Source organism: Trifolium pratense, linkage group LG1 (assembly GCF_020283565.1).
Source record: "Trifolium pratense cultivar HEN17-A07 linkage group LG1, ARS_RC_1.1, whole genome shotgun sequence".
Classification (NCBI taxonomy): Eukaryota; Viridiplantae; Streptophyta; class Magnoliopsida; order Fabales; family Fabaceae; genus Trifolium; species Trifolium pratense.
Genome location: NC_060059.1, coordinates 16,856,339 through 17,000,162, shown reverse-complemented (window position 1 = coordinate 17,000,162; position 143,824 = coordinate 16,856,339). Strand labels below are relative to the sequence as shown.

Below are 143,824 nucleotides of genomic sequence, written 5' to 3'. Positions count from 1 at the left end.
CCTCATGTCTAATAGCACCAACAACAATGTCCTTTACTCTATGATGTTTTGTGTAGATTTTTAGGTTAGCTGGTGTGAGTAACTTTCTATTCTCCATGGACAACCTACCATGTTCATTCAAGTTTTCAAAAGTTACTCCCAACTCAACCAAATCCCACAACTCATGATCAATAGCAGTAATATTGCTATACAGTCTCTCTTTCCACCACTCAAATAATGAAGCATCACCATTGAATATAGGGGCTTTTCTATTGCCACTATGTTCATGTGATTCATTACTTAAGTAGTCATAACCAAAAGCATTTCTAGGACCACCACCAGCACCACTGGCATTACCGGCTTCACCGGTTGTTCTAGTACTACTATCATCTCCTCCAGACATAGTGTTCTCACAAGATCTTTACTGTCTCACTGTTAAGTGAAAGTAACAGACCAGGTGCTCTGATGCCAATTGAAGGTGTGAAAACACAAGAAGGGGGGGTTGAATTGTGTTTTAGCTAAGTTAAAACTTTTTCAAGTTCTTAACTCAACTACGTTAGCAGCGGAAAAGTAACACAATAAATAACAAGATAAAGGGAGAGAGAGATCACACAAACAATTTATACTGGTTCCTCTCACAAAACGAGAGTAGTCCAGTCCCCTTGCACTTCCAAGGGATTTCACTATAATCACACAAGATTACACCTGCTCAAGCACACAAGCAAGAGACTTCTCAACAATGCTCAAGCACACAAGCTTAAGACTTCACACTTAAGCACACAAGCTTAAGTCTCACACTTAAGCACACAAGCTTAAGTTACACACGTAACAATAAAGTATATAAAAATATACAAGTGCTCTTAGATGAACCTAAAGAGAGCAAAATACAAATAGTACAGAGTATTTGGCTGAAGTGCAAAAACACTTGACAGAGGTTCAGAGCTTGTATATCAGAGTTCAGAGTTTGTTCAGCACACGTTCAATTCTTGATTATTGTTATATTTGTTGTAGCTGAATCTTCTAGTATATATACCACTAGAAAAGAGTCGTTGCAAAAAGAACCGTTGGAGTTGATAACCTTTTGTCTTCAAGCAGTCTGTCTTGATGCAGTTGGTTGTATCCAAAACTAAGAAAGAGTTTCAGGTACTTTGACTACTGCAGAGTGGACTTTCCTTATTCAGCTAACAAAACTGAAGACCCACGTTCTCAAGTTAGGACAGACAAAACAGAGGTAGCTGAACTGATCAGACTTGAAGGGTCCTTTTCTTCATTGGTAGAAGAGTTGACTAGCAAAGGGAATCTTCACAGCTTTCAAAGAGATCTTCAGAGTTTGATGAAGCTTGTAGACAGACAAGAAGTTCTGAAGTCTTCATCCTCTGAACGTTGTAACCTCTGAAGTCCAACATCTTCTGAGCGCTTGTGAACTTCTGAGTTCACATCCTCTGAACTCCACTCAGGACTTAAATGATGCTTATATCTGCGCACTTAAAATAAATTTTTAGTCCTTCCAATTTGTTAATTAATACTTTGTTATCATCAAAACCTTTATAGATTTAGGGGCAAACATTTTTAAATCAATTTTGTTCCAACATTTGTAGGGAAAAAAATTTAAAATAGTTTGTCTGTAAAAAAAAAAAGAGTTTATGTGATGTATTGTATGAATTGATATATATTATTAAAATGACACAAGGAATTTTTTTTTAGACGTATACACAATTCAATACAATAGTTGTTTAAAATTTAAATGGTCATTTATTGAAACAATATTTAATATTATTGGTTCAATTCCCCATTTTCTCTGATCTCTTAAAATGAAAAAAAGGAAAAACCTTTGTCACTTGTTGGAATCGAACACATAACCCACCAGCCTACAATGACTTAGGACCGAAACCCAAACCACTGGGCCGACGCACATTTCTTGTTACATTTTCTCCATAACAAGTACTTGTCCTAAAATCTAAATGCTGGGCTTGAAAAAAAATAAAATTAAGGCCCCAAAAATGTTGGGCCCTGGGCTGGGGGCCTGGTTGCCCTAGCCCAAAACCGGGCCTGACCTTCGCACAACTGACCTTTCCCACCTCATGACAGTAGGAATTACCCGATTGTTCTGTGTTTCAACAGAACGCCAGCCCCAACAATTCACATGTTTGTCACCCCACGAATCCTGTTTGCAACAATCCAATCTTCTAACAGGTTCACCGCTCGATCTATGATTTATGGTGCACCATTCTCTGTAACCGGCTACCACATTTTCAGATTTTGGTGTTTTGATATACACCAAATCGCCACAGCAAAACAGACAGCTTTACGTTCATCTAACTGTTGCAACTACAAAAAAATAGCATCGCTTGCGGTGTTGGTGTTACTCACAGCTGCGTCAATTTCATATGTTATTTTATTTTTAAGTTGAGCTTTAAACAAGTTTTTTTTTCATTGATTAAAAAAAAGTATATTGAAGAAAATAGTTTTGGGTTTTAAATTCTTTTTTTCAATAAAAAATAGAGTAGTGTAATTTGAACAACCTATATTTAACAACTTTTGGGACAATTTTTTGTTTCCTCTTTTTATGTCACAAAAAACAATAAAAAGAGAGAAGAGAGAGAGTGTAAAAAACACATTGAGAGTATGAAATTTTGAGTTTTATTATCAAGGAAAGGCTTTTTTTAGGGCCTTTTTAGTTCGAGATAGATTGGAGGGGAGTGGATGGGAGGTGAGGGGGTAATCTTGACAAAAAAAAAATATTTTTTTATTAAATCATTTTTTCTAAATAAAAAAAAATGATTTTATTCTTGAAAAAAAACAAAATTTAAAAACAATTTTTTTAAAAATGTTATATGAATTTAAAATATTCCTTTTACCAATTTAAAACGTTTTTTTAACCAATCAAATCTCTCTAATAATTGAGATTTTTTGTTTTTCTTTTTATTTTACTTTTTTAAGAATAATAAACGTTTTATTTTTAAAAAAAAAATTAATAAAAAAAAAACTTTTTTTGGTCAAGATTACCCCTCACCTCCCCTCCATCTCCCTCGAACCAAGCATGCCCTTAAGCTAGATCGCATGATTAACATTGACAGTAACTGCTAACCTGCTGTAAAGGATTCATTTGTCTTTCTTGGTGAATAAAAGGTGGTGACATTGTTTATAAAGCCAAGGGAGAACATGGAGAGGGGAAAGTTTTTTGGCAAAGCATTGTTTCTTGGCCTATTTAACACCATATGAAGACTGTGTCAATTTGCAAACTTGATTAGGCTTTTGAGGTATTGACTCTGAAAGGTAGTTCTATGAAAAAATCCTTAACTAAAGCCTAATCAAGTTTGCAAATTGACAGTCTTCATTGAATATGCCAATGTTATGGAGTAGTAAGACTAAGATCAATAAAGCCTCATTGTGGTAAAATTGGCAACAGAAGAACAGGTATAGTCAAACCATTGTTGTTGGATATAACCCTTGGCAATCAGGTGTGTCTTCCTCATTTCTAAAGGTAATGCCCTCTACACCTTACTTTCTTAAAAGATTTCTAAGAACATTGTAAAAAAAATGCTACATTAGTAAAAACTAAAAAGTCTTTTGGAATAACATTCTCAGTGTAATATTATTGAAAATATTATTTTTCAAAATATTTTTATATATAACACACAAAAATAGACAACAGGATAGTTTTCAAAATGAATCTCCATGAACAATAAGTTCAAAAACAATTAAAAAAAATGACTTGAAGAGTAGAGAGTAATGTCAAGCATGCATGCATATATGACAGACAGAGTAGAGGAATAAAGCAAAGATCAAATGAGCTACATTCAAATATTGCACTGGCATCTTCAAAGTTAGTTCATGAAGACAAAAAAAGTTGATAACAGCAAGATGACAAATCAATTTAACAAAGAGCAAAGTTTGATCAAAGTGTTTCCATTGCAATGGACGACACACTCACAACAAAACCCGCCTTCTCCAAACATACGGCTGTCATTCCCTCAGTTAAACTTGTAAGCCAATAGAAAAAACAGCTTCTGCAGACACGCCTAAAATAAATAGTAAATGATATGAGAAAATAATGAAACCAAAAACAGTACTAAAAGAGATTCAAAGGGAAGGATGTGTCAGTTTACCATCCGCTTCTTTGTCATTGGCTGACTGCTCTTGGTTCGGGGTATCAACACCAGACAGTCCACCTTTGCGTTTCACTTGTAAACCAGATCGAAATAAAAGAGTCTCCACGGATTCTGAAGGTTGAGCACCAACAGAAAGCCAATACCTAAAGAATATGAGGAAAAATTATGCTATTAAAGATGGATCGAGCAACAATTATCACTAAATTTCCCAAAAATTGTGTACGAATAACTAGATAAATTAGAATTGAATAAAGTAACTTACTTCACTCTTTCAAGTTTGATATTCAGTCTTTTTTCATCCTCTTTATCTGTATAGAAGTAAATGAAGTTAAAAAAAGGATTTGATGTGTATCAACTTGAACCATCCTCCTTCTATCGCTAACTGGTACACATAACAAGAACAAACAGGCGTGACTTTTGCAACTTGTATTTTTAATCCTTTTAATATGGCAGTATGACCAAACAATTTTGGTCCCTCGATAATTTTTTAAAACAATCAAATTCCCCCACGTTTTTAAATGATGCAGTTCAGATCCCTCTATCAGTCTATCGTCCTATTTTAATCCGTACCCAAATCCTCCTGATACATTCCCTACCTAAGACCTGGCTAAAAAATGGACCTATCACCAACTCGTAAAATGTGATACCATGCATGTAAGTGGAAATCATTAGACACATCACTGCAATTTAAAGACATTAAACTACAAATTGACATAGGTGATAGGTACGCGATGCTTTCAATTTGAAAAAATCAGTGCAAAATTACCAAGGAACCAAAGTGAAATTAAGCATAAAGTAATGTTTTGAATCAACGCTGATAACAAGAGATATTACCAATCATTTATAAACCAAACATGTGTTTCCTTATGGTCATTCGAGCGAAAAGTTAAAGGTAATTTCTATATTCAATATTCATACCTGTGTTTCTGTTCCTAACTATAAGGAATAGCTAAACTGACTCATGCAATTTCATTACAATTCATAATCTAAGATATTCACAACAATAATTCCGTATCCTTTCAAACAAATCCTATATATGTAATGTCAATTAACCCACTAATCATAAGCAAAAGCAAAAGCAACAAGAAAACAAGTTACTTAGAATTTGGGTTGGGCCTATTTCAACCCTATAAAACCAACTTGTAAGGTCACGCCCAACACTATTGGATTTGGTGTGTGAATATAAATGGTGGATAACCCGATAACATAAACCTAATAGCAGGTGGCAGTGTGGCACAACGAATCTCGAACCAGACTCTAATATCATCTTAGAATTTGCGCTGGACCTTACTCAACCCTACAATGTTTTCTTTTCGCGCCCCCTGCCTTTCTCCCGCACGCCCTGAAATTCCAAAAATACCCCCTCGCAAGATAACTAGCGAGTGTAAAAGGGGGCGAAAATCTGGAAAAACACAATTCGCTACTTAAGTGCAAACTCAAGGGGGGGGCAAAATCTGAAAAAACACAGTACGCTACTTAGTAGCAAACCTTATAAAATCTAATATTTTTGTCTCAAAACAAGATTGTGCTTTTAGTACCAATCCCCCATAAAGTATACCCAAATGAAAGGAAAAAGTTTTTGGCTTTATACCAAAAAAGAAACAAAAATGCAATTTTTAATGACATAATTTGAGCATAACCAGACAGAATTATAGATTAGGATAGAGAATTTGATGTTGAACCTGCAAGAGGATTGTAGTAACCAACAACTTCAATGTTCTTGCCATCTCTTGCAGATTTGCTATCAGCAACAACAACACGGTAAAAGGGTCTGTGTGTGCACCCAAGTCTCGCTAATCGAATACTCACCACCATTTTTCAACAACACTGAACCCAAAATTTGAAAGAACAACACAAGTTTGGAGTGAAGAGTTGAACATAATTATAAATAAATTGAACAAAAAAGTATAGAAGGAACAGAGAAGAAACAAACCTGGCTGGCTCCGAAGGTACAATGATGTTGTTTCGCTGCTATCTATCTATCCCTTTATGTGATAGCGGTTACCGTTCCCTCCTAATCTTCTTATCTTATACTACTGTGCTTTTTCTTATCTCATTTTTAAAATGGAGTAACAAAAACTACTACTAAGAAAATACTCATATTTGTTATGAAAAAAAATAAAAATTAGACAGTTTAAAAAATTTACTGATTGAAAAATAAATCATATTAATAATAAAAATGTGTAATAAATTACTTTTATTATTTTTTGAAGCAAATTTTATTAAATTTATTAGTATGGAAATATCTAAGGAAAAGGACTACAAAGTTAAAGTATGTATCTGAAATCAAGAAATCACTTGGGAGATTGTATATATTTAGATTAGATTTATGTGCGTATACTTGAATGAAATTATATCAACATTATTTTTTTTAATTAAATATTTAATAAAAAAATTAATATAGTAAATTATAGTTTAATCTTTAGATTTTAATTTTTTTTTTTTGTTGTTAAATGAGAAAATGATGTGGTCTCACAGTCAAGAGAGGATTTACTCTCTAATTCTCAAAAGAGAAACTCAAATTTTATAAACTTCAATATTATGCAAATAACAAGAAGTAAATGACCATATTTAGAGTAATCTTAAAGGTAAAGTTATAGTTTTTAAATGTTTTTTTTAATTATTTTTTTAAGAAAATCATGTTTTATAAAACAATTCTATGTGGCATTAAAAATTAAGAAAAAAAAATTAAAATTCCAACTAAGCTTGACACATCTTCAAAAATAAAGATTCCAAGATCTAGTTGTCAATTGGGGGGTAAATGATGGAATCTGGGATTATAAATTGTTAATATGACAAAATTAAGATAAATTTATTCACAAGCTAGCACTAGATAAGTATGCCCATGTTCAGGATATTTCACTTTGGTCCTCATTTTTTCACTCAAGGGATTTTTGCATTGGACTCAACACCTTTATACGACTTATTTGTTGTTTTGCAAAAGCTAAACTATTCATAAAAAAAATTGAAAAATTAAAAATAATCTTATAGAGATGTTAGCAGAATGCAGACAGCCGAGCACGGGAGTGCCCGTCAACACGCTAGTAAATATAAAAAAATGAAAAAATGAAATTGAAATAGAATAGTGTTTTTTTCAAACAGTCAGGGGCAAGAATAGAAGATCTTTAAATATAGAGATGTGAAGAATCGAGAGTTCAAACAAACATATCCCAATCTAACACATCAAATGTCTCTGCATATAATTTGTATTTGCAAAACATAATAGTTAAAATTGATTTAAATAAGAAGCAAAATAACTTAAAAGTGAGCATATATATACGCTTAAACATTAAGTCCATGTTAGATGGGCCTCTCAAAACATCATGAACGGTTATTTTAGGCCAAATAAACAGATTGGTAGTGTATTTCAGCATGAACATGGTACTTCGAAGTTCGAACTCCACAGCTTAAGAGCCCAGTGCAATAAGGATATAAATAGATTTGAACAAAAAAACTCATCAGCTCACTGGTTCAAAGGTTCCTTGGCCAACTATTCAAAAAAAATAAAAGAATCATTAGCACCATTAGGAATTTGAAACTAATCAAGATACGATCGACACTGAGGCTTACCGATTAAATTTTTCGATAGCAACTTCATCAACCACCATATTGACATCTATGGGATCATCTTGAGATGCTCGGACCACAGACAATTGTAACACGTCTCCAACCTTCTTATCCCACACCATTTCCAAAAACTGAACAAACAAGGGAGAAACGCATAATAATTAACCAAATCATACGCTTATATTCAAGTACAAACAACAAATACGAGAAAAAAAAAACCAGGCGACTGATTTAGAATACAAATAGATTTCAACCAAAAAACAATACATACAAAAAGGACAAGTTCGGTGTACTTGTGAACCCCTAAATCTGATTCCAAAAAATTAGGGCAAATTGACGATGCTTAAGCATATCATGAAGAGATGTTAGAGGCTCTTTTATAAGAGTTCGCTTCATGACTCAGTTTTATATGAGTGAGTTCAATTCAATCCCTAGGGTGACATACTTGGGCTCGTTTGGAAAGAAAGGAGTGGAGGGAAAAATAGAAAAATCTTTCTACTTTTTGGGAGTATTTTTTCTAGAGAACGATAAATTAGTTAAGATTCATATATTTTTAATATTGAGAGTATTATGATAGAAACTGGCACTAAAGAGAAACAGATTGCACTTTATTGATAGTAATTCTGGTGAATGATGATTCACATCCACAACATTACACGTACAGACGTGACAATAATGATAGGAAGACTACAAATAAAAAGAACTGAAACTGTGAAACACACCAAGATTCAAGAGCTTGGCCTCTGCCCATCCCAAATGTTCGACAGTTGGGTCTCTCCCACTAACCACTCAATAACTTTCTGATAATCTCCTTCTCCATGACCCTTTTAGGCTACAACTCTCATTCTTCTAATTAATTAACTCCTTTCAAACAGTAGTGACAGTTATTTTTTTACTATAAAAACTGCCTACTATTTAATAATAAAACTACCAACTAATATCCATCTCCCTCTGCATCCTCCTATCAGCCATCACCAACCTTTCTTTCATGAAGTCATGGCAGATCTGAACTAGTTTCAGATCCTGTTGTTTATCTCCATCCATTAATTATATTAAGTTTAATGGGCATACATCGGTAGTGTAAAATAGTTTTACACTGACATCCAATAAGAAACGGCCATTCTTCTATACAACAGTGAGGTGATGTGGCAAATTAGGCTCTGTTTGGTAACATAAATAAGCTAGCTTATAGCTTATTATATGAGCTTATAAGCTTGTTTCAAAAAATTAGAGGTGTTTGGTAACAAGCTTTTTGTACTAGCTTATAGCTTTCTTTCAGATGCTATTTCAAGTAGCATTTGAGCTTATAGCTTATAGCTTTTTATACTTTATTCCATTTTTACCCTTTAATTTAATAACTACCCACTCTAAAAAATAAACTACCCACTATCAATTATGTAATTTTATATTTAATAACCACTTTAAAAGCTAATTTTACCAAACACTTTAATTTCAATAAGCTAGCTTTTCAGCTATCAGCTATAAGCTAGCTTTTCAGCTATCAGCTAGCTTATCAGCTATCAGCTAGCTTATAGCTTATTTTTACCAAACAGACCCTTAGTGATTTTTTATTGAGTGCCATGTAAATCCTATTATTATTGCTATCCCAATTAAGGGCCCATATCTAATCTAACATATTATAACAATTAACAACGATTGGATTTAAAGAATTTATCAATGTTTTAAGAACCGGACCGGAGATCGAACCGTTAGGATCTCTGGTTCAAGATTCAACCGGTTCAATCGGTTCAACCGTTATTGAACCGGATAGATTGAACCGGATAATAAATGAATATATTATTATTTACTTTATAATCAATAACTAATAATAATAAATAATAGTTTAAAAAAAAATCTTATGATGGACTTCTTTGTTACATGACAAATACACCTAATTATTAGCCCAATATCTAATTTATCACATGTTAGGCCCATTATACTTTCAAAAAAACCCTAATTGTTTGTAGGCAAATATATAACATCACTTACTGCGCCGCTCACTCACTTATTCCTCCAGTTTCCAATTTTTTTTCTTTCTTTCACTTCTCTTCTATTTCTTCTTCTTTCATCATTCTTTTTTTCTTCTTTTGACTTATGTATACTCTTCTTTGTACTACACTTCTCGTGCTACACTTCTTCTGTTTCTTTTCTCTGCTATGCAACTCTAGTCATGTGACGATTGTGAGTATGACAGCTTATGGAAGATTTAGAAAACACAGGAAAAGAGTCATTTTTATACTGGAAAATAAAGGTCATCGATGGAGATAAATCAGGTGGTCGAAATCGAGAGATAGAAAAGAGAAATTAATTATTCCGTTTCTTTTTTTACACTGAGCAATAAAAAAAATCATTTTTTTACTGAGAGAAGAAACCGGCCGGTTTTCCTGATTTCCCGGTTCACCGGTTTTTCCGGTTCTCCACGGTTCATACCGGTTCACACCGGTTTTTTTCCGGTTCCACTGACTAGCGGTTCTGGCTAGTCATCCGGACCGTTGAGATGCTCGGTTCACGGGCCAACCGGTCGGACCGGCCGGTCCGGTTCTTAAAACATTGGAATTTATCTTCATCCAATACAATTTGAGTTCCCCAAATTATAGAGAGATTTTGTATTAAGATTAAGAAGAAAAATAAACAGTAAGTATAATAAATTTGAATTAAATGCCTTTATTACAATCTCTAAAAATATCCCAATCCACTTGCTTGACAGAAAACAAAATTGGTAAAAAAATATAAAAATAAAAGCTAATAATAAACAGAATATACCTCCAAGAAACTGCGAACTGTTTTTCCGCCACACTGAACTATTACATCATTAAAATGCAGCCCAGCCAAATCAGCAGAAGATCCTTGAATTACCTACACACAATTGAATCATATTAAGATGTGCAAATTATACAAAATTTCAAATAAAAAAAACTGTCTTGGGTATCATACAAATCCCAAAAAAAAAAAAAAACATAAAAACAAATGCTTTCTTAGGCAGCTAAAAGAGGGATGCTACAAACAGAGCATTTTACTAGACAGTATAGTATAGTATACCTTCTCAACAAAAACTCCATTGCAAATACTCGGATTCTTTTGAATAACCTTTTCTATGAAATATATTTCAGCTGTGTAAAAGTTTGTAGCATAAACTCCCAGAGAAGGTCGCCGGAGTTCCCTGTTGTGAAGAGCTATCATTAGATCATGAATGATTGGTTTATACCTTAAGCAATTTATGAGATGAGAAGACGTGATTCATTATTTAGGGACCACCGTCCAGTACTTGAACTCTCAAGATTCCAAATGACTAAATATGAGCAGCATTCATATACAAGTGACAGTATGAAGATTGAAACTGCACCACCGTGAAAATAAAAAGAATTTGATTGTTTCAAAATTTGGAAGACATAATTGTCAAAATAAGCATCTATGTGTTACGTTCTTATAACAAAAAAAATTATTATTCAAAGCTTATACGGCTAGAGAAATGTTGCTGGCAAATAAAATTGCACCAACTAAAGAACTGAAATGTGAAACAAGGACTTAGAAACACTCCATCAATGTCATGATCATAATGCCACAGTAAAATAAGAAAATACCAAATTAATAGCTGGTAATAAGTAATGTTCAGGTAATCTTCATCAAAAGGCAACAGTAATCATTTATCGCAATTATGAAGTTCTTACTAAACAATATTCCCACTCCATCATCCACACATGGAAGTAGCCAATTACACAATATTTGAAGCATCCTACTATATAAGAGACTGCCTTGTTAACGAGAGAGCCCATAGAGACACTAATGAACAACTAAATAATGCAATATTAATAAATATAAAGAATAAAATAAGATTGATAAACACGACATTAACATACCCATATCTTTTGTAATGCTCCCAGCAATTTTTAGCTATATTTATAGGCATAAATGGGGTAGTAAAACCATATTCATAGTAATATATAATGCCAATTACTTCTCCTGAAAGGTTTATAAGTGCGCCACCCTCACCACACTGCAACAAAGGTAAATGTTAATAAAAATAAGTGAGATGAGCCATCAATGTAAAAAAAAAGAGCCACACGATAATCAGAAATTCAAAGAATTTCTTCCAAATAGTTATAGTTAAACCAAATACTTTTATCATAATCACTCATCTCAATCAATAATATAAATATAGAGAAAGTTAAGCAATCATTCTTTGTTCACACTCAACATTAATCCTAGAAGATAGAAGGGGAGACAAATTACTCTGGTGGTCTGGCAAGTCCCCATGAAGAGCTCCTTACAGTCAAAATCGCAGCGACCAAGACTGGAAAGGAACAAACAAGAGTTGCATACAAGGAACTTTACTCCAAAGATAATATGTACAACGAGAACAACTCTAACTAACTAACTAACGTGAATTCACCGGGAGCAGCCATGACGTCAAACGGCTTAGCAAAATAACGCCCCACAGCAACTATTGGATGACCAGGAACAAAGTTAAAATGGCTAGACTGTGGTCGAAGGTCAAATGACTTCTCCTCATCCGGATTAACATTGATGTAATCGTCCACTAGTCTTAACTTTGCAGTAGCAAGGGATGAATGGGACCGAAACTGTATCCAAGCAATATTATAGTGGAAATCATAGGCACGCACTTCTCCCTGGTATGATCCACCATCATACAAGTATATCATAACCTACAAAGAAGAAGTAGAGTCTTGTAAATTTGAGTTTACTGCGGATGCCTAATCATCAAGTAAGTTATTATGATTGATTTTTGAGGATAAAAGTATAATTAAAAATAACATTAATTGCATCCACAAGTCCTAGCTCGACTGGCAATAACATTAGGTCTAAGAATATTGTAAGTTGTAACAAATTTGATAAATGTAAAAGACATAACATAACCCGTGGATTTAGAAAAATAAGACATGAGGACTAGTCGTCGTCCCAATCAATCAATTAGGTTTAAGAGCCACAAATATAAACACAAAGAAACAAACCTTAAGAGCATCAGCCAACTTATCTTCCATAACGTCTTCTTTAGTAGGACGACGAATGAGATTGGCGGATGTCAAAACAATATGACCATTATTGTCATCATTGTTTTCAATGATGACGCCAGAACATTGAGTCAACTCCTGCTCCCCTGTATTCAAATAAATCATTCATGGAATTGATAGATAGATAGATAGATAGAATAAAACAAACAACATGTGAAAGTAATTGGAGAGTTGAATACATACATACATACCAGTATAAGATAAAAGAGCAACAATAGAAGAAGAAACTTTGAGAACAGCTTTCTTTGTATGTACATCTAGATGGTCATTATCACCTTTATTGTGGAACTTTGGTCGCTTTCTAGATGAGTTTGTTATTAAATGCATAAGATCCGGCGCTGCAAATTAAACATAGATAGATGATTTAGCTACTTGAGTTTAAATTATTGATTGAGAAAAGTTTGTTCTTACTGTAATACGCTGGATTGAGTTCGTCTAGGTGTTCCCAAATATTTTCTCGAAACCAAGGGTTTTTCCTCTTTAAGGCTTCCTTATGCATACGCATGGTTCTATTCATCATGGTTGGTTTGGTTCTATCGTCTACAAAGCACAAGAACAAAAAGGACGGACGTAGAGGAATCAAACCTCTGGATGGAGGAAAAGGAATGCTTAGGGTTTTTTCTATCCCTCGTTTTGCTTTTGTGGGTTGCCCGAATCTCAATCGGGTCGGGTGGGTGTTGTCTTTGTGGACTTACTTCTGCACAGCGATAACCGATATCTATAACATTAATAAAGGGAAAACATCTCTTTTGGTGTAGCCTTTTTTTGAAAATCTCAAAATACCCTTCAGAACTCTTCTTTAATACTTTCCAAAACCATACTTTTCTTTAACTTCCATAACCAACAAATAACATTTTTTATCTTCTCTTCTCTCTATTTTCTCTGCCCTCTTTGTACGCATCACTATTTCTAATTTTCTTCTTCTTCAAATTCGGGAAAAGGATGAAATATTCATTTCTCCCGTTCTTGAATTTTTGTTTCTATTGATAGACACACACATGGTTTAAATTTGAAAAGGAGTGAATTTTCTCTCTTTCTGATAATTTTTCTTTTTGTTTCTAATTACTCTAGAAGGAAGTAAATCAAAGGCACAAGTAAATCAAAGGCACAATTAGAAGAAACATGGTTTGTCCATTTTGCCATAATGCATATTCACTCGATTTCTACATCGTTCATTATTCTGTTATATTACTTTTTCTATTTCTTTATCCCATTATATCTAAAATTTAATTGTTTTTACATTTTTAATTTCTTTGCAAATTTTGTTCAAATTCCATGGAGATAATTCATTTATGAAAATTGTATGTGTTAACTTTTCTATGTTATATTATGAAATGAGGTCTTAATGTTGCATCTGTTCCAGTAAATTAAATCACTCGCTGAAAGGATGCTCTTTTTATTTACTTTTTTACTTCACATTACTTAATTTTTTCAGTTTGTGGTACATTGAAATAGCAAATAAAAAAAATCTATAACAATAATAAAGGGAAAACTCCAAATTTGGTGTAGCCTATTTTTCTTTCAAAAATACCCTTCATAACAATTACATCTATGTCATGACAAAAATAATTATAACTTCCCTTCAATTTCTTTTTTTATCTTCCAACCGCCACTTAACAATTTTTTGTAGTGTTCTTTATTTTTTCACAGTTTATGCAAGATGATTCAATGATCATCGATTCAAGTTTTTTCTTTCTTAATACCCATCTCTCACATTCATTCTTAATTTTGTTATGTTTCGGTTTTTTCTTAAAGGCATGTGTTAAAATTGGAAGAGAGATGTGGTGATGGATAAAGATTTAATTAATAAGTTTAATTGACAAGGATAATTGATGAACATTGATGAATTATCATGTTATTTCATATAGTTTTTTTTAACAGTTATATAGTAATGTCTATTCTTTATTTATTTTTCTTATTGTTTGTTAATCAATTTCATTATTAATCTCTATTCTTGATTTTAATTCATAGATACCCCAATGGAGTAAACATTGAGAGAAATAAATGGTTGTGTCTCTAAGAAAAATAAATTGAAGAAGAAGAAGAAGACGAAGAAGAAGAAGAAGAGATACAATAGGAGAAAATATGAAATAATAGGTGCAGATCGATGAGATATATTGTTGGTTCAACAATGGTCAATTTAAATTTAGTTTTTATATATCTATCTATAGGTTTGATAGTTTAGTACATGTTATAGAACACTTTCTTTATTAATTTAAATAAAGAGAGTATGGTTTCTCAGGTTCTATATATATTCTTTCTTTATTAATGAGTTTGTTTTCAATTATAATTCTATCGAACACTTCAATAAGTTTTTCGTTTATATCTCTTTTAAAGAAAATGTGTATATTTGGGATGCCTCATTTAATTTGTATCAGTGTTATTACATAATATTGCATTTTTGTACATTTGGTATGGTGGTGATATCATGACCTGTGATATATGCATGGTGCAATATTAGAGAGAGTTCTCATATATATTTCAATTTAGATCGTGTACGGAACTGTGATTTTTTGGAGGAAAGATGTTGGCATCTTCTATTTGAATTATTTGGGTAATTCTCAAGTTTAAAAATAGGTAATTAGGTTAATTACATGATCAATATGGATGATAAGGTTAAAATAATCTTTTCTTTTATTTTACTTTTACTTTATATGCATTTTTTCTTCTTTGATCATGCATTCCAATAGCAATACATTTGGTGTGAGAATAAAAAACCATCATCATTTTATCTTTTCCTTTCTTTCTGCAGGTTTTCATCATTCTTCTAAATTGTTTCAAGTTTTCATTTTGAAGACTCTCTTTTTAAAAATTAATTTCATTTGTGCATATTTACCTATTTGTGATTACATGTGGACCAAAACTCCGTAATATGAACACTAATTTTGTTCAATTGTGTCAAATATACTATGGTATTTTGAACACCTAAACTCTAAGGGTACGTCGTCGGAGTAGCATATTTCGAAAGTGCAGCAAAAGAAAATTCAAATATATTACAGTATTTTAGTTATCATTACTAATTTGTTCAATTGTTTTTTAATTGAAATCAATTGTGTTTGAATTTGTTCATTCATGTCCTCTTGAAGATATGTGAAAGGCAACCATAAATGTTGAAGGCTACACATGTACTACTAAGGGGAATGCAAATCGGTTGTAATTAATGATTGCCAATGGTCAAAGTACATATACAATTTTATTTGAAACTTCATGTATCTATTAATTTTTTTTTGAAGCAATAATGTATCTATTAATTTTAAAAGTTCAACTTTGATTATTCTACAATTTTTCCTAAAATCTTAAAGGGTCATGTTAACATGTGCCCTTAAGTTATTTTAAATAGTAAATTTTTTTACAGTAGTAATTTTAAATAGTAATTATATCTTGAACAAAATAATTTTTGACTTCTAATAAGATAAAATACACATTTTTAACATAAAATTACTATCTATCTATCTATAGTACATTAACAAGTGTATTAAGGACACATATCAAATTTAACCAATATTAAATATTATATATATGCAGTTCCAAAGGAACATGATATCATCACACAGTGAAAGTTAATGTGGTCATCATGATAAATAAGAGTTCCAGACTAAACGTGGCAAAGAAAATAATACAATATAAACATAAAATTGTAAAAATAACACATTAAAAAAAAAGTTTAGAAATAGTGTTTTGCTTTTTGTGTACTTTACTACTTTTATTTTTCTTCTGTATTTATTTATTTTTTTGTTTTTTCAAGATTGCTTCATAAATTAAGAATATAAATTTTTTTCTTCTTTTCTGGTGGCTTTGTTTAAGTTCCTCATTGAAGCCAAGAGTCAAGAACAAATACAACAATGGGAATATAAAAAGGATGGTCAAACTGTGATCTTTTTTCTTTTTAGTTTTTAAGTTTTCATTATAGGTAATGTGCTTACAATTTTTAAGAGTATAGGATAAAGTGTTTCATTTTTTTCAAAAAACGTGGAATAGAAGAAAATATTTGGGAGTTCATATGGCTTGAATGATAGGCTTCCTGATGCGGTACGATGTGGTGGTACACATAATTGAAGATCACACCGCAATTGAAAATGCAGACCACAATTTAAAACCATATATAGTTTATGCTATCAACAACGTTTATTTTGCACACCTTCTTTAAATAAGAAAAATTGCATGAAGTCATTCTTAAATATAGTAAAATTTATTATTAAATTATTTTTCTTTCATTACAACATTTTCATTCTATAGCAACGCCTAAAAGCCATTGTGTAATGCACCCTTATCGGTATAAAAAAAATGCAAAAAAAAACGTTGACATAGGCTATGAGAACGGTTTCAGGATGTGGTGTACTGACGCGTTCTCTTAGCCTTTATCAATCATTTTTGAGATAGAGAGAGTACTTCTAAATCCATCAAGGTGTTTATTTACCTATTATGTCGATCAATGCACATAAAATACATTTTTTATTTAAATGGAAACTAAAAGTACGCAAAAATTGAATTGAATAAAAATCATATTTTTATTAAAATCATTGTTTACGGTTTATATATATGTTAGCAAAATAGAAAATATGGACCACACAAACGGGCACGGAACGTGCCCGTTTGGCCACTAGTAAAAAATAAAATAAATAGATAATATCAAAGTATCAATTCATATATATTAATCTGATTAGTGATTTACTTTTTAACTAAGGTATTGTATGGTCGGACTTATTTTTAACTTTTTACTTCATAAAAGCATAAGTCAGGCCAAAGAGTCTTTTTTTTAAGTACTTGATAAAAAAAAGTTACTTAATTTTTGGGTCTGTTTGGTAAAAATAAGTTATAAGCTAGCTGATAAGCTAGCTTATAGCTGAAAAGGTAACTTATAGTTGATAGCTGAAAAGCTAGTTAATTGAAATTAAAATGATAAAATTAGCTTTTAAAGTGGTTAATAAATATAAAATGACATAATTGATAGTGGGTAATTTCTTTTTTAGAGTGAATAGTTATTAAATTAAAGGGTAAAAATGGAATAAAATGTAAAAAACTATAAGTTATAAGCTCAAACCTTACTTGAAATAGTATCTGAAAAAAACTATAAGCTAATAAAAAAAACTTGTTACCAAACACCTCTAATTTTTTTAAACAAGCTTATAAGCTCATATAATAAGCTATAAGCTAGCTTATTTGTGTTACCAAACACACCCTTTATTTGTAAAATACATCAATAATGAGCTTTTTGTAAAGTTAATATTTGCAACTTTTTATGAGGAAAATCAGCTTTTCGGCCAATTCCATCTTCGAATCCTTGCAAAATCATATATAGTATGTGTTTGTTTCTGCGGTGAATAGAATTGATTTTGACAGAATTGAGTTTGACATAATTGATTTTGATAAAATTGAGTTTTACATAATTTATATATGTTTGAATATATTCATACAAAAGTTAGTTGAACAAATAATTTAAGCATTATTCATTAAAAACAAATAATTTCGTGAACCGCAGTTTCGTGTTATTAAGCATTATTCATTAAAAATAAATAAAAAAAAGAAGAAAATGCTTAATCTTAAGAAGGTTGCCGCTAACGAAAAGCAAGAATGACGTTATCAAACGGACTCCTTGCTCTACTTTTCCTCTTACTTTTTTTGTTTCATCATATTTTAATCACTTGCTCCTCTGATCTAAAAAACAAGTTGTTCATTCAATCCTATGTAACAACAAATAATCCTTATTAATACAGTTTTCAATTTTCTCTGCAACATCTTGTTTCTGATTAAAAATATAACAAATAAAAGAAAAATAACAAAAAATTGAATTGAATAGATATAAACCAAACACCTGAAAGAAAAAAAACGAATGAAAGGTTTTAAATCTACTAAATTCTTACTAGATTCTTGATTGTAAAAAAAAAAATTAAAAAAAACCTACTCTATTGCAACGTTCCTATTCCTTTCACGCGATGTTTCCCTAAAATTATCTTTGGCCGTCAAAACTTCAAGAATTACAAGACTAATATTATTCCAACATCCCTTTAGTCAGACTTGATCTTCCAAGAATCATCGCACCTATGGTATTCATCTCTCTGCAAACCCTAAATAATAACCGCACAAAGTCTTTGTTTCTCTCAAAAACTCAACAACATCGACACAGATTCGAATTCCTCACGAAATCACCTAAATACGATCTAGGGTTCCCATTCCCCTCTTTCACCAAATCAATGATAGAACAATTGTGACTCTCAAATTCAACATCACGGAAGCAACAATCACGCGCCAAAATCACTGCATTATAGAGGGCACAAGCTTCAGCCAAAGCTGGGTGAGAACACCCACGTTGCAGCCGCGACAAGCTCCCCGTCAGAGTTACGGCAAACAGCTCCCAAACCCCATCTTCATTCACACGCCAAGTTTGCATCACAATTAATTTTGATTATCCCTGTATTAGGTTTTTTCCAACGAGTGGTAGTTGTCATGTTCTACTGTCGACGATTGCCGTTATAATTATGTTGATTTTGCTTGTTCCTCTTAGAAGCACACTTAGAATTTGTACAATTTGTGCTTGGCTCATCCATGTTTGCTTTCTTATACTCATGTAAGCTTATAGCTGCGTTATTAATAACCCTGTCTTCCCCAATGTTATGAAAATTGAAAACCATTTGATTCCGAGCGAACCATATGTTGTATAAAATAGCAGCTACATAACTCAAATCATTTTCATTAAGTTGGGTTATAGCGTACCCCAGCCACTCTGTAAAATCCACATGTCTGATATCAAACCTTATGCCAAGTTTGGAGCCAAACCAGATTTTAGTAGCATGGCGACACTGCATAAACACATGGTTAATGGTTTCTTCTTTTTCCATACACATAGGACATAGGATTTGGCACTGATTACCTTAGATTCATTAAGTCTTTGTTCAGACTCCAAGTAATCAGGATCAACTTGATCAACACGAGTAGGATTACAAAATTTTTATGTGAAAGGAATTGAAGGCTAACTAAATTTTGATATTGATCAGAAATTCTCATCAATTTTGCTCTTGTATTCCCACACAACAAGCTCCTAAGCAACCATGACCAACATCAGATCAAATATTCACTTATTTGAAAAACAATATTTTCCTCAAGGAACAAAAGAACAAGCGTGTCTTTGGTTCAAAAAAAATGTGTCTCTATGTTATGGTGAGTTTGTTAATAAAAGATTATTATTGATACTAAAAAAATCAAGGGTATTATTGGTATTATAAAAAGTCCACACCAAAAGTCATGTATCCTCTTAAGTTATCACGTGTTCGCGTATTTCGTGAACCACAATTTCGTGTTATTAAGCATTATTCATTAAAAATAAATAAAAAAAGAAGAAAATGCTTAATCTTAAGAAGGTTGCCGCTAACGAAAAGCAAGAATGACGTTATCAAACGGACTCCTTGCTCTACTTTTCCTCTTACTTTTTTTGTTTCATCATATTTTAATCACTTGGTCCTTTGATCTAAAAAACAAGGTGTTCAATCCTATGTAACAACAAATAATCCTTATTAATACAGTTTTCAATTTTCTCTGCAACATCTTGTTTCTGATTAAAAATATAACAAATAAAAGAAAAATAACAAAAAATTGAATTGAATAGATATAAACCAAACTCCTGAAAGAAAAAAAAAACGAATGAAAGGTTTTAAATCTACTAAATTCTTACTAGATTCTTGATTGTAAAAAAAAAAATTTAAAAAAAAAACCTACTCTATTGCAACGTTCCTATTCCTTTCACGCGATGTTTCCCTAAAATTATCTTTGGCCGTCAAAACTTCAAGAATTAAAAGACTAATATTATTCCAACATCCCTTTAGTCAGACTTGATCTTCCAAGAATCATCGCACCTGTGGTATTCATCTCTCTGCAAACCCTAAATAATAACCGCACAAAGTCTTTGTTTCTCTCAAAAACTCAACAACATCGACACAGATTCGAATTCCTCACGAAATCACCTAAATACGATCTAGGGTTCCCATTCCCCTCTTTCACCAAAGCAATGATAGAACTATTGTGACTCTCAAATTCAACATCACGGAAGCAACAATCACGCGCCAAAATCACTGCATTATAGAGGGCACAAGCTTCAGCCAAAGCTGGGTCAGAACACCCACGTTGCAGCCGCGACAAGCTCCCCGTCAGAGTTACGGCAAACAGCTCCCAAACTCCATCTTCCTTCACACGCCAGGTTTGCATCACAATTAATTTTGATCATCCCTGTATTAGGTTTTTTCCAACGAGTGGTAGTTGTCATGTTCTGCTGTCGACGATTGCCGTTATAATTATGTTGATTTTGCTTGTTCCTCTTAGAAGCACACTTAGAATTTGTACAATTTGTGCTTAGCTCATCCATGTTTGCTTTCTTATACTCATGTAAGCTTATAGCTGCGTTATTAATAACCATATCTTCCCCAATGTTATGAAAATTGAAAACCATTTGATTCCGAGCGAACCATATGTTGTATAAAATAGCGGCTACATAACTCAAATCATTTTCATTAAGTTGGGTTATAGCGTACCCCAGCCACTCTGTAAAATCCACATGTCTGATATCAAACCTTATGCCATGTTTGGAGCCAAACCAGATTTTAGCAGCATGACGACACTGCATAAACACATGGTTAATGGTTTCTTCTTTTTCCATACACATAGGACATAGGATTTGGCACTGATTACATTAGATTCATTAAGTCTTTGTTCAGACTCCAAGTAATCAGGATCAACTTGATCAGCACGAGTAGGATTACAAAATTTTTATGTGAAAGGAATTGAAGGCTAACTAAATTTTGATATTGATCAGAAATTCTCATCAATTTTGCTCTTGTATTCCCACTCAACAAGCTCCTAAGCAACCATGACCAACATCAGATCAAATATTCACTTATTTGAAAAACAATATTTTCCTCAAGGAACAAAAGAACAAGCGTGTCTTTGGTTCAAAAAAAATGTGTCTTTATGTATGGTGAGTTTGTTAATAAAAGATTATTATTGCTACTAAAAAAATCAAGGGTATTATTGGTATTATAAAAAGTCCACACCAAAAGTCATGTATCCTCTTAAGTTATCACGTGTTCGCGTATTTCGTGAACCGCAATTTCGTGTTATTAAGCATTATTCATTAAAAATAAATAAAAAAAGAAGAAAATGCTTAATCTTAAGAAGGTTGCCGCTAACGAAAAGCAAGAATGACGTTATCAAACGGACTCCTTGCTCTACTTTTCCTCTTACTTTTTTTGTTTCATCATATTTTAATCACTTGGTCCTCTGATCTAAAAAACAAGGTGTTCAATCCTATGTAACAACAAATAATCCTTATTAATACAGTTTTCAATTTTCTCTGCAACATCTTGTTTCTGATTAAAAATATAACAAATAAAAGAAAAATAACAAAAAATTGAATTGAATAGATATAAACCAAACTCCTGAAAGAAAAAAAAAACGAATGAAAGGTTTTAAATCTACTAAATTCTTACTAGATTCTTGATTGTAAAAAAAAAAAATTTAAAAAAAACCTACTCTATTGCAACGTTCCTATTCCTTTCACGCGATGTTTCCCTAAAATTATCTTTGGCCGTCAAAACTTCAAGAATTACAAGACTAATATTATTCCAACATCCCTTTAGTCAGACTTGATCTTCCAAGAATCATCGCACCTGTGGTATTCATCTCTCTGCAAACCCTAAATAATAACCGCACAAAGTCTTTGTTTCTCTCAAAAACTCAACAACATCGACACAGATTCGAATTCCTCACAAAATCACCTAAATACGATCTAGGGTTCCCATTCCCCTCTTTCACCAAAGCAATGATAGAACTATTGTGACTCTCAAATTCAACATCACGGAAGCAACAATCACGCGCCAAAATCACTGCATTATAGAGGGCACAAGCTTCAGCCAAAGCTGGGTCAGAACACCCACGTTGCAGCCGCGACAAGCTCCCCGTCAAAGTTACGGCAAACAGCTCCCAAACCCCATCTTCCTTCACACGCCAGGTTTGCATCACAATTAATTTTGATTATCCCTGTATTAGGTTTTTTCCAACGAGTGGTAGTTGTCATGTTCTGCTGTCGAAAATTGCCGTTATAATTATGTTGATTTTGCTTGTTCCTCTTAGAAGCACACTTAGAATTTGTACAATTTGTGCTTAGCTCATCCATGTTTGATTTCTTATATTCCTGTAAGCTTATAGCTGCGTTATTAATAACCTTGTCTTCCCCAATGTTATGAAAATTGAAAACCATTTGATTCCGAGCGAACCATATGTTGTATAAAATAGCGGCTACATAACTCAAATCATCCTCATTAAGTTGGGTTATAGCGTACCCCAGCCACTCTATAAAATCCACATGTCTGATATCAAACCTTATGCCAAGTTTGGAGCCAAACCAGATTTTAGCAGCATGACGACACTGCATAAACACATGGTTAATGGTTTCTTCTTTTTCCATACACATAGGACATAGGATTTGGCACTGATTACCTTAGATTCATTAAGTCTTTGTTCAGACTCCAAGTAATCAGGATCAACTTGATCAGCACGAGTAGGATTACAAAAATTTTATGTGAAAGGAATTGAAGGCTAACTAAATTTTGATATTGATAAGAAATTCTCATCAATTTTGCTCTTGTTTTCCCACTCAACAAGCTCCTAAGCAACCATGACCAACATCAGATCAAATATTCACTTATTTGAAAAGCAATATTTTCCTCAAGGAACAAAAGAACAAGTGTGTCTTTGGTTCAAAAAAAATGTGTCTTTATGTTATGGTGAGTTTGTTAATAAAAGATTATTATTGCTACTAAAAAAAATCAAGGGTATTGTTGGTATTATAAAAAGTCCACACCAAAAGTCATGTATCCTCTTTATATATAGTATAGATATATAGTATAGATGTATCCTCTTTATATATAATATAGATATAGATAAAAAAATCAAGGGTATTGTTGGTATTATAAAAAGTCCACACCAAAAGTCATGTATCCTCTATATATATATAGTATAGATATCTATAACAATATATAAAAAGGATAGGTGAGTTTGGGATGAACTTTTCAATATACCTATTTTACCCTTGACTTAGTTTCAAAACTTCCATTAACTAATCAATTTAAAAAAATAAAAAATAAATTCAAATCATAAAAATGTGAATAAGTGACAAATGGGTTGTCTATATATGAATGATTACCAACTTAATACTACGTCTATACTATATATATATAACAATATATAAAAAGGATAAGTGAGTTTGGGATGAACTTTTCAATATACCTATTTTACTCTTGACTTAGTTTCAAAACTTCCATTAACTAATCAATTTAAAAAAATAAAAAATAAATTCAAATCATAAAAATGTGAGTAAGTGGCAAATGGGTTGTCTATATATGAATGATTATCAACTTAATACTACATCTATACTATATAAAAAGATAATACAGATATTTTTGGTGTCGATTAGTTAATAGTATTTTTTATTTTTTTTTATGAAAAATATTATTTATGTTTTTATTTATATATTTCTAATTTTATGCATATTCATCTTATTTTTTCTATAATTTTTTTATTGACTATTTTATTCTCTTTTTTCTTTTAATAGATTATTGAGTTGAATGTCTTAATCTATTTTGTTGCTATTTTTATGAGTATAAATTGTTCTATTTTGTTACCATATATAATATATTTTGTTTCTATTTTTAAGCATATTGATAGTGACTCTGCAAGTGTACAGAATCGCAACCAAGTAATAAAGTGATAAGTTATCGTTCTCCATAGGGATTGTGCCAAAATTACTAGTTTCGCTTAAGAATTTAGATAGTTTTCATTCGCTTTGTTTGTTTAGAGATAGTTGTGCGGATAAAAGTAAATAGCAGGAAAGTAAATGACTATAAAAGTAAAAGGGTGCGTGTGTGTCCACGCGGGGTGGTTAAGTGTTTTCGTATCCCCCTTACTCTTGCTTGGTAGTTAATTTCTTTTGTTCCCCTCTATTAGGATTAGTCTTTATAAAATAGGTTTAGGAGCACTCTTTGCCTATTTCTATTACAATCCGAGAAGAGCCTAATATAGGTTGCTTTTAAGTTGTTTATAATTATCTTCGCCCCAGTCGGTTCCACTTCTTCGTAGTTTCTTATACTTAGGTATCCTTACCCTTAATGCTCAATGGTTTGACAAGTTGTCACGTGTGCCTATACTAGTCTCCACCCTAACTCATGTCACGTGTTCTTATTATTAGCTTTAATCCTACACTCAAACCACATATACTGAATTTAATGGTCGCCTTAAGAGATTTGAATGTACGTCCTTCGTTCGGGACAATTAGCTTCGTTTCCTATGCGATATCCACTAATTTTCCTTAGAGTTTATTCTAATGCGATCAGTTTTAAAATAAAGAATAAAAATCGGACAATAAAAGAGTTTATGTAAGAACAATTGAATTTAAAACCAAATTATAAAATACCAAGCATTCGTAAGGGAGTTCATCTACTCCACCTAACCTAGGATAAAAAAATTACAAAGACAATAAAGAAAAGAACCTTATTGGCCTTAGAGTTCCTTGGCCCTCCTTGCCTCCTCCTTAGAGTTCTCCTAACTCTTTATTGAGTATCACTATTGTTGAGTGATTTCTGAATGAATAATAATGAAAGAGGAATGCTCTATTTATAGTTTTCAGCTGAGTTTTGGGCTTTTTTGCGCGTCCATCGCACCCATCGTGGCCATGATGGCGTGTAAGTTTGCCTCATCGTGGCCACGGTGGATCGTATCGTGGTACGATGGAAGATCTTCTCCAGATTTTCTGCTTTCCTCAACCGCCTTCATCGTGCCACGATGACAAGTCATCATGGTACGATGGAAAAGATTTGTTGCAGATTTTCTTCGATTTAAACCGCCTTCTCATCGCGCCATGCTGGATCTCATTGTAGGTACGATGGTTGCGCTGTTTATTACGTTTTTGGCCTTTTTTGAGGCTTTTTCCACTTTTCTTGCTTCTGGGCCAAGTAACTTAACTTTTGGGCTTCAATTGCTATTAAAATACCCTATATTACTACTAAAAAATAATATAATTGACTGTCATCACATATCATACTTTTTTTTTGTATTTATCTTATATTCTTTCTATGTATTTTTTTAGTGAAATTACAATGAATAATATAAAACTTGGAACGTGGTTACCTTTTTTGAATTTCCCTCAGAATGGAGCAATATATAATTCAAATGTCTGCACATCATCAACAAAAATAATTTTAGTCTTGTAATATAAATAAAAAACCACATACTTTTAAAAGAAAATCCTTATAAATGAATAGGTACAAATTAAGTCCGTCGACATTGTATAACCCTTGCTATTGTATCATATTCATATCATTTCATTTGAAAACACTTCATATAGAACCTGCAAAGTCTGAGAAAAATAAACATAAAAAATAATTATTTAGTATTTATGAAAGGTTTATTTTAAGTTACATTCTTAGGTCTGGTATCAACAACATCCTCCCGGAAATGCTTCCCACTCCCGGAAGCATCATCGGGCTTCAAGAACCCTCCTCCTTTGCCTTGGTCCAAACTCAGGCCCAAATGGTAAACCGGCGCATGAAATCCACCTCCGGCGCCAAGATGAGTGGCTGCTTCGCCGGAGTTGAGCTGCAGCATCATCGGAGCAGCTAAGGAAGAAGTGTCAGTACCATCAGCGGAGGTGAAATTCGGGAGGCCGAGAATTTGTTCGAGGAAATCGTCGGCGGGAGTATCGGAAGGGTGATTCGACATGACTCGGTTTGGACTCGGCTGAGTTTGATCAACGAGTTGAGTAGAAAATAGAATTATGAAAATCTACTACTACTACTACTACTACATGAAGAAGCAGAGAAGAGAGTTTTTTAGTTTTGTGAGTTAAGGGTTTGTTTGGTTAATTAAATGTTTTTGTGTTTGTTGGTTTCTTCTCTGCTTATTTTCTACTCGGTCATCAGTTGAAAATGGTGAGAGTTCAGACCAAGAAGACACAAGATGTTCTGGGCCGAGCATCGAGCTCGAGCATCAGAAGGTGTCGAACATACACGATCCGAGCAAGACTCCAACAGTCTGATACTCTTACGTATCGTAACGGCCGTAAACCGGAATGATGAGCATTTACTGCACATCAAGGCCTCCAAGCCGTTTTCCGGCAGCCACTTGATGGCCATTAATGCCATCAAGGGTCTTGGCCCAGCGCTGGGGGCTATATATATGTGACTCCACTTCATTTGCAAGGTACGCATTATTTTAGCCAAGAAAACCTTACACACAAACTGACTTGAGCGTCGGAGTGCCTGCAGGTACACAACCCCCCTCCGCTTCAACAGGGGTCTCAAACGCTCTCAACCACCGCAAACGCCGGCGAAGTCGCATCATTCTGGTCAACACGATCAGTGGCGCCGTCTGTGGGAACCATAGTTTCCCTGTTTAACCAAACCAAAAACTAAAACTTCCTTCAAAACACCTTCTTCACGACCAATGGCTGGCGTTAACAACCACCAAATCCCGGAGCACGTGGCGGAGAACCATGGAACACCAATGGACTACGCGCCGTACCACCCGTTGGACGGTCAGTTCGCCTCCGTAACGGAAGATGGCCAAGAGGGGCAAAACGTGCACGACGAGCCCTACAACCCAGAAGAACCGCAGATCCCTGTGGCTACCCCGCCACAGGCGACTCTGGCAGTGGCTATCCCTCCGGGCGTTCCCATGCAGGATATGATGGCTGCGCTGGTCAACGCAATCAACCGCCAGTCGGACTTATTACTGCAGCAGAACCAGCGATTCGAGCAGCAAAATCAAAGGCTCGAGCAGCAAAGCCGTCGCATCGACGCAATTGCTGAATCAAGGGTCACGGCGCAAGCTCGCCAAGCTCGCCGTTCACCCACACCTGTGAGGAGCAGAACTTTCTCCAGGTCACGTTCACCACCTCACCGCAGGAGCGAGAGGAGGTCGAGCCCAAGGAGAAATGAGGCAATATCTCGAAACTCCACCCCACCGAGGAGGCATTCCCCTAGAAGGGATAATCATCCTCCTCCTCGCCACCAAAGGAACCGATCCCCTGAGGGAAGGGACAGCCACCAAGGCCCCCTATCCCGAAGGATCCGGGAACTCCCTTTACCAGTCGGTCTCGAGAAACCACCGGCAATGGATACTTACGATGGCTCGACAGATCCAGACGAGCATATCGAGAATCTGGTAGCTCTCCTCGAGTACAGAAATGTACGAGGCTCTATCAAGTGTAAGCTCTTTCCCACGACTCTGAGGAAAGGCGCTATGGCTTGGTATAAGAGCTTGGCGCCAAGATCCGTGGATTCCTGGTCGGACCTCTGCGCCCGCTTCCGGGCTCATTTCACTTCTTCGAGGCGTCATCCAAAAACTGAAGCAACCCTCGAAGCCATCATTCAAGGTGAAACCGAGCCCCTAAGGTCCTACCTCGAACGGTTCAACAAAGCAGCCGTCGAGGTAAAGGTCGAAGAGAGCATGAAGCTGTATCTTCTCGACAGAGGACTCCATCGCGATAGTGACTTCGCCAAAGCTGTTGGCATAGAAGAGCCGAAGACACTAGACGCTTTCTTTGAAAAGGCGAAGAAGTACATCGCCTACGAGGAAAAACAGAAGGCCATAGATTTGAGGAGGCCTAAAAATCAAGAAAAAACCAGGGACCACGAAAAAGATGAAGCTGGAACCTCGCGAAGAGGTAACGAAAAAGTAAGGGAGGAAAGGATCAAAGATTCCAAACCTCCACGTGGAAAGTTCACAACTTATACTCCACTGAATGCATCAAGAGATCGCATTTTCGCTGAAGTCTCCGCTGCGGACTTCAAGAAGGCTGGGATCCACTTCCCAAGGCAGCAACCTATGAAGGCAAATACTGATAGGACGAAATTTTGTCGCTATCATAAAAGCCATGGACACGTCACTGAAGACTGTGTCCACCTAAAAGACGCCATCGAGATTCTGATACAAAAGGGCTATGCCCGAAAATACATTCAGAACGACGAACAAGTACAACAACAACAACAACGACGGGAGCCTCAAGAGGTCGCAATGGCCATAGATGTTCCCGAGCAGGAAAATAGAGGCATCGTCCCTCAGGCACTTGCTATCTCGGCACCTGAAATCCCACTCCCATCCCCGGGGTCGGACGAGGGAGCGCTCATGAGGCATTTTAACGCCCACCTGAATGGCTCATGGGAAAACTTCCCAAAAGCACTGGTGATAACAGGGGGAGGGCTCAACAAGATCACCCTCGGTTCAGTAAAAAGAAAATTCGAGGAGCTGGAAAACGTTTGCTCAGTGACTCCCATCACCGTCTCCAAACCTGAGGGAGACTCCGACCCGCTGGCCTTCTACAAATCAGAAGTTCCTGGGGGCTCGCCAAACTACCAGATACCACTGTTGGTGAGGGCTCGCATGGCGAACTTCGACGTCCACCGCATCCTCGTAGATCAGGGGAGCTCGTGTGACGTAATGTACTCGGGGCTTTTCAAAACTTTACAGCTATCGGAGAAGAACTTGGTGCCCTATGTAGGACCCGACCTCCAAGGGTTCAACGGGTCGACTACCAAGCCTTGGGGATACGTGGACCTCATCGTCACCTTTGGCGAGGAGAAGGCAATGAAATCTGTGAGGACACAATTCATGGTCGTCGACTGTCCCTCGCTGTACAACTGCATCATCGGCAGAACTACTTTAGCGGAGCTATTTGCTGTGTCGTCCACCGTTCACTTAAAGCTGAAATACTACACACCGGACGGCCAGGTCGCCACCATCAACGGCGACATAGCTGCTGCAAGGAGATGCTTCGAGGCCGCGGCAAAAAATCTGAGCACCGTGGCAACCCCCAAGAAAACTGAAAAGAAAAATCCGGGGGTAAACACTGTTGGAGGTTCCATCGACATCGATGCTCGACTCACAAAAAAGGAGCATCAGGAAGAGAAGCAGAAGGACCTCACCGATGCTGAAAAGAAAATCTACCACCCCATCCCGGACGGAGATTTCGAGCTGGTGCCCTTGGGCGAAGACCCCCTCAAAGGGATCAAGATTGGAACTGGGCTCCCCGACTTGGTCAAAAAACAGCTGATCGCCTGCCTTAAGGACAATGCTGAACTATTCGCCTGGAGCGCTGCAGAGATGCCCGGTATCGACCCTGAGGTCGCTTGTCATCAATTGACTTTAGATCCTAGGGCTAGTGCCGTTGTTCAGCGGCGTAGGAAGCAGTCTCCCGAAAAAGCGGAGGCTGCTGTGTAACAACCCATTTTTCGTATTCGTATATTTTATTGAATGTATTTTATTTATTAATTGGCTTTTATTATTTTAGTGAGCGACGAATAATTATTTAGCCGAACGTAAGTTATTAGACGCGAGAACCATTGTTTTGGGCTTATGGGCGTGAGAGGCATTGGGCCTAAGCCAATTGGGCTTGGTTCATGACCATGGAAAGATGTATAAGTAGCAAGTCAAACACATGAATAGTATCATAACTTCATTTCTTTGAGTTTTGAGTGAGTAGAGCAAGAGCAAAACCATAGAGCTAAGCTAGGGTTTGATCAAGAGAGAAAGCTTGAGCAAGAGAAGGCTTGGATCATCATCTTTGCTTAAGGTAAGAGATTAGAATTCATGATTCTTGAGTGGCAAGGAGAGGGGAGATTGTCTATGTCTCCATTCCCGAACTCTCCCACTCAATTTCTTTTAGACTTTTGATTAAGCTTTTGTATGTAAGTGTGATGTTCTTCATCATCACTTTGTATGTGTTAATCACTAGCTTGATTCCATGATAAATATGTATGTGTTTGAACCATTTTTGAAAAGTTTATGAAAGTTACTTAAAACCCAAGAAATTGGCATGATTTTGATTATTTGAGGTGTTTGGATGTTTAGAAGGGATGATTAATGTTCCTTGATACCATATATGTTTGGAATGGCTGTTTATATGAATTTATAACATGTTTGGATGAATTTTTGAGTTGATTTGAGGTTAAACCGCCTTAGATAACTCAAGAACAGATTTTCTTTCTGGTGTAGTTCGCTGAGCGAACCGGAGTTCGCTACAGCGAACCTGTTCGCCACCAGCTCGCTACCTGTTCGCCATGTACCTGTAATCCTCTGATGTAGTTCGCTACAGCGAACTGAGCTTCGCTTAGCGAATAAGTTCGCTACCTGTTCGCTACGGCTTCGCTTAGCGAATAGTACTGAACCTGCAACTTTTGTTATTTGGTTGTAAGTGTATCTAGGCACTTGTATCATGGTTTAAGGGTATCCTTACATGATTGTTGATACATGTTAATGTTTATTGTTAATCGTTGTATGATTGATAAACGTGTATGCGATAAGTTGTAGCTTAAAATGAGCAATGTTATGTTTTGGCATTAATTTGTAATGTTAAGTGAATGTGTTAGGATTTGTGTTCCCGCATTCATAAAAGAGTAGCTTCGAGCTAGAGAATATCATATGGTTGATATGTGTATGCATACATGCATTCATGATTGTATGTGAACATTGGAAACTTGGGTTCCAATAACGAAAATGAATTATGTGTCCATAATGAAGCCGAGGATCGGATTAGATGAATCCATGAGTCCGGAGTTGCTATCCAACAGGATATAAAACTGTTTTGGCTTATCCAAGGGAGATAAGATGGTTCGGTAAGTTCCGACATATCCAGCATGATATAAAACTGTTCTTGGTCCACCGTTGGTGAGACATCTTGGTACCACATGCATTTAGTTATGTCTAGGGATGGCATGACAGTGAATTAATTGGCATTAGATACCTTAGGGTAAATGCGCATATGTTTGATAAATGGTATGTGACATTTATTTGGTTGTATTTTGTTGAACTTTATTAATTAATAAATGTTTAGTGCGATGTTTTGACGTGAGTTAGAATATGTATGATAGCTCGAAAGTGTAAGGCCTTTCTTATACTCGTATGATATGCGATTATGTTTTCTAACTCTCTGCTTTGTGTTATTTGCTGAACCTTTGGGGGTTCAGATATTCAGGCTGAGGACTGTGCCGACGTTTAGACTGCGGTATTAGCGGGGTGTTGAAGATACCTTTTGGTGAGGAGACTTAGCATAGATTACTCCTCTTAGTACTAGCTTTTTGGTTAGAGTTTGTAAATAGTAAATGCTCTGGTAATGTAACATCGAGTCGGGGATTACGCTTGGATTTCATCGTATATCGGTGTTACCTTTTGATATGCTAGTTCTTGTATAAGTGACATCCTTAGGGATGAATATGGCTTATATATGTATATATATGCAATGCTTGGTTGAATGAATCCGCTGTTGTTTTTCATGTTAAATTTCATGACGCTCTGTGTGTATGCTTGTGTTTTAATTACCGCGTGGCACTCTGCCTTTACACTTGTTAAAAAGTTTTTAAAATTACGTTTTTAAGGGTAGTATGGGTTAGGGTGTTACAATAGTGGTATCAGAGCAGGTCGGTTCGTGTGAACCAATTAGGACTTTTCTTTTCCCCGTATGAGCATGTGTAGGGAACACTGTTAGTACTTTCTAACGTCTAGTTGTGATTCGTTCAGGAATCATGGCTGCTGCGAGAACGAATGCTCAGATTGCGGAGGCTTTGACCGCACTCACCAACATAGTGGTTAGAGATCATCAACCTGGAAGAGAGGTAGAGATGAGGTTGGAAAGGTTCATGAAGCAGAAACCGCCAACATTTATCGGAGGTTACAACCCGGATGGAGCTTACAAGTGGCTGGAGGAACTTGAAATAATTTTTGAAGCAATGGATTGTTCCGAGGAAGGAAAGACAACCCTTGGAACATATGTGTTGCGCGAGGAAGCGAATGTGTGGTGGAAGAATGCCAAGTTGAGGCTAGGACCCGGTGGTATGGCTATACCATGGGCAATGTTTAAAAGAGAATTTTTGGTTAAGTATTTTCCTGTTGATGTGAAGAACAAGAAAGTAGTGGAATTCATGGAGTTGAAACAGGGAAATATGACGGTAGCTGACTATGCCGTCAAGTTTGAGACTTTGTGTGCGTTTAGCCCGCATTACAACACTTTGGAAGCGGAGAACGACAAGTGTGTGAAGTTTGAAAGTGGTCTACGTCCAGACATCAAGCATATGATTGGATTTTCGCAGATAAGGGATTTTGCGACCCTTGTGAACAAGAGTAGGATTTGTGATGAAGATGGTAGAGCTAAGGTGAACTACTACAAGGCTGTGAACGACCGAAAAGGGAAAGGACAAGAGCGCGGGAAACCTTATGACAACCGCGGTAAAGGGAATACAAGTGGTGGTAAGAAGCCGGTGAATGGGAATTGTTACAACTGTGGAGAAAGGGGTCATATGTCTTATGATTGCCCGAAGAAGGGAGATAGGTGTAAGAATTGTGGAAAGCTGGGCCACAAGACCGAAGTGTGTAGGACAAAAGTGGTGTGTTTGAACTGTGGTGAAGAAGGCCACAAGAGTCCGACTTGTAAGAAGCCCAAGAAGGTGATGGGCAAGGTGTTTGCTTTAAGTGGAGAGGATGCTAGCCTAGAGGACAATCTCATTAGAGGTACGTGTTTCATCTATGACACTCCTTTAATTGCGATTATAGATACGGGAGCGACGCATTCTTTTATTTCTTTGGATTGTGCAAAGCGTCTTAGTATTCCTTTAACGGATATGATGGGTAGGATGGAAATAGAAACTCCTGCTAATGGTTCAGTGATTACCCGACAAGTATGTCGTAACTGCCCCGTAACCATTTTTGATAAGCACTTTGGTATGGATTTAGTGTGTATTCCACTTAGTGGTATGGATGTAATTTTTGGTATGAATTGGTTAATCTTCAACCGAATTCATATCAACTGTCGTGAGAAGGCCGTTGTTTTTCCGAAGCCGGAGGAGAACTTGCATTTGATGAGCGGGAAGGAAGTATCGGAAGCGTTGAAAGAACATGCCGAGATGTTCATGATGTTTGCATCATTGAAACTCGAAGGAGGAGTTAAGATAGAAGAGTTACCGATCGTTTGTGAATTCCCAGATGTGTTTCCAGATGATATATCTGACGTGCCTCCAAAGCGAGAGGTAGAGTTTTCTATCGACCTAGTACCTGGAACTAGTCCGATATCGATGGCGCCGTATCGAATGTCAGCGTCAGAGTTGAATGAGTTGAAGAAGCAACTTGAAGAGCTGCTTGAGAAGAGGTTTGTTCGACCGAGTGTTTCGCCATGGGGAGCGCCGGTATTACTTGTGAAGAAGAAAGACGGAAGCATGAGATTATGTATAGACTATCGTCAGTTGAACAAAGTGACGATCAAGAATAAATATCCACTTCCGAGGATAGATGATTTGATGGATCAACTAGTTGGAGCTTGCGTGTTTAGTAAGATCGATTTGAGATCTGGATACCATCAGATTAGAGTGAAGACGGAAGACATACCTAAGACTGCATTTAGGACGAGGTATGGGCACTACGAGTATTCAGTTATGCCGTTTGGTGTGACCAATGCACCTGGAGTTTTCATGGAGTATATGAACAGAATTTTCCATTCATTTTTGGATAGATTCGTGGTGGTGTTCATTGACGACATTTTGATTTACTCAAAATCCGAGGAAGAGCACGAAGAGCACTTGAGGATTGTTTTGCAAGTCTTGAAGGACAAGAAGTTGTATGCCAAGTTGTCGAAGTGTGAATTTTGGATGAAAGAGGTGAGTTTCCTAGGGCATATAATTTCGAGTGGAGGAATCGCGGTAGATCCTGCGAAGGTTGACGCTGTGTCACAGTGGGGAACGCCGGAATCTGTTTCAGAGATTAGAAGTTTCCTTGGTTTGGCCGGATATTATAGAAGATTCATCGAAGGTTTTTCGAAGTTGGCTTTGCCGTTAACCAAGTTGACGAGGAAAGATCAAGCGTTTGTTTGGGATGGTATTTGTGAGAAGAGTTTCCAAGAGCTCAAGAGAAGATTGACTACTGCACCCGTGTTGATTTTACCTGATGCCAAAGAGTCGTTCGTCGTGTATTGCGATGCTTCGAAGTTAGGACTTGGTGGAGTGCTTATGCAAGGGGGTAATGTGGTAGCATATGCTTCAAGACAACTGAAGGTTCACGAGAGGAACTATCCAACGCATGATTTGGAGTTAGCCGCAGTGGTGTTTGCTTTGAAAGTGTGGAGACACTACTTGTATGGATCGAGGTTTGAAGTGTTTAGTGATCACAAGAGTCTGAGATACTTATTCGACCAGAAGGAGTTGAATATGAGGCAACGAGATGGCTCGAATTCTTAAAGGACTACGATTTTGAATTGAGTTATCACCCCGGAAAAGCCAATGTAGTGGCCGATGCATTAAGTAGGAAAACTTTGCATATGTCATCATTGATGGTAAGAGAGTTAGAGTTGATTGAAGAATTCCGAGACTTGAGTCTTGTGTGTGAGGTTACTTCTTCAAGTGTGAAGCTTGGAATGTTAAGACTGACGAATCCTTTTCTTGAAGATATTAAAGAACGTCAGAAATCGGATAAGAAATTGATGGAGAAGATGGTACTCATCAATGAAGGCAAGGAGACCAATATCAAGATTGACGAAAGTGGAGTCATGAGATTTCACGGAAGAGTTTGTGTACCGGATGTACCCGAATTGAAAAGAATGATCATGGAAGAAGGTCACAGAAGTGGTTTGAGTATTCATCCTGGAGTAACCAAGATGTATCAGGATTTGAGGAAGTTATTTTGGTGGCCGGGAATGAAGAGACAAATTTCTGAATTCGTTTATTCATGCTTAACTTGTCAGAAATCGAAGATTGAACATCAGAAGCCGTTTGGTTTGTTGCAACCAATGTTTATACCCGAATGGAAATGGGATAGCATTGCAATGGATTTTGTGGGAGGTTTACCGAAGACCAGGAAAGGTCACGAGGTGATTTGGGTAGTGGTAGATCGTCTGACGAAGTGTGCTCACTTCATTGCTATCAGGAAAGGTACTTTGGTGCCTAAGTTGGCCGAGATTTATGTGGAGCAGATTGTGAAGCTACATGGTATTCCAACAAGTATTATTTCGGATAGAGATCCGAGATTTACTTCCAGATTTTGGGAAAGCTTGCAAGAAGCTTTAGGAACGAAGTTGAGGTTGAGTTCAGCATATCATCCTCAGACAGATGGTCAGTCGGAGAGGACGATACAATCCTTAGAGGATTTGTTGAGAGCGTGTGTTTTGGAGCAAAACGTGAATTGGGATTCTTGTTTGCCATTGGTAGAGTTTACATACAACAACAGTTACCATTCTAGTATCGGAATGGCACCGTTTGAGGCTTTGTATGGGAGAAGGTGTAGGACACCTCTGTGTTGGTATGAAACTGGAGAAAGTGCAATTCTTGGACCAGAGATTGTACAAGAAACAACGGAGAAGATTCGGACGATTCGTGAGAAGATGAAAGCGTCTCAGAGTCGACAGAAGAGTTATCATGATAAGAGGAGGAAGGACATTGAATTCCAAGAGGGGGATCATGTATTCCTACGAGTTAAATCGACTACTGGAGTAGGACGTGCGTTGAAGTCAAGGAAGTTGACGTCAAGGTTTATTGGGCCGTTTGAGATTTTGAAGCGAGTTGGGAAAGTTGCGTATAGGATTGCATTACCGCCATCATTGGCGAATTTGCACGATGTTTTTCATGTATCACAGTTGCGCAAGTATGTGTCTGATCCGACACACGTGATTGAATCGGACGATGTTCAAGTGAGGGATGACTTGACCATCGAGACTGTGCCTTTGAGAATCGAAGGAAGAGAAGTGAAGAGGTTGAGAAACAAAGAGATTGCATCCGTGAAAGTCGTGTGGGGAGGACCGGCTGGTGAGAATGCAACGTGGGAGTTGGAAAGCAAGATGAGAGATTCTTATCCCGATCTGTTTCTAGGTAATTTCGAGGGCGAAATTCTTTTAAGGGGGGTAGGATTGTAACAACCCATTTTTCGTATTCGTATATTTTATTGAATGTATTTTATTTATTAATTGGCTTTTATTATTTTAGTGAGCGACGAATAATTATTTAGCCGAACGTAAGTTATTAGACGCGAGAACCATTGTTTTGGGCTTATGGGCGTGAGAGGCATTGGGCCTAAGCCAATTGGGCTTGGTTCATGACCATGGAAAGATGTATAAGTAGCAAGTCAAACACATGAATAGTATCATAACTTCATTTCTTTGAGTTTTGAGTGAGTAGAGCAAGAGCAAAACCATAGAGCTAAGCTAGGGTTTGATCAAGAGAGAAAGCTTGAGCAAGAGAAGGCTTGGATCATCATCTTTGCTTAAGGTAAGAGATTAGAATTCATGATTCTTGAGTGGCAAGGAGAGGGGAGATTGTCTATGTCTCCATTCCCGAACTCTCCCACTCAATTTCTTTTAGACTTTTGATTAAGCTTTTGTATGTAAGTGTGATGTTCTTCATCATCACTTTGTATGTGTTAATCACTAGCTTGATTCCATGATAAATATGTATGTGTTTGAACCATTTTTGAAAAGTTTATGAAAGTTACTTAAAACCCAAGAAATTGGCATGATTTTGATTATTTGAGGTGTTTGGATGTTTAGAAGGGATGATTAATGTTCCTTGATACCATATATGTTTGGAATGGCTGTTTATATGAATTTATAACATGTTTGGACGAATTTTTGAGTTGATTTGAGGTTAAACCGCCTTAGATAACTCAAGAACAGATTTTCTTTCTGGTGTAGTTCGCTGAGCGAACCGGAGTTCGCTACAGCGAACCTGTTCGCCACCAGCTCGCTACCTGTTCGCCATGTACCTGTAATCCTCTGATGTAGTTCGCTACAGCGAACTGAGCTTCGCTTAGCGAATAAGTTCGCTACCTGTTCGCTACGGCTTCGCTTAGCGAATAGTACTGAACCTGCAACTTTTGTTATTTGGTTGTAAGTGTATCTAGGCACTTGTATCATGGTTTAAGGGTATCCTTACATGATTGTTGATACATGTTAATGTTTATTGTTAATCGTTGTATGATTGATAAACGTGTATGCGATAAGTTGTAGCTTAAAATGAGCAATGTTATGTTTTGGCATTAATTTGTAATGTTAAGTGAATGTGTTAGGATTTGTGTTCCCGCATTCATAAAAGAGTAGCTTCGAGCTAGAGAATATCATATGGTTGATATGTGTATGCATACATGCATTCATGATTGTATGTGAACATTGGAAACTTGGGTTCCAATAACGAAAATGGATTATGTGTCCATAATGAAGCCGAGGATCGGATTAGATGAATCCATGAGTCCGGAGTTGCTATCCAACAGGATATAAAACTGTTTTGGCTTATCCAAGGGAGATAAGATGGTTCGGTAAGTTCCGACATATCCAGCATGATATAAAACTGTTCTTGGTCCACCGTTGGTGAGACATCTTGGTACCACATGCATTTAGTTATGTCTAGGGATGGCATGACAGTGAATTAATTGGCATTAGATACCTTAGGGTAAATGCGCATATGTTTGATAAATGGTATGTGACATTTATTTGGTTGTATTTTGTTGAACTTTATTAATTAATAAATGTTTAGTGCGATGTTTTGACGTGAGTTAGAATATGTATGATAGCTCGAAAGTGTAAGGCCTTTCTTATACTCGTATGATATGCGATTATGTTTTCTAACTCTCTGCTTTGTGTTATTTGCTGAACCTTTGGGGGTTCAGATATTCAGGCTGAGGACTGTGCCGACGTTTAGACTGCGGTATTAGCGGGGTGTTGAAGATACCTTTTGGTGAGGAGACTTAGCATAGATTACTCCTCTTAGTACTAGCTTTTTGGTTAGAGTTTGTAAATAGTAAATGCTCTGGTAATGTAACATCGAGTCGGGGATTACGCTTGGATTTCATCGTATATCGGTGTTACCTTTTGATATGCTAGTTCTTGTATAAGTGACATCCTTAGGGATGAATATGGCTTATATATGTATATATATGCAATGCTTGGTTGAATGAATCCGCTGTTGTTTTTCATGTTAAATTTCATGACGCTCTGTGTGTATGCTTGTGTTTTAATTACCGCGTGGCACTCTGCCTTTACACTTGTTAAAAAGTTTTTAAAATTACGTTTTTAAGGGTAGTATGGGTTAGGGTGTTACATGCTGAAAAAGCTGTAAAAGACCTCCTCGAGGCAAATTTCATTTCGGAAGCTAGGTATACCACCTGGCTATCCAATGTTGTACTTGTTAAAAAATCGAATGGAAAATGGCGCATGTGTGTTGACTATACCGATCTTAATAGGGCTTGCCCTAAAGACGCTTACCCTTTACCTAACATAGACAAATTAGTAGATAATTCATCCGGATTTAAATTACTATCGTTTATGGACGCGTACTCGGGTTATAATCAAATAAAAATGGCTGAAATCGATAAAAAGAAAACAGCATTTATGACCGAATCAGGTAATTATTATTACAACGTAATGCCTTTCGGGCTTAAAAACGCAGGCGCCACATACCAAAGGATGATGAACAAAGTCTTCAATAATGAAATCAGTGACATGCTCGAAGTATACATGGATGATATGATCGTCAAATCCGAAGAGGAAGTCGATCATATAGCCCATCTGAAAAGAGTATTCGACCAAGCGAGAAAGTATAACATGAGATTCAATCCTGAAAAATGCACGTTCGGCGTAAAAGCTGGGAAATTCCTCGGATTCTACTTAACCGAGAGAGGAATCGAAGCTAACCCCGATAAATGCAGAGCGTTCTTTGAGTTTCCTACGCCGGACTCAAAGAAATCAATCCAATCATTAAATGGGATGCTCACCGCCTTATCTCGTTTTGTCGCAAAATCCACTCAACACGCGCTACCTTTATTCAAATTACTTCGAAAAGAATCCGCATTCGAATGGACAAAGGAATGCGAGGATGCGCTACAGCACTTAAAACGAGCACTATCCGAACCCCCAGTCCTAACGCGACCCAACGAAGGGGAAACCCTATACCTTTACCTCGCCGTAGCATCGGAGGCCATCAACGCCGTTCTCATAAGAGAAACCGAGCAAGGGCAAAAACCCGTTTATTTCGTGAGTAAGGCTCTGCAAGGACCAGAACTCCGATATTTACAGATTGAAAAAACGGCCTTAGCAGTAGTCATGGCCGCGAGGAAGCTAAGACACTATTTCTTAGCTCACTCCATCGTTGTTCGAACTGATCAACCGATTAAGCAACTCCTTGCGAGGCCAGACATGACAGGACGAATGCTAAAATGGTCGCTCGAGTTGTCCGAATTCGAAATCTTTTTCGAAAGCAGAAAGGCTCTAAAAGCCCAAGTGCTAGCAGACTTCATAGCCGAAATGACCACGCCATCTACCCCGGATAAAAACAAATAGACCATCTTCGTAGATGGATCCTCGAATCCACAAGGGAGTGGTGCAGGTATCATACTCGAAAGCGGTGAAGGAGTGCTCATAGAAGTTTCACTCGAACTCGCCTTTCCAACCACAAACAACCAAGCCGAGTACGAAGCCTTCTTGGCAGGATTAAGGTTGGCTCAGGATATGGAAGCCGAGGAAATTAGGATATTCACGGACTCACAACTCGTCGCATCACAAATAACCGGGGAATACCAAACAAAAGACGGGCGACTCACGGAATACTTAAACTTAATCAAAGAAAAATTAACCAAATTCAAACAAACCGAAGTCAAGCATGTTCCTCGCGAGCATAACGCAAGAGCAGATATCTTATCAAAGCTCGCGAGCACTAAGAAAAAGAAAGGTGGAAATCAATCGCTTATTCAGGAAACGCTATCCAAACCGAGCATAGTAAAACCCACCGAGGTATTCCTGATATGCGAAATCAACGTCGACAGCTGGATGACACCCGTGTTCGAATTTTTGAACACAGGAAACCTCCCACTCGACAAGAAGGAGGCAGCTAAGGTTAAAAGAAGAGCCTGCGCGTACGTAATCCTAAATGGAAAAATGTATCGCCGAGGATTTTCCATCCCTCTACTGAGGTGCGTCGAGGAAAGCGAGGTCGCCTCGATCCTCAGCGAAATCCACGAAGGAATAAACGGTCAACACATCGGTGGACGCTCCTTAGCCAGAAAGGCCTTCTCCGAGAAGCCACGTTGAAACAAAAAATAGCAAAACAGCATGATAAAAAGGTCATCAAGCGAGAATTCGACGTTGGGACACTAGTACTACGACGTAACCAAAAAGATTCTCGCGAGGGTAAACTCGCGGCGAATTGGGAAGGGCCTTATCGAGTCCGAGCCAAAACCGAAAACGGTGCTTATTATTTGGAAGATCTTTACGGAAAAGAAATTCCTCGACCTTGGAATGCCGAAAAGCTCAAACAATACTACAGTTGAGGGAAGCTCAAAGCCATCCCTCGACGAAGGCTGTGTCTTCGCCCATGAGAAGCGCGCCTATACAACGGAGGAGTGCTTAGGTACGAGCATGAATCTTAAAATATAAAACAAAGCCGAGACATTAGGAGCTCGATGATGTTGGCGAGGAAAGTTCTAGACCACGGAACACCATCGTCGTAGTACACGACCGGTAGAACCCCAGCTCGCGATGGGATGTTCACACTGTAACGACCCAATTTTCAAATTAATAATTTTTATGTGTTAAAGTATTTTATTAACGTAGAAATTTTAATTAAGTTAATAACTAGAGTTATTTATCGAGTACTTTAGTTATTAAGCGATAGTGAGAGTATCGTGTTATTGGGCCAAGCCAATTGGGCTTGAGGCCCAATGGGCCTTGTGAACATGAGTGGGGCGGCCATATGGCCAAGTCAAGAGAGAACATTTCATTTGTTCTTGTTCTTGACAAGTTGGAGAGAGAAGAGAGCTCAAGAGCTAGGGCAAGGGAAAGTGAGGAGAATCAAGATCAAATCTTCGAGTTTTCTTCGAATCCAGGTATGAGAGTAGGTTCCATAGTCGTGGGTGATTCGAGGAAGGGGAGAATGTCGATTTCTCCTTACCCGAACTTCCTCCACCCCATTTTCGTTTTAGATTGGAATGGATTTTCTTGATGGAAATCGTTCCTAAGGTTCTTAATATGCTTAACATGCTTGTAACATGATTAATGAACGGAAATAATGGTTAAAACGAGTTTTCTAATGAATTAAACTCAAGAACTTGGTGTTCTTGAGAGTTTTGATGAAAAAGTGTCAATCTTTACTTTTTCGATGTTTATGGCATAGATCTGAGAAATGAACCGTCCTTTTGTGTTTAGATATGTTTGTTTTGCTTGAATACAAACTCTTTTGGGATTTATAACATGGAAAATGGGATTTTTGGGCGTTTTTGTGTAGAAAACGCATGTTTTTCCGCCTCAGGCGCAATAATTTCCGCCTGAAACGGAAGAGCAGTGAGCAGCCAACCTTTCAGACTTTTCTGCGCCTCAAACGTAAATTTTTCCGCCTAAAACGTAAACTTCCGCCTCAAACGTAAAAATTTCCGCCCCAGGCGGAAATACTGCAGATTGCACCAGTTTTTCATCTGCGATCTTCCTTTGCATGTAGTTTCGAATCAGTGTCTTATTCTTACATGATTGTTGATGATTGTTGATGATTGTTGATGCTTGTTGATGCTTATAATGATTGTTAATCATGTATGAAGTATAAATGAAGAATATTAAGGTTTTGTTAAATCTTAATGATGAAGTATGTTGGATAGTGTTCCACATAATAAATGAAGAGCTTATGCTAATTAATTGTGAGTGAATTCATGAACACATATACATGCATTCATGAATTAAATAGGATATTGGATATTCCAATAAAGAAGTATATCGGATTATATTTATCCGATAAAGAAGGATATTAGAGGTGAGATACTCTAATAAAGAAGATGGTACCACATGCATTAGTAATGTCTAGGATTGACATTCATGAAGTTGAAGCATTAGAGTTGCATTAGGTTATATGTGTGTGCATTACTTGATAAGTGATATGTGACATATAATTTGGCTAAGTGTAATGAATTGTGGATTGATTATTTGGTACTTGATTATACATGTTTAGAACTTGTAATTGAGTAGTTAATGGTGATGCATGTTTATAAATTATGAATATGCTTGTTATTGTTGAAGGAGTGTTTAAGTACCTTTTGCTTACACTTATATTTTGATTATGTGATCTAACTCTCATGCTTTGTGTTATGTGCTGGACCGTTGGGGGTTCAGATTCTCAGGTTGAGGATCCCGATCAAAGTTAGAGGTTGCTCGTGCTCGTGTAGTGCGCTTTTTGGTGAGGAGTTTAGCTTAGACTACTCCTTTAGATATATTTGTATATCTCTTTTGACGGGTTGTATAGAGTTGCTCTGATTAGGTGTAATACCGTGATGGGTTATTCGCTTGATTTGTATCTGAGCCCGTGATGGCATATTTAACTTTGCTAATCCTATCTTTTGGGTTGTAAACATAATATCCTTTGTTGATATGGCCTAGAGCCTAGGGATATTGTGTGAACAATTATGATCATTGTATGATATACATTATGATAAATATCGTTTTTAAATTTCCGCTGTGCTAGCATGATTGATTTAATTATGCCGTGGTTTTGTATTATAACATGTGACGCCTGAGTTTTCTTAAGTGTTTTATTTATTTATATTCAATAAATACGCGTTAAGGGGTTTGGGTGTTACAATAGTGGTATCAGAGCAAGGTCGGTTCATGTGGAACCAATTAGGATTAGTTGCCCATATATTCAACTTGTGTAGAGATAACACTGTTGATATTACCTTTCTAAGTCTGTTCTTGGAATTGATTGGTTGTTCAGGATCATGGCTGGAAGAGCTAACAATCAGATGGCAGATGCGATAGCTACTTTGACCAACATCGTGGCTAGAGATCATCAACCCGGGAGGGAAGATGAGATGAGGTTAGAGAGATTCATGAGGCATAATCCGACACTTTTCACTGGAGGCTATGCTCCAGATGCTGCTGTCAAGTGGGTAGAGGAAGTTGAGATTGTCTTTGAGGCTATGAGGTGTACCGAGGAGAGTAAGTTGACCTTGGGTACTTATGTACTTCGTGAGGAAGCTAACAAGTGGTGGAAGAATGCTAAGCTGAGGATGGGAATTGGTGGTGTGGTAATCACTTGGGAGATGTTCAAGGGAGAGTTCTTGAGGAAGTACTTTCCGGCTGATATTAGGAACAAGAAAGTGGTGGAGTTCATGGAGCTCAAGCAAGGGAACATGTCTGTGGCGGAGTATTCCGTGAAGTTTGAAGAACTTTGTGCGTTTAGTCCACACTACAACACCGTGGACGCTGAGGAGGCTAAGTGTGTCAAGTTTGAAAGTGGGTTGCGCCCGGACATCAAGCATCTTATCGGATTTTCTCAAATCCGAGACTTTGCAACTTTGGTGGATAAGTGCCGTATTTGTGATGATGATGGAAAGGCCAAGACTAATTACTACAAGGCCATGAGTGACAAGAGAGGAAAAGGTCAAGACCGTGGGAAGCCCTATGGTGACAAGGGGAAGAAGGTTGTTGAGTCTAGTGGTGGAAAGAAGAGAGGTGGTGGACAATGCTACAAGTGTGGCGAGTTGGGTCATAAGTCTTATGAGTGCCCAAAGAAGGTGGACAAGTGTTTTAACTGTGGGAGGCTAGGACATAAGTCGGATGTTTGTCAAGTGAAAGTGACTTGTTTCAATTGTGGCGAAGAGGGTCACAAGAGTCCTATGTGCAAGAAGCCGAAGAAGACTATGAGAAAGGTGTTTGCCTTGAGTGGAGATGATGCGGATCAGGGAGATAATCTCATTAGAGGTACGTGTTTCATCTATAACACTCCTTTAATTGCGATTATTGATACGGGAGCAACACATTCTTTTATATCCGTTGATTGCATGAAGCGTCTTAGTATACCTGTGTCTGAAATGTCTGGTCGTATGGAAATAGAAACTCCTGCTAATGGTTCTGTAACTACCCGCCTCGTATGTCGTGACTGTCCCGTAACCGTGTTTGGTAGACACTTTGGAATGGACCTAGTGTGTATCCAACTTAGTGGAATAGATGTTATCTTTGGTATGAACTGGTTGATATTTAATCGAGTCCATATCAATTGTTGCGAGAAGACCGTTGTATTTCCTAAACCGGAGGAGAGTTTGCATTTGATGAGTAAGAAGGAAGTAGTAGAGTCGTTGAAGGAACCTGTAGAGGTGTATGCGTTGTTTGCATCCTTGAAAATGGAAGGTGAAGTTAAGGTGGAAGAGTTACCGGTTGTTTGTGAATTTCCCGATGTATTTCCGGAAGACGTGTCAGATGTACCGCCGAAGAGAGAAGTAGAGTTTACGATCGATTTGGTACCTGGTACTAGTCCGATATCTATGGCACCGTATAGAATGTCAGCGTCAGAGTTGAATGAGTTGAAGAAGCAACTAGAGGAACTACTTGAGAAGAAGTTTATTCGACCTAGTGTATCGCCGTGGGGTGCACCTGTGTTGTTGGTTAAGAAGAAAGAAGGGAGTATGAGGTTGTGTATTGACTACCGACAGTTGAACAAAGTGACGATCAAGAACAAGTATCCACTTCCGAGGATAGATGATTTAATGGATCAATTGGTTGGAGCTTGCGTTTTTAGTAAGATTGATTTGAGATCCGGATACCATCAGATTAGAGTGAAAACGGAGGATATACCAAAGACTGCTTTTAGGACGAGGTATGGTCATTATGAATATTCGGTGATGCCTTTTGGTGTGACCAATGCACCTGGTGTTTTTATGGAGTACATGAATAGGATTTTTCATTCATTCTTGGATAAGTTTGTAGTGGTATTCATCGATGATATTTTAGTTTACTCAAAGTCCGAAGAGGAACATAAGGAGCATTTGCGGATTGTTTTGCAAATTTTGAAAGAGAAGAAGTTGTATGCCAAATTGTCGAAGTGTGAATTTTGGTTGAAAGAAGTAAGTTTTCTTGGTCATGTGATTTCAAGTGGAGGAATAGCGGTTGACCCAGCGAAAGTTGATGCCGTATTGCAATGGGGAACGCCGGAGTCTGTTTCTGAGATAAGAAGTTTTCTTGGATTGGCCGGTTATTATAGGAGATTCATTGAAGGATTTTCGAAGTTGGCTTTACCTTTGACGCAGTTGACTCGGAAGGATCAAGCGTTTGTTTGGGATGTGAAGTGTGAAGAAAGTTTTCAAGAGCTTAAGAAGAGGTTGACTACCGCGCCTGTGTTGATTTTACCGGATGCTAAGGAATCTTTCGTCGTGTATTGTGATGCTTCGAAGATGGGACTAGGAGGTGTGCTTATGCAAAAAGGTCAAGTGGTAGCGTATGCATCGAGACAACTGAAGGTTCACGAGAGGAACTATCCGACACACGATCTTGAATTAGCCGCAGTTGTGTTTTCATTGAAGGTATGGAGGCATTACTTGTATGGATCGAAGTTTGAAGTCTTTAGTGATCACAAGAGTTTGAAGTATCTATTCGATCAGAAGGAGTTGAATATGAGACAAAGAAGATGGCTCGAATTTTTGAAGGACTATGACTTTGATTTGAGTTATCACCCCGGAAAAGCTAATGTGGTGGCCGATGCGTTGAGTAGGAAATCGTTGCACATGTCATCACTAATGGTGAAAGAGTTAGAGTTGATTGAAGAATTCCGAGACTTGAGTCTAGTATGTGAAGTGACTCCTAAGAGTGTTAAATTGGGAATGTTGAAGTTGACGAATCCTTTTCTGGAGAATATCAAAGAATGTCAAAAGACGGATAAGAAGTTAATGGAGAAGTTGGCAATAGTAGTTGAGGAAGGAAAAGAAGCTAATTTCAAAGTTGACGAGAATGGAGTTGTGAGATTTCATGGAAGAGTGTGCGTGCCCGATGTGCCCGAGATGAAGAAGATGATTTTGGAAGAAGGTCATAGGAGTGGAATGAGTATTCACCCGGGAGTAAACAAGATGTATCAAGATTTGAAGAAGTTATTTTGGTGGCCAGGAATGAAGAGGCAAATTTCTGAGTTTGTTTATGCTTGCCTAGTGTGTCAGAAGTCGAAGATTGAGCATCAGAAACCGTCTGGTTTGTTGCAACCTTTGTTTATCCCGGAATGGAAGTGGGATAGTATTGCGATGGATTTTGTGGGAGGTTTACCCAAGACTACGAAAGGTTATGAAGTGATTTGGGTGGTAGTGGATCGTTTGACGAAGTGTGCGCATTTTATTGCTATTAAGAAAGGTACCTTGGTGCCTAAGTTGGCCGAGATCTATGTGGAGCAAATTGTGAAGTTGCACGGTATTCCGTCGAGTATTGTTTCGGATCGAGATCCGAGGTTTACTTCGAGATTTTGGGAAAGTTTGCAAGAGGCTTTAGGGACTAAGTTGAGGTTGAGTTCGGCTTATCATCCTCAAACGGATGGCCAATCGGAAAGGACGATACAATCTTTGGAAGATTTGTTGAGGGCTTGTGTTTTGGAGCAAGGAGTAAGTTGGGATTCGTGTTTGCCGTTGATCGAGTTCACGTACAACAATAGTTTTCATTCGAGTATTGGAATGGCACCTTTTGAGGCTTTGTATGGAAGGAGGTGTAGAACACCGCTTTGTTGGTTTGAATCCGGAGAGAGTATGATTCTTGGTCCGGAGATTGTGCAAGAGACTACGGAAAAGATTAGAATGATTAGAGAGAAGATGAAAGCGTCTCAGAGTCGTCAAAAGAGTTATCATGACAAGAGGAGGAAGGACATTGAATTTCAAGAAGGTGATCATGTTTTCTTAAGAGTTACATCGACTACCGGAATTGGACGTGCTTTGAAGTCGAGGAAGTTGACGTCGAAGTTTATTGGTCCTTATCAGATTTTGAAAAGAGTGGGGAAAGTGGCGTATAGGATTGCTTTGCCGCCATCATTGGCGAATTTGCACGATGTGTTTCACGTGTCACAATTGAGGAAATATGTTAGAGACCCGTCACATGTGATTGAATCGGATGATGTTCAAGTGAGGGATGACTTAACGGTCGAGGTTGTGCCTTTGAGGATCGAAGGTAGAGAAGTGAAGAGGTTGAGAAACAAGGATATCGCCTCGGTGAAGGTGGTATGGGGAGGACCCACTGGTGAGAATGCGACTTGGGAATTGGAGAGCAAGATGATGAGTTCGTATCCAGAGTTATTTCCAGGTAATTTTCGAGGGCGAAAATTCTTTAAGGAGGGTAGAGTTGTAACGACCCAATTTTCAAATTAATAATTTTTATGTGTTAAAGTATTTTATTAACGTAGAAATTTTAATTAAGTTAATAACTAGAGTTATTTATCGAGTACTTTAGTTATTAAGCGATAGTGAGAGTATCGTGTTATTGGGCCAAGCCAATTGGGCTTGAGGCCCAATGGGCCTTGTGAACATGAGTGGGGCGGCCATATGGCCAAGTCAAGAGAGAACATTTCATTTGTTCTTGTTCTTGACAAGTTGGAGAGAGAAGAGAGCTCAAGAGCTAGGGCAAGGGAAAGTGAGGAGAATCAAGATCAAATCTTCGAGTTTTCTTCGAATCCAGGTATGAGAGTAGGTTCCATAGTCGTGGGTGATTCGAGGAAGGGGAGAATGTCGATTTCTCCTTACCCGAACTTCCTCCACCCCATTTTCGTTTTAGATTGGAATGGATTTTCTTGATGGAAATCGTTCCTAAGGTTCTTAATATGCTTAACATGCTTGTAACATGATTAATGAACGGAAATAATGGTTAAAACGAGTTTTCTAATGAATTAAACTCAAGAACTTGGTGTTCTTGAGAGTTTTGATGAAAAAGTGTCAATCTTTACTTTTTCGATGTTTATGGCATAGATCTGAGAAATGAACCGTCCTTTTGTGTTTAGATATGTTTGTTTTGCTTGAATACAAACTCTTTTGGGATTTATAACATGAAAAATGGGATTTTTGGGCGTTTTTGTGTAGAAAACGCATGTTTTTCCGCCTCAGGCGCAATAATTTCCGCCTGAAACGGAAGAGCAGTGAGCAGCCAACCTTTCAGACTTTTCTGCGCCTCAAACGTAAATTTTTCCGCCTAAAACGTAAACTTCCGCCTCAAACGTAAAAATTTCCGCCCCAGGCGGAAATACTGCAGATTGCACCAGTTTTTCATCTGCGATCTTCCTTTGCATGTAGTTTCGAATCAGTGTCTTATTCTTACATGATTGTTGATGATTGTTGATGCTTGTTGATGCTTATAATGATTGTTAATCATGTATGAAGTATAAATGAAGAATATTAAGGTTTTGTTAAATCTTAATGATGAAGTATGTTGGATAGTGTTCCACATAATAAATGAAGAGCTTATGCTAATTAATTGTGAGTGAATTCATGAACACATATACATGCATTCATGAATTAAATAGGATATTGGATATTCCAATAAAGAAGTATATCGGATTATATTTATCCGATAAAGAAGGATATTAGAGGTGAGATACTCTAATAAAGAAGATGGTACCACATGCATTAGTAATGTCTAGGATTGACATTCATGAAGTTGAAGCATTAGAGTTGCATTAGGTTATATGTGTGTGCATTACTTGATAAGTGATATGTGACATATAATTTGGCTAAGTGTAATGAATTGTGGATTGATTATTTGGTACTTGATTATACATGTTTAGAACTTGTAATTGAGTAGTTAATGGTGATGCATGTTTATAAATTATGAATATGCTTGTTATTGTTGAAGGAGTGTTTAAGTACCTTTTGCTTACACTTATATTTTGATTATGTGATCTAACTCTCATGCTTTGTGTTATGTGCTGGACCGTTGGGGGTTCAGATTCTCAGGTTGAGGATCCCGATCAAAGTTAGAGGTTGCTCGTGCTCGTGTAGTGCGCTTTTTGGTGAGGAGTTTAGCTTAGACTACTCCTTTAGATATATTTGTATATCTCTTTTGACGGGTTGTATAGAGTTGCTCTGATTAGGTGTAATACCGTGATGGGTTATTCGCTTGATTTGTATCTGAGCCCGTGATGGCATATTTAACTTTGCTAATCCTATCTTTTGGGTTGTAAACATAATATCCTTTGTTGATATGGCCTAGAGCCTAGGGATATTGTGTGAACAATTATGATCATTGTATGATATACATTATGATAAATATCGTTTTTAAATTTCCGCTGTGCTAGCATGATTGATTTAATTATGCCGTGGTTTTGTATTATAACATGTGACGCCTGAGTTTTCTTAAGTGTTTTATTTATTTATATTCAATAAATACGCGTTAAGGGGTTTGGGTGTTACACACACCCCGAGGAGGAAAGCTTAACAACAGCCCCTCTCCTCGTTGCTAGTTTGGATAAACATCTCCAAACACTTAGAATGGTTCCCCGCACCTTCTAAGCCCGGCATCAAATGGTACCAGCTACCACAACGATGACCACCGTCCAAGCACACACTAGCGCGAAGAAACGAGTAATTCGGCGTATAGAATGTTTGGAAAATTACCTAAGTTAAAAACCTCAAAACTGGTCGAGCGCAAACAAAAAAAAAAACATCAAGTATCCAGGTCGTCACAATGAAAAGACAATCAAAGCATAAGCTTAAAAGCATCGAGCATGCAAAACGATCGATTCGACATTCAGAGGAAATTAAAAACATCGCCATACAAAACCTAAATCTAGATATGAAGATAAAGGTAAAAAGGCAGGTGAATTAATAAAAGTACTGGAATTATAAAGACCACAAAGGGTCATAATTGTCGGTTACATCAAAAGGGCAAACGCCCGAACAAAATAAAGAAAGAAAAACAAATTTACACTTCATCATCAGAAGGGGTGACAATAGCTCCATCCCGCACCTCCTTTTCCTCGTCTAAACCCTCCTCGATCAAGCTGGGGTTGAGAATCCTGAGCTGAGCCACTGCGTTGTTGAAACTAAAAGTCGCAGCAGCAACCATGTTGGACTCAAGCTCCTGGATCTTGGCGATCAAAACAGCACGAGAGGAGGAGGCATACTCCCCCTGAGGGTCGAGCTCCTTCTCCCCATCTTCAATAACCCCAGTGACTTGGAGCCTCTCCAACTTCCCTTCCAGCTCGCCAATCAAAACCTTCTGCTCATCAGCTTTCCGCACGGCGCTGTCCCTCTCCTCCGACACCGTCTTAAACCTATCCTCAGCCTCCTTGAGATTAGCCGAGATGGTCTTACGCTCCTCCCTATATACCTCGCAGGAGGCCTCGGATTCTGCCAGCCTCCGCTGCAACAGAGGCAACTCCCTGCGAGCTTCATCCCTCTCCTCTAGGTACTTGCACTCTCGTCCATTCAAAAAAGTCGCCACCTCGACTAATTTGAGCAGAGCCATGGATTGGACAGCTATTTCAGTACAAAGAGCCTCAGGACCCATGTCCGAGAGGATGGCTTCGTCCGCCGGATTGATCTTCACTTTGGTCTCTCCAGTCAGCAGTTCGTCATGAGCGTAGATTGGAGGAAGGACAAAATCCTCTGCAGGAACGCCAGCAGACAACCTGTGGGGACCGGGGCGAGAAGGATCATCCTGGCCAGAAAGATCCACTACCTCACGCTCCTGACGAGAAGAGGTTTCCTCCTCCAGTCGTATCCTCTTCGAGCGGTCCATATTAGAGGTTGTGGGAGACTGAGGGGCAGAAGAAGTTGTAGCGGCACTGCTCGCCTCCCTCTTGTTCTTAGCAGCACGAGCCTTGCGGAGAGCAGCGGATCCACTGGTCATTGTACCTACACAAATCAGATCAACAGTTAGCAAAACAAAGACGAGCAAATAAAAGAAGCAAAAACAGTTGGTAAAAATTAAATAAAAGAAAGCTACGAGCATACTCCAAAAAGCAGTCAATTTTTCTGGAGTGTCGCAAGCGAGCAACTCCTTCGTAGCGATCACCTTCGGGCAGGTTAACCTTCGACCATCTACCCCGAACAAAGGCTCACCCCCAGGGTCACTCAGAAGGTAAGGAGGCAAGCCCTCCACGAACTCTAACAATTTTTTATAGTCAGCTCTCTCCTCAGCAGACAACGCTCCCAGCGTAAAAACAAATTCCTTGGTCGACATGGAGTAATGATCCCTGCGCCAATAGAACGGAAATCTGGCAAAATCCTCCTCGATAAGGAGCCCCTCTTCATCGAGCACTTCCTGCCCCAGCTCGTCTATACGGTGCCCCCTACGAACGAAGTTATTCCAGCCTTTCGTCGTTATGGGCCTGACTCCATAGAAAACGGACTTGAACCCCCGCACCGACTCGTCGAACATATCAAAGAGGCGTTTCCGTTGCCTCAAAGAAACCCATCCATGTTTGGTGTCCGGTAGCGGAGCTCCTTTCGCGTGCTTCCCTTTCGCGTGTTCCCCCCGAGGACAGCTCCGTTGAAGGCCAAAATGATAAAAGAATAAAGGCAAGGTGGGGCCCAGACCCAAATACTCGGCAGTCTTCTCAAAAGCCTTGATAAAGGCCAAAGAGTTCGGATGAAGTTGAGAAGGGGCCAAGCGAAGATGACGAAAGATGGACACCTCCAGATCCGTAAAGGGCAACCGAATTCCCAGATGCTTAAACGCAATCTCGTACATAGGAATCGTCCCCCAGGCCCAATTGCCGCAGATCCTGTGACGAGCAGTAGGAATCCGCACCTCGAAATCTTCGGTAGGAGGAGTCTGTATATCCGTGCACATCGTCTCTGGGATGTCACTCTCGCAATTTTGATAAACCGACTCTGTCTCTCGAGGCTCATCCGCCACCCACGAAAGGTCGGCTCGGATACGAATTGACGAGGACGGCTGTTGATCTATAAACGAGAATTGACTTTGAGATCCCTCAGCCATCTAAAAGAAAACCTGAAAAAGCAGAGGAAGGAAAAATGAATTCGACATTCAAATCCACCCTTCCACCGCCAAATCAAGTGAAAGGGCGAGGATCTCAACAAAAGACTACGCGGAAACTAAAAGGGACAAAATAATCTCTCCGGACGCAAAGTTCATACAAACAACCGAGCACGAAATGCATGTGGTGCTCAACACTGTTCTAAAGCTAAAACCCAACCGTCAGTTGGTAAAAACAGCGATTTCTCGCCTGAGAAACGCGAAAAACCCTATTTTGGGGGGAAAAGGGTGCTAATCACCACCTACAACCTCCAAAAAGACTACCCAAGCTACATGAAAAACACACTACAAGCCCCTACCGCGTGAACTAACTACACAATCAAAGTAAAATCCAAAGCAAAATCTTCAAAGATTAACAGGGATAAAACACTTACTTATTGATTAATGGAAAGGAGAAGAGGACGCTTGAAGTGTAGCAGCAAAGAAGGCGTGAATCACCGGAGGGAATGGAAGCAAGGAAGTTGGTAGGAGAAATAAGAAACTGTAAAGTTTCAAATAAAAAAACCTCCCTCCTATATATAGGCCAACGCATCCGTAAAAAGAAATCCACGCCATTCCCATCTGAGCCACAGATTCGATCCAACGATCCAGATCAATCGCGATCAAGTGGCCCAGATTCATTCTCAGGAGAAGCGAAAAGGCGCGAATATCCAACGGTTCACGACGACCTCGAGATTCAAATCTCAGTTTAATAGCCACTCGAGTGCCATTTAAATAGTCTTTACACGTGGCGGGAGGAAACGAAGCGACTCGTCCTTTCAAGTCACATCCGTCTGCTCGCGCAAATCTCGCAGAATCCAAGACACCACATCCCGAGAAAATCGCAACCAAAAAGGAAATGCAAGATCCTCGGGATCCAATCCCCTTATTTCTTTGCTAAAAATACGGGGAAGGTCGCAGTAACCAAATAAGAACACCGCGCTCCTCGACAAGTTCGCAAAGTCGAAAACATGCTCGAAAAAGGAGTATGGTTTTCGATCGAAAAGTCCGCTCGGAATCGTTCGGAAAATCCACGACATTATTAAATTAAGAGCATACATAAAGCACGGATGCAAATAAAATGTGCTCGAAATATTTAAAGTAAAAACGATCTTTATTAATAGAAAACCAATACAACGGAAAGAAAGTTACAAAGGAACCGAGCACCTAATCCTCGTGCTCGGAATCCGAATCAATTGCGGAATCCGAATCGGTCTCCAATACCTCCGCTGGCCAAATCTTGGACTCCATCCCATCCCGAGACCTCCCTTCGCCAAGAGAGGGGCAAGGAGGGTAGAGGTGGGGAAACTTGTGAGCCCTCAGGAACTCCTCAAAAGGATCCTCCGATTCGTCGGAGCTTGAAGTGTCGGAAGTTTCTGAAGAGAGGATCATCACCTTGGCTTCCTTCCCCTTCTGAGAACGAGCCACCGCAGCCTTGGGAGCCTCCGCTCTCTTCTTTCCCCTTTGAGAATTGAAGCTCTCAGCAACAACCTTCTTGGAATCCTTCTTATCCATCGCTGACACTCAAAGCACAAAATATGGGTGGCAAAAGAAAAAGCAGCAGGTATTTATAGGGAAACCTGCCGCCCAAAAAGCCTGTCGTCATGCCTGACACCCCATAAATGCGAGAGGCGGCTACTGATACCTAGGATTGACCACTTGGAAAAAACGCTTCCCCTTTTTCCAAAGCTTGACTTTGACCAAAGGGAACTACAAAAATTCGTCCATGTTCGACAAATCCAACTCGAAGCAGTTGTGTTCGACAAATCGAAATGAATCGAAAGGACTTCAAGTTATTATCCTCGCCTACGAGCATAACAACTTGGGGGGCTCCTGTTCTGGGCCGAGCATCGAGCTCGAGCATCAGAAGGTGTCGAACATACACGATCCGAGCAAGACTCCAACGGTCTGATACTCTTACGTATCGTAACGGCCGTAAACCGGAATGATGAGCATTTACTGCACATCAAGGCCTCCAAGCCGTTTTCCGGCAGCCACTTGATGGCCATTAATGCCATCAAGGGTCTTGGCCCAGCGCTGAGGGCTATATATATGTGACTCCACTTCATTTGCAAGGTACGCATTATTTTAGCCAAGAAAACCTTACACACAAACTGACTTGAGCGTCGGAGTGCCTGCAGGTACACAACCCCCCTCCGCTTCAACAGGGGTCTCAAACGCTCTCAACCACCGCAAACGCCGGCGAAGTCGCATCATTCTGGTCAACACGATCACAAGAGAGGGGTTTTGGCTTTTATTATTATTCTGGTTAAATTAAATAGAGCTCCACTTTTTAACAAAAAAAGGGACTTTATATATTTTTATAATTTGCAGCTACACCCAACTTTTTGCATTTTCTAGCAAACGACCTCTGCGTTTGGGTTGCCCCATCCAATTACGACTCTTCACTTTTTTTTTTCCCTACATGTCTTAAATTCTTAATCTTTCTTTCTTTTTCACCATCGGTTTAATCTGATTTGGAGATAATTCGACTATTGTATGAAATAAAATGAAATTTTTTTGGGTTAAATAGTTTAGTGGTTAGAATTTGAATTTTTTTTTTACTTATAAAATTTGAAGTTTTTAGAAATTCTTAATTGAATAATGTTTTCAGAGACACAATGAAAAATATTATTATTAATATAATAATATTGGCCCTTGACCCATAAAATATATAATAATATGGCTATCTAAAAAAATTAATAAATAGATGAAGATAATAATTATAGGAGAAAAAGATTTTGTATATTATAAAATACATTTTTATATATGCTTGTGTTGACCTGAACTTCCATCTCTCAAAACACGTAGGAGCAGTATTAAATATTAATAATTGTATCGTATGGATAAGAGTTTTTTTTGTACAATGTATGTATAAGAGTTTTATCCTCCCAATAGAATTTTTTGTTTTTATACATATGATAAATATATATAATTTTTTTTATCAAGTAGACTCATAGCTAAAATTTCTCTTTTGAGATGAATAAGTAGAGCATTTAGAAGTCCACAAATTCTAGTTCAACTGACAGAAATGCCAAAATTGCTAGTGTCCGGATGTCATAATTGGGGTTCGAACCCCGATTATTCCACTTTGTGTGTGATTTTTCAATGACTTTGTCATTTCGTCTTTCAACCAAAAAAAGTAGAGCATCTAAAATTTGAACTCCGACCATTTGTATATAACAATATGTCTGCCAGTTAATTAATAATTAAAAATATATTTAATAATTAAAAATACTACTTCAATATCTTTTTATAAAATTTCCTTTATAATTTTCACATTTGTTAAAGAAATAGTAAATTTAACTATGCCTTATCATATTTTAAGATAATGTTGCGTTAAAAACACACTTAGAGCAAGTGTACTCTAGCGCAGAAGTAGTATAAAAGATTATCGTATCCACAGGGATTAATTAACAAACACCAAACTAGTTAAGATTATTTATTATTTAAACTAACGAGTAGTTGAATTGTCATGAAAACTAAAGAGAAAATAATGACGAGTAAGAATAAGAACAAGAATAAAAACGTGAAGTTGTAAACCAATAGAGAGAGGTCTAGGGTCATGGTTTCACTTGCAATATTCGGTTCCCTATGTCTAGTTCCATTTGAATTCCTTTATTTTAATTCAATTACCAATCCCTTTACTAAAACTATTAATCCGTTTGGTCATTCGTGATTAATATTTTTTTTCCTAAATTAACCTTTGTTTGGTCATGCAAAGAGTTGAAATTTAAGAAAAGCATAAAGCACAAAAAAGTTGAATGATTAGAAGACTAAGATTAATGTTTGGTCATGCAATAATCTAAGTTTCATTTATCCTATAGGTCCACCAATTAACTGCAGTACGGTCGCTGATCAATCAATTGATTGTAAACATTCATAGGTTGATCATTCCTAATCATGTGATAAAATCAATAGGATAACATTAATTGAACAAAATATCGAAATTAAATTTAGAAACTAGAACATATAAGCTAAGACATAGCAAAAGGAATTTTAATTGCAAGATTCACCATAAACCCTAGAATAGTATTTAGCTATCCATAATAAAAAAGAACACCAACATAGAAGTTGAATTCATGAAATTAAGAGTAAGAAATAACCCTAAAATGAAGAAATATGTTGCTCCAAAGTTTCAATCTTTAATCCAAAGCTTTTCCAATTTTCCTCTCTCAGCTGTGAATAGAAGAAAGCGTGATATTATTTCAAACCAAGAAGCTCAATTTATAGTTTCAATTGCCGCCTCTGTTCCAATTTTTTTCCTTCTGCAGTAAGTCTCGTTTTTCACTTTAATTCCCTCATGGCCAATTCAACTTGTGCTGCCTGTGTTGTTGTTGCCAGTGACAAAATTTCCTTCTGCATTAAGTCTTTTCCCCTTTGATCTTCACCGCCTCGGTAACTTGTGTAAGCCACTTGATGAAAACGACAAAATCCTAGCATTGGGCCATCGTGTGCTTCATCTTTTGGGCCTGCAACATTTAGACACAAAATGGTAAGTATATAATAATAATAATAATAATAATAATAATAATAATAATAATAATAATAATAATAATAATACAGTAGTAATAATGAATAGTATAATGTATATAATATTTATTTTTTAAGTGATTCAAAAAGTGGATTTGCATCTTTTTAGCTTTTCTTCTCTTTTGTATAATATAATGTAAATCAAGTGAGTAATCTATATAATAATAAGTAACTATTCTAAAATACCACAGAAAGTATCTACATATAATACATTAAATTGGATTTTATCAGATAATTAGTGGTTTATTTGAGAAAAAATAATCAATGTATCTAAAAATTTGAAATGGAACTTTTTAAGAAAAAAAAATATAGAAAAGAAATGGAACTTAAGTTCAGGGACACATTTGTTTTTCTTCTCAAATTGAGTTTATAATTAAGAAAGAGCGAACACAACTTATATTCGGGAACAATTTCTTTCTCCAAAGAAGCATTTATTTCGGCTTACGATTCCGTTGAATGGGTTTTTTTGGAGTATATGCTTCGGCGGTTCGGTTTTAGTGAGGTGTGGATCGGGTGGATGAAGGCTTGTGTCTTTGGTGGCAATCTCTCGGTTCTTGTTAATGGGTGTCCGACGGGAGAAATAAATATTCAAAGAGGTTTAAAACAAGGTGATCCTCTTGCCCTTTTTCTTTTTCTCTTGGTGGCGGAAGGCTTTGGTGGAGCTATGAGAACGGCGGTGGAGATTAATCTTTTCAAAGGTTTTAGTATTCACCGTGATGGACCTTCAATTTCTCATCTTCAATATGCGGATGATACACTTTGTATTGGGGAAGTTTCGGTGGATAATCTTTGGACTTTGAAGGCAATCCTTAGAGGTTTTGAACTTGCCTCCGGTCTTAAGGTTAATTTTTGGAAGAGTTGTCATGAGGGTTAATGAAAGTGATGATTTTATGGAGGTAGCTTGCTCATTTCTCGATTGTATTAAAGGTAGAATCCCTTTTAAATACCTTGGTCTTCCGGTTGGCGCGAATCCACGACGCGAATCGACTTGGTCTCCTTTAATTGTGAGCCTCCGTAAGAAGTTGAACTCGTGGGGTCATAAGCATTTAAGTCTTGGAGGGAGGTTAGTGTTAATTAACTCGGTGTTAAACTCTCTTCCGATTTTTTTCTTATCTTATATGAAAACGTTGGCTCAAGTAATTAAGAAAGTCACGCGTATTCAAAGAGAATTTCTTTGGGGAGGTGTGAATGGTGGGAGGAAACTTAGTTGGATTAAATGGAGGGTGGTGTGCCAAGAGAAGAAAAACGGAGATCTTGGTGTCCGTGATATCAAATTGGTGAATCTTAGCCTCTTAATGAAATGGAGGTGGCGGCTTCTTCAAAGAGAAGATGTGGGTCTTTGGAAGGATGTTTTGGCGGCCAAATATGGTAATCACATTTTGATGAAGGCGGTGTGGCCTAGTGGAACCATTCCACATAATGCGTCGCTTTCACTACAACAAAAATGGGTCTTTAATAGCATTTTTTTTAACTTTTAACAGCGCTTAAAAACGCTATTACTGATACCGCTATTATAAGTCATGAGTGCCTATAATAGCATTTTAAAACGCTATCAATGTGCACTTTTAATAGCGTTTTTCGAAAAAAAGCGGTATCGTAAGTCACATCTTTAATAGCGTGCGCACAAGAACGCTATTGTTACCTGTCAAATAAACACCTTTCATAGCGCCCGTGCCCCCAAAACGCTATTATAGGTCTACTTTTAATAGCGCTTTTCTAAAAAACGCTATTAAAGGTCTTCTCTAAATTTTTAAAAAAAAAATTTTTTTTTTTATCCAATCTTATCTTATATCTTATATATATATATATATATATATATATATATATATATATATATATATATATATATATATATAAATAAAAAGAACTGCTTCAAAAATAAAATAAACTTAAAAGAGCTACACAGATTTCATTAATCATAAAATCAAAACACTACATAAGACATTCAAACATTGTACCATACAAAATTTTGGTTAAAAATCTCAAACAATATGAATTAATCATATATATATATATATATATATATATATATATATATATATATGTATGTATGTTACAAACACTTGTATAATGACAGAAGTTAAGTAGCATGCCACCAATCACAACAACATCTGCTAAAATTAAGCAGTTAACAACACAAAGAAAAACATAAAAGGAAAAATTGATTGAACTATACGGTACGGACTTTGCAGCACTCAAATTCATCATATATAGGACCTCTATGTTCTGGTCTAAATAATAGGTGTACCGGTTCTTTTTCTTGCCCATATGAATACATCATCCCTGAAAGCATCACAAAAATATATCAAAAGATAAACATTTCAATTGATTCAAGCAGAGACTTGCACTAACAGGTATTCCTTATTCCACACACATACAAATTCACAACTATAAAAAATTATATTAGAAATGTGAGACAACACTTAATTATTGGATAATTGGTAGGGTACTTGTGATGAACACAACCGGAGTATTGCATTTACCTGGGTTATTCTCCAATTCTAATATCTAAATCACCAAGGCAACTTCCAAATGATAAAGAGTTCCACGCTATTCTTTTCCTTTATGTTCACATCATGTAGTGTACTCAAATTAGATAGAAACAAAAATGATTAACAAATTGAACTAAATCTTTTGCAAATCATGCTTTACAAATGTGCTCTATAACTGAACATAAACCAGAACTTAAGCTTGTGATGAACAAGAATGAAATTTTACCTAACATTTTGCATTTGCATTAGAAATTCAAATTGCTCCTTCAAGACATCAATTTGTGAAACTTTCTCCTTGAATGCATTGATTACGGTTTGTATTAACAACAGCTGAACCTTTGTGATATAAGCTTCTTCATTGATTTGTTCCTGTGAGCAAATTAATATATGAACAAACCACAAATCAATAAAGCAAAAATCCAATGGACAAAAGATGAATTTTAAACCCTCATCAATCATTTTATTACAGGTTTTATAACAAGCTCCTAAGATGATACATTCATAATCCACGAGTCAATTTTCCATAATAAAAACATTGATCATATTCCATATGACATTCTTCTACCAATACAAATGTTTAAACCATACATCATGATAATATAACCCCAAAAGTGAGTACTATTTCTACATTAAAATATAAGTTCTAAATGTATACAAATCACATCTAAACATAAAAAGAAGAATCGGAAACAAAAGAAAAGAAATTCAGAAAACAGTAAGCGAATGCGTGAGAAAACTTACTAGAATTATGTTACAGAATTTATTGATAGGACAAAGTCCTAGTAGCGATGTCAACACAACTGTTTTCAAAATCGAATGCCTACAGATGAAAATCTTGATTGGACGGGTTGGATTTGGCATAACTTTGTACCACCTTCATTATCTTTTGTAGTTTGGCACTGCTTTCAAAACCGAATGCCTACGGATCAAAATCTTATGAAGCGGGGCTGTGTTGTTGTCTCTGCCTGTGACCTCTGCCTATCTCAATCAGAAACAACGCCTTATTTGTTTCTCACGTGCAGCTTCGCGAATAATTTATGGAATTTGCTAGGGTCGATTCGTAGATCCAGTTTAATTGCAGTAGTTTTCATTCGATATTTGAAAGTTTGGACGAAAATTGGAGAGTTTTCCTTACCAACACTGCTACGGGCGCAGTTCTTCATGTTTTCCATTCCATTTGGTTGGCAAGAAATGGCATTCGCTTCAGCAACACAAAGATAACTATGTACGCTGCACAATCGAAAATTCTAACGGCAAGCAATCTGAGCGCGACATTGGCTCCCGGGCTGTCAAATGCAGCAGAAAATGCAATTCTGCAGAAGTTCCAGCTTGCGCCCAGGCCAGCAGCTGCATCATCGAACAAATTGGTGTTTTGGCGGTCTCCAATCTTAGGATGGATGATGGAAAATACAGATGGATCTGTAATGAATGTCTCGGCTGCTTGTGTCGGACTGTTTCGCGACCACACAACAAGGTTTAGGCAAATTCACAACTTGTAAAGCATGATAAGAAATCAAACATGGTAGGCATAGTCTTATCCTCCATTCAATTTGATTTCAAATTATTTTTTTCTAGAGTTCTAATTCTAATATATATATATGAAATATATTCTTTGTTAATATAAAGTTCAGTACATTCAAATTGGGATAGGCATAATAGGTCCACTAATCCAAATATGAAAAATAACCAAGTAACAAACCACAAATACAAAACAATTGCTTTAAACCCTAAATTAATTGTACTAACAAACCACAAACACAAACCAAACACCTAAAACCCTAAATCAATTGTAGTAACATACCACAAAGCAAGCAAAAGTGAAGGAAGAAGAGGCAACCTGCAGTAGTCAGAGCTAAAAAATTGAAAGAAATCTGCAATTGAACATAGGGCTCAACATCAAATTTCTGCAACTCAGGTAAAATTGAAAAGTGAAAACAAGGATGAACATAAACGAAAGAAGAAAGAAATTGATCAAAGGAATGACCTGTTTCGTATAATTGTTCGCATCGAGGGAGAAGGGAGGCGTAGCCGTTGATAACAAAAACAGAGTGGATGAAAATTCGAGTACCGTGTTGCTATTTTTAGAATTTATGAGTTCTGGGTTCAATTGATTTTTCTTTTAGGGTTCAAGGAGGGAAACGATGGAGAGAAGGAGGTTTCTAGGGTTCAGGTGAGTTTAACTGAGAAAAGATAGTTTATGAGTTCGACGGAGAGGACAAAGGTTTATAGGGTTTAAGTGATCGAACTGCTGAGGAAGAGAAGAAGAAAGATGAGTTCGATAGAGAGAAGAAGGTGACTTGACTTTAATGAAATGCGTGATGTGTTTGTGAATTTTGCGTGATTTTGTTTGTTACATATTTATTTTTATTTGATAAAGAATCCTATAATAACGCTTAACAAAAAGCGCTAACAAAGGACCACCTCTTTAATAGCGTTTATCCACAAAGCGATATTAAATGCTTCCGTTATTTTTCAGTTAGCACCCTATAATAGCGTTTGTTCAAAAAGCGCTATTATAAGTTGTGTCTATAATAGCGCCCTCGCTGGGTGTAATTTTTAATAGCGTTTTACATAAAAGCGCTATTAAATTGGCGCTATTATATGTCAAAATTGTAGTAGTGTTTGGTGGAAAGACATTTGTCGTCTTGAAGATTGTGTGGAGTCGAAGAATTGGGTGGAGGAGTTGGTTGTTAGATCTCTCGGTGATGGGACTTGCACGGGTTTTTGGTATGATAAATGGATGGGTGGCGATTTGTTGTGTACTAAGTTCCCCCGCTTGTTTTCTCTTTCTCTCCAAAAACAAGCTACCGTGAGGGAGTTGGTGGAGGTTGATGGGGATAGGAAGACTTGGAATTTTTTGTGGAGGCGGAGTCTCTTTATTTGGGAGGAGGAAAGTGTAAATCAACTTTTGGCCTTGCTTGAGAATGCTAATTTTTCAAATTTGGCCGATAATTGGAGGTGGGTGGGTGATCCAGATGGGGTTTTTTCGGTCAAATCCGCGTATGAGACTCTTATGAAGGATATGGTTATCGGTCCTTCTCTCTTGCCGTTTGAAGCTAAGATTTTTAGTAAGATTTGGGAAAGCCCGACCCCGTCGAAGGTGATTGTTTTTTCTTGGCAACTTCTCTATGATCGTGTGCCGACGAAAGCAAATCTTATCTTGAGAGGTATTCTTCCAATTGAGAATGGTAGTAATTGTGTTTGGTGTGATAACATCCGGGAATCCGCGTTACATTTGTTTCTCCATTGTAAGGTGGCTATTGATGTTTGGAATGCTATCTTTAAATGGCTTGGTGTGGTGATTGTGTTACCTCCGAATCTCTTTTATCTTTACGATTGCTTGAGCGATGCGGCGGTGAATAAGAAGTCTCAAAAAGCGTTTAGATGGATTTGGCACTCGGTGATTTGGACTATTTGGAAGGCTTGGAATAACTACATTTTTAACAATGTTATTATGGAGCCCTTGGAGTTGGTGGATGCCGTGAAAGTGCTATCTTGGAGGTGGAGCGCGGAGAGGTTAAAAATATCGCCGTGCCTTTTTTATGAGTGGTCGTGGGACCCCGGATTTTGTTTCAACCGCTAGTAGCCTTTGGCCTTGGTTTTTAGCGTGTGTGTTGATGGTGGCTTCCTTGTTTTGATTCTTGGTGTGTTCAGGTTTCTGGTGGTGTATCAGGTTCCTTGGTTTTGTGTTGTTTGTTGGGGCATATTTTTCCATCGCTGCCTTTTTTCTGAATTGTCTTTCCCTCCCTTGGCATGTCTTATGCTTTGGTATTGAGGTTTAATAAAATTTGATGTTTCAAAAAAAAAAAAAATTAAAAAAACCTGTTGACTTTCTTTTGTATTAACCCTTTAATATCAATGTAAAAGAGGCCATCTTAATTTGAAGTACATGCAAGATAAATAAGTAAAATTTGAGAAAATATTATTTTTGACGAGAAATAAAATTCCAGAACTCTCAAGAGTTGATTACGTTGGTTGATGTTTTTGGTTTACAATGTTGACAATGAGGATTGAACCTAGGACCTCATGCATACAACCTAAATCTCTTATTGACGTTTGATAATAGGTTAAAAATAACTTCTTTCAATGAGAAGTCCTATATAATCACAAGTATTTGGGCACACATTTATAAAAATATATATTAATTATTATAATAAAAATATACCTTACTTTTTTTTCTTTCTTTTTCTATCTTTTTATGTGTAAATGTGTCTAAACAAAGTGACACAGTAGTGAATTCAGGTCCAAAGAGAATCACTACACTTCATTAACAATCAATGATGCAATAAAAGGGTGAGCTTGATACCAACACGGGCACAAGATGTGAAATGTTTCACCTTAGTAATAGGCTATGAGCTACGATGTTCACTAGTTGCCAAACAACACTTATTTGGAAAAGAAACTAAAGCTTCATAGCAAGAATGACACTAATTGGTGTCTCGATTATAAACCATGGTTTCAAGCATCGGTGTCGATTGAAGATCTAGTAACTTAAAATAGTTGAAGACTTGAAGCACAAACACTCCTTTAGATTTTCTGTTCCGGAGAAAAATAACCGGTAACTTATAAAGAAAAGAAAATGCATCAACCAATGCCTTGAAAATAAAAATATACACTAAATATGTATCATTGTCAATCTACAAATGCTAACATCTAGAAAAGTTAAGGTATTATATAGGATTACCATATCAATCATATTTGATTTTGGGGCTGTGAAAAGAATTCCTTTGCATTATGAGCTACCTCTGCCTCCAAAATTGCTTCATGAACTATGTCAGATCCTTTCACATCAGCTCCTAATAGAACCAAAGCTTGTTTCAAATCAGATATCATTATAAACAAACAAAATATCATATCAATAATATGCATTACACTTAGGACTTGTTACTCAATCAATGACAGAAAAGACATAAAGCTAATGTGCATTTAGTAATAAATAAAGAGAATAAGGAATTATGCCAAATGAGCCACAGCATAAACAATAATTGAAGTTCAAGCAAAAAACCTTTACTTCTAGACCTTATGACTAACCAAATATAGTCCAAAAATAAATAATCATACATGACGAACAAAGTCAGATCTAAAATATCTTTGTATGTTTATTTTAGTGCCTGTACATATGCATGTATTGAAAGACATAGAAGGGAAACCATAAACATCACAAGATCATAAAACATAGAGAAACTGTGAATATAAGAAAGCCGGGTAAAAATCTTTATAACATAGTATGCAACACTGGTATCATACAATCATGACAAGGCATACCAACTACACAACACAAATTATTATTATTACCCCCACGATTTGGTAAGAGTCCGGTATTTTCAGCGGAAACTGGCATGACAATAAGCTGCAGACCATCTTTAATCTTCTCAACTTCAGTGCTACTTGCCAATGAACCATTCTTTATGGCAGGGGCCTCTGCCAATCTGGCATAAGTCGTTGCTTGCCTTTGCATATTGAATGAGTTGGAAGGCAATGGAGTTGAATCCTAAATATAATAATAGATATGTAAGAAAACACAATTCCTAGAAAAAAAACATACTATATAATCATCTCAGGTAGTGTATGATATCTGGTCAATAAACCTTGGTAAAAGAGGATATTGAGGTATTCACCCCAGCAACTTCTGGTTTCCTGTTGTCTGTTTCTGCAACAGCAGACAATAACATGGTTATACAAAATCTTGGCAACTGTATCGGTAAAATAATAGGATTCTATGATGTTTCAAATTAAAACGTGCATAAGTTGCAAACAATACCATTTGAGATAGGTGTCTGGTCAAGATTGTTAAGGCTCCGAGTTAAAGGGCCAGGACTTATGATTGATATACTTCGAATTTCGTGACGAATAGCATCTAGTTGTGCCATTGTGTCCTGAAGTTCTTTATGAACCTAAAAGACAAAGTATGTAGGCAATCATAACCTTTTTTTTATAATGGAAAGACTTTACCATGTTTTAGTATAGATAGGCAATCCTTGATGTTATTATGTAATATTATTGTCTATCAAATTCAAAGTGAATCATATGTAGTTAGGACTCCAAAGTTGCCCCCAATAATCATCATCATTTAGAAATATCAGGAATTTTTTTCATGGTTATATTTTCCCAATTTTTTAGCTAGAAACCAAATGTAACACGTTAGAAATTAATAGTAGGACTCACTCTATAAAAAGTAAAAGACATAATGAAACAAACCAATTTGAATTAAGTTCGGTCGAAGAAAGGGAAATACCTGGCGAGCTTGAGATTGCTGCATAACAGAATCTAACTGTCCACGGGCCAATTGTACATATCCAACAGCCCTCCCAGCTGGCCTCCCTGCTGTTCTGGATATGATTGGCAAATCCTTTGGACCTATTAAACATCAATTTTGCAGATAAACAATTTACACTGTTACTATTAATTTATTAAATCTTCCATATGATAAACAGAAGTAAAAAATAGCATGAACCAACCAATTAGAGCAGCAGTGGCTCCCAGCAAAAGAAATACTTCACCATATGAAAATCCCAGCATTGTTCAGTCTTCTTGAGTGAAATTTCTGCTGGAGTCACAACTCACGAGTAAGCAAATTGTATACGTAGGAATTCAATTCTGATCAATTTTCTTGAGAGTTAAATATTAGCTGGAATAAGATCAGGCCCTATTTGAAAGTTCTCATCTCATTTTCTTGTATCATCTAATTTGCAAAGTGATTTGCATGTCAACTTGAATATATTGCCCACTGATTTAACAGAAAATTAGAAAGAAAAGGAAAATATAAAACTAGTACAGTTTCTCCTTATAAGATAACAAGACATTCATGTTCAGCGCTTTTTTAACAGTCATGAATGTTCATTATAATTAACTTCTATATGAATATATTATGCAACAAGCAATTCGTTTATTCAAGACAAAAGAGAATGACAAAAGCAAACATAATCTTTCTGCTGATATATAAAAAAGATTATTTTATTCTCCCAAACTATATAAAAAAGATTCTGCTGCCAAAGTTAAGCTAAAATATGAAACCAGATAATTAACACATAAAATCTATCACATATATATATGGTAACTTCTAAATTGACACATAAAACACTTTCATAATTATCATTTTAAATTTTGAATTGAAACAAAATCACAAACAAAAAACCTATAAAAAAAATTCAAAATTAAATTCAACAACAACAAAAAAATGAATAATTCTAACAATTGATAATGATAATTACCTGAATTTTTTCAGCAAGATGAGAAAAATCAGAGAGACAAGATTCGCTATCACTACTACACCAAGAATCAGCACCAAAACTTCCAGCATTTTCTAAAAAATCGGTAACCATATTAGCCAAATCATGTTCACTTTCAACGCTGAATTTTCCGATCGGAGCACCGGCGGAACCAACGCTAACCCATAAATCACCATCGGCGGCAACACAAACATCAATATCTATATCTTCATCTTCAACGACGTCGTTTTCACCCCACCATGTTCCCATTGCTGCAGCGTTTCACAAAAATTTGAACACCGCAGGAATTCCAAGAATTAAGAATTGAAAAATGAAAAATGAAAAAAATAGAATGAATGAATTTAATTCGATTATTATTAGAGTCATGATTATTAATGTGAATTAGGCTATTATTATTATTTTATTATATATTGATTGTATAAGAATTTGGTAATGACGAAGAAATTGGAAGCATTGTTCGTGGAAGATGACAAGTATAAATGATTGGAGATGAAGTGGAATGACGAAGATACCCTTTTGGGAATGGCTTGACTTGGATGATAAGTTTATGTTTTTGTCGCTTTATTGGTTGGCGTGTTTGAGGATAAGAACAAAGTGCTAAATTATTAATTATTGTAACAGATTCGGAATATACCTCGTTTTTTTTTTTTTTTTGATAATGATATACCTCGTTTTTTAGTAAAAATACATTCTCCTTATTGAGAGTTTTTTTTTTTGTTTCCAGAAGTAATTTTTTTTAGTAATCCCATACAAAATAATGACACTTGTGAATTTGTTGCTTGAGAAAAAATTTGAGAATGACACACTTGATTAAATTCTGTTTTTTTTTTATTTTTATTTAATAAGTACATTTGTTATTTTGATAAATAAATTCTGCATGTTTATTAAATTTTTTATATTAAATACTATTTGTGACTTATTAAAATTATCCACTTTCAGTTGTATAATGATACATATCCAGATTCCTTCAAAAAAAAAATTGGTAATCATCCAGATAAAAACCATTCAAACAAAGGATATTCACTGCTTATAAGATAAACATAATTTTTTATGGATATGAATGAATACAAATTTAATGTAATTTTACCATGCTATATAAGATCCAGACACTACTTCATTCTGAAACACACTGAGCAAACAATTCACAAATAAACATGGCTTCCCAAAAATATTTTGTGTACGTTTCTTTGTTACTTTGTTTTATTTTCTTAGTCACTAATGCAGTTGAAGTAACTCATGATGGAAGAGCCATCAAAATTGATGGAAAAAGAAGAGTTCTTATTTCTGGATCAATTCATTATCCTAGAAGCACACCTCAGGTCACTATAATAATTTTTGTTCAACCGCAAATATAATAATTTCATTTTTATTTTCTTTGATCTTCCCTCATATCACTAATATAAGCAAAATATCACTTTTAGGTTAATTGGAAACTGATGTATGTAACCTAAATAAAATACATCAGTTTTTTAATGAATCTAAAATATGATTTTTTTTCTTATAATTATGACGGGAGGAAGTAGTTATTAATTAAATAAGTTAATTAAAATGTTGTTTACTTATTTTATATTATTAGATGTGGCCTGATTTGATTAAAAAAGCTAAAGAAGGTGGATTGGATGCAATTGAAACATATGTTTTTTGGAATGCACATGAACCAATTCGTCGTGAGTATGATTTTAGTGGCAATAATGATCTCATTAGATTTCTCAAGACTATTCAAGATGAAGGACTTTTTGCTGTGCTTCGCATTGGCCCTTATGTTTGTGCTGAATGGAATTATGGGTAAATTAAATTAAATTTAATTGTGATTTTATTTTTAATAATGGAGTACAGGATCGAACTTATTCTGACTTTTATTTAGTTTAACCTTAAACCCTATTTGGGTGATTTTTTGTTTCATGTTTTGAAATTTTCAAAATTCAAAATCAACTTTGTTTGATTATGACAATAAATTCTTAATTTTTTTGTGTTTAGAGGAATTCCTGTGTGGGTTCACAATCTTCCTGGCGTCGAGATTAGGACGGCAAATAAAGTCTATATGGTAAATAGTTAATTTTTTTTAATTCTGTTTCAAAAAAAATAATGTTCTTAAGTTTATTATGACACAGTTGAGATTTAGTTTTTTCTTAGTGAAATATTATTTCTTACTCTTTGGTGATTTTGGTCTTTAGGATGAAATGCAAAATTTCACTACTTTGATTGTGAATATGGTACAAAAGGAGAAACTTTTTGCTTCACAAGGTGGTCCCATAATTCTATCTCAGGTAATTAGTTAATTAATTAAATATTTTAATATAAATAATCTTTATATATTATGCTAAGTTTATGTACTAATTATATACTAATTGATAATAATTATTCATATATAACAACAGATTGAGAATGAGTATGGGAATGTTATGTCTGTTTATGGGGATGATGGTAAAGCTTATATAGATTGGTGTGCTAAGATGGCTGAGTCGTTCAACATTGGTGTCCCATGGATTATGTGCCAACAACCTGATGCTCCTCAACCAATGGTAAGTTTATGTTTTATAATTTTAAAAAATAATAATCTTTTCATTAAAAAAAATTAAATTTAATACTTTTTCCGGTCATTATTATAAGAAAATTCATACAATGTTTATGACATCTGATTCATATTATAGACTAAATACATTAAATAATTTATTTTTTTGGTACATTATACATCAAATATAACTTTTTCTTATAAGGATTAGTATTTGAGAATTATTATATTGAAACTAACAATATTTTTATTAATTCAATTCTAGATCAATACTTGTAATGGATGGTATTGTCATGACTTTGAGCCCAATAATCCTAATAGTCCCAAGATGTGGACTGAAAATTGGGTTGGCTGGTATGTTTGAATCATCTATTATCTATTTAATTTGATCAACTTACTTATCTTTAATAATAGAATAAAATTATTTTTAGTAGTAGCATAATTTTTTGAAAAACTTATTTTTCAATTAATTTTTTTTAAAGGTTCAAGAACTGGGGTGGGAAAGATCCACATCGAACTACAGAAGATGTTGCCTATTCAGTGGCAAGGTTTTTTGAAACCGGAGGCACATTCCAAAACTACTACATGGTAAAAAAATTTAGAGTCCAAATTATTAATTTTTTTTGGATATTTTTAGATAATATTGAAGATAACTTTTTCATGTACATATAAATTTTTATTTTTTCAGTATCATGGTGGAACTAACTTTGGTAGAACAGCTGGTGGACCATACATTACCACTTCATATGATTATGATGCCCCTCTTGATGAATATGGTACCTACATCAATTTGGAGCTTTTTGTTACAATTTTATATTATTTTAAAATAAAAAAAAAAAACTACTTTTTTTTTTTATCTCTGTGGTCCTTATAAAAAACAAAGTTAATCTTTAAGGTTTATAGAATATTTATGTATTTGTCCGGTGAGTTTAGTTCAGTTGATAGTAACATAGTATTTTATGTGAAATTTCTAATCACTAGACTACCTAACTCAAAAAAAAAAAATGTTTAATGTATGTAATTTATAATATGGACCAAATACATTGCATTCTATAAAAATTAAGCTCTAATTATTGAATATATTAATTTTCTTATAATTTGTAGCAAATTAAACGGTGACTACATCAATTTATTTTTATCTTAGATTAGAATTTGTTATCTTTAGATTTTCACAAAATAAATGTTTGTTTAAAATTTTTGCAGGAAACATTGCACAACCAAAATGGGGTCACCTAAAAGAACTTCACATGGTTTTGAAGTCAATGGAGAATAGTCTTACTAATGGAAACGTATCTAAAACTGATTTAGGAAACTATGTGAAGGTAAAATGAATGAAAAAACAATCTCATTTACATGATTGTGTATTATGTTATGTTATCCTTTAGGAGCAAGAACATTTATAATGACATATTATTATTTATTATATGCTTTCAATTTGTAGGCTACTATTTATGCAACAAATGGTTCATCAAGTTGCTTCTTGACCAACAGCAACACTACCACAGATGCCACCGTAAGATTTAGAGGAAATACATATAATGTTCCAGCATGGTCTGTCAGTCTTCTTCCTAACTGTCAAACTGAAGAGTATAACACTGCCAAGGTAATTTTCTTACTATGACATATAAACACATACACGAACACCAGATATAATACATTAATACTGACATGTCTAATACATGTACTAGTGTTGAACACTGACACTCATCTGACACTCTTTTGATTAGAAGTGTTGGTGTTACAAAAAAAAAATCTCGTTTTTCAGTTCAAATTATTCAAATTAAGATCACATGCTAGTTGTGTTATTAATTGATTATGACTATTTTGATAATCAGATAAATGTTCAAACATCCATCATGGTAAAGAGAAAAAACAAAGCTGAAGATGAACCAAAGGGTTTGAAGTGGGTATGGAGAGCAGAGAATGTTCATAGTGCTCTGTTGGGGAAATCAAATGTCTTTCAAAATACAATTGTTGATCAAAAAAATGTTGCTAATGATTCCAGTGACTACCTTTGGTACATGACAAGGTAATTAATCCATGGTTTTAAATTGCAGTCCGCCGTTGCGGCTGTAATATTGCTAATATGGTAGCCTCTGTAACCGTATCACACTGCAATTGTGGTGTGATTTTCATTCATATGTACGGCTGCAGAAGCCACATCAGACGATTTTATCTCTCAACCATGTATTTTAAGCACATTCGAATCACTGTTTATATGGAATAAACTAAGACTGTCGGTACATAATGTAGTGGCATAGTGATGATACCCTCTTAATTTTCTCTCTAATTTTCATCTCTCTTTGTTCCTTAATTCAAATGTGAATCACTAACAATAATTTATTCATCTTTTAATGATAGGCTTGATATTGATCATAAGGATCCAGTTTGGACAAAAAATATGACTCTTAGGATTAATGGCACTGGCCATGTAATTCATGCATTTGTCAATGGAGAACATATTGGTAATGTAACATATGCTAATTAAATGTAACATTATATTGTAACATTATCTAAGTGTCATGATTTCTATAATTTGTTTATCAACAGGTTCCCATTGGGCTACATATGGAATTCACAATGATCAATTTGAGACTAAACTAAAGTTGAGGCATGGCAGGAATGATATCAGTCTTCTTAGTGTTACCGTAGGACTTCAGGTATAAAACATTCCAAAATCATGTTCCATAATTATAATTATTTAAATCAGTGTTGTTAAATAGCGACTATACCATTGAACAGACATAACTGTTACTCTAATATTGTAAGTGTCGTGACGCTAAAATTTTGACGCTACAGCCCACTTTTCTTGTAGTGGTAACGGAATTTTAACAACGACCTATTTTTTGTTATTATTGAATGGATGATAACTTTTCTATATTTTTTTTAAATAATAGAATTATGGGAAAGAATTTGATAAATGGCAAGATGGACTTGTTAGTCCTATCGAGATTATTGGTAAAAATGGTGATGAGACCATAATTAAAGATCTATCATCACACAAGTGGACATACAAAGTAGGGTTACATGGTTGGGAAAACAATTTCTTCAGTCAAGATTCACTCTTTGCTTCTTCCAAATGGCAATCTCATCATCTACCCATTAATAGGATGTTCACTTGGTACAAGGTAAATCAATTTCTTTTTAGTCCTCTAATCATAACTCAGTTGATAGAAACATTGTAATATGCAAGCGCCAGAGTTTCACCTTAAGCGATGAAATTCTAAAGTGAAACTCTAGTCACTAAACTGCTAAAGAAAAAAAATAAAAAATTTGGATTAGTTTTTTTTTTTTAATTTTTTTTTTTGACTTAAAATTCAAATTTGTGTTTGTTTATGATTTGTAGACAACTTTCCAACCTCCTCTAGGATCAGACCCTATTGTGGTTGACTTGCAAGGTATGGGAAAAGGTTATGCTTGGGTGAATGGTCATTCTCTTGGTCGAATTTGGCCTAGTTATAATGCAGATGAAGATGGTTGTAGTGATGATCCTTGTGACTATCGTGGTGAATATACTGACACAAAATGTGTTACCAATTGTGGCAAACCCTCACAAAGATGGTTAGTTGACATTCTCATATCTCATACACTTTTATATCTTGTTAATCAATTATTATTTTATTCTCCACAATGGTTTATTGGTATAATCTTTGGTCATTCATGTACTTTCTATGAGTAAGTAATGAAACGTGTCGAGGATGGGCCGATAGTGTTTTGTCGGGTGGACTAGGGTAGCGGATTGTGCTTGGTTTGTTTGGTTGTCTGATTTTTGTTACTCTAGACAGTATAGTGTGCTTCTGGTTCTCCATTGTGTGACAATGTTGTTCGTGCTTGTTCCGTTTTTTCTCCTTGTTTGTACTTACTAGTTTTCATATCCGATGTATGTATTTGTCTCTTTCCTTTTTGTTATTTGCTTTGTTGGTTGATTTCGAGTACTTCTTATACTCTTTGTACTCCTTCGGTTTCAATCTAATATATTTTTGTTATTAATTTTTTTATATAAATGTGTGACAATTAATATGTTATTTTGAATAATTTAGGTACCATGTTCCTCGTGACTTTATTGAAGATGGTGTGAACACATTAGTTTTGTTTGAGGAAATTGGTGGTAATCCATCACAAGTAAATTTCCAAACAGTTATTGTTGGAACTGCTTGTGGAAATGCCTATGAAAATAAGACATTGGAATTGTCCTGCCATGGTCGTTCTATCTTGGATATAAAGTTTGCAAGTTTTGGCAATCCACAAGGTGTATGTGGATCATTCACTAAGGGCAATTGTGAAAGTATTAATGATTCTTTGTCCTTTGTGAAAAATGTAAGTTTTTAATAAATTTTACTTGTTTCTTCACATTTAATATATACTAATTCATCTTTAATTATAAGTAAAAAAATTATTTTTTAAATTTATTGGATGACCGGTGTATTTGATATATATTATCGATCAGATATATCAGTTATTCAATAAATTTGAAAAATAAACTTTTATTTATAATTAAGGCCGAAGAAAGTATGATATATGATGATTATTAATTTAATTGCTTTTGTTCTATGGATTTTATAGGCATGTGTTGGCAAGGATTCATGCTCCATTGATGTTTCAGAAAAAACATTTGGGCCAACAAACTGTGGAAATATGGTGAAGAGGCTAGCTGTTGAGGCTATTTGTGAGGACTTATAGTAGGATACATAAATTATAGGATCTAGTTTAGGAGTTATTTAGATTTTCTTTAATTTTGGTGATCTTTGCAAGTTTAAATAAAGTTTATGAAGTTGAAACTCTTCATGTTTTTCATTATGAAAATATAAATAGAATTAGCCATTATATATTTATTTACTATTTATTATTATTATTATTTTTTATTTACTATTTATTATTATTTTTATTTAGTATTATCTTATTAATGACCTATTTTTCTAATTTTGAACTGTGGATGTTGCTAGCTAGTTCTTATCACATGATTGACTCCTAATATACAACTCATGGTTTATATATATATTTATATATAAAATATGCCCTAAGGGCACATTTTAGCATTTGCCATTTTATATTACCAAGTTGAACCAAAAAAAATTTACCAAGTTGATCTGATTAAGGCTCATGTAAAATGAGGTTGGTGCTAAACTTAGAAATTACGAGTGTGACAATACATATTTAATTAATCTCTTTATCTTATAAAAAAAACTATAGTACAAAATTAGGCATACTATCCTTTTAAGATTGACCTTTTTTTTTTCATTTCAAATTCATCCTTTAAGAGTTTTTTCAATTGGTTCTTTATTTTATTTTTTTTGATAAGCAAAGAATATTATTATATGGGAGTACAGGGGGTATTCAAACCCTTACAATTGACATCAAAAAGTCAAGAACTTTGAAAACAAGACACCGGGTCAAAACACCAACTAGGAAATGGAATACAAGTATTACGGCCATAACGACGAGAAAACCATAGCCAAGAAAAAAACTTAATATCCTCTAATAGCAACGACGCGTCCGGGATGGCTCCTTTGAAGATAGTATTATTCCTGTATTTCCATATATTCCAAGTGGTTGCCAACCAAACTAAGTGTCGAACCCGCCCCTTATCTTTTGCTTTAAACAGATCACCAAATAACAAAAAATGATCCGTACCTTCGACCCCCGGTTGAAAAGAATGTCGAAGCCAAAGCAGAACATTGCGCCATACTTCCTTACTGAATCGGCACGAAAAGAAAAGATGTGTGTCGTCCTCAATTTGCTGGAAAAAAAAATTGCGTAATTTTTTTTATTGCACCAAAAAAAATTATCTTTTTTTGTTAGTATCAAATGAGAAAAAATCTAAATTTATAATTTAGTTTTTGATACAGTTAAATGAAATTAACTATTTTTTTTTTTTAAGAAATTAAATTAGCTCACTCAAATCGGCACCAGAGAGAATCAGATTCAAGAGGAGCACACTCCCAGGTCACAAACCAATATCAACATGCACCGATCCAAGTGGGTGAAATTAACTATTTTTTTAATACTCATATTTAAATTCGACAATTTATTTAAAAATAAATGAAAAATATATATCTTTTGAGAAAACAAACACAAGATATAACTTTAAATATCTAATTCTAAACACGTAATTGGTTGCGTGTATTTATCGTTTAAACTAAAATGATTGTGTTCAGATAACAATGTTCAGTCTAATAATTTCGGAGTTGTCGGTTTTTCAATTGAAATAACTTAATACAGTGTTCATCAAATAAAAAATTTAGTCAAAGCTACATGTTTGGCTTCTTTTTTAATAGAAAACACCAAGTATGTGTTTCTCTTATTTATTTTTCATAGAGGGCGAAATTGCTAGGGGTAAAATGGTAATAAAATTTTGTGGCGTTTTTTGGCCGCCATTTGGCCGCTAATAAATTTAAACTTACTGACGGTTTTTGCTTGTTATAGAGGGTTTTTGGCCCTCAATAAATGACCTTTTTCTTGTGGTGAATTAATTGAAGATGATCTTTCAATATGAACTAAACGAACAATGCAGTTTTGGCCCCTCAAATTTCACAATTGCTTGATTTTGGCCCCCCATATTTCAACTACTTGATTTTAACCCCCTAAGTTTCACAATTGTTTGATTTTAGCCCTCCAAGTTTCAATTGCTCGATTTTAGCCCCCAAGTTTACCTCCTTTTGCATTTGCTAGACCCCCGTTGAATATTTTGATTAAAAATTGGTTATGTAACATTTTAAAATTAAATAAGTATTTAAAAATAAATAAATTACAAATTGTTTTTTAAAACTAAATTATAAAATATTTTTCTTATTATATGTAGTTTGTAAAATAATTTTGTTATATAAAAAAGTAAAAAAAAAACATTTTATGAACTATTTTTTAAAAACTTTGTAAACTTTTTTTTAAATAAAAAATAATTATTAAACCTTTTATTAAAAAAAAATTTAATACATTTTTATAAAAGCAAATATTATTATTTTTTAATTAAAACATATTTTTTATTTTTTTTAAAATATCACATAAGCATTTTTTAGTCAAAAAAGTCAACGGGGGGCTAGCAAATGCAAAATGGGGTAAATTTGGGGGTCAAAATCGAGCAATTAAAACTTGGAGGGCTAAAATCAAGCAATTGTGAAACTTACAGGGTTAAAATCAAGCAATTGAAATATGGGGGGCCAAAATCAAGCAATTGTGAAACTTGGGGGGCCAAAACTGCATTTAAGCCAATAATTTATTAAAATATCCAGAGAAATGTTCAAACAGTAGATAGTAATCCCATACAAAATAATGACACTTGTGAATTTGTTGATTGAGAAAAAAGTTGAGAATGACACACTCGATTAAATTATGTTTTTTTTATTTTATTTAATAAGTACATTTTCTATTTTGATAAATACATTCTGGATGTTTATTAAATTTTTTATATTAAATACTATTTGTGACTTATTAAAATTATCCACTTTCAACTGTATAATGATACATATCCAGATTCCTTAAAAAAAATTTGGTACCGTCAAAGTTCTTTTTATCAAAGATATATATTGGTATATTTAAACAAAACTCCGGATATATATTTTAACACGTCAATAATCATCCAGATAAAAACCATTCAAACAAAGGATTTTCACTGCTTATACGATAAACATAATTTTTTATGGATAAAAATGAATACAAATTTAATGTAATTTTACCATGTTATATAAGATCCCGACACTACTTCATTCTGAAACACACTGAGCAAACAATTCACAAATAAACATGGCTTCCCAAAAATATTTTGTGTACGTTTCCTTGTTACTTTGTTTTATTTTCTTAGTCAGTAATGCAGTTGAAGTAACTCATGATGGAAGAGCCATCAAAATTGATGGAAAAAGAAGAGTTCTTATTTGTGGATCAATTCATTATCCTAGAAGCACACCTCAGGTCACTATAATAATTTTTTTTCCTAACAATCTGGTTCAACGGCGAATATAATAATTTCATTTTTATTTTCTTTGATAATCTATATTTATATATGTATTCCCTCATATTACTAATATAAGCAAAATATCACTTTTAGGTTAATTGGAAACTGATGTATGTAACCTAAATAAAATACATCAGTTTTTTAATGAATCTAAAATATGATTTTTTTTTCTTACAATTATGACGGGAGGAAGTAGTTATTAATTAAATAAGTTAATTAAAATGTTGTTTACTTATTTTATATTATTAGATGTGGCCTGATTTGATTAAAAAAGCTAAAGAAGGTGGATTGGATGCAATTGAAAATACCAATAATACCCTTGATTTTTTTTAGTAGCAACAAAAAAAATTTATTAACAAACTCACCAAAACATAAGGCACGTCTTTTTTTTTTTAGCAGCAAAACTCTTTTATTAACAAACTCATCATAACATAAAACTTTTTTTTTTGACATAAGTTAGACACAGGCAGGCGCGAGGAGAATGAATTATAATATTGATGGTGTTATATATACATATAATAATTGGTTGTGGGTGTTTTTGGGGATTGATATGGATGACCGCGATATTTAATATATGAGAATGAGGTAATTATGTATGATTTATTAATATTAATATTCAAATTTTTATTTTTATTTTAATTTAAACTTCATAATTGTTGGGTGGTGTCATGCATGTAACTGGTTGGTAGCATTCTTGGTGATTGATATGTATGATTTCAAGAGTCGTATTTAACACATGAAAATAAGATTAAAAAAACTGTGCATTATTTATCAAATATTAAAAAATAAAAAAGTTAGTGGTGTATCATTTGTTTTTTTTTATAAGCGTGGTGTATTATTTGTGTTTTCATCATTTAAATTACAAAACTAAAACTAAAATTCTCATTTTAGATTAAGATCAAAATTAAATTCTCAATAAAGAGTATTCAAGTTTGATATATATTATGGACTGGGCCAAGAGCCCTCATACTTCTTGGACCAGGTCACCAGATCCACTCTTAGCAAAGCAGACCATTCAATATACATGCCTTAATTACAGGTTATTATCGCTCAACATGGACATGTAGACCGTCTGGCATAACCTTCGTGCCATCAGACAACATATGCCTCACAAAGATTTCTGTTACAATAAAGTTTGTGTTTATTACCACAAATCAACAAAGATGTAAACAAATAAAAACATGGATTATAAGTTTTTTAACTTTCCTTAGAAAGAATATTGAATAATAACACTTGATGAAAATTTTGAGTTGTTGCTAAGTGCGAAATGTAGTTAAGCTTGTTCAGAATTTCTTTTGAATCACCACAAAATGTTCTTGTATGTAATCAATTTTTTTTTTCTTCAATGAAACAAGCTTCATTTTATATGGAATTTGAATAAATTTGTTACGTAATTTGAATTTCTAATTGTGAATAGTGTCGATGTTGATCCCAAAGAGAATGCAGAATGTTGGTGAGATTCCTTCTACCTTGTTTTGTCTTGAAGTGTGACTTTGGTTTGATGTCACCGGGATAAGAACTACTTGACTTGTTCTTGTTCTTGTTCTAATCAACTTGCCTTGATCACTTAAACCTGATTTGATCATTTAATTCATCCTTCTAACCAATACTTAAAACTACCTGATGACTTCATATGTCATTACTATATTTTTGAAGCAAATACAAACAAACTAGTATGTTTTTACCATGTTTTCAACATAAAAATAAAAAAAAATTGCATTGAAATAAAAGATTGCTTGAATCACAAGAAAAGAAGAAAATTTGAGAAAACTTCCAACTAAGCTCAACTCAGGACTCCTGCGCCCAACTCAATTAATGTCGAAAAAAAGAAGTTTAATTCTGCCACATGAGCCCAGCTCAGGAATTCCTACGCCTAGCTCAAGTGCGGAATTTTGTATCTATAAATTTAAAACGCAACTGCAGAATTAGGTTATGAAATTACGGATCGAAGACTGATTTTTGACGGCGAGTTTTTGCATTCACAAAGGCACTCAAACAAGGATTCAAGTGTGGAAACACATCCAAATTCCTCTTGTAATCATGCTTTCTTTCAATCTATTTCATGTAATTTCTGAATTTACTATGTAATGGTGGCTCTGCAAGTGAACAGAATCGCAACCAAGTAATAAAGTGATAAGTTATCGTTCTCCACAGAGATTGTGCCAAAATTACTAGTTTCGCTTAGGAATTTAGATAGTTTGCATTCGCTTTGTTTGTTTAGAGATAGTTGTGCAGGTAAAAGTAAATTGCAGGAAAGTAAATAATTATAATAATAAAATGGTGCGTGTGTGTCCGCGCGGGTGGTTAAGTGTTTTCGAATCCCTCCCTTACTCTTGCTTGGTGGTTAACTTCCCTTGTTCCCCTCTATTAAGATTAGTCTTATAAAATAGGTTCAGAAACACTTTTTTCCTATTTCTATTAGAAACTGGTTAGAGTCTAGTTTAGGTTTCCTCTACCGCTTATATGTATCATCGCCCTAGTCGATTCCACTTTTCCGTAGTAACTTATACTTAGGTATCCTTACCCTTAAGGCTCAATTGCTTCGCAAGTTGTCACGTGTGCCTAAACTAGTCCTCACCCTAACTTCATGTAGAATTTATCGTTCTTGACTTAGCTTTAATCTTACACTAAAACCCGAGATACTGAATTTAATGGTCTCATGGAGAGTTCTAGCGTACCGTCCTTCGTTCGGGATAATTAGCTTCGTTTCCTACCTGATATCCACTAATTTCCTTAGGGTGTGTTTGGTTATAAGAAGAAAATGAGAAGAGATAAATAGGTGAGAGAGAGTTTGAGATGAGAGAAAGAGATGAGAAATAGAATGGATTTAATGTGTTGATTGGTTCAAAAGAAAGAAGAAAGAAATATAAGAGAAAGAAGTGTGTTTAATTTATAAAAAGACAAAAAAAATCCTTACATTTTATGTATTACTATTACTATGTCAGTATGTTAAAACAAATTGAGGATGAGGGGTATAATAGGAAAAGTTGTGATATTATTCTTTTCTCTAACGTTTCTTCCTTTTTTTTTAGGGTGGGCAAAAAGGTGTGGGTCCAAGCATATTTTAATTTCTCGCCTCACTTTCTTCTGTCCTTCAATCAGGAGAAATATAGCCAATCCTTGCAATTTCTCTCACTCCTTTATCTGTCGCTGCACTTTCTCTCATTCCAATCAAGCCCTTAGAGTTTATTCTAATGTGATCAGTATTAAAATAAAGAATAAAAACCGGAAAATAAAAGAGTTTATTGATGGATAAATTGCAAGTATACAACTATCGTCAAGTAGTAAAAATATCGTCCGCAGGGATTGTGACAATTCGTACAAAAACAATTGTATTTAAACGTGTAATTGAACAAATGAAAACATGATTTGGGGGAAAGATTTCTTTTCAAATAGTAACGCAAAATTAAGGCAAAGATTGGTAAAATCAAGTAGGAAAATTAGGCTAGATCATAGAAAAGTCCTTGAATCAAGCAATTCCAAGCAAACAACCTTGATGCAACACAACTTCCTCAAGTATTATGATAAGGCTAACTTTGGTGATGAACTCCAATTTCTTGATTAGTTCATCCTCGCCATTGAACTTAGGTTCCCAATTTCTTGGTAGAACCTATGATCAATGGAGGAATTGAGCTTGTTAACCTATGAATCACACTAATTCAATCAAGATCTCTAAAGATTAAACTAGTGCTCAATGAATTTCAGTCCAATTCCATTTAATATTCTCATAACAAATGCAATCTAAAATCAATTTCAACTGTGATCAATAGTGAAAAGCATTAAACTCACAATTCATTGAATAATACTTGAAATGAGGAATTTATTACATCATAAGAAGGTTTACAAAAGGAATTACATCATTCAATTCCTAATCTAGATCCAACCTTGAAGCTTTTAGTTCTTCATATCAATTTGAGCTATCTCCATCACAAGCTTGTGTAGAGAAAGATCCATGAAGGAATTTGTTGAAGAATTCGTCCACAACGAAGGGGAAATCGAGATTCACACATCCAAGTACTCAAAAGTCCAATTCTCTGCTAAAAAATCCGAACCTTTCAACAGGTGCAAGAACAAGTCTTATATACATTCTCCTTCTCGATCTGCGCATCATGCGCCTGCGATCTGCATATCATGTGCTGGCTGACGTGTCAAGCAACCATTGGACCAAATCGGTGCACCATGCGCCAGTTCTTGCGCATCGTGCGCACCTTCCAGAGAGACACCAATTCCTTTCTTTCCTGCGCATCATGCACATCTTCCTGTGGCCACCTTCAACTTCAACCCTTCTGGCGCATCATGTGCCATTTTCCTGCGCATCGTGCGCAACTTCTAGAGACAACATGCCCTTCTTGCTTTATGGCGCATCATGCGCCACTTTCTTGCGCATCATGCGCAGATACAGTGAAAAACTCCTTTTTACTTCCACAATCTTGCTTTGCAAGTAACCTTAGTTCGTTCCTCATTTTTCCTTCACTTTAGATCCCAAAGGTTTCCAATTTGCTCTAATCATACTCAAATCAACTTAAATTGACAAGTAATGACGCGAGTTCATCATTTATATAAGAACAATTGAATTTAAACACAAATTATACAATACCAAGCATTCGTAAGGGATTTCATCGACTCCACCTAACCTAGGAAAAATAAATTACAAACACAATAAAGAAAATAACTTTATTGGCCTTGGAGTTCCTTGGCCCTCCTTGCCTCCTCCTTAGAGTTCTTCTAACTCTAGAGTGAATATCACTATTGTCGAGTGATTTATGAATGTTTTGGAATGAATAATAGTGAAGGAGGAGGGCTCTATTTATAGTTTTTCAGTTGGGTTTTGGGCTTTTTTGCGTGTGCATCGCACCCATCGTGGCCACAATGACGTATAATTTTGCCTCATCGTGGCCACGATGGATCATATCGTGGTACGATGGAGGATCTTCTCCAGACTTTCTGCTTTATTCAACCGCCTTCATCGTGCCACGATGACAAGTCATCGTGGTACGATGGAAAAGATTTGTTGCAAATTTTCTTCAATTTAAACCGCATTCTCATCACGCCACGCTGGATCTCATCGTAGGTACGATGGTCGCGCTGTTTATTACGTTTTTGCCCTTTTTTATGCTTTTTCCACTTTTCTTGCTTCTGGGCAAAGTAACTTCACTTTTCCAGGTATTTGCTTGCATTTGGGCTTCAATTGCTATTAAAACTACCCTAAATTACTACTAAAAGCATCATATAATTTACTGTTATCACTATGTCTAGCTAAATTTTTTTTTTTGAAGAAGTTAAAAATTAGCCCCCCAAATTGGCGCCAGAGAGAATCGAACCTCAGATCTCAAGAAGAGCACACTCCCAAGTCCCAAGTCAATACCAATGCACCAACCCATGTGGGTTGTGTCTGGCTAAATTCTTATGATTGATCCTTAGCGGATCATTCATTTTAGAAAAATAGCCTTTATTTATAAGCAAAAATCTTTTGAGATTCATTATAGACTAGATACATTAGTTATTAATAAAATTTGAAAAATAGATTTTTGTTTAAAATTAAGGTTGAAGTAGTATAATTCAAGTTTAGATCATCACCTAACATGTTTCTAAGTTTTATTCTTCATAAATCAATTTTTGCGAAGCTAAAAATAAATTTCTATAACCTAAAAATCGATTATTGTAACTTGTTTTCTAGATTTAGCAACCTTTGACCCATAAATCAATTTTTGAACCCAGTATGTCAAACACAACATAATCATACAATAGTCATCATATCATATATCACATAACAACCTAATTTAACATCAAATAGTACGCATTCAACATTAATTACACACGCTATTATTAATTGAATTGAAGTGTATTGTGTTTTATTCCAATAATACATACTATGAATAATGTCAAGAAATGTAATATAAAAATTTTTATTTTAAAGGTTTTTCAGTCAAATACTTTTGTTACCAAATAATAGGCATGAAATTTTAACAATATGTATGAAAGTTTTTTATTATAGCACAAAAGGTGCCCTTTCCTACCAGCAATTTTACTTTTTTTATAAATAAGAGTAGACATGATTCGAAGTTCAAAATGCTTAATAGGCTTAAAAACCTTGGGATTGGATCCTCTCCTTCTCCATTTGTCTCCTTCTCTCTCCTTCTCCAAATTTTAGCCATTAGATCAATTCAATGGATGAGAAGTAAAAGACAAAAGACACCTTACAGTAAATCTGCAATGAAAATCTTCTCTTCATCTTCCATAACAAAATCTACAACATCAATACCAAATTTCTTTGTTTCTTGTTTTTTCTGGTTCGGATCTCCCAACAAGATGGAGCTTAAGCTGTTAAGCAGCATGATTAACAAACACATGTTACAGTGGCAATGAACAAGTTAAGATTGTCCATTAGTACAAGGTGAATCATATCATATGGGATCTCTCTAGCTATAGTAGTTGCAATAGAAATGAACAGTAATGAAGAAATTTGGTGCTATAAATGAAGAAACAAGAAGAACAAAAGGATTTAGAACCGTTCATGTTGGTCGTGGTGGTGGTGTCGTTCAGATTTTAGCGATTTGGTCAAAAGGATTTTTTTCATTTTTTCCGATACAGGTCAAAAGGAATTTAAATATACTTATTTCTAATTTTATCATCTTTTTTCGTCATCGGCGATGCAGCGGCAGCGTTCGACAATGACGAAAAAACGCATAGGGCAGGTTGGCGGCAGTAGTCGGCGGTGGGCGGCGGATTGCCGTTCTCAGAGGTCGATGTTTGACAGTTTTGTTGAGTTTGAGAAGTATGACAATGGAAGCTTGCAAGATCTGGTGCAGTAAATTTGTTGTGGAAGATGAAGGGGAAAAGTTTGCTGTGAAAAGATGCCAGGCATCTTTTTGTCGAAAGACATCTCCCATCCATTAGATTAATCTAGCGGTTCAGATTTGGAGAAGGAGAGAGAAGGAGAGAGTTGGGGAAGGAGAGAATCCGGATCCAAAAACCTTATTATCACTTCCATCAAATCATTGTTGGTGTGGTGAATTCACCTTTTAAAAAGGTAAAATATTATTCCTTTTTATGTAAAATTTGCACTTTTGAATTCTTTAACATGTGCATTTAGGAGACACATGTTTGCAAATATACAATACCCCAATATGTGCCTCTAACAAAATTTATACATATAGCCAAAACCAGTTGGAAACGCGACAAACAAACTACAAAAGTAAACCTGTGCAACTGACACAGATGAGATCCCTTTCCGCAAAAAACTTGGCGCAAAAGCTTACGGAAACGTGCAAGACAAAACCCAAAAAGGGAATGGGGGAGAAAAGCTTACAAGCTTTCAATGGAAAATGGAACGAAGGAGCAGTGGCGGAACCAGGAAATCAAATCCGGGTGGGCCGCTAAAAAAATACAATATATAAATTAAGTATAAAAATTATATTTCATACAAAAATTTAAGTCATAATAAACACAAATTTGATCATAAGAAATTAATGTCATGGCCTAAATAATATACGACGTGTGTCAAGTAACTTAAAATTATCAATGATTTATTTTAAAGTTTAAACCAATACTTGTACAAAATTGATCATTAAAAAAATTATATTTTATTATATTACACGGTATATTTAAAAGAGAATTATTTTTTAATTGAAAATAGTTGCACTTTTTTTAGAAAAAAATTAGAAATTGTCTATTTTTTGTATTAATATATATCGATGAAGAAAAGAAAAATTAAAAAAAAAAAAAAAACAAACTATCTTTGATTAAGTGGCTTGAGGTAAAGTTTTGGTCTCCAAATGCATGGACTTCAAATCGTTAAACATGATTTTTATAAATAAAAAACACTAAAATGCAAAAATGTTGGCCAAGGAGTGTTGAACCCATGACCTCCACACAAATGAATTTATGTCTAAAGAAATACATATAATTTATAAGCATAATTTTATGTCTAAAGGCACGCCTTAAATTTTGATATATTTATGTCTAAAGAAATACATATAATTTATAAACATAATTTTATAAATACACCAAGGGTATTTTAGTAGTTTCACATTTTTTGGGGGTGGGCCATGGCCCTGCCCAGCCCCACCCTAGGTCCGCTAGTGCGAAGGAGGGAGACGCGAGGAAACGGCAAAGCGTGAAAGCCACTGGGCGTTTTCGAGCCAGAATCAGCGTGAAGGCCACAGACGATTTGGAGCTCCCAAAGTCCCATTCGGTTCAATTTCCTTGTATGAATTATTGATGATTATAGATTGATTATTGATAGGACGATGTGCTATGCTAATTTTTTGTCAATATTTTAATCATGAAACAATGTAAAGTGGTCCAAGGATATAAGAATTTTAATTCGTTTACATATTATATTGGCTTGATTAATAATTTAATAATTTTTTTGACAGAATAATTTAATAATATTGATCACTAAAATTTACAAAATGTCAGTCGAAAAATACATATTGTTTATACGACTTGATGGATGCTTTCTTTAAGTTTCATTATGGGAGATTATGATCTTGCATCGGTGGATAAAACCCTAATAACCATATGCTTTTAATTATACAGTTAGTTATTGAAGGTTAGAATTAATGAAGACTAACTATGCTACAAAATTCGTCAAAAACTATGTTACAAAATATAACATATAAAGTATAAACATAAAGAACCAATTGAAGGATGAGAATGCCTTGCTTTTAGCTCCTTTTGATGAAGCCGAAGTCAAAGAATCTATTTGGAGTTGTGACGGTAATAAGAGCCCGGGCCCGGATGGATTCAATTTAAACTTTTTCAAAACATGTTGGCCGATTGTGAAAAATGATGTGATGAATTTTTTAGGTGAATTTCATGAGAAAGCAGTGTTGCCTAAGGCGATTACTGCTTCTTTTTTTACTCTTATACCGAAGAAGGATCATCCTCAGGATCTTTTTGACTACCGTCCTATATGCCTGATTGGAAGTTTGTACAAAATTCTATCTAAAATCCTAGCAAATCGTTTGAAAAAGGTGTTGGGAACTTCGATATCCATGTGCCAATCAGCTTTTCTACCTCAACGACAGATTTTGGATGGGGTAATGGTTCTTAATGAAATCATCGATCTCGCCAAAAGAAGGAAGGATAGTTGTTTATTGTTCAAAGTTGATTTCGAGCGAGCATATGATACTGTTAGTTGGGGCTTTTTGGAAGGTATGATGCGCAAAATGGGCTTTGGTGAAGGTTGGTTAAAGTGGATGCGAGTTTGTATCTTTGAGAGCTCGATGTCTATCTTGGTTAATGGTAGCCCGACAGAGGATTTCATAGTGGGTAGAGGTCTTCGGCAAGGTGATCCTTTATCTCCGTTCTTATTTTTAATTGTAGCGGAAGGCTTGGCTAGTATGATGAATAAAGCGGTTGATATAAGAAAATTCAAAGGTTTCAAGAGCAATGAAAATCTTCAGTTTCAATTTTTACAGTTCGCTGACGATACCATCATTATGGGAGAAGGTAGTTGGGCAAATGTTTGGACCATTAAATCCTTACTTCGAGGTTTCGAACTGGTGTCTGGACTAAAAATTAATTTTGTGAAGAGTAATCTTTATGGAGTTAATATTGAACAGAGATTTCTTGAACCAACGGCTACGTTTTTATCTTGTAATACATCAGTAGTTCCGTTTAAATTTTTGGGAATATCGGTTGGTGCTAATCCGCGTCGTCGTGAGACCTAGAATCCGGTTGTAGAGACCATGAATAAACGCTTAAATTCTTGGTCAAGTCGTCTTCTTTCTTTTGGTGGTCGCTTAGTTCTCATTAATTCGGTTTTGGCAAGTATGCCTTTATATTTTTTTCTCTTTTTTCAAGGCTCCTTGTGGTGTTTTAAAAAATATAGAGAGAATTCAGGGGACTTTTCTTTGGGGTGGTGGTGCTGAGGAGAAGAAACTTTGTTGGGTTAAATGGGATCAGATTTGTTTACCTAAGGAGAAAGGAGGTTTAGGGGTAAAAAATCTTGAACTCTTTAACTTGGCATTGTTGAGCAAATGGAGGTGGAGATTTTTTAACCATGATAATGCATTATGGACTGAATTACTTCGACACAGGTATGGGCATCTTCCTTCGTGGGTGATGGGCGGTCATGAATTAGTTACAAGTAGTAAAGCATCCTTTTGGTGGCGAGATGTTATCAGTTCAGGTCGCGGCCTCAATGATGATTGGTTCAGGTCCAACGTTAGTTGTCGTGTTGGTAACGGTAATGATATTGAGTTTTGGAATTTCAAATGGTTTGGGAATCATGCTTTGCGCGATTTATATCCTGATTTGTATGCAAAGGAGACTTTTAAACAAGCTAAAGTTTCCGAGCGTTTGGGAGGTGCTTTATCGAGGCAGAGATGGAGGTGGAGCTGGCTTGCTCCTTTAGACTCGACTGATGATCAGAGTATTTTAGATTTACAAGGATTGTTTGCTGGTTTTTCTCTCCAACTTTCCAATTCAGATAAATGGCGATGGTTACCGGATGTTAATGGTCTGTTTTCGGTTAAATCTTGTTATTCTTGTTTATTATCTTTAAAACAGGTTGTTAACTTGGATGCTAAAGTGTTGGATGCCATTCAAAGGTTGTGGGGAACGGATATTCCATCTATGATTAAAATTTTCGGGTGGCGGTTATTGTTAAATAAACTTCCAACAAGGGCTACTCTTAATCGTAGAGGTATTTTAACAAATCCTCATGATTTGCCCTGTGCTTTTTGTTTTCAGCAAATTGAGGACGACACACATCTTTTCTTTTCGTGCCGATTCAGTAAGGAAGTATGGCGCAATGTTCTGCTTTGGCTTCGACATTCTTTTCAACCGGGGGTTGAAGGTACGGATCATTTTTTGTTATTTGGTGATCTGTTTAAAGCAAAAGATAAGGGGCGGGTTCGTCACTTAGTTTGGTTGGCAACCACTTGGAATATATGGAAATACAGGAATAATACTATCTTCAAAGGAGCCATCCCGGACGCGTCGTCGCTATTAGAGGATATTAAGTTTTTTTCTTGGCTATGGTTTTCTCGTCGTTATGGCCGTAATACTTGTATTCCATTTCCTAGTTGGTGTTTTGACCCGGTGTCTTGTTTTCAAAGTTCTTGACTTTTTGATGTCAATTGTAAGGGTTTGAGTACCCCCTGTACTCCCATATAATAATATTCTTTGCTTATAAAAAAAATAAAATAAAGAACCAATTGAAAAAACTCTTAAAGGATGAATTTGAAATGAAAAAAAAAAAAAGTCAATCTTAAAAGGATAGTATGCCTAATTTTGTACTATAGTTTTTTTTATAAGATAAAGAGATTAATTAAATATGTATTGTCACACTCGTAATTTCTAAGTTTAGCACCAACCTCATTTTACATGAGCCTTAATCAGATCAACTTGGTAATTTTTTTTTGGTTCAACTTGGTAATATAAAATGGCAAATGCTAAAATGTGCTCTTAGGGCATATTTTATATATAAATATATATATAAACCATGAGTTGTATATTAGGAGTCAATCATGTGATAAGAACTAGCTAGCAACATCCACAGTTCAAAATTAGAAAAATGGGTCATTAATAAGATAATACTAAATAAAAATAATAATAAATAGTAAATAAAAAATAATAATAATAATAAATAGTAAATAAATATATAATGGCTAATTCTATTTATATTTTCATAATGAAAAACATGAAGAGTTTCAACTTCATAAACTTTATTTAAACTTGCAAAGATCACCAAAATTAAAGAAAATCTAAATAACTCCTAAACTAGATCCTATAATTTATGTATCCTACTATAAGTCCTCACAAATAGCCTCAACAGCTAGCCTCTTCACCATATTTCCACAGTTTGTTGGCCCAAATGTTTTTTCTGAAACATCAATGGAGCATGAATCCTTGCCAACACATGCCTATAAAATCCATAGAACAAAAGCAATTAAATTAATAATCATCATATATCATACTTTCTTCGGCCTTAATTATAAATAAAAGTTTATTTTTCAAATTTATTGAATAACTGATATATCTGATCGATAATATATATCAAATACACCGGTCATCCAATAAATTTAAAAAATAATTTTTTTACTTATAATTAAAGATGAATTAGTATATATTAAATGTGAAGAAACAAGTAAAATTTATTAAAAACTTACATTTTTCACAAAGGACAAAGAATCATTAATACTTTCACAATTGCCCTTAGTGAATGATCCACATACACCTTGTGGATTGCCAAAACTTGCAAACTTTATATCCAAGATAGAACGACCATGGCAGGACAATTCCAATGTCTTATTTTCATAGGCATTTCCACAAGCAGTTCCAACAATAACTGTTTGGAAATTTACTTGTGATGGATTACCACCAATTTCCTCAAACAAAACTAATGTGTTCACACCATCTTCAATAAAGTCACGAGGAACATGGTACCTAAATTATTCAAAATAACATATTAATTGTCACACATTTATATAAAAAAATTAATAACAAAAATATATTAGATTGAAACCGAAGGAGTACAAAGAGTATAAGAAGTACTCGAAATCAACCAACAAAGCAAATAACAAAAAGGAAAGAGACAAATACATACATCGGATATGAAAACTAGTAAGTACAAACAAGGAGAAAAAACGGAACAAGCACGAACAACATTGTCACGCAATGGAGAACCAGAAGCACACTATATTGTCTAGAGTAACAAAAATCAGACAACCAAACAAACCAAGCACAATCCGCTACCCTAGTCCACCCGACAAAACACTATCGGCCCATCCTCAACACGTTCATTACTTACTCATAGAAAGTACATGAATGACCAAAGATTATACCAATAAACCATTGTGGAGAATAAAATAATAATTGATTAACAAGATATAAAAGTGTATGAGATATGAGAATGTCAACTAACCATCTTTGTGAGGGTTTGCCACAATTGGTAACACATTTTGTGTCGGTATATTCACCACGATAGTCACAAGGATCATCACTACAACCATCTTCATCTGCATTATAACTAGGCCAAATTCGACCAAGAGAATGACCATTCACCCAAGCATAACCTTTTCCCATACCTTGCAAGTCAACCACAATAGGGTCTGATCCTAGAGGAGGTTGGAAAGTTGTCTACAAATCATAAACAAACACAAATTTGAATTTTTAGTCAAAAAAAAAAATAAAAAAAAACTAATCCAATTTTTTTTTTTCTTTAGCAGTTTAGTGACCAGAGTTTCACTTTAGAATTTCATCGCTTAAGGTGAAACTCTGGCGCTTGCATATTGCAATGTTTCTATCAACTGAGTTATGATTAGAGGACTAAAAAGAAATTGATTTACCTTGTACCAAGTGAACATCCTATTAATGGGTAGATGATGAGATTGCCATTTGGAAGATGCAAAGAGTGAATCTTGACTGAAGAAATTGTTTTCCCAACCATGTAACCCTACTTTGTATGTCCACTTGTGTGATGATAGATCTTTAATTATGGTCTCATCACCATTTTTACCAATAATCTCGATAGGACTAACAAGTCCATCTTGCCATTTATCAAATTCTTTCCCATAATTCTATTATTTAAAAAAAAAAATAGAAAAGTTATCATCCATTCAATAATAACAAAAAATAGCTCGTTAAAATTCCGTTACCACTACAAGAAAAGTGGGCTGTAACATCAAAATTTTAGCGTCACGACACTTACAATATTAGAGTAACAGTTATGTCTGTTCAATGGTATAGTCGCTATTTAACAACACTGATTTAAATAATTATAATTATGGAACATGATTTTGGAATGTTTTATACCTGAAGTCCTACGGTAACACTAAGAAGACTGATATCATTCCTGCCATGCCTCAACTTTAGTTTAGTCTCAAATTGATCATTGTGAATTCCATATGTAGCCCAATGGGAACCTGTTGATAAACAAATTATAGAAATCATGACACTTAGATAATGTTACAATATAATGTTACATTTAATTAGCATCTGTTACATTACCAATATGTTCTCCATTGACAAATGCATGAATTACATGGCCAGTGCCATTAATCCTAAGAGTCATATTTTTTGTCCAAACTGGATCCTTATGATCAATATCAAGCCTATCATTAAAAGATGAATAAATTATTGTTAGTGATTCACATTTGAATTAAGGAACAAAGAGAGATGAAAATTAGAGAGAAAATTAAGAGGGTATCATCACTATGCCACTACATTATGTACCCACAGTCTTAGTTTATTCCATATAAACAGTGATTCGAATGTGCTTAAAATACATGGTTGAGAGATAAAATCGTCTGATGTGGCTTATGCAGCCGTACATATGAATGAAAATCACACCACAATTGCAGTGTGATACGGTTACAGAGGCTACCATATTAGCAATATTACAGCCGCAACGGCGGACTGCAATTTAAAACCATGGATTAATTACCTTGTCATGTACCAAAGGTAGTCACTGGAATCATTAGCAACATTTTTTTGATCAACAATTGTATTTTGAAAGACATTTGATTTCCCCAACAGAGCACTATGAACATTCTCTGCTCTCCATACCCACTTCAAACCCTTTGGTTCATCTTCAGCTTTGTTTTTTCTCTTTACCATGATGGATGTTTGAACATTTATCTGATTATCAAAATAGTCATAATCAATTAATAACACAACTAGCATGTGATCTTAATTTGAATAATTTGAACTGAAAAAGGAGAACTTTTTTTTTTGTAACACCAACACTTCTAATCAAAAGAGTGTCAGTATTCAACACTAGTACATGTATTAGACATGTCAGTAGTAATGTATTATATCCGGTGTTCGTGTATGTGTTTATATGTCATAGTATGAAAATTACCTTGGCAGTGTTATACTCTTCAGTTTGACAGTTAGGAAGAAGACTGACAGACCATGCAGGAACATTATATGTATTTCCTCTAAATGTTACCGTGGCATCTGTGGTAGTGTTGCTGTTGGTCAAGAAGCAACTTGATGAACCATTTGTTGCATAAATAGTAGCCTACAAATTGAAAGCATATAATAAATAATAATAATAATAATAATAATAATAATAATGTGTCATTATAAATGTTCTTGCTCCTAAAGGATAACATAACATAATACACAATCATGTAAATGAGATTGTTTTTTCATTCATTTTACCTTCACATAGTTTCCTAAATCAGTTTTAGATACGTTTCCATTAGTAAGACTATTCTCCATTGACTTCAAAACCATGTGAAGTTCTTTTAGGTGACCCCATTTTGGTTGTGCAATGTTTCCTGCAAAAATTTTAAACAAACATTTATTTTGTGAAAATCTAAAGATAACAAATTCTAATCTAAGATAAAAATAAATTGATGTAGTCACCGTTTAATTTGCTACAAATTATAAGAAAATTAATATATTCAATAATTAGAGCTTAATTTTTATAGAATGTAATATTAATGTATTTGGTCCATATTATAAATTACATACATTAAACATTTTTTTTTTTGAGTTAGGTAGTCTAGTGATTAGAAATTTCACATAAAATGCTATGTTACTATCAACTGAACTAAACTCACTGGACAAATACATAAATATTCTATAAACCTTAAAGATTAACTTTGTTTTTTAAAAGGACCACAGAGATAAAAAAAAAAGTAGTTTTTTTTTATTTTAAAATAATATAAAATTGTAACAAAAAGCTCCAAATTGATGTAGGTACCATATTCATCAAGAGGGGCATCATAATCATATGAAGTGGTAATGTATGGTCCACCAGCTGTTCTACCAAAGTTAGTTCCACCATGATACTGAAAAAATAAAAATTTATATGTACATGAAAAAGTTATCTTCAATATTATCTAAAAATATCCAAAAAAAATTAATAATTTGGACTCTAATTTTTTTTACCATATAGTAGTTTTGGAATGTGCCTCCGGTTTCAAAAAACCTTGCCACTGAATAGGCAACATCTTCTGTAGTTCGATGTGGATCTTTCCCACCCCAGTTCTTGAACCTTTAAAAAAAAATTAATTGAAAAATAAGTTTTTCAAAAAATTATGCTACTACTAAAAATAATTTTATTCTATTATTAAAGATAAGTAAGTTGATCAAATTAAATAGATAATAGATGATTCAAACATACCAGCCAACCCAATTTTCAGTCCACATCTTGGGACTATTAGGATTATTGGGCTCAAAGTCATGACAATACCATCCATTACAAGTATTGATCTAGAATTCAATTAATAAAAATATTGTTAGTTTCGATATAATAATTCTCAAATACTAATCCTTATAAGAAAAAGTTATATTTGATGTATAATGTACCAAAAAAATAAATTATTTAATGTATTTAGTCTATAATATGAATCAGATGTCATAAACATTGTATGAATTTTCTTATAATAATGACCGGAAAAAGTATTAAATTTAATTTTTTTTAATGAAAAGATTATTATTTTTTAAAATTATAAAACATAAACATACCATTGGTTGAGGAGCATCAGGTTGTTGGCACATAATCCATGGGACACCAATGTTGAACGACTCAGCCATCTTAGCACACCAATCTATATAAGCTTTACCATCATCCCCATAAACAGACATAACATTCCCATACTCATTCTCAATCTGTTGTTATATATGAATAATTATTATCAAGTAGTATATAATTAGTACATAAACTTAGCATAATATATATTAAAATATTTAATTAATTAACTAATTACCTGAGATAGAATTATGGGACCACCTTGTGAAGCAAAAAGTTTCTCCTTTTGTACCATATTCACAATCAAAGTAGTGAAATTTTGCATTTCATCCTAAAGACCAAAATCACCAAAGAGTAAGAAATAATATTTCACTAAGAAAAAACTAAACCTCAATTGTGTCATAATAAACTTAAGAACATTATTTTTTTTGAAACAGAATTAAAAAAAATTAACTATTTACCATATAGACTTTATTTGCCGTCCTAATCTCGACGCCAGGAAGATTGTGAACCCACACAGGAATTCCTCTAAACACAAAAATTAAGAATTTATTGTCATAATCAAACAAAGTTGATTTTGAATTTTGAAAATTTCAAAACATGAAACAAAAAATCACCCAAATAGGGTTTAAGGTTAAACTAAATAAAAGTCAGAATAAGTTCGATCCTGTACTCCATTATTAAAAATAAAATCACAATTAAATTTAATTTAATTTACCCATAATTCCATTCAGCACAAACATAAGGGCCAATGCGAAGCACAGCAAAAAGTCCTTCATCTTGAATAGTCTTGAGAAATCTAATGAGATCATTATTGCCACTAAAATCATACTCACGACGAATTGGTTCATGTGCATTCCAAAAAACATATGTTTCAATTGCATCCAATCCACCTTCTTTAGCTTTTTTAATCAAATCAGGCCACATCTAATAATATAAAATAAGTAAACAACATTTTAATTAACTTATTTAATTAATAACTACTTCCTCCCGTCATAATTATAAGAAAAAAAAATCATATTTTAGATTCATTAAAAAACTGATGTATTTTATTTAGGTTACATACATCAGTTTCCAATTAACCTAAAAGTGATATTTTGCTTATATTAGTGATATGAGGGAATACATATATAAATATAGATGATCAAAGAAAATAAAGATGAAATTATTATATTCGCCGTTGAACCAGATTGTTAGAAAAAAAAAATTATTATAGTGACCTGAGGTGTGCTTCTAGGATAATGAATTGATCCAGAAATAAGAACTCTTCTTTTTCCATCAATTTTGATGGCTCTTCCATCATGAGTTACTTCAACTGCATTAGTGACTAAGAAAATAAAACAAAGTAACAAAGAAACGTACACAAAATATTTTTGGGAAGCCATGTTTATTTGTGAATTGTTTGCTCAGTGTGTTTCAGAATGAAGTAGTGTCGGGATCTTATATAGCATGGTAAAATTACATTAAATTTGTATTCATTCTTATCCATAAAAAATTATGTTTATCGTATAAGCAGTGAATATCCTTTGTTTGAATGGTTTTTATCTGGATGATTACCAATTTTTTTTTAAAGGAATCTGGATATGTATCATTATACGGTTGAAAGTGGATAATTTTAATAAGTCACAAATAGTATTTAATATAAAAAATTTAATAAACATGCAGAATTTATTTATCAAAATAGCAAATGTATTATTAAATAAAAAAAAAAAAAACAGAATTTAATCGAGTGTGTCATTCTCAACTTTTTTCTCAAGCAACAAATTCACAAGTGTCATTATTTTGTATGGGATTACTAAAAAAAATTACTTCTGGAAACAAAAAAAAAAACTCTTAATAAGGAGAATGTATTTTTACTAAAAAACGAGGTATATCATTATCAAAAAAAAAAAAAAAACGAGGTATATTCCGAATCTGTTACAATAATTAATAATTTAGCACTCTGTTCTTATCCTCAAACACGCCAACCAATAAAGCGACAAAAACATAAACTTATCATCCAAGTCAAGCCATTCCCAAAAGGGTATCTTCGTCATTCCACTTCATCTCCAACCATTTATACTTGTCATCTTCCACGAACAAATCGCTTCCAATTTCTTCATCATTACCAAATTCTTATACAATCAATATATATATAATAAAATAATAATAATAGCCTAATTCACATTAATAATCATTACTCTAATAATAATCGAATTAAATTCATTCATTCTATTTTTTTCATTTTTCATTTTTCAATTCTTAATTCTTAATTCTTGGAATTCCTGCGGTGTTCAAATTTTTGTGAAACGCTGCAGCAATGGGAACATGGTGGGGTGAAAACGACGTCGTTGAAGATGAAGATATAGATATTGATGTTTGTGTTGCCGCCGATGGTGATTTATGGGTTAGCGTTGGTTCCGCCGGTGCTCCGATCGGAAAATTCAGCGTTGAAAGTGAACATGATTTGGCTAATATGGTTACCGATTTTTTAGAAAATGCTGGAAGTTTTGGTGCTGATTCTTGGTGTAGTAGTGATAGCGAATCTTGTCTCTCTGATTTTTCTCATCTTGCTGAAAAAATTCAGGTAATTATCATTATCAATTGTTAGAATTATTCATTTTTTTGTTGTTGTTGAATTTAATTTTGAATTTTTTTTATAGGTTTTTTGTTTGTGATTTTGTTTCAATTCAAAATTTAAAATGATAATTATGAAAGTGTTTTATGTGTCAATTTAGAAGTTACCATATATATATGTGATAGATTTTATGTGTTAATTATCTGGTTTCATATTTTAGCTTAACTTTGGCAGCAGAATCTTTTTTATATAGTTTGGGAGAATAAAATAATTTTTGTATATGTGGTTTAAATTAATTTCTATGGATATATATATAGTAGGGAATCTCCTACCCAATCTGAAATGAGTTTTCATTTATGATGGATCTTTCCCAGGAAGTAGTTGGAGGCAACTCATCAATGATGAGTTCAACCAAGATAGATATAAAGATTTCAATAAAATTCAAAGATTTTGAATTAAAAGAATTGAAACATAATTATTATGATTATTTATCTCAAATACAAAGTTATGTTCCTTTTGTAAAATGGTTTGTTAAATATTTTCATAACAGAGTTAAAAGTGAAATTATGGTTTTACAAAATAAGAATTGGAATACCCATAGTGGAGAGATTATAATTTCTCCTTTCCCTCCTGAACAAACTATAAGTTTAGGAAAGAATCTTGAAGCTACAGCTTATTTAAACCTCCAGAATCAGAAAGTTGAGAATGATTATATTACTCTCAAAGAACTAAATGCAATAATTAAATCTCAGAATTACACTAATTAAAAGGATGGTGGGATAATATAATTAGTCTTGAAGAAAAACTTGCTATTTTAGAAGCTAAAAAATTAGATCTATCAACAGGCGGCATCATAGGAGATGAAGATGCTGTAAATACATTATATACAATTACCAAACACTTTGTAGGAGATCCAGCTCAAATACAGGATAGAGCTGCAGATCAATTAACAAACCTTTATTGTCCTACAATGAGTGATTATCGTTGGTATAAAGATATGTTTTTATCAAAATTATGTAATAGACCTGATGGTGGTGCTGATTATTGGAAAGAACGATTTATAGCAGGATTACCTAGGTTATTAGCAGAAAAGGTTAGGATGGCTATTAAAGCTAAGAGTAATGGAGTTATTCCTTACTCTATATTAACTTTTGGACAAATATCCAGCCAAATTATAGAAACTGGAATAGGAATTTGTACAGACTTTAAAATACAAAATAAAATTAAATCTGAGGTAACTCAAAGTAAAAGGGAATTAGGTTCCTTATGTGAACAATTTGGAAGAGAGCCCATTAGAGCCCCTAGTAAAAAGGTTAAGAAAAATTATACTAAAAACTCTAACAATTATAAACCTTATAAAAACGAAAACCCCATTACAGAAAAAATAAAGAACCTTCTGAAGGTAAATCTTATAAAAAATCTAAAGGAAAGAAGAAAACATTTCAAAATGATAAATCTGATAAATCTGATATTAAATGTTTTAAGTGTGGACGTTTTGGTCATTATGCAAAAACTTGCCGTGTTAAACAAAAAATTAACGAAATTCATAAATTAGACATCAGTGATCAGTTAAAAGAAAATCTTATTAATGTATTAAAAGATATTATGTTAAATGATACCTCATCTATTAGCTCTGAAGAATCTTCTTATGAAGAAGATGACCTTAATCAAATATTAACCAGTTCCGAATCAGAAATTAGTTCTGAAGAAGACTGTTGTTTAGGAGCTGAATTATGTACTTGCGATAAATGTATTAAAGGTATAAATGTAATTACTAGTGATCAAGCTACTACCTTAATAAGTATATTAAAAGATATGCCTGAATCTTCACAAAAGGAAGAATTCATGTTACAAATTAAAAACATGATAGATCGTGAAGAAAAGAACAAAAACACAGTTCAAAAAATAGAATTTAAAGAAATCATGAATAGATTTAAACCTATTATTACTCCCCCAATAACTATTAAAGATTTACAAAATGAAATATCGCTCATGAAACAAGAAATAGATTTATTAAAAGTAAAAGATTTAGAGCTAGAAGTTAAATACCTAGAATTAAAAGGAAAACAAATTATAAATAATGAAGTTGGAACTTCGAATATTAGGCAAGATATAGATGATCCCCCCTATATTGCCACTCTAAATAGAATGATTACACATAAATGGCTTTGTCCAATTACTTTACTTGTTAAAGATCAACGATTTGATCTAGTAGCGTTAATAGATTCTGGTGCAGATATGAACTGTATCCAAGAAGGATTAATACCTACAAAATTTTATGAAAAAACTTTACAAGGATTAAGTGGTGCAGGAGGTCATAAATTACAAGTTCAATATAAATTAACATATGCTAAGATCTGTAAAGATCATGTTTGTTATAAAACTCATTTTTTATTAGTAAAAAACATACATCAACATATTATTCTAGGTACACCTTTTCTTTCATTATTATACCATTTTACAGTCTCTCATGAGGCTATCACTTCAAATGCCCTGGGAAGGGAAGTTATATTTAAATTTTTCGAAACACCCAGAATTAAAGATTTAAATACTGTTCAAAATCTTTCTACATCTACAATTAATTTAATTTCTCAAAAGAAAAACATATTAATATGCTAAATAAAGAAATTCATATAAAAGGATAGAAAGCCAGTTAGAATCTAAAAATATAAAAGACAAAATTATTCTATTACAACAACGTTTTGAAAAGGAAATATGTTCTGAACATCCCAATGCCTTTTGGGATAGGAAGAAGCATATTGTATCATTACCTTATGAACCTAACTTTAATGAAAGGTCTATACCCACGAAGGCAAGACCAATTCAAATGAATCAACAATATTTAGAGTATTGTAGAAAAGAAATTAAAGATTATTTAGATAAAAAATTAATTAGACCAAGTAAATCTCCGTGGAGTTGTACAGGATTTTATGTTAATAATCCAGGAGAATTAGAGAGAGGTGCTCCCAGATTAGTTATTAATTATAAACCCTTAAATAAAGTGCTTCAATGGATTAGATATCCCATTCCTAATAAAAAATATTTAATAGGACGATTATCTAATTCGATTATATTTTCTAAATTTGATTTAAAGTCAGGATATTATCAAATTCAATTAGAAGAAAAAGATAAGTATAAAACTGCTTTTGTAGTTCCCTTCGGTCATTATGAATGGAATGTAATGCCTCTAGGATTAAAAAATGCTCCTAGTGAATTCCAACATATTATGAATGATATATTAAATGATTATCAAGAATTTTCTATTGTCTATTTAGATGACATATTAGTATTTTCCAAATCTCTAAATGAACATTTTGATCACTTAGAGAAATTCTTTGAAATCATTAAAAACAATGGATTAGTTTTATCAGCTAGAAAAATGAAATTATTCCAAGTTAATGTAAGATTTTTAGGATTTAATATATATCAAGGAACTATTACTCCCATTAGTAGAGCTATAGAATTTGGAGATAAATTCCCAGATGTATTAAAAGATAAAACTCAATTACAAAGATTTTTAGGATGTGTAAATTATGTGGCTGACTTTATTCCCAACATTAGAATCATTTGTTTACCTTTGTTCAAAAGACTTAAGAAGAATCCTCCCCCATGGGATGATACCATGAGTCAAAGTATTAGACAAATTAAGCAACTAGTTAAAAGATTACCCTGCTTAGGAATCCCAGATCCCCAAGCCTTTCTTATAGTAGAAACTGATTCCTCTGAGTTAGGATTTGGAGGAATATTAAAACAAAAATTACCTGAGTCATCCTTAGAACAAGTGGTTAGGTATTATTCTGGAACCTGGAATCCGGCACAACTAAATTACAGTACTATTAAAAAAGAAGTTTTAGCTATTGTTTTATGTATTACTAAATTTCAAGATGATTTATTTTCAAAGAAATTTTTATTAAGATCTGATTGTAAGGCTGCAAAAGAAGTTTTACAAAAGGATGTTAAAAATTTAGTTTCCAAACATATTTTTGCCAGATGGCAAGCTTTATTATCATGTTTTGATTTTGATATAGAACATATTAAAGGAGAAAAGAATTCATTACCAGATTATCTTACCAGAGAATTTTTACAGGGAAAATGAGTAAAAAAGACAGTTATGGCCCTCCTCTTGAGGAGTCCAAAAAGGTTATTACAGCAAAACAAGCATTACAGAATTCATCGGCTTCTACTTCATTATCAACTCAAAATAAATTCACTCCATTAACCCCTTTGGCCTTACCAGCCTTTTATCCCTCTTCATCACCTAGAGGTATTAGGCCATCATTAAATTCAAAATTAGTTTCGCCATTAACCTTTGCTTTAAATACTCCTTCCTCATTAACTACCCCTTCAAGGACCCCAGATAAATTACCTTTCTACACCCCCCAGATTCATTATCTTGTCCTTTCTTGGAAAAAGATTATAAGAAGATTCTTTTTCTGTTGGAACCAGAATTTAATTCCAATGGATCATTACTACAAATTACTTCCAAATTCTTCCCTCAAGGTTTTCATTACTTACCCTCTCACCCAGGAAAGTCCAGATTATTTTATGAGTTTATTTTAGTGGATACTGAGTCCATTGATATAACTCATACTTTTGATAAGAATGATAAAAGTAAAATTATTTTTTCAAAATTTAAAATTTTAAAAATATTATCACCTTATGATTGGAAGGCTCATCCTTCTCATACCAGGAGCTTCACTAGACGTTTTACTCCCCAGAATTACTCATATTATGATTACATGGAAGCCTGGTCCAATATGTTATATTATCAACCATTTGATCATTCTTGGTTCATCTGGTTTAAGAAAGACTTCCCCCTTAAATTCCCATTATGGTTTATTAAATGGTTCCATGAATGGGGCCCAGAAAACAATATTTATCCAGATTTTGCAGCTATAGCTTTTGAATCATTTAGCTCAAGAATTAATGTACCAGATCATTTAAAGGTATTAGCTTTTCATGCTACTTTCGGAATTTCGTGGATTACTTCATGGACTTTCAAAAAAGAATTATCAGTTCCAAATGCCAACATCTTCTGGATCGTTCGGAGCATAAGAATTAAATGGTGGAACAAATTTAACCCCGATTTAATTAAATCACAAGTATTACAAGATTGGTTCAATAAAAATCCTAAGTGCCTCGTTCCCAAAGAGGCCACAGAAAAAGAAGAAGAATTCTTAGCTGAAAAATCAAAATTTTTGGCCGATTTATCTTCTTCGACCAACAAAAAAGAATTTTTAAAGAAATTACAAGTAGCAATTTCGAAGTCAGACATCAACAACGATGAAGACTCGGGAGATTCGTCTCAAAGCCTAACCAGGGATAATGGAGACGATTGTTATGGGATTATAGATCTACAGGATTAAAGAATTATTGGTTCAAGCAGCATTATTAAATTTGTGGCCGACAAGATTATATGGGAATCTTTACTTTTCAAAAAGATAGATTCGTGGCAGACATCATTATTATTACTTTTGACTTTTTTGTAAAGGTTATTTGTTTGTATTAGAAATAATTGCCATGTAATTATTTAGTTTTAACTGACAGCTGTCAGTATAGGCTCTTCCTTCCTCTCTATAAAAGGAAGTTTAGTTTTCATTATGGATCATCGAAAAATTCTCGAAGAGGAACAATCTGAGGAATTCTAGAGATCCAATATCTTGTAAGCATCTTATATTTGAATAAAAAATGTTTTGTTATAATTTCTTCTTTCTTATATTAACTTTTCAAATCGTATATTATTTTATAGCACAGCTGCGACGTACTGTAGCATTTTCGTCTTATTCTAATTCTACATATTTTCATATTTAGACCTTTCATTAAAGTTAGGTTCATAAGGTAATGATACAATATGCTTCTTCCTATCCCAAAAGGCATTGGGATGTTCAGAACATATTTCCTTTTCAAAACGTTGTTGTAATAGAATAATTTTGTCTTTTATATTTTTAGATTCTAACTGGCTTTCTATCCTTTTATATTGAATTTCTTTATTTAGCATATTAATATGTTTTTTCTTTTGAGAAATTAAATTAATTGTAGATGTAGAAAGATTTTGAACAGTATTTAAATCTTTAATTCTGGGTGTTTCGAAAGATTTAAATATAACTTCCCTTCCCAGGGCATTTGAAGTGATAGCCTCATGAGAGACTGTAAAAGGGTATAATAATGAAAGAAAAGGTGTACCTAGAATAATATGTTGATGTATGTTTTTTACTAATAAAAAATGAGTTTTATAACAAACATGATCTTTACAGATCTTAGCATCTGTTAATTTATATTGAACTTGTAATTTATGACCTCCTGCACCACTTAATCCTTGTAAAGTTTTTTCATAAAATTTTGTAGGTATTAATCCTTCTTGGATACAGTTCATATCTGCACCAGAATCTATTAACGCTACTAGATCAAATCGTTGATCTTTAACAAGTAAAGTAATTGGACAAAGCCATTTATGTGTAATCATTCTATTTAGAGTGGCAATATAGGGGGGATCATCTATATCTTGCCTAATATTCGAAGTTCCAACTTCATTATTTATAATTTGTTTTCCTTTTAATTCTAGGTATTTAACTTCTAGCTCTAAATCTTTTACTTTTAATAAATCTATTTCTTGTTTCATGAGCGATATTTCATTTTGTAAATCTTTAATAGTTATTGGGGGAGTAATAATAGGTTTAAATCTATTCATGATTTCTTTAAATTCTATTTTTTGAACTGTGTTTTTGTTCTTTTCTTCACGATCTATCATGTTTTTAATTTGTAACATGAATTCTTCCTTTTGTGAAGATTCAGGCATATCTTTTAATATACTTATTAAGGTAGTAGCTTGATCACTAGTAATTACATTTATACCTTTAATACATTTATCGCAAGTACATAATTCAGCTCCTAAACAACAGTCTTCTTCAGAACTAATTTCTGATTCGGAACTGGTTAATATTTGATTAAGGTCATCTTCTTCATAAGAAGATTCTCCAGAGCTAATAGATGAGGTATCATTTAACATAATATCTTTTAATAAATTAATAAGATTTTCTTTTAACTGATCACTGATGTCTAATTTATGAATTTCGTTAATTTTTTGTTTAACACGGCAAGTTTTTGCATAATGACCAAAACATCCACACTTAAAACATTTAATATCAGATTTATCATTTTGAAATGTTTTCTTCTTTCCTTTAGATTTTTTATAAGATTTACCTACAGAAGGTTCTTTATTTTTTCTGTAATGGGGTTTTCGTTTTTTATGAGGTTTATAATTGTTAGAGTTTTTAGTGTAATTTTTCTTAACCTTTTTACTAGGGGCTCTAATGGGCTCTATTCCAAATTGTTCACAGAAGGAACCTAATTCCCTTTTACTTTGAGTTACCTCAGATTTAATTTTATTTTGTATTTTAAAGTCTGTACAAATTCCTATTCCAGTTTCTATAATTTGGCTGGATATTTGTCCAAAAGTTAATATAGAGTAAGGAATAACTCCATTACTCTTAGCTTTAATAGCCATCCTAACCTTTTCTGCTAATAACCTAGGTAATCCTGCTATAAATCGTTCTTTCCAATAATCAGCACCACCATCAGGTCTATTACATAATTTTGATAAAAACATATCTTTATACCAACGATAATCACTCATTGTAGGACAATAAAGGTTTGCTAATTGATCTGCAGCTCTATCCTGTATTTGAGCTGGATCTCCTACAAAGTGTTTGGTAATTGTATATAATAAAGTATTTACAGCATCTTCATCTCCTATGATGCCTGTTGATGGATCTAATTTTTTAGCTTCAAAGATAGCAAGTTTTTCTTCAGGACTAATTATATTATCCCACCATCCTTTTAATTGTCCAGTAAAACCAGTAATTATTAATATGGCAGCCTTTTTATCTGAATTATCACCTATTGATTTAAAAGCTGTTGCTGCCATGGTCATTTCCTGAATGGTATTTAATATATTTTGTTCACTATGACCATCTATGTTCCATTCTATAATTGAATTACCGCTGTAAGAGCTGGCAACCATGTCTCTAGCTTCTTCAAATTGAAGATCTGGAAAACTAGGTCTAGGATAATAGTTTCTTGTTCTTCCTTGATAACCCATTTGTTTTCTAATTCTATTAATCTCAGAGTTATCCTCACTCTTTTCTAATATATTTACTTGGGCTTTTGCTTTCCCATTAATAGATAAATCAGATAATTTTTTCATAAGATTATCTACTATTTTATCTTGTCTAGGCCCTAATTTAACTTCGCTTAAATCCTTCTCAGGGACATTAATCAATTTGTATATAGGTCTTTGTGGATCTAAAGGAAAATCCTTATAAGACTCTATTTTATTATTTGTAAGAGGAGTATGAGACATCTGAGTCTCTACTCTATCTAACTGATCTGCTATGGTGCTTAATATGGTGTTTGAAAAATTCAGCTGAGACTGAACTTTTCCTATATCAGCGTTTTTCGGTGATTTAAAGGGATAAGCTTCTAAGGATACATTATGACTTTCTATCTTAATGGCTTCTAATGGAGGATGAACAGATTCAACAGTTTTATTGGTTAATTGGTTAATGTTGTCCATTTTTTAGCAGTTTTTGTTGTAACATTCAAATAATTTGTTTGTACGAAAGGATTAATTATTTTTTGTTCTATACAATATTCTTCAAACCAAGTGAAGAAATAAACATTAATTCTTTTATTTCTAATATAATCATAAAATCTGTTAAGATAATAAGGAGTTTGTAATTTCTCAAAAGTATCAAAGTACCAATCTCTTTTTTCTTTATTATAATCTGCTTCAAAGTCTTCTCTAATCCAAGCTTTATCTATTTCAAACTCTTCTTCTAATTCTATAACATTAAGAATTTGTGAGGCCGTAGGAGACATCGGAGGAGAATCATTTCTTCCTTCAGTCTCATAGATAGGCTGGGGAATATTAGGAGTAAAATCAACCCCTGCTAAATTAATATTAATGGTAGAATCTATAGATCTTCTAGAGCTTGTACTAGCTCTACTACTAACAGGTTCTTCAATCCTCATAGATTGACTTCTATTCATTCTGATCCTAATGCTACCATCATTTTCTAATATAAATTGTCTAGGTTGTCTAGACTCTAATTTTGGGGGAGGCATTATATCCTGTAATATCCATTCCTCTGGTAATTTTTGTCTTAAGTCAGAAGCTTTTAATCTTTTAGGTGTAGTAATATTTGATCGTCTTAAATTAGCTTCTACAATAATGGTTTCGTTCTTCGGCGAACTTCTAATTGCTTTAAAATTGTAATTAATATTTGAAACTTTATATTTAATTCTATGACATACATCTATATTGGCAACTCCTTCATTAAATAAGTCATCCATACATTGAATATTAATTACTAATGATGTAGGTGTGAAACTATCTGTTAAGTTCATAGAGTAATTAGGATAACAGTTAAAATAAACTGGTCCATCATTTAAATTTGATTCAAGAATAGCTATTATAGATTCAGGAAATGTTTTAATTCTGCTATCTCTTAATACCAGTAATATTGGAGTATTTAATCCTAATTTATGTAGAGGTTTTACCGCTACTTGAATTAATCCTAAATGAATATAACGAAAGCCTTGTTTTACATGTTCTTCTATTAATTTTTCATTTAATAAATTAATAGTTTCCCGTTGATGGGTTATAGATTTTGATGATTCTATAGTTTGAGTAATACTATGTGCTCTAAAGTTATCAAACATACTTGATTTATAAATTTCTTTATAACTGATTTCAGGTAATTTCCAATTCTGTAATTTGTTTTCAATTTCAGCTATTTCTAATTCATGGTTTTGATATCTATCTTGGTCACTTCTAGTTTCTAATTCGTGGGGTGATAATCCAGAAGTAACTATGGCACGATCTCTCCTAGAAGATCCTAGTTCACTTAAAGTTCTAAGTATTCTAGACGTACTTCTTGTTTTCTTTATTTTTATTTTCTTTTCTTAACGAGAACACCAACGGACTCAAAAGGTTGCAGGAACACCACCTAACTCCTCTCCTGGGATTTTTAACGGGCTTACCAACACAACTATCCGGGCTTACCAACGCTAGGAAATAGAAAAAAACAAATAAGAAAATAAGGAGTAAATCTTAGTTTACGAAAAACCTTAATTAAACTTTAATCTCTAAGAGACCTCTTTCGAGGCTCTGATACCATAATGGCTGGATCATAATTATATATTATTTGTTCAAGGCAAAACATAATCCATAATGTAATATGATCAAAAGTGGGAAGATCATCAAGAAATAAATCTAGATCAGTTGTTTTGTAAAATACGATTTGAAAAGTTAATATAAGAAAGAAGAAATTATAATAAAACATTTTTATTCAAATATAAAATGCTTACAAGATATAGGATCTCTAGAATTCTTCAGATTGTTCCTCTTTGAGAATTTTTCGATGATCCCTAACATAAACTACACTTCCTTTTATAGATGAGAAGGAAGCTCCTAGACTTAAGGTACTGACAGCTGTCAGTTACACCTAAATAATTACATATTGATAAAGTTTGAATACATAATGGTCAAAAGTAGACAATAATATTGCTTGCCACGATACTAACTTTAACTAAAGTAAAGATTCCAATATAATCTTGTCGGCCATAATTCTAATAATACTGTCTGCTGCAATAATTGCTTAATCTTGAAGATCTATTATTCCAAAACAGTCATCTCCATTATTAGGGGCTGAACTTTGAGATGATCCAACAGAATCATCATCATTGTTAATATCTGATTCTGAAATAGCAGCTTGTAATTTCTTCAATAATTCTTTCTTGTTGGAAGAAGACGATAAATCAGCCAAAAATTTTGATTTTTCGGCCAGGAACTCACTTTCTTTTTCAGTATCTAATCCTTTAACGAGATATTTGGGATGTTTAGAAAACCAGTTTTGTAAGACTTGATTTTTAATAAGATCTGGATTAAACTTATTCCATCATTTAACTCTAATGCATCTGATAATCCAAAAAATATTACTATCTGGCACTGATAATTCTTTTCTAAATGTCCACGAAGTAATCCAAGAAATTCCAAATGAAGCATGGAAGATTAATATTTTTAAATGATCTGGAAACTTAATTTCTCTGCTGAAATTCTCAAAGGCTTGAGCTGCAAAGTCTGGGTAAATGCTAACATCTGGTCCCCATTCATGAAACCATTTAACGAACCAAAAAGGGAATTTAAGAGGGAAATCTTTTTTAAACCAAATGAACCAAGAATGGTCAAAGGGTTGATAATACAACATATTGTTTCAGGCATCCATATAATCGAAATAGGAATAGTGTTGAGGTGAGAACCGTCTAGAGAAACTTTTTGTAGTAGAAGGATGAGCCTTCCAGTCCGAAGGAGATAATATCTTTAGAATTTTAAATTTAGAGAAAATAATTTTGTTTTTGTCATTCTTATCATAAGTGTGAGTTATATCAATGGATTCAGTATCCACTAAAATAAACTCATAAAATAACCGAGTCTTTTCTGGACTTGAGGGTAAGTAATGGAACCCTGAAGGGAAAAATTTTGAAGTAATTTGTAGTAAGGAGCCTTCAGAATTATATTCTGGTTCAACCAGGAAAAGAATCTTTTTATAATCTTTTTCTATGAAGAGACAAGATAATGAATCTGGAGGTGTATAAAAAGGTAATTTTTCAGGGGTTTTTGGTGGGTTATTTAATGCTGATGGAGTGCTTAATGCAAAGGTTAGTGGAGAAACTAATTTGGAATTTAATGATGGTCTAATGGCTCTAGGTGAGTAAGATGATGAGGATGGGTAAAAAGCTGGTAAGGCTAAAGGGGTTAATGGAGTAAATTTGTTCTGTAGGGGAGTTGACGAAGCTGGGTTTTGTAATACCTGTTTTGCTGTACTAACTCTTTTTGATGCCTCCTCGAGAGGAGGGCCATAATTATCTTTTTTGCTCATTGTTACTTTTTCCCTGTAAAAATTCTCTGGTAAGAAAATCTGGTAGAGAATTCTTTTCTCCTTTAATATGTTCTATGTCAAAATCAAAACATGATAATAAAGCTTGCCATCTGGCAAAAATATGTTTGGAAACTAAATTTTTAACATCCTTTTGTAAAACTTCTTTTGCAGCCTTACAATCAGATCTTAATAAAAATTTCTTTGAAAATAAATCATCTTGAAATTTAGTAATACATAAAACAATAGCTAAAACTTCTTTTTTGATAGTACTGTAATTTAGTTGTGCCGGATTCCAGGTTCCTGAATAATATCTAACAACTTGTTCTATAGATGACTCTGGTAATCTTTGTTTTAATATTCCTCCAAATCCTATATCAGAGGAATCAGTTTCTACTATAAGAAAAGCTTGGGGATCTGGGATTCCTAAGCAGGGTAGCCTTCTAATCAGTTGCTTAATTTGTCTGATGCTTTGACTCATGGATTCATCCCATGGGGGATCAAAACCATTATTAAATGAAAAACATATTACTAGAAGAACAATTTATATTAAGTTACAATAGGCTTATAATTAATCCTTTCATACAAACAAGTTATTTGAATGTTACTACAAAAACTGCTAAAAAATGGACAACATTAACCAATAAAACTGTTGAATCTGTTCATCCTCCATTAGAAGCTATTAAGATAGAAAGTCATAATATACCCTTAGAAGCTTATCCCTTTAAATCACCAGAAAATGCTGATATAGGAAAAGTTCAGTCTCAGCTGAATTTTTCAAATACCATATTAAGCACCATAGCAGATCAGTTAGATAGAGTAGAGACTCAAATGTCTCATACTCCTCTTACCAATAACAAAATAGAGTCTTACAAGGATTTTCCTTTAGATCCGCAAAGACCTATATATAAATTGATCAATGTCCCTGAGAAGGATTTAAGCGAAGTTAAATTAGGGCCTAGAAAAGATGAATTAGTAGATAATCTTATGAAGAAATTATCTGATTTATCTATTAAAGGGAAAGCAAAAGCACAAGTAAATATATTAGAGAAGAATGAAGATAATTATGAGATTAATAGAATTAGAAAACACATGGGTTACCAAGGAAAAACGAGAAACTATTATCCTAGACCTAGTTTTCCGGATCTTCAATTTGAAGAAGCTAGAGACATGGTTGCCAGCTCTTACAGCGGTAATTCAATTATAGAATGGAACATAGATGGACATAGTGAACAAAATATATTAAATACCATTCAAGAGATGACCATGGCAGCTACAGCTTTTAAATCAATAGGTGAAAATTCAGATAAAAAAGCTGCTATATTAATAATTACTGGTTTTACTGGACAATTAAAAGGATGGTGGGATAATATAATTAGTCCTGAGGAAAAACTTGCTATCTTAGAAGCTAAAAATTAGATCCAACAACAGGCGTCTTAGGAGATGAAGATGCTGTAAATACTTTATTATATACAATTACCAAACACTTTGTAGGGGATCCAGCTCAAATACAGGATAGAGCTGCAGATCAATTAGCAAACTTTTATTGTCCTACAATGAGTGATTATCGATGGTATAAAGATATGTTTTTATCAAAATTATGTAATAGACCTGATGGTGGGGCTGATTATTGGAAAGAACGATTTATAGCAGGATTACCTAGATTATTAGCAGAAAAAGTTAGAATGGCCATTAAAGCTAAGAGTAATGGAGTCATTCCTTACTCTATATTAACTTTTGGACAAATATCTAGCCAAATTATAGAAACTGGAATAGGAATTTGTACAGATTTTAAAATTCAGAATAAAATTAAATCTGAGATAAAAAATTTCTTTGATAATAAATCATCTTGAAATTTAGTAATACATAAAACAATAGCTAAAACTTCTTTTTTGATAGTACTGTAATTTAGTTGTGCCGGATTCCAGGTTCCTGAATAATATCTAACAACTTGTTCTATAGATGACTCTGGTAATCTTTGTTTTAATATTCCTCCAAATCCTATATCAGAGGAATCAGTTTCTACTATAAGAAAAGCTTGGGGATCTGGGATTCCTAATTAAGCAGGGTAGCCTTCTAATCAGTTGCTTAATTTGTCTGATACTTTGACTCATGGATTCATCCCATGGGGGTGGATTCTTTTTAAGCCTCTTAAATAAGGGTAAACAAATGATCCTAATGTTGGGAATAAAGTCAGCCACATAATTTACACATCCTAAAAATCTTTGTAATTGAGTTTTATCTTTTAATATATATATATATATATATATATCAGCAGAAAGATTATGTTTGCTTTTGTCATTCTCTTTTGTCTTGAATAAACGAATTGCTTGTTGCATAATATATTCATATAGAAGTTAATTAGAAGGCAAAATTACACCACATGTCCTTTATCTTTTTTTTTTTGTAACACTTTGGTCCTTTATCTTTTTTTTGTAACACTTTGATCCTTTATCTTTTATTTGTAACATTTTAGTCCTTTATTTTTTTTATTTGTAACACTTTAGTCCTTTTTTTTGTAACAGTTCGGTCCTTTATCTTTTTTTATTTGTAACACTTTGGTCCTTTATTTTTTATAAATAAATAAGATAAGGACCAAAGTGTTACAAAAAAAAAAGATAAAGGACCAAATTGTTACAAAAAAAACATAAAGGACCAAACTGTTACAAAAAAATAAGATAAAGGACCTGTAGTGTAATTTTGCCTAATTATAATGAACATTCGTGACTGTTAAAGAAGCGCTGAACATGAATGTCTTATTATCCTATAAGGAGAAACTGTACTAGTTTTATATTTTCCTTTTCTTTCTAATTTTCTGTTAAATCAGTGGGCAATATATTCAAGTTGACATGCAAATCACTTTGCAAATTAGATGATACAAGAAAATGAGATGAGAACTTTCAAATAGGGCCTGATCTTATTCCAGCTAATATTTAACTCTCAAGAAAATTGATCAGAATTGAATTCCTACGTATACAATTTGCTTACTCGTGAGTTGTGACTCCAGCAGAAATTTCACTCAAGAAGACTGAACAATGCTGGGATTTTCATATGGTGAAGTATTTCTTTTGCTGGGAGCCACTGCTGATCTAATTGGTTGGTTCATGCTATTTTTTACTTCTGTTTATCATATGGAAGATTTAATAAATTAATAGTAACAATGTAAATTGTTTATCTGCAAAATTGATGTTTAATAGGTCCAAAGGATTTGCCAATCATATCCAGAACAGCAGGGAGGCTAGCTGGGAGGGCTGTTGGATATGTACAATTGGCCCGTGGACAGATCGAGCTGCGATGCTGGATGAAATTGTGGATTATGCTGCATATTTGTACTTTCTTCATGGATTTCACATTTGATTTTGTTTGATTTCTATCCTGTTAGGTCTAAATTTATGATTAATGTTAGCTTGAATGGGATTTGTTGTTATTTCTGTTAAGCCTGTTTACCTTTGCCTTTTGACCTCTCACCCTTGGTCCCTTAGTAATCATTATTTTGTTGGGATTCAACTGGTAATTATGAGCCTGAGATGCCACTTTGGTATGGGGCCCATTAGCCACTGGATTTTATTCCCGATGACCGGTGGATATCAAATACAACCAAATGATACTATTTTCGTGCGATATTATTGCTACTTTAACTAACCAATAATATCCAACTATCCAATGCCCAAGGGTCTTTGGCTGTGGATTCAATTGTCTTTCACCAATAATACATATAATTTCCAATGTGTGAATAGTAAAACCAATTTATAGTTTTCAACAAAAAAAGTCAACAGTTTCAGTATTTCTGTTGACACATATATGGAGTACATGCATATTGCTGTTCGTATATGAAAGTGAAAACAAGGCTCTTTATTGGATCAGAATGTAAATTTTTGTCAACAACATGAAACTAAAAATGCTGAAGATTTCCAATGATTGTTAATTCATCTATCTTTCAGGTTTTGAGCATGAGTAGATTGGGTGGAGCCGGTGCAGTGGCGCCACTGGTCACTGACATCCCATTATCGTCAGTCGAGGTAATTATTCAAACTGTCACTGGCATGATTTTGTTTCTCTCTCCAAACAATTTATCAAATTTAGTATTGATCAGGAAGAAGGAAGTGAGAGTGGGAGAAACCAACCAGCTTGGGAAAAGTGGTCTAATGATGGCACAGAAAAGCAAGTAGCTAAGCTCATGGAAGAAAATGTAGGGGCTGCGATGCAGTTTCTTCAATCAAAGGCATCAGCAATATACCAATCACAACCGTCAGACAACTCCAGTATAGTTAAGCCTGAAACTACTCCTCCTCCATAGACATAGCTCCGGTGATGCATGGCGCACCATAGTGGTCCCTAACCTCCTTAATTTTAGTCATTGATTTGCATCAAGTTTCATTCAAAGTAGGATGCCATAGTCTTTTCTTTTTTGCAGTTGTTTCAGCTTTTGTCAATACAAGGTTGATTGTCAATACCTAAAAAATGCAAGCAGACCCTATCTAGTCTATGAAAATTTTCTTGTAAAGGGAAAAAGCATGTCAAAATTCATTTGATATGCTTTTCCTTTTTGTATAAAAAATGATGGAGGTTAGTGGAAGGTGATGTAAGTGCTTTGATAGTGGGGTTTTTAGTTTTTTGTAGTGGGATGTGGGACCTTGTAAAAGGTTAGGGTGGTGTCCATATTTTCAATAGTGATGTAACTCTAGAGGTTAAGTGCAATGGATAATGGTTGCTTTAAGAATGCTGGTGTTGCAAAGTCCAGAAGAAAATGATGATGCTTTTTGTTTATTTGAGGTTTGTGTGTGAGCGTGAGTTTATTTCAAAAAAGTAATTTGACTTCTTTCTATAATGGAAGGAGAGATGGAATAACAAGTAATGTGCTCTCCTAACCCCAATTCACATCAACAAGCTATAGCCTAATTCTTGAGTATTGACTCTCAACTCAAGTGACAGAAACCTTGCTTAAAAACTCTTGTGTGCGATATGGATGTGAGATATGAATAGAAAAATATGTTATATTGTCAGAACGATGTGGCTTGTCTGTTGATTATTGGATTGGAGTGGAGGAGAGTGGTCATTTTTATTACTTTTCCATCTTGATAAGCAATATAATTTTTTATTTTTTTAAAAAATATATTTTTATAAAAAAAATTTAGAGTTCGGTTAAAAAGTAAAGAAAATCTGACTAGGAAATTTTCCATTCAAGAATTAAACTCGGTTCCAAACAGTTTAATTTTTGGTGAAATTTATTATCAATTTGAACTTGATCACTGTATTATATAAATATTATACAGTATGTTGGTAAGTGATAAAAAGTATCTAATTTGGAAATATATGGAAGAGGTCCTTATGTTTGTCTTCTATGTAAGCGGATGTATGTTATTGTTTACTGTGATTTTATTTTCTTTTAGTTTACTGTGAATTCTACTGATCGCTTTTCAGTTACCTTATTTTCTTGGGGTTGAATGGATAGTTCAACCGATTGAATTTGTTGAGTTATAGGAGTTTGAGGTTCAAGTTTAAATTTCGGTAAGATGTATAAAAAAACTAACATAACAATTTACCATAAAAAAAAAATACAGTACCTTGTTTCCTCCTCCTAGTGAATCGGACCTTATTATTACCTTAGGTTCAAGTTCTATAACTCTAGCATGTAATTTACACTTTCAAGTTCTAGAACTTGAACGCATCATATACATATATGAAATTTTAAGTTTTTACACGTTCAAGTTCTAGAACTCGAACAAGTAATTCATACATCCAAGTTGTAGAACTCGAAAATTACTTTCATTTTTTATCAGGAAAAATGAAAGGTGGCAAATGTAAAAAAAAAAAAAAAGTTGTAGAACTCGACAACCTTCTATACATATGAAATTTTAAGATTTTACATGCTCATGTTATAGAACTTGAAACATATTTTTGTTGAAATAATTCAGTTTTGATAAGTTGTTTGTTTCAGATATCTAAAATTGAAGCCAAACAATATCTAAAATTGAAAATTACATTGTTTCTAAAATTTTGGATTAATCCCGATGATAGAACTAGGATTATCTTGTTAAAAATAGATTTCAAATTTTAAAACTTGAGTTTGTCAAAAAAAAAAAAATAGAACTTGAACATATAAAATTTTGAAATTCGAGATATGTATAGGAGGCGTTCGAGTTTTAAAAATTAGAACGTGTAAATTACATGTTCCAGAACTTGAGCGTGTAAAGTCTTTCATATATGTATGGAAGGTACTTAAGTTCTAAGACTTGAACATGTAAGATGCATCGAGCAGAAAAATTCTAAAACTCGATATTTTTGAAAATTCAGAGAGCGCGTGAGAGGACGAAAAAAAAATCTCCACAAGAGTTGTGAATGTAAATGGGCCAAAGCCCAACTGAAATTATCTTCAAGAGAGTGGAAATTTTTTTTTCTACCCCAACAATCTTCTCTTTACCCCAACATTTTTCTAAAAATACCCAATATACCCTTATTAAATTTTTTTTTTTGTCGTATTATACTGTTCCGGTAGAATTTTCATCCTCCCAAAAAACTGTTCCGGTAAGTATTTATCGTTACCGGTAAGTTAACTTTACCGGTGCACTTTTTAAAAAGTGTATCGGTAACATAAACATACCGGAAAACTTTTTACCGGTACACTTTTTAAAAAGTGTACCGGTATGCTATATTGTCTTCGGTAATCGTTATACATACCGGTACACTTTTTTAAAGTGTTCCGGTAGTTAAAGTGTTCCGGTATGTAATAAGTGTATCGGTATGTTATTATAATTTTTTTAATTTTTATTTATTTTTTTATTTTTAAACAGATATGGCTTATCTCGGCGATACAAGTCAAATATTGGTAGATACTACGGATGTTTTTACAACTCATCAAAAATTTGCTACCCTAGATGATGTTGTCACATGGGCTCGAGATGTTGGAGATGCCAATAAAGTCGGTATTATCATTACTCGGTCGGATAAAAAGAACGGAATAAGAGGAAGAAATGACAAGTTGATTTTGGGTTGTGACAAAGGTGGAAAGTATGACTCTTCAGAAAGTTACACGACAACTGCATCGAAAAAGTGTAACTGTCCATTTAAAATTAGAGCTGCACCTTCAACAGATGGTTCAAGATGGAAATTTTGTTACAGCTGATTGGAAGAAATTTTGTTCACATGAAGCAAGGTCTTGGATGTCAAACTTAATCGGACGCTTACAATATTGATATATAACTTCTAAATCCTCCGGTGAAACCTCTTAATGGTGTTATGTCTGTTGAATAATTTTTAATTGTATGTCAATTAATTAAATATTACCTATTTTTAATTGTTTATTTTATGTCGAATATTTATATTACTTATGTTTTATCAAATATATCTAAATTCGTTAGTAACGTTCATTGTGTCAAAAAAATATTTTATGTCAATAAAGTGCAATGCCTACTTTAGTAACGTTCATTGTGTCAAAAAATAATGTATTGAAGTACAAAAAACATTTGATCGATAAAGTTCATAATCTAAATAAAGTACACGATCTAGTAAAAATAGTTCAACAAAATACACAATCCAAAAATAAAAGTACATAAACTAGTGTTCAAAAAAACATAACAATAAAAAACTAGTCATGGGTATGCACCACGACATACATCTAGTGCAAAAAAAAAGCTCCTCAAATCCCTCATCATCCCTATCAGCGTCTATCCTCGTCAGAAATGTCTCAAGCGCGCCTCGAGCCATACCTCTCCATCTCCGCTCACGCTGTAGTGCAGTTTCTTGTGGTGCATCCTTCTACTGGTGCATCTTCTGCTGGTGCATCGTCTACTGGTGCATCTGGTCCAGGTGCAGGTGCATACTGTGGAACTGGTGGTGCTCCATGTGGTCCATCAACATGGCGACACAGTCTAGGATGTGATACCCTATAGTACCAGGACATGTAATCAGGTACAGTCTCAAAAGCATATGTCACTGGACGTGTCGGCTGAAGGATCCGATCAACGGACGCGTGATAACCAATCCAGACGCTATCAATATCAGAATAGGCAGGAGCTAGAGGTGGTGGTGGTGGTATATACTGTACAAATCCAAACTGCCTAATACACCTCTCGGGCAAGTAAGGAACTACCGTGGATCCACGCAGATGACCACTATTCAGAGTAATCAGATCAAAAGGAATGCTACCTCTGTGAGTCTCAAACGGACGCCATATCACGTCATCAGGGGTCAGTGCATCCAATATAGGCCGATACTCGGGGAGCTTGGTCTTCCCTTGCTTATACATCCACCGCATAGCTCGAGGAAAGCCAGGATCATCACAATTAAGTCCCGACGCAGCCCTTCTACCAAGGGTAGGAAAATACTCGTGAATCCAACACTGTTACAAAAAAGAAAAAAAAATTAAATTACGCAACAAAGAAAAAAGAAAATTGTTAACAGCGCAACAAAGAGAAAAGAAAATTAAATTACGCAACAAAGATAAAAACAAAATTTAATTACACAACAAAGAGAAAAAAATTTAATTACGCAATATTTAAATTATGTCTTTGTAGTGAGTGTCGCATACCTGAAGAAGTGTCGCATACCCTGAAAGGGCCCTCGTAGAAAACATGGATGCATCGTTCAAGTTATCGTATAAACAAATCAATGCAATACTGGCCCACGAAAATGTATGGCATGCAGACAAATCACTAAACAGAAGTAGCCATTTGACATCCACTCGTGTATAACTCTTGTCAGCCAGAATGGTACATCCCACCAGCATCAACATCCATGCCCTAGCTGCGCAGTCATGTCTCCCGTACAAATTGGCATTCCTCATATAACTCTCATATAGCCACTGCTGTGAAAAATGACCACCCCTCTGCGCTACAGTCTCTCGCAATGCAAATTCATACTCCTCTCCTAACAACTCAGCTGCAAGTGCCGCAGCTTGTTCCTGAGAAACTGATACAGGAGTATAAAAGTGACCCATATCAGGTAGATGCAGAAGACATGCCACATCGTCCAAAGTAATAGTCATCTCGCCGAACGACATGTGAAATGACGATGTCTCAAGGTGCCACCTCTCAACAAATGCGGATATAAGCTGTGGATCGGTAAGTTTCAAGCTAGTCCGCTCAAGCCAGCACAACCCCGAAATATTCAACCACCCTTGAATAACGTCAGGATGGTGATCAGGAACCCTGTCAACTAACTTTTTTCCTAAAGATGCTATTCGTAGCTCAATTCTGTCACCTTCGGCACGTTCCTACATATATTTAAAAAAATACATTGTGAATAATAAATTAGACCGGATAATTGGATGCATACCATAAGACATTGAAAATGAACTATAATAATATTTTAACACTAAATTTGTATGCAAAATAAGAATTTAACAGTTGTAACGAGAGTATAAACAATACAAATTAAAAAAAAAAATGATCAATATAACTTAACAAATAATAACAAAAAAAACAAAGTATTACCTGACCAAACCATACATGACGAGCAACATGATGCTCGTATCGAGTCAAAAGACCCTAATATTATTTCCAAGCTCTACTTCATGGTTTCTAAACTATCCTTCAACTTTACCCTAATAATCAATTCAGCCCCAAAACTATAAATTTAATCTTAATTAAAGGTACTCACTTGCTTAAGGAAGGCGATGAAGGATTTGGTCAAAGGCACAACTTGCATGCAATACTTGGTGAATAGATGATGATGATTAAAGCCCTTCCTTGGTGATGAGACGAAGCTTTGCATGAGGTGAGATTGTGAGAAAGAAACAAGGAGAAGGATCGGTTTCTTTTTCCCTAATTGTGAATTAAACATTATGGAGTATAAGGTTTTCCATAAGTGTTTGCACAAGAGGCCTACTTTGGACAAAGCTTTATTAATTGTCAAATGTGTTACCCGTGAAATTTATGGTGAATTTGTTGATGATGGTACGATAACTAATTGTCAAACATTACTACAACTATGTCATTATGGATATTTGGTATGGTTTGTATTCATTGACGTGATACATACCAATGTGTTAATAGTGTCGAAACTTTTGAAAATAGTTGTCCTTCTCATGAGTATGAATCCAAAGGCTACGAGGAAACGCCACTTTATCGGGTAACAGGGGACATGTAGAATAAAACTCATTTTCATGAATCCTCCAGAAAGGTCATACATGAGAAAAATCTCAAATCCTTAGTTCCCATCATTCAATGTGTTGGATTCTCATGTGTTGATGATGTTTGTTCTGGAGGGCCGATGCTAAACATTCAAGGGGAAGTTGTTGGTATGGTAGTTGGAGAGAAGAATGAGTCCCAAATTGCCTTACATATAACGACACTTAAAGAATATATAAAACGTGACATAATCAAAAAGGCTGAAGATTCTAATTAAGATGATGTGAAAAATGAAGTTGATGAAAAAAGTAAACAACCTTTAGGTGTTGGTCAAGGTTTTAAGGTTAGTTAAGTGGTTTTTGTTTGTTGTAAATGTGATACATTATTCATATGGGGATGAAGACTTTTTGGTAGCTAAAATGTTGTACGAGAGACATAATTCGGACATAACTTTATTAATTGTCAAAGGTGTTACCCATGAAATTTATAGCGAATTTGATGATGATGGTACAATAGCTAATTGTCAAACATTGTAATAAGTATGTCATTATGGAGATTTAGTATGGTCTGTATTCATTAGATGTGTTGCATACCAATGTGTTAATAGTGTCAAAAATTTTGAACAACACTTCACTAAGTTGAAAAAGTAATGGCATGTTATCAACAATAATTAATGGGCATTCATGTGACATGATTATTAACAAATATTTTGAAAATCTACTTATCATGCAAGGTTGGAATGACTTCAAAGTTGTCAATAATCTTCCAAATGTTGTGTAAGTTATACTAAAATGTTATAGTCTCAATGTTTTCAAAATAAATCCTTACAAACAGCTTAATAGATCAGAAGAAATATATATATCTTTAGCAACAAATATCTTAAACATATTGAAACAATTTATTAAATTGTAGAATTCTTTACCCGAACTAAGTGAGAAGGCAAATACTATTACATGCCTTATAAATATACGTCATTCTGCAAATGATGTGGAAGTTATACTAAGATGTTATGGTCTGAATGTTTTCAAAATAAATTCTTATAAACAGATTAACAGATCAGAAGAAATACCTATCTTTAGTAGCAGATCTCTTAAACAATTTGAAATAATTTATTGAATTATAGAATTCTTTGTTCGAACTAAGTGAGAAAGCAAAGGCTACTACATGGTTTATAAAGATAAGTTATTATGCAAATGATGATGATTTATCATATGCGGCGGGGTTTTCCATAAAAAAAATTGGAATTTATGGTAGCTGAAATGTTGCACAAGAGGCGTACCTTGGACATAGTTTTATTAATTATCAAAAGTGTTACCCGTGAAATTTATGTTGAATTTGCTAATGATGTTACAATAGCTAATTGTCAAACATTGCTACAAGTATGTCAGTATGAATATTTGGTATGGACTGTATTCATTGATGTGCTGCATACCAATGTGTTAATAGTGTCGAAACTTTTTAAAATAATTGTCCTTGTCATGAGTATGAATCCAAAGACAACGAGGACATGACGCTTTATCGGGTAACAGGGGACATGTAGAATAAAACTCAATTTCATGAATCCTCGAGAAAGTTCATATATGAGAAAAATTTCAAATCCTTATTTTCCATAATTCAATGTGTTGGATTCTCATGTGTTGATGATATTTGTTCTAGAGGGCCGGTGCTAAACACTCAAGGGGAAGTTGTTGGTATGGTAGTTGGAGAGAGGGATTAGTCTAAAATTGCCTTACATGTAACAACACTTAAAGAATATAAAAAACGCTACATAACCAAAAATGCTGGAGATTCTAATCAAGTTGATGAGAAAAGTAAACAACCTTTATGTCCGAATTAGGTCTCTCGTGAAGGTGTGAAAACACAAGAAGGGGGGGGGGTTGAATTGTGTTTTAGTCAAGTTTAAAACTTTTTTAAGTTCTTAACTTAACTACAACAGCAGCGGATAAATAACACAATAAAACAAGTTAAGAGAAAGAGAGAGAGATCACACATGCAATTTATACTGGTTCCTCTCACAAAACGAGAGTAGTCCAGTCCCCTTGCACTTCCAAGGGATTTCACTATAATCACACAAGATTACACCTGCTCAAGCACACAAGCAAGAGACTTCTCAATAATGCTCAAGCACACAAGCTTAAGACTTCACACTTAAGCACACAAGCTTAAGTTTCCTCAAGTAATAGAAAAGTATATGAAGATATACAAATGCTCTTAGAAGAACCTAAAGATAGCAAATACAAAGAGTACAGAGTATTTGACTAAAGTGCAAAAACACTTGATAAGAGGTTCAGAGCTTGTATAAACAGAATTCAGAGTTTGTTCAGCGCACGTTCAATCCTTAATAATTGTTATATTTAATGCAGCTGATCCTTCTAGTATATATACCACCAGAAAAGAGTCGTTGCAAAAAGAGCCGTTGGAGTTGATAATCTTTTGTCTTCAAGCAGTCTGTCTTGATGCAGTTTGTTTGTATCTAAACTGAGTAAGGGTTTCAGATACTTTGACTACTGCAGAGTAGACTTTCCTTATTCAGCTAACAAGTCTGAAGACCCACGTTCTCAAGTGAGGACAGACAAAACGAGAGTAGCTGACTGATCAGGCTTGAAAGGTCCTTTTCTTCATTGGTAGAAGAGTTGACTTGCAAAGGGAATCTTTACAGCTTTCAAAAAGATCTTCAGATGTTGATGAAGCTTTAGTCACTCAAGAAGTTCTGAAGACTTCATCATCTGAAGGTTGTAACTTCTGAAGTCCAACATCTTCTGAGCGCTTGTGAACTTCTGAATTCACATCCTCTGAGCTTCACTCAGAGCTTATCTGATGCTTATATCTGCGCACTTAAAATAAATTTTTAGTCCTTCCAATTGTTTATTAATACTTTGTTATCATCAAAACCTTTATAGATTTAGGGGCAAACATTTTTTAAATCAATTTTGTTCCAACAATCTCCCCCTTTTTGATGATGACAAACATAAGTATTAATTGACAATTGTTGTTAAATTAACTTATCATGTTTCTCTTAGGTTTATGAGGTTTGCAAGCTCCCCCTAAGATTGATACTCCTTAAAGCCAAAGCTTTAAGTTTTATCCATGATATTTTAATTTAGTATAAGATTAAGATAATTTGAAATAAAACAAATTTCATATCTTTCTTCAGAGTGAGAGGTTTGCAAGCTCTCCCCCTAAGTCTCATAAGGCTAAGTTAAAATTGCACTTTTAACTTATCCTTACTTATGAAATTTATTTCAGTTTCAACTAACTTAGTCTCCGCATTGAAATACGTAAAACAACTTAAAAGTGACAACTTATAACTTAACGGATAAAAGCGAGATAAAAGTGTGGTTTCAGTTTTGGAAACTTATCACTTATCAATTAATGCGTAACTACTCCCCCTTTTGTCATTATCAAAAAGTAAAAAAAATTTATATAACCAAGACAGTCAAAGAAGAAGAGTGGTTGTTACAAAGGTGAATTAATTTCAAAAACAAAAAAAAAAAAAAAAAAAAAAACAAAAAACAAAAAAAATGAATACAAAAGGTCATCATTAACCACCCACTACCTGACACACGTAGACCACGTGCAGAAAATTACTCGGTAACTACTATTTTAATGGACAACTGTTCAGTATCAAATACCAAACGTTTTCCATTTAAATAGTTCAGAGCCTCTGAGTTTTTAAAATATTCTATCAGAGTTAAGTACTTCAGAGCTTGTGTTTCAGATGATCTGAATCATAAGTTCTGATATACATAACCTCTTACACTTTAATAGCCAAAAAAAATTTTTTATTCAGAGATTGAAAACATGTTTAGATGTTTCTTTATAAAATCAAATCTTTCAACAGGTAAGGCTTTAGTAAATATGTCAGCCCATTGATTTTCAGTATCAACAAACTTAATATCTATAATGCCTCTCTGAACATAATCTCTGATAAAATGATGTTTGATTTCAATATGTTTGGCTCTAGAGTGAAGGATAGGATTTTTAGATAAATGAATGGCTGCAGTATTATCACAATATAAAGGAATATTGTTACTGCTTACCTGATAATCTTCTAACTGATATTTTAACCAGAGTAGTTGTGTACAACACTTAGCTGCTGAAATGTATTCTGCTTCTGCTGTAGACAAAGCTATAGTAGTTTGTCTCTTACTAGCCCAGGAGATAAGGTTTTCACCAACAAATTGACAATTGCCACTTGTGGATTTTCTTTCAATTTTATCTCCAGCATAGTCAGCATCACAGAATCCATTTAGCGCATAATCATTGGATTTCTTATAGAGAAGTCCAAGATTAGTTGTTCCTTTCAGATACCTAAAGATTCTCTTTACAGCAGTAAGATGAGATTCTCTAGGATCTGATTGGAATCTTGCACATAAGCATACACTGAATAAAATATCTGGTCTAGAGGCTGTCAGATAGAGTAAGGAACCGATCATACCTCTGTAGACCTTTTGATCTACTTTTCCTTCATCATCTGACTTGCTCATGTTGGTAGTTGAATGCATGGGAGTGTTCATTATCTTGCAGTCATCTAGGTTGAATTTCTTCAGAAGTTCCTTGGTATATTTTGATTGATGAACATAAGTTCCTTCCTTCTTCTGATTGATTTGAATTCCAAGAAAGAACTTCAATTCTCCCATCATGCTCATTTCAAATTCATCCTGCATTATCTTAGAAAAATTCTTGCACAAGGAAGCATTAGTTGAACCAAAGATAATATCATCAACATAAATTTGAATGATTAAAATGTCTTCTTTGGTTGTTTTTCTAAAGAGTGTGCAGTCAACCTTTCCTTTCTCAAAACCCTTTTCAAGAAGGAAATTTCTGAGTCTATCATACCAAGCTCTTGGAGCTTGTTTCAGACCATACAGTGATTTCTTCAATTTAAAAACATGTTCTGGGTTTGAGACATCTTCAAAACCAGGAGGTTGCTTAACATACACTTCTTCAGAAATAAAACCATTTAAGAAGGCACTCTTAACATCCATTTGATACAAAGTTATTCCATGATTAACAGCATAAGATAGAAGTAACCTGATTGCTTCAAGTCTAGCAACTGGTGCAAAGGTTTCAGTATAGTCAATCCCCTCTTGTTGACTATAACCTTGTGCAACCAATCTAGCCTTGTTTCTTACCACTTCACCTTGTTCATTCAGCTTGTTTCTGAATACCCATTTTGTTCCAATAATGTTCTTGTGTGAAGGTTTGGGCACTAGAGTCCATACATCATTCCTTTGAAATTGATTCAGCTCTTCTTGCATTGCTACAATCCAAGCATCATCTTTCAGAGCTTCATCAATCTTTGAAGGTTCCATCATTGAGATAAGACCAACTAAAGATTCCTCATTTCTCAGTTGAGATCTTGTCTTCCTTGGACTATCCTTGTTGCCTAATATCAGTTCCTCTGGATGTGATGATTTGTATTTGAAGGTATTTCTTGGGGGCTCATCATCTTCAGACTCATCAACATCAGGTTCAGCAGTTGCTTCAGTTCTTTGTTGTTCAGAGTCTGTAGGAACTGTTATGTTCAGAGGTTCTTCAGAGAATGGATGTTCTGAGTAGTTTGGAATATCTGAATATTGATCCTCTGATACCTGAAATCTAGACAAACCTTCCACAAGCTCTGACACTTGGTCAGGCTCTTTGTCATCAAATTTGACATGCATAGTTTCTTCCACAGTGTGTGTTTCAGAAATATACAGTCTGTATGCTTTTGAGCGTTCAGAGTATCCTATAAAGATACCCTTATAACCTCTAGCATCAAATTTCTTTAGATGGACTTTGTTGTTTAAGATATAACATGTACATCCAAACTGATGAAAATAAGAAATGTCAGGCTTTCTTCCTTTGAACAATTCATAAGCAGTTTTGTTCAATTTAGATCTGATATAGATTCTATTTTGAACATAACATGCTGTGTTTACAGCTTCTGCCCATAAAAATTTTGCTACATTAGTTTCATGCATCATGGTTCTGGCTATTTCTTGCAGAGTTCTATTCTTCCTTTCTACAACCCCATTTTGTTGAGGAGTTCTAGGAGAAGAGAATTCATGCAAGATGCCATATTTTTCACAAAAGTTTTCAAAAGGTTCATTTTCAAATTCTCCACCATGATCACTTCTAACTTTTAAAATAGTGTAGCCTTTTTCATTTTGAATTTGTTTGCAGAAGATGCTAAACTCATCATAAGCTTCATCTTTTGTTCTTAAGAATTTTACCCAAGTCCATCTACTGTAATCATCAACAATTACTAATCCATACTTCTTTCCATTGATAGAGGCAGTGTGAACTGGCCCAAAAAGATCAATGTGAAGAAGTTCCAATGGTCTTGAAGTAGAAACAATGTTTTTAGGTTTAAAAGATGATTTTGTAATTTTTCCTTTTTGACAAGAACCACAAAGTGTGTTTGAGTGATATTTGATTTTTGGTAAACCTCTGACAAGGTCAAGCTTACTAAGCTTAGAGATTAACCTCCAGTTAGCATGGCCTAACCTCTTATGCCAGATCCATTTTTCTTCACTCAAGGTCAAAAGACACAACACTTTTTGTTCATTCAAATCAGAAAGATTAATTTTATAAACATTGTTCTTTCTCAGACCTTTGAATATAATGGAGTTATCAGATTGTTTAGATACAGTACATGATTCCTTATTAAAGACAACTACATAACCATTGTCACAAAATTGACTTATGCTCAATAAGTTATGTTTGAGTCCATCTACTAACCAAACATCATTAATAGATAGGGAAGAATTACCTACTGTACCTGTACCTATTATCTTTCCTTTTTGATTGCCTCCAAAGCCAACAGATCCTCCTTCTTTCATAGTCAGCTTAGAAAATAGTTGTTTGTCACCAGTCATATGCCTTGAACATCCACTATCCAGATACCATGAGTGTTTCATGATACTTCTTTGAGTGGCAGGCTGTATGAGAAACAACTTTAATCATTGCGATAGAACTCTTCATCAAGGTTAATGATAAAGTCATCCAGTATTCTTCCTCTTCATTTATCAAGTTCTGATTGTTAACTTGAGAACTTGTCAGCCATTTGTCTAGGACATAAGCCCTTCTTCCTTTGCATAGAACTTGTTTCCATACTCTAGGTAGGACATATCCTTTCCTAGTTGGTAAATCTGAATGATACATTATTTCAGCTTTTGGTACCCATCTTCTGGGTCCACGCTTGTTAGTCCATAAATGCTTACTATGTTGTCTAGTGTTAGAGAAAGATCTTGGTTTGGAATAATGACCTTTTTGAAACCTTTTCTTTTGAAATCTGTTATTATTCCAGGATTTGGATTGTTTATGATTCCAGGGTTTGTATTTATCACCAATCCCATGTTCTGATTGATTATATCTACTGACTCTAGAATCATAAATAATCTGAGTCTTGTACTTCATCTGAGATTTAGAATTTTTTCTTTTAAAAACTTCTGATCTTTTAGATTGACTAGCTTCAGGTACTGAAGTTCCTTTGGATCTAGAATTTGAAGTCTCAGATGTTGAAGCTTTCAGAACTTCTGAACTGATGTTCTCAGGTTCTGAACAACTTCTATCTTCTGAACTTCTTTCTCCAGATCCTGAGGAACTGGGTTCCTCTGAGCTGTCAGCTTCTAAATCACTCAGATCATCATTGTCATTTTCAACAATACCAGGATTCTTTCCCTCTTCACTTTGTGGAACAACATAATAAACCCAAGATTTTCCAACCTTTTTGGCAAAGGTTTTTAGCTTTGAATATGTTCTACCATATTCATAGCCAAGTCCTTCTCCTCTATGTCTCAAAACATTATAAATTCTATTAGCAGCTTTGCTCTTCCCAAGGTTGAGATGCACAAACTGTTGAAGAGCTATTTCCTGCTCATCAATAGGTTTGTGACAAACAGCACAACCCTTTTCAAAGTCATTTACTCTATTCAGAGTTTCTTGATATAGACCTTGAAAACGTTCTGCTTGTTCAGTCAGAGTGTTAAGTTTTTCTTGAAAAACTTTTTGTTTACTTAATACTCTGAGATGTTTCTCAATGACCTTGTTAAGTGCAGTTATAAGTTGAGATTTAGAACAGTCAGAAAATACCTCATCTGTTACTTCTGAATCTGATTCTGATTCTGATTCATCCTCTGAGTCTGCATCTGAGTCAGCTGAAGCCATCAGGGCTAGATTTGCCTCTTCTTCTTCCTCAACTTCTTCCTCAGATGATAGCTCTTCAAAAGTAGCCATCAGACTCTTTTTCAATTTGCTCTTAAATTGTTGCTTCTTTGAGCTGTATCTTTTGCTTTTGTCTTTAGCAGACATTTCTGGACAATCAGCAATAAAGTGTCCTGGCTTCTTACAGTTGAAGCAGTTCTTCTGATCATCCTTTTTGCTGACAAAATTTCTGGAGCTGTTACCTCTGAAATTTCTTTTGTTAAATCTGTTCCATTGCTGAAACTTGGTGAATAAAGCAAACTCATCTTCACCCATTTCCTCCTCTTGACCATTTGCAGAAGATTCCTCTTCAATGTCAAGAAGCTGAGTCTTAAGAGCTTTAGAAGGAGTCCTAGTTGACTGTAAAGCCACAGACTTGGACTTCTTCTTAGCTTCTGAATCAGCATTCAGAACCATCTCATGGCTTCTGAGATTGCTTATCAGAGCCTCAAGACTCAGAGTCTTGAGATTTTGAGCTTCCTCTATTGCAGTGACCTTAGGTCTCCAAGCAATAGGAAGACTTCTCAGAATCTTCTGAACATGGTCATAGGTGGAATAACTTCTCTTAAGAGCTTTAAGACCAGATACAAGGATTTGAAACCTTGTAAACATAGTCTCAATGTTTTCATCTTGTTGCATAGTGAATAGTTCATATTGCCTTATCAAGAGACTAGCCTTAGCCTCTTGAACCTTTTCATTACCATCATAGGTAGCACACATAGAGTCAAAGATAGATTTAGCAGTAGACTTGTTCTCTATTCTGACATAATCCTCATGTCTAATAGCACCAACAACAATGTCCTTTACTCTATGATGCTTAGTGTAGGTTTTTAAGTTAGCTGGTGTGAGTAACTTTCTATGCTCAATGGACAATCTTCCATGTTCATTTAAGTTTTCAAAAGTTACTCCCAGCTCAACCAAATCCCACAACTCATGATCAATAGCAGTAATATTGCTATACAGTCTTTCCTTCCACCACTCAAATAAAGATGCATCACCATTGAATATAGGGGCTTTTCTATTGCCACTATGTTCATGTGATTCATTACTTAAGTAGTCAAAACCAAAAGCATTTCTAGGACCACCACCAGCACCACTGGCCTCACCGGCTTCACCGGTTGTTCTAGTACTACTATCGTCTCCTCCAGACATAGTGTTCTCACAAGATCTTTACTGTCTCACTGTTAAGTGAAAGTAACAGACCAAGCTCTAGATACCAATTGAAGGTGTGAAAACACAAGAAGGGGGGGTTGAATTGTGTTTTAGTCAAGTTTAAAACTTTTTTAAGTTCTTAACTTAACTACAACAGCAGCGGATAAATAACACAATAAAACAAGTTAAGAGAAAGAGAGAGAGATCACACAGGCAATTTATACTGGTTCCTCTCACAAAACGAGAGTAGTCCAGTCTCCTTGCACTTCCAAGGGATTTCACTATAATCACACAAGATTACACCTGCTCAAGCACACAAGCAAGAGACTTCTCAATAATGCTCAAGCACACAAGCTTAAGACTTCACACTTAAGCACACAAGCTTAAGTTTCCTCAAGTAATAGAAAAGTATATGAAGATATACAAATGCTCTTAGAAGAACCTAAAGATAGCAAATACAAAGAGTATAGAGTATTTGACTAAAGTGCAAAAACACTTGATAAGAGGTTCAGAGCTTGTATAAACAGAATTCAGAGTTTGTTCAGCGCACGTTCAATCCTTAATAATTGTTATATTTAATGCAGCTGATCCTTCTAGTATATATACCACCAGAAAAGAGTCGTTGCAAAAAGAGCCGTTGGAGTTGATAATCTTTTGTCTTCAAGCAGTCTGTCTTGATGCAGTTTGTTTGTATCTAAACTGAGTAAGGGTTTCAGATACTTTGACTACTGCAGAGTAGACTTTCCTTATTCAGCTAACAAGTCTGAAGACCCACGTTCTCAAGTGAGGACAGACAAAACGAGAGTAGCTGACTGATCAGGCTTGAAAGGTCCTTTTCTTCATTGGTAGAAGAGTTGACTTGCAAAGGGAATCTTTACAGCTTTCAAAAAGATCTTCAGATGTTGATGAAGCTTTAGTCACTCAAGAAGTTCTGAAGACTTCATCATCTGAAGGTTGTAACTTCTGAAGTCCAACATCTTCTGAGCGCTTGTGAACTTCTGAATTCACATCCTCTGAGCTTCACTCAGAGCTTATCTGATGCTTATATCTGCGCACTTAAAATAAATTTTTAGTCCTTCCAATTGTTTATTAATACTTTGTTATCATCAAAACCTTTATAGATTTAGGGGCAAACATTTTTTAAATCAATTTTGTTCCAACATCTCGTACAACATTTCAGCTACCAGAAAGTCTTCATCCCCATATGAATAATGTATCACATTTACAACAAACAAAAACCACTTAACTAACCTTAAAACCTTGACCAACATAACTTTATTAATTGTCAAAGGTGTTACCTGTGAAATTTATGGCGAATTTGATGATGATGGTACAATAGCTAATTGTCAAACATTGCAATAAGTATATGTCATTATGGAGATTTAGTATGGTCCGTATTCATTGGATGTCTTGCGCACCAATGTGTTAATAATGTCAAAACTTTTGAACAACACTTCACTAAGTTGAAAAAGCAGTGGCATGTTATCAACAATAATTAATGGGCATTCACGTGACATGATTATTAACAAATATTTTGAAAATCCACTTATCATGCAAGGTTGGAATGACTTCAAAGTTGTCAATAATCTTCCAAATGATGTGGAAGTTATACTAAAATGTTATGTTCTGAATGTTTTCAAAATAAATCCTTACAAACAGCTTAGCATATCAGAAGAAATATATATCTTTAGCAGCATATATCTTAAACATATTGAGATAATTTATTGAATTGTATAATTCTTTACCCGAACAAAGTGAGAGGCAAAGACTATTACATTCCTTATAAATATACGTCATTCTGCAAATGATGCGGAAGTTATACTAAGATGTTATGGTCTGAAGTTTTCAAAATAAATTCTTATAAGCAGATTAACAGATCAGAAGAAATACCTATCTTTAGCAGCAGATCTCTTAAACATTTTGAAATAATTTATTGAATTATAAAATTCTTTGTCCGAACTAAGTGAGAAGGCAAAGACTACTACATGGTTTATAAAGATAATTCATTTTGCAAATGATGATGATTTATCATATGCGGCGTGTTTTCCATAAAAATTAATGAATATGTCAATGACTTAGTTCTGATGACTTGTTCTCATGCTTTGCAACAAAAAAATGGCATTTAAGTCCGTGGGCATGAGGATGAAGAATTTATGGTAGCTGAAATGTTGCACGAGAGGCGTACTTTGGACATAGTTTTATTAATTGTCAAAAGTGTTACCCGGGAAATTTATGGTGAATTTGCTGATGATGGTACGATAGCTAATTGTCAAACATTATGAAGATTTGGTATGGTCTGTATTCATTGACGTGCTGCATACCAATGTGTTAATTGAGTCGATACTTTTGAAAATAATTGTCCTTGTCATGAGTATGAGTCCAAAGACTACGAGGAAATGATACTTTATCGGGTAACATGGGAGATGTAGAATAAAACTCATTTTCACGAATCCTCGAGAAAGTTCATATATGATAAAAATCTCAAATCCTTAGTTTCCATCATTCAATGTGTTGGATTCTCATGTGTTGATGATGTTTATTCTGGAGGGTTGGTGCTAAACACTCAAGGGGAAGTTGTGGGTATGGTAGTTGGAGAGAGTGATGAGTCCCAAATTACCTTACATGTAACAACACTTAAAGAATATATAAAACGTGACATTACCAAAAAGGTTGAAGATTCTAATCAAGATGATCAGAAAAATGAAGTTGATGAGAAAAACAAACAACCTTTATGTGTTGATCAAGGTTTTAAGGTTAGTTAAGTGGTTTTTGTTTGTTGTAAATGTGATACATTATTCACAAAAGAGATAATTATATTATTATACAATTATACTTTTTACATGGTGCTATCAAGGGATTGAAAAGAAGGCGGATTATAGGGTGTGAGACCATGATAGGTCTCTCACCAATGCACCACATGTTTTGTGGACCGGATTGAATATGTACATGATATTATGGTGTACTGTCAGTATTATATTATTTTTTATTTTTGAAAAAAAGTTCCCGATTTTTTCGGAAAAAAATTTTTGATTTTTTTTTTCGGAAAAAAAGGTTCCCGATTTTTGGGGGAAAAATTTCGATTTTAGATAAAAACAATTCCGGAGATTTTGTCGGAACAAAATAGTTTCCGTTCTTTTTTCGGGAAAAAAGTTCCGATATTTTATTCGGAAAAAAGTTTCGGATATTTTCCGGAAAAAAAGTTTTTGATATTTTTCTGGAAAAGTTCCAATATTTTCTTCGAAAAAAAGTTTCAAATATTTTCACTCTTTTTTTTGTATCAACAATATTTTTTCAGGTGAACATTTCGAAACTATTTTTCCCAAAAAACCAAGGACTTTTTTCCGGAAAACATCGGAACTTTTTCCAGAAAAAAAATATTTTTTTTGGAAAATATCCGAAACTTTTTTACCAAAAAAAGAACAGAAACTTTTTTTTTCAGAAAAACTTCAGAATTGTTTTTATCTAAAATCGAAATTTTTCCCCAAAAAAATCGGGAACTTTTTTTCCGAAAAAAAATCAAAAAAAATTTCCCGAAAAAATATTGAAAACCTTTTTCCGGAAAAATCGAAAACTTTTTTTCCAAAAAAAAAGTAAAAAATAATATAATACTGACAGTACACCATAATATCATGTACACACTCAATCCAGTCCACAAAACATGTGGTGCATTGGTGAGAGACCTATCATGGTCTCCCACCCTAGAATTCGCCTGAAAAGAAAGGGCAACACCTCTGAATAACAACAGAAGGATCTCCTCCTTAACGACAACACCTCTTGAATCAGCTTTTCCCTTTTTCTATTATTCGTTTCTAATTATCTATATGACATCTGATGGAACACTTAAATGATTTAAACTTTAGTGACGTAAAGTGATTGAAAATGTTGGGTTTTTGTATGTTGGCTTCATTTTTTTGGCGTCCAGAGTTCGGGGCGATTTTTGGCATCAAGTGGTTCAAGTCCCCTCCCAAATGCAGTTGCGGGACATCAAACTGTGGTTCTTCCTACCAAGTCCAGCGTCAATCACCACTGAACCAACTAACATTTGATTATGCTGGCTTCATTTTGTTTAAACAATATTCTAGCAAGATGTTGAACCAGATGCCCTAACATGTGAATACGACATCAGTGTGTTATGTTTTGGCGTTCTTGGAAGTTTTATTTTCGCGTGAGATCTCTGAAAGATTTGGTTGAAGAATTAATTCACAGAAACTTGTGTGCCAAGACACACGTGTTTCTAGAATCTTCAGAAGGCGGTTTATGTATTACTTGTTCCTTAAGATTGTCATAAAATATTACTCCCTCTATTCCTTTTTACTTGTTGTTTTAGAGAAAAAAATTCGTTTCAAATTGTCGTTTTGATAATTTAAAGTTATACTTTGTCTATTATACCCTCATGTAAATTCCAAATATTTAGGAGTAGTTGTTGAACCCGTAAAAGATTTAATATATATTTGAAAAAGTAAAGTTTTTTTTAAATTTTTTTTTGGGTACATAACATATTACTTTTTTTTTGTACATACTCCCTCCGGTCCTTATTATAAGGAACAATTTGGAAAAAACACACATACCAAGAAACCTTATCTTTCTTAATAAAAATTCTAAAATTTTACAATCTATTCCAAAACTAACCTTGGTGTATTAATTTATCCTTAGGGAATATATCACTCTAATTAATGCATAACTTTGGAATGGATACAATTTAATAAGGGTAAAAATGGAATTGTAAGAATAAATTTAATGATTGTTTCTTATAAAAAGGACCAAATTTTTTTTCCAAATTGTTCCTTATAAAAAGGACCGGAGGGAGTAATATATTAAATTTATTGGAAAGAGAAAGTGTTTGAAAAAAAATAAAATTTATTGGTGAATTAAAATAAGGATATAATAGGAAGATAAAGTGTAAAAATACATTTTTTTTTCTTTCTAAAACGACAAGTAAAAAGGAACGGAGAGAGTAAGGAATAAAAGATTTAGTTTTACAATATATTTTTGAAGATTGCTGTAGAAAATATAAAAGATTTATTTCAAATAAATCTTTGTGCTTCAAGGAGATTGTCACTAAAAATATATTTATTTGTGGAAAATATATTTTATCTCTAGAAGATTTCTTAGAGCTGAAAGATTGTTTATCCCAAGTGAAGAAAGTGGTGTAAAGATTACCTGAAACAAAATGTTTGCAACATTGTTGTACTAGGGACTCTTTTTTTTTTTTTTGACAAATAGGGACTCTTGTTATTTGCATTATTTTATTAATTTTTTTGCAATGCAAGAAGGTAAATTAAATTTCCATATTTTACATTTAAGCATCGTTCTGCACCAATTTATTTTGAAAAAAAAAGAGAGAGAATATAGACAAAACATGAGATAGTAACAACAATACAAGTCATCCTAATCAATCACCCCAATGCAATAACCACATTTTGGGGGTCAGAATTTTCCTAAATTATTCTCAGCATGATTAAAGCCTCATAATTACAAAATGATAGGTTGTTCACCTTCCAGCTCAGATATTACTATCAATGAATCAGTCATTTCAAGAGAGAGGGGTTCAGACTTTGGAATTGGATTGATTACCTGAAAATGGGAAATGCATGTATGAGTAACATGTTCTAACCAATTATCATTATTCAAAATAAAACTTGAGTTGCAAGCAATTGTCATACATTCTTGTTCTTCTTCACATAACCTATGGCTACTTCTCTCCTTAAATATGCTCTCTCAGAAAGCTCAGAAAATGATGGATTCTCTCCTTCTTTCATGTAAAGGCTAATATCCTGTATGAAATGAAATTTTGTCGCAGGAAAAATTCAAAGAGAGGCATGACATAAAAAAACTGATGTTACTCGGTCGTAATGATTCATGTGATAATGACTGTCACATGTACAATTACCTTCACATATATTTCATCACCCTCTGCATTTAGTATGTCTTTCCAAACTTCATTCAGTTCACTGTTCTCAGCAACTGATTTCAAGTTCATAAAATGAAATTTTACATTAACACAAAAGAAAGATCACGACAATTACAGGAAAAGCTCAATCAAGAAGAGGACAAAACTACTGACCTTGAGCAGTTACAAGGCTCAATAGTTCCTCTGACGCGACATAGGTCACTGATGGCTTGATTCTAGCAATCTGCAGCATTTTATATATAATAATTAGCATAATCAAAATATACAACAATATGAAATTTGAGAGATCAAAATCAAACCCAAAATAACAAAGGACTTGCCTGTTTCCCCAACTTTGAATCGACAATTTCTGCAACTAGATGTTGTACCTACAAAACAGCCAATTTAATCCAACAATAATTATCCTCTCTACTCATACTAAAAACTACTACGATGTACCTAAATATAGGGACAAGTAAAAATCTCAAGAGGGTCTTATAATTAAGGACTGAGGTAGTAATATTTAAAATTGAACAGTTCCTATCATCATAAAAACAATATCACCTTGACTCCAAGTTTTTCGCAGATATTTTCCGCAAGTAGGATAGAATAAGCAGATAGCTTATCTGTCTTAGATGTATCTGCAAAGAGAAAAAGTCAATGGCATGCCATTTTTGGTTACAATTTGTTTGCATGATTATTAATTACCTCCAAGAAGCCAATCTTTGTCAGATATGACAGCAATTGAAAAAGGAATATCTTGATTCTTCAAAGAAGTCTGAATATTCAAAATGGTTTCCTTTAAAGTGCCATAGTCCATGGGATTTCCAATCTATGGTATACAAATGAAACAAAAGATCGTATCAAAAGAAAAAACAAATTAAAAGAAATTTAATCACGTTAATTAACTGGATCAGACAATACCCTATGAGAAACTCGAACATTCTTGAGTTTGTCATGTCCAATGATACTGGTTTCTCTAATAATCCTGTCGTTTAATGGTGTCTCTGATAACACTTCCTGCATATTATTTATGGTCAGAAACCATAAGAGTTGAACTTCAAGTGAATGCAAATATAATCTTGAAAAATAACCCTACACGATCTACAATGTCACGAATCTTCCGGTCCATACCAGCAACAGAAGTATGTAACTGGTAGGATAATGCATATTAGGTTAATGCAAATATAGCAAACAGTAATTGAAAGTATATTGTTATTGTTTTTATTATCATTATAATTTTGCGGACCAAGTGGAAGAATATTTGAGGTTTTATTGGTTCAAGTATACACTCACAGAAATGTGTGGGTGAACAAAGATTCTGGAAAACATAAACATACCAAAACACTTCCAGGACCAAGATAGTTTTCATACTCTTGAATCATTTCTACAACATCAGGTCGCCACCCAAGTAAAAGAATGCATTCTTTTGGTCCTACATTCCCGTCTGATGCCTAAATGGTAATAACTGATAAAGGTTAGCATTTCAAATAGTACCTGCAGAATAACACTCGTTGAAAAGATCTATACAGCACAGAACATGAAGTTGTACCTTGGAACCTGATCTGTTAGGACGTTTTACAATATTAGCAAGTCTTACTTTACTCAATTCGATGGCATAATCAAAATCCTTTTCAAGTAATTCATCATTAGGAATTACATCTTTTCTTTCTTCCCCATTTGTGGCTACAACTTGTGGCTTTTTAGTATCCTGAAGTGATCCAATGAACAGTACCTAATGAGAAAAGCTGAATGATATCAGATATCAGAAGGTTTGCTTATAAAAAGATAAAATGATCTGGAACATTAACCAGAGCCCTTGAATGTTCAGACACCTATTTAAACATGCAAGTCTCACAAAATCCAAGATAGAAGGTAGACACGACATATAAATATGAATAAGTTATCTGCAAGTAAATATACTTTGTCAGTTTTCTGCAGAATTTCTCCATCATTTGGGTGGAAGTATATTTTCCCACTTCGGTAAAGACCACATACAACGTCCTGAAATAATATCAATATAGAGATCATTAATGTAAATTTATGTATCAATGGAGTTTTCAATCAAGAACATTTGAAGAAAGTAATTACCTCCTTAAATCTATGTCTTATTTGCCTATATGTCATTCCTTCTAGATCAGGAAAGCCGCAAAGATTGAATACATTTTCTGCAAGCAGAAGTAAGAAAAATAAAAAATAAAAATACAGGTCAACATGTAACACAATAAAAGTAAAAAAAAAACAAAGGTTTTAACTAGTTTTCATATGTATGACACCAACTAATTGGGAAATCCAAACCGGTACCAAAGAATGAAGGCCAGAACACTAAACACGTTAATATGTTCACTTATATCAATAACAACTAACTCAGAAACCAAGTAAAATGAATAATTTTTATATAAAAAAGCATTTAGAAATCTATATCTTAGTAAAGAATAAAACATAAAATACCATTATAGAGAATCTAGTAAATAGGTAAACATGCAATCCTTACAAACACAACATTAGCATAAATACGTTACTTTGATAATTTAGCAAGTGCCTGTAGATCTTTATAAGTCCCTTCTGCCGAGAGCATTGAACAAATAATTTGGGAGCAACATCTTCTACTGGCTCTACTTTCAATCCTGAGATTGACTTCAACAACTCACATGTTTGGGACCTTGAAACCTACATACATTATTTAAGAAAATTTTAAATATAAGTTCTATAACTATTGTCTGCATTTTTTATTTGTCTTTAGTTTCATATAAATCTCCTCGCGAGTAACAAACCTCAACTATGGTGGGGACAGAATCGATCTCTGGAATTGGTTGAAGGGCTAAAACAGAAAGAAATGCATCTGTGTCAACTTCATACCTAACATATAAAGGATCTGAAATCAGTAAACCTTATCAAAGGGAAATTCGGCATAAGATAAAAGTCAAATTGAGTAAAAGTTTAACAACTCATCTATCTATGGGAATAACTGAACATTACGAGGCAAGTAATAGATGGAAAAGTCGGCAAAAAAAAATCTCAACTACAGCAACAAATGTTTAGCAGTTAAATCACTTGGAGAGGGTAGGTTTCCCTAGATCAAAATAACCTAGAGCTGCTGATACAAAATAAAAAGTAATAGAAAAAATACTTTCATGTTTATTACTACAGTATAGGACTATTTAAATAGAAGAAATTACAATAAATCATATCCCAATACACCTTATATTTTGATGACTATTACTAATAGAAATTTTCTGTAACATCAGTTCACACCCTCATGCACTTTCAATAATAATTAATCCATATGTCAAGTGATTTCAATTCAAACTGAATTATAACCACCTGTATCATTAGCAATTTGAGTAGATTAACTCTTACCGATCCCCTTTTGTTGGCAGTATAATTATTGCACGTGCTTTGTTGGCTGCTGCTCTTTCAAATGATTTTGTTAAACTAAGGGTGCAACTGTAAAGCCAGAAATTTCAAGTATGAGGCATGAAAGAAAATGAATTTCTAAATCAACTAAACATATGGCTTTAATTCATTACTTTTTCTTGTACTAAACATATGACTAATCTAATTAATAGACTAATTGACTAACAGTATAATAGTTCTTATTCTATTCTAATGATGCATCCTAACGAACTGCGCAGTCCTGAGCAAGGGAAAGAATGGTGTTTTACAAAAATCTTCCATGATAAAAGAAGGAAATTACCCAGTATCGATACCTCTTGCTAAGGACATCAATATGATGTAAATCTTTAACAAAACTGTCAGCTATCCTATCAATCTGTTTTCTTGGAAGATCCGACATAAGAAGGATTCTCTGCTTCCTGCATAGTAATGAAAAAGGCATATTGCAGAAGCCAGCGATCAAAACACTAGATATGGGAAATTGGCAGCCTCATGAAGCATTTACCTAGTTTTAGCGGTGCCAAGGCGGACAGAAAATTCATGATATTTATTTAGCTGCTTTAATATGTAAGGAAGATGAGTATTCATCCCACAAATAATGATATGATCGGTCTCCAGAACTTGCATTTGTGCTCCCTCCCTGAGCCTTTGCATATTACTCTGTAGTGAAGATTCAATTGTTGACATGCACAGAAAAATATTGTTTAAGGAATGCTGAATCTGTCAGATCTTACCCTAAATTGTTCGGTCATGGTACTTAGAAGACGAGAGTAAAACAGTAGACCCCATATTGCAAGAAGAAATCCAATAACACGCTCTATACGTGTTGGTTGCTGTAGGCCAACAAAATATATGTCATTTGGTTTCACCGAAAATATTTATAAGCATAAGTAATTTAATAAATTGTGAAGTCCAAAATAAGTTGAACATACTCTTAAATGAGTAGATGATGAACAAAGACATGCCCAGGCCTCCCAAAAACAATCTTCCAGAGATTGATTGCTGCCCCTGGATAATCTAATACTGACCCAGGTTAACAATATATATATATATAGAGAGAGAGCTTAAAAATGAGCGAACAACTCAGTGATAACAAACTAAAGCAGAAAAATATATAAAGAAGGGGATATGTTCCACTAGATTCAATTTTAATAATTAAAAAATGATACGAATAATGTCTTATAAATTTGGTCTAGCCTAACAGATAAAGGGGATAATTGCCAATGGACCAAAATTTGAATTTTTATATGATCTCAAACAATCTCCTAGGACATGGTTTGGTAGATTTAGCAACTTGGTATGACTCAGAGTGAGGTTAACCCTCTCATGCAGGAAAAAATAACAATGATTTGAGACAACAAGTTGCAGGGTGTATCGCCTCAAACCAAGTGTTCCATGAGAGGGACAAAGACGTTGAGATAGATTGTCATTTCTTTAGCCAGATATTATCTCGATACATTACCATTATCTTCATCAATTCAAATGATCAACTCCTAGGTATCTTCACAAAATCAATGAGTGGTTCTCAAATCAGTTATATCTGTAACAAACTTGGTGCACGACTGCACGTGACTTATATGCGCCATCTTGAGAGATGGCGTTAAAAATGATGTAAGTAGTGTAACTATATATCCTTGTATTTATTTATGGCTCTTGGTATATATAATATTCTCAGTGTGTAATTTAGCCGCACAGATTCGTACTAATACTTTCTCAACAAAAAAATTCCTTTCTGTCAAACCTTCCGGGGAGCAAAGACAAAACCGTTTATATAAGAAAACTACAAAATAAGAATGGGTTAAAACTCTTATAAGAGTGCATTTATCTACATTACCTGAACTTGAAGAACAGTATACCACCAATGAAAACAAACGAAACACATGCTACAAGGAGCACCAGAAAGAACCTGAAAGAGTACATAAGAATATTTCAGACAACAAGCATGTATTTATCTATTTAACAAGCATGTACTTAGCTATTTTTTTATACCAGTAAATAGTTTGTAACATAAACAACACCCTTGGCTCCATCCACTGATTAAATCCTTCTTAACCTCAAATAAGTGAGCTTCCTCATCCCTTGGAATATCTACGATATAGTAACCTAAGTGTCCCAAAAGCATAGCTCACCAAGAGGGCAATGCAAACTTTCCCACCCAAAGGAAGGATCAGACCCATCGTAAGTCTAATATACTCAGTCTTACATTTTTTTTTAAACATCCACAGCACCATTCACACGCCCTCACGTCAGCAAGAACCAACATCACAGAACACTTAGTCTTGCATTTGCAATAAACTGATTTCACAACACAAATATAGAATTGATTTTTAAAACAATTTTGTATTTCTTTCAGCCACATGCTCTAAATTCCCTAAACCTAAATCTATAAATCCCCGTAAGGGTTAAATATATATTTGGTATCAATAAATTTGTCATCCAAATAATGAACAGATAGAAAAGTGAGTAGGGCAAAACCTATTAAATTAAATAACCAACAGATAGAAAGGTTGTCATCCAAATAAATAACGAAGTGATTAACTTACGTGGCAACATTTCTCTCGAGTTGTATGTTAAATAAGTACAACAACCGCGCTAAGGTCCATCTAATATCATGAAAAGAAGGCAAGGAGACGTCTAATTTAAGAGGCGTAGGTTTATTCAAGGCATTAGAAACACAAGCAAGTGGCAGGCTTGTTCCACCAAGAGTCTGAGGCACATATCGAACTATTGCTTGGACGACATTTATCATCAGATCAACAAACTTCGTATGTGTCAGTTTCAGTACAAAGTACAACGACATGTATTCTATCATGTTTTTAGCTCCTGGACCCTGCAGCACACACATCATTTCAAGAGATTTAGCAAACAATAAACACTGATCCAACATATTTGAAGATAAAACAGCCGTGATGTTGACATAGACAAAGAATTTGAAGAAAACATAGCTCCAAGGACAAGATTATATCCACTAGCACTAGAAAGGGGCACTCACACTTGAGCAGTAGAAATATTGTCATGGTACATTCAAAGAGCATAATCAACATATACTTACCTTCAAACCTTCCAAATGTTACAAATTGATGAACACATCACACCATACTCCAATGTGAATCAACAAATACTATAATTCAAGTTGCGCATAGACACTCTATTATAGAATTAAGTCACAATTGAAATATAGATTTTTTCATGCTTCCACAAAGTCAATCTGACCTAGTATTAATATTATGAAGCTTTAATAAGTTCTGTTTCTCAAATATAGCTGTGAACTACATGTTCGTAATACTTAACAGTATAATACTTGCAAAATGAGAAAATGCCGGCAAGAAAGGAAGAAACAAAACAATGAATCTGAAGAAAGTAGGACAATTGCTGCATATACCATTAACAATTTTGTACATTTTATCAAAATTTACCACACATTTCTTACCTGAGAACTATTATTAGTTTTCTCTGTCCAAATGAACTTGGTGCTCAAATTTTCAGGAACATTTGTACTAGATTCAGAATTGGACTTAAAAACTGTCCTGTGCAAATCAACCTCCCACCTCCCTACTGGATTTTCATCAATTAAGTGTTTAGTTTAAGATAAGAATGAACAATCAAACCAGTTTATAGAAATTATTTCAAATCAAACAATGAAGAGCATATATCATAGGAAATGACAAGGACAGCAAAAAAAGGAAATATTTAAAAATGGTAACAACAGAATTAAATTATTCCGATATAAAAGGAGCATTTTAGAATAGTCCGATTCCGAGCTGATTATAGAGCAAACCTCCAGATAGAAGGTCATGTGAAGAAACAAATCCATAAAAAAAACATTTTCCAATGATTCATGCAACTCACCTTCAGTGTGTGGTCTAATGCCATGCCCGTGTAATGGTGAAGACCTGAGCCAGCTGAAGTGACGAGGCACAAACCTCCTGTGAAGTATCACAAGCAATCAAACAAAGAAATTGTTAAGAGTCTCACATCGGTTGCGAGATGGCCTGAAATGGTGTTGGGCGCAAGGGTGTATTATAAGTGAGGGCAATCCTCATCTTACAAGCCTGTTTTGTAGGGTTGCGTTAGGCTCAACTCTCAATTATAAGAGAAATAATTCAAAGATCAAATTCATTCAATTTGAAATATAGAAATCCTGATTCATTACTCAGCAGCAATAGTGGGGAAATGGGTCAAAACTCAAAAACTCTATCTCAACAATGATGATATTCAAATCCATTGAAAACAACAATTAACTATGTTAAGCAACATAAAGTGCCAGGTAACTGAATCATTTCCATGTATTTTTCAAAATTAGGGAAAATGGAAAATTATGGTTAATTAAAATGACACTAATGACTTTGTCAACAAAAAAAAAATGACACTAATGACTAGTATTATATAACTAGTCCATTGAGACTACAAAGTGAGACTCTTACCACTAAGCTAACACATTATCCATAATTGATTTGGGTGAACATGATTATAGATTTCATTTCAACCTAAGGGATTGAATTAGTCACCTACAAGAGAAATCAACAACCTATAAGAATGAGTTGAAGAAGAAGGAAGAAGTAGCTACCTGGAATTGTAGTTGGTTGATGATGAAGAAGAGTGAGTGTGCCTTGGAATCCATGGAAGACAGGTGTGCATGTGGAAGTGAGCAGTGAGATTCATGGCTGCTCTGCTCTGCTCTGCTCTGATACTCTCCTATCTATCCTACTGGACAGTCAAAAAGTAAGTATCTCACTACTTCACAACAATACAATACAAGGTAGTAGATGAAAACAATTTTTATGGGGATCCGAGTCAGTCAAAATCTACATACTAGTCTTGTTTCTTGGGATTTTGTTCGCGATGAACACTCCCATACACATATTATATCGATAGGTAGATGATTATGTTTGATTCATAAATAATACTCCCTCCGTCCCAAAATATAAGTAAAAATTGGTCAATGAAAATTGATGTATTTGGTTTAAAATTTAGTCCAGATATATTCACTTTTGTTGACCTCCTTTTGCTTATATTTTGGGACGGAGTAGTATTTAATATAGAAAAATTAATAAATACTATTTATAAATCAATCAGAGTCATCCACCTCAACAAATATATAAGTAGATATCCCTGTAATATATCTACATAAGAATCCACCCTTTTTCCTAACCATATTATAAGTATAAAAGATGTAAAAGTAATAACGGAGTAGTTAATAAATAATGTTGCAAAAGAGTGCGTGATGTCATAAAAAACCAAAAGAGATGTCATCACTTCTTGAGTGACAGCGTCACCACCGGTCCCTTTCCCTATTCGGACAATTGTAACACAACATACCTCTTAACTATAATCATCCAAGATGGTGTGGACCACAGTTATGGTGGTTGTGGATCATAAATTCATAATCATTCACTTATAAAACGAGTAAATTGTGGCCAATTTTCACACTGAAAAATTGCAGGGGTTGGGTTTATATGAAGCTATGAAATAGGCAAAAATAAATCCTAATTTTAAATGATGGATTAATTTAACTTTTTAAAAAAAATACTTTCTGTTATGAATATTATTAGTGGATGTCCTGGCCCATGTAATTGGCCCATTATGTTTACCTATATATACATACTATGTATCACTATATTGTAACCCTAATCCTAATAGTGAATAACATACACTATTCTTTCTCTCTCTTCTCTCCTCTATATTTATATATTATTACTCTTGCTTATATTTTATAACACGTTATCAGCACGAGCTTACCAACTGAGGTACGCAATTTTTATTCTATTTTTATGAAATCACAAGTAGTTTTTATTTTTGATTATTATATGATTATGAATCGTTTGAACCTTGTATACTTATAAAGATCAAATAATAATAATAAAAATAAAATAAATAAATAAATAAGCATCATTCCTTTATGTATTTAATTGATTCAATGTTGTTTACGCTTCGTGATATCCGACATTTGTATGGTGAAGCATAATACTTTGATCATTAATATTACATAAAATGTTGATCAATTATTTATTTATTTATAATATGTATCTTGGATGTTTGATATTGTTTGAGTTTCGTGACCGACAATAGTCTGGTGAAGCATCATTATGCTTCGTGACCGACACCTGTATGGTGAAACATCGACACTTCGATCATCCAAAAGAACATAAACATATTTAAGAATTCATAATCTTGGTTCCTGAAGAACCTAGAAAGTTAATACATGAATTCCCGAAGAATTCATAATCTTGGTTCCTAAAGAACCTATTCTTAGTTCCTGAAGAACTTAGACATTTAATACATGAATTCCCGAAGAATTCATAATATTAGTTCCCGAAGAACTTAGAAAAAATTAATTTTGTTCCTGAAGAACTTACGAAATATCACCATTTATCACCATGCATCCCTAATGGATTGCACATCAAAAATATTTTTATGTGTTATATAGTTCCTGAAGAACTAATAAAACAACTTCTTTTTCTCTTCAATGAATTCTAGATGAATTCAATATTCATACATCCTTGAAGGATTGTAAATTGATAGTGATTTATTATATAGTTCCTGAAGAACTCAATGGATAAAATTGTAAAATTCAATTGCTAAGTAAATTTCACAAAAGCATGTAGCATGAATCGCACCGTTTTTACGGCCTTACAGATTTAATTTATGAATTCCCGAAGAATTCAAAAGCATAGTTCTTGAAGAACTCAACATTATTCTATGTCAATTCCTGAAGAATTCAAAAGCATAGTTCCTGAAGAACTCATATTATTCTCTATGAATTCCTAAGAATTCAAAAGGGTAGTTCATGAAGAACTCAAGATTATCCCGTGTGAATTCCAGAAGAATTCAATAATTTAGTACACTACTAATACATTCATATGTCATTCATATGTACCGTAAAAAAAAATGTCATTCATATGTTAATTTGGTCAATCAATCTCATTGAAAACAATTGAATGCCTTTTATTTCTTTCTTTTATTGTTTTCAATTTATTACATTATCGGTTAATGAAGTATTATGATTGATTCATTTGAAATTAAATGATTTGTTTTGAAAATAAAACTAGTTGATTTG

General features: G+C 34.4%; 11 protein-coding genes across 23 annotated transcripts in view; 4 read left to right on the top strand and 7 right to left on the bottom strand.

Annotated features, from left to right (window-relative positions):
• Positions 1–3,753: 3,753 nt before the first annotated feature.
• Positions 3,754–6,175, bottom strand: LOC123902581 (30S ribosomal protein S16-1, chloroplastic-like). The gene is made up of 5 exons (XM_045952347.1): positions 6,025–6,175; positions 5,774–5,918; positions 4,354–4,399; positions 4,089–4,234; positions 3,754–4,001 (listed from the first exon to the last, which is right to left on the bottom strand). Exons 2-5 carry the CDS (start codon positions 5,904–5,906, stop codon positions 3,958–3,960), a joined length of 369 nt encoding a protein of 122 aa, XP_045808303.1. The 5' UTR covers positions 5,907–5,918; positions 6,025–6,175; the 3' UTR covers positions 3,754–3,957.
• A 1,084-nt stretch (positions 6,176–7,259) lies between these two features.
• On the bottom strand, positions 7,260–13,792 carry LOC123898613 (putative protease Do-like 14). The gene is made up of 10 exons (XM_045949623.1): positions 13,100–13,792; positions 12,880–13,026; positions 12,629–12,774; positions 12,039–12,322; positions 11,889–11,949; positions 11,516–11,652; positions 10,698–10,818; positions 10,422–10,514; positions 7,662–7,789; positions 7,260–7,581 (listed from the first exon to the last, which is right to left on the bottom strand). Exons 1-10 carry the CDS (start codon positions 13,206–13,208, stop codon positions 7,563–7,565), a joined length of 1,245 nt encoding a protein of 414 aa, XP_045805579.1. The 5' UTR covers positions 13,209–13,792; the 3' UTR covers positions 7,260–7,562.
• A 12,055-nt stretch (positions 13,793–25,847) lies between these two features.
• LOC123902976 (transcription factor UNE12-like) lies at positions 25,848–26,679 on the bottom strand. Its single transcript, XM_045952823.1, has 2 exons — positions 26,147–26,679; positions 25,848–25,901 (listed from the first exon to the last, which is right to left on the bottom strand). The coding sequence occupies exons 1-2, from the start codon at positions 26,444–26,446 to the stop codon at positions 25,872–25,874; spliced, it is 330 nt and encodes a 109-aa protein (XP_045808779.1). The 5' UTR covers positions 26,447–26,679; the 3' UTR covers positions 25,848–25,871.
• A 16,867-nt stretch (positions 26,680–43,546) lies between these two features.
• Positions 43,547–45,079, top strand: LOC123889333 (the record flags this gene model as incomplete). Its single annotated transcript, XM_045938624.1, has 2 exons — positions 43,547–43,624; positions 43,877–45,079. Coding segments are annotated over exons 1-2 (1,281 nt in total), but the record flags the coding sequence as incomplete, so codon positions are not given.
• An 11,283-nt stretch (positions 45,080–56,362) lies between these two features.
• Positions 56,363–117,688, bottom strand: LOC123902702 (sec-independent protein translocase protein TatB-like). Of its 7 annotated transcripts, none has more exons than XM_045952528.1 (8): positions 117,670–117,688; positions 65,914–65,999; positions 65,691–65,812; positions 65,217–65,349; positions 65,044–65,105; positions 64,751–64,946; positions 64,140–64,251; positions 63,597–63,991 (listed from the first exon to the last, which is right to left on the bottom strand). In XM_045952528.1, exons 2-7 carry the CDS (start codon positions 65,972–65,974, stop codon positions 64,148–64,150), a joined length of 678 nt encoding a protein of 225 aa, XP_045808484.1. In that variant the 5' UTR covers positions 65,975–65,999; positions 117,670–117,688; the 3' UTR covers positions 63,597–63,991; positions 64,140–64,147. The 7 variants fall into 7 exon arrangements, with proteins under 7 accessions (XP_045808471.1, XP_045808484.1, XP_045808478.1 ...); XM_045952522.1 differs by having other exon boundaries at positions 65,914–66,002; positions 117,670–117,685; XM_045952515.1 differs by lacking the exons at positions 63,597–63,991; positions 117,670–117,688 and adding an exon at positions 56,363–56,902 and having other exon boundaries at positions 65,914–66,643.
• LOC123902769 (beta-galactosidase 15-like) lies at positions 67,814–74,015 on the top strand. The gene is made up of 17 exons (XM_045952559.1): positions 67,814–68,003; positions 68,261–68,469; positions 68,662–68,728; positions 68,859–68,951; positions 69,063–69,206; positions 69,462–69,550; positions 69,679–69,784; positions 69,885–69,972; positions 70,400–70,518; positions 70,638–70,799; positions 71,032–71,225; positions 71,558–71,661; positions 71,747–71,856; positions 72,094–72,324; positions 72,543–72,757; positions 73,237–73,513; positions 73,760–74,015. The coding sequence occupies exons 1-17, from the start codon at positions 67,839–67,841 to the stop codon at positions 73,874–73,876; spliced, it is 2,490 nt and encodes an 829-aa protein (XP_045808515.1). The 5' UTR covers positions 67,814–67,838; the 3' UTR covers positions 73,877–74,015.
• On the top strand, positions 83,813–88,217 carry LOC123889309. Its single transcript, XM_045938594.1, has 4 exons — positions 83,813–83,944; positions 85,781–85,862; positions 85,953–86,785; positions 86,952–88,217. Exons 1-4 carry the CDS (start codon positions 83,813–83,815, stop codon positions 88,215–88,217), a joined length of 2,313 nt encoding a protein of 770 aa, XP_045794550.1.
• On the bottom strand, positions 88,749–95,197 carry LOC123902693 (beta-galactosidase 15-like). The gene is made up of 17 exons (XM_045952481.1): positions 94,800–95,197; positions 94,298–94,506; positions 94,041–94,107; positions 93,818–93,910; positions 93,576–93,719; positions 93,232–93,320; positions 92,997–93,102; positions 92,809–92,896; positions 92,262–92,380; positions 91,957–92,118; positions 91,540–91,733; positions 91,104–91,207; positions 90,909–91,018; positions 90,443–90,673; positions 90,019–90,233; positions 89,264–89,540; positions 88,749–89,017 (listed from the first exon to the last, which is right to left on the bottom strand). Exons 1-17 carry the CDS (start codon positions 94,962–94,964, stop codon positions 88,901–88,903), a joined length of 2,490 nt encoding a protein of 829 aa, XP_045808437.1. The 5' UTR covers positions 94,965–95,197; the 3' UTR covers positions 88,749–88,900.
• Positions 95,629–112,792, top strand: LOC123902748 (transcription factor UNE12-like). Of its 3 annotated transcripts, none has more exons than XM_045952543.1 (5): positions 95,629–96,145; positions 111,083–111,168; positions 111,270–111,433; positions 112,014–112,091; positions 112,166–112,792. In XM_045952543.1, the coding sequence occupies exons 2-5, from the start codon at positions 111,108–111,110 to the stop codon at positions 112,367–112,369; spliced, it is 507 nt and encodes a 168-aa protein (XP_045808499.1). In that variant the 5' UTR covers positions 95,629–96,145; positions 111,083–111,107; the 3' UTR covers positions 112,370–112,792. The 3 variants fall into 3 exon arrangements, with proteins under 3 accessions (XP_045808499.1, XP_045808503.1, XP_045808494.1); XM_045952547.1 differs by having other exon boundaries at positions 111,080–111,168; XM_045952538.1 differs by lacking the exon at positions 95,629–96,145 and having other exon boundaries at positions 110,786–111,168.
• Positions 115,793–118,831, bottom strand: LOC123889301 (protein MAIN-LIKE 1-like). The gene is made up of 3 exons (XM_045938584.1): positions 118,733–118,831; positions 116,600–117,283; positions 115,793–116,410 (listed from the first exon to the last, which is right to left on the bottom strand). Exons 1-3 carry the CDS (start codon positions 118,829–118,831, stop codon positions 115,793–115,795), a joined length of 1,401 nt encoding a protein of 466 aa, XP_045794540.1.
• A 13,924-nt stretch (positions 118,832–132,755) lies between these two features.
• The window catches only part of LOC123902627 (putative ion channel POLLUX-like 2), a 21,862-nt gene continuing 10,793 nt past the window's right edge, over positions 132,756–143,824 (bottom strand). The window contains exons 2-25 of one of the 5 annotated variants that reach the window (XM_045952405.1): positions 141,335–141,474; positions 140,617–140,693; positions 140,198–140,322; positions 139,311–139,597; positions 138,602–138,673; positions 137,700–137,784; positions 137,502–137,600; positions 137,273–137,427; positions 137,082–137,186; positions 136,732–136,818; positions 136,146–136,230; positions 135,894–136,041; positions 135,463–135,539; positions 135,295–135,375; positions 134,924–135,106; positions 134,712–134,825; positions 134,296–134,391; positions 134,080–134,203; positions 133,936–134,012; positions 133,713–133,760; positions 133,546–133,615; positions 133,372–133,445; positions 133,145–133,255; positions 132,756–133,055 (exon numbers count right to left, since the gene is read on the bottom strand). In XM_045952405.1, coding sequence (XP_045808361.1) covers positions 132,954–133,055; positions 133,145–133,255; positions 133,372–133,445; positions 133,546–133,615; positions 133,713–133,760; positions 133,936–134,012; positions 134,080–134,203; positions 134,296–134,391; positions 134,712–134,825; positions 134,924–135,106; positions 135,295–135,375; positions 135,463–135,539; positions 135,894–136,041; positions 136,146–136,230; positions 136,732–136,818; positions 137,082–137,186; positions 137,273–137,427; positions 137,502–137,600; positions 137,700–137,784; positions 138,602–138,673; positions 139,311–139,597; positions 140,198–140,322; positions 140,617–140,693; positions 141,335–141,429 — 2,577 coding nt within the window. In that variant the 5' untranslated portion in view covers positions 141,430–141,474 and the 3' untranslated portion in view covers positions 132,756–132,953. Of the gene's footprint in view, positions 133,056–133,144; positions 133,256–133,371; positions 133,446–133,545; positions 133,616–133,712; positions 133,761–133,935; positions 134,013–134,079; positions 134,204–134,295; positions 134,392–134,711; positions 134,826–134,923; positions 135,107–135,294; positions 135,376–135,462; positions 135,540–135,893; positions 136,042–136,145; positions 136,231–136,731; positions 136,819–137,081; positions 137,187–137,272; positions 137,428–137,501; positions 137,601–137,699; positions 137,785–138,601; positions 138,674–139,310; positions 139,598–140,197; positions 140,323–140,616; positions 140,694–141,334; positions 141,544–143,824 lie in introns of those variants that run through there. The other 4 variants (XM_045952412.1, XM_045952402.1, XM_045952419.1 and 1 more) reach the window with 4 other exon arrangements.

Bases quoted from the DNA above. Each gene is read 5' to 3' on its own strand.
- LOC123902769 (XM_045952559.1), top strand. From the start codon at position 67,839: ATGGCTTCCCAAAAATATTTTGTGTACGTTTCTTTGTTACTTTGTTTT. The intron at 68,729-68,858 runs GTAAATAGTTAA...TTTGGTCTTTAG, and splicing joins CGGCAAATAAAGTCTATATG to GATGAAATGCAAAATTTCAC. The intron at 68,952-69,062 runs GTAATTAGTTAA...ATATAACAACAG, and splicing joins GTCCCATAATTCTATCTCAG to ATTGAGAATGAGTATGGGAA.
- LOC123889301 (XM_045938584.1), bottom strand. From the start codon at position 118,831: ATGTCACATGAATGCCCATTAATTATTGTTGATAACATGCCATTACTT. The intron at 117,284-118,732 runs GTATGCAACACA...AAATATATGTAG, and splicing joins TTGACACTATTAACACATTG to GAACGTGCCGAAGGTGACAG. The intron at 116,411-116,599 runs GTATGCGACACT...TTTTTGTAACAG, and splicing joins GGTATGCGACACTTCTTCAG to TGTTGGATTCACGAGTATTT.
- LOC123902581 (XM_045952347.1), bottom strand. From the start codon at position 5,906: ATGGTGGTGAGTATTCGATTAGCGAGACTTGGGTGCACACACAGACCC. The intron at 4,400-5,773 runs GTTCAACATCAA...ACTTCTATACAG, and splicing joins TTACTACAATCCTCTTGCAG to ATAAAGAGGATGAAAAAAGA. The intron at 4,235-4,353 runs GTAAGTTACTTT...CATATTCTTTAG, and splicing joins ATCAAACTTGAAAGAGTGAA to GTATTGGCTTTCTGTTGGTG.
- LOC123898613 (XM_045949623.1), bottom strand. From the start codon at position 13,208: ATGATGAATAGAACCATGCGTATGCATAAGGAAGCCTTAAAGAGGAAA. The intron at 12,775-12,879 runs GTATGTATGTAT...ATTTGAATACAG, and splicing joins TGCTCTTTTATCTTATACTG to GGGAGCAGGAGTTGACTCAA. The intron at 10,515-10,697 runs GTATACTATACT...AATTGTGTGTAG, and splicing joins ATGGAGTTTTTGTTGAGAAG to GTAATTCAAGGATCTTCTGC.
- LOC123902693 (XM_045952481.1), bottom strand. From the start codon at position 94,964: ATGGCTTCCCAAAAATATTTTGTGTACGTTTCTTTGTTACTTTGTTTT. The intron at 91,208-91,539 runs GTAATTAATCCA...TTTTAATGATAG, and splicing joins TACCTTTGGTACATGACAAG to GCTTGATATTGATCATAAGG. The intron at 90,234-90,442 runs GTAAATCAATTT...TATGATTTGTAG, and splicing joins GGATGTTCACTTGGTACAAG to ACAACTTTCCAACCTCCTCT.
- LOC123889309 (XM_045938594.1), top strand. From the start codon at position 83,813: ATGACGAAAAAACGCATAGGGCAGGTTGGCGGCAGTAGTCGGCGGTGG. The intron at 83,945-85,780 runs GTGCAGTAAATT...ATAAACATAAAG, and splicing joins ATGGAAGCTTGCAAGATCTG to AACCAATTGAAGGATGAGAA. The intron at 86,786-86,951 runs GTTGGTGCTAAT...TCTTTTTTCAAG, and splicing joins TTAAATTTTTGGGAATATCG to GCTCCTTGTGGTGTTTTAAA.
- LOC123902702 (XM_045952528.1), bottom strand. From the start codon at position 65,974: ATGCTGGGATTTTCATATGGTGAAGTATTTCTTTTGCTGGGAGCCACT. The intron at 65,350-65,690 runs GTATTTCCCTTT...TTTGTCTTTTAG, and splicing joins AGCAATCTCAAGCTCGCCAG to GTTCATAAAGAACTTCAGGA. The intron at 64,252-64,750 runs GTAATAATAATA...TGGTTCTATTAG, and splicing joins ACTCTTACCAAATCGTGGGG to GAGCTGATGTGAAAGGATCT.
- LOC123902976 (XM_045952823.1), bottom strand. From the start codon at position 26,446: ATGTCGAATCACCCTTCCGATACTCCCGCCGACGATTTCCTCGAACAA. The intron at 25,902-26,146 runs GTAACTTAAAAT...GATGATGTGCAG, and splicing joins TTGATACCAGACCTAAGAAT to ACATTTGAATTATATATTGC.
- LOC123902748 (XM_045952543.1), top strand. From the start codon at position 111,108: ATGCTGGGATTTTCATATGGTGAAGTATTTCTTTTGCTGGGAGCCACT. The intron at 111,169-111,269 runs GTTGGTTCATGC...GATGTTTAATAG, and splicing joins AGCCACTGCTGATCTAATTG to GTCCAAAGGATTTGCCAATC. The intron at 111,434-112,013 runs GTTTGATTTCTA...TCTATCTTTCAG, and splicing joins TGGATTTCACATTTGATTTT to GTTTTGAGCATGAGTAGATT.